Consider the following 136,837-nt stretch of genomic DNA (forward strand, 5'->3'; position numbering starts at 1 on the left):
GGCAGGAATTAACCCCTCGTGTCCTGCCTTCAGCACTGGTCTAACCCCAAATCCACCCTTCCCTCCTGTGCTTTACAGCCAAGCGTATTTGCTTTCTGCCTGGGTCCGAACCAGCGGCCGCAGCACATTTCTCCCCTGGAAGCCCCTGTCTCACATTCAGGCCCACTCCGCATGCACTCGCTCACCCACAAACCTTTAATTTGGTCTCTAATAAGATTTCCCAGCCTCATTATAGCAGCCAGGCTCACCATTTACATTTAAATGAATGGGCTATTAACAAAGTTAATTCCCTGAGACACCGTATTGCCTGCTATTCCCTGTCTGCAAGAGTCTTGTCACTTTTTTGGGTAGAGCCAATATCCAAATTTGACCTTTTCCTTGGAGAAGCAGGATCAGCTCCTCCAGCTGCCCGCGTGCCCCTTGGGCGCCCTGCCCGTGGGCATGGATGGGGCTGGCAGCACCGTTCTCTGCAGCAGAGGGGAGATTCGCTTCTCCTGTCTCTTGCTGATGGAGCATGAGATTCATTTACCCCGCGTGTCCCGGCTGGTGCAGCTACGTACGGCACTTCTGGCCACAAGCACCAGAACAAGCCATTTTAAAAATAACTTCCTCTTTTTAGGAGGCAAAAACATCAAACAATAATCCAAGAATAAAAATAAGCAGTTTTATGGCTCCTCCAATAATTAACTTAGTTCTCAGCTGTTAATTTATGTACCCAAAGTCCTCTGTTTAATATTCTAATTTGTGGTTAATCATCTATCAAGAGAGAACAAACGGTGATTAGCTCATTTTTACCTCCTCGAGGGTGAGGGAGGCAATTTGGTCTAATCAATGTATTAGCTTGCTCAAGGAAACTTTTCTCTCATTGCCCTGAATTATTCATGCGGCAGCGCTGCCCCTCACCACGGGCACGTACGGCGGCCCCCGTGCCACAGAAACGTCACCGGGGTGGGATGTGAGGATGATGCTGATGGGTGACCGTGGACAACCACGCAGGAGGCAGTGCTCCGCTAGGGATGTCCCAGGGAGGAAAGGGGTGGTGTCCCTTGGCACAAGGGTGGTCCATGGGATGGGGGACCCCACCCTCTCTGCTGGAGGTCCCCTCTCCCGGCCACTGTTGGGACTCTCCAGCTGCCCTGCGTTGTGCGGGTGGGTTTCTCTTCTCCCGGCGGTGTGCACGGGAAGAGCCTCTGCGGTGCAGGGCTCCGCTGGCGTGGAAGGGAGCCGCTCCGCTGCCTCCTGGGCTGGGTGGGAGCGCTGACGGCACCTTCAGCTGCAACCATGGTGGACGTGGCCCCAGAGCATGACATGGTGCTTGTCCAAGTGCAAGCTGCAGCCAGCACCTCCGGCCTCATCAGCCCTGAACGTGCCGTTCATTATAAATTTGTGCTTTTCATATTTTATTCATAGATCCTTTGCTGAGCTCAGGCTGGGCTAATAGACCCGTTTCCAATGTGTTTCCCCCTTTGCCTTTCATGGGGCCAATTTCAGAGGCTCCCTCATTACTCCAGGCTCTGGAAATCGAACTTCCATTTTATTTTTTTCCCCCCAAGGCTTTCAAAGGAGAAGAGAAGAGAGTGAAAGCTGTGACTCTTGCAGAAGGTCTCGGCAGGCCTGGCAGGGCAACTGGTGTTACCCCAAAGGGATCTGCCTTGATTTCCTTTCATTTCTTCCCTTTTGTCTTTCTCATCACATGAAAGCCACGTGGTGATGCTTGACTCCACACCTTCACGTTTCTGGAGCCTTTGTAGCTGCACAGACAAGCTTGGGAGCAGGCTCTCGAGCCCTTTGAAATAATTTTAAAAGATTCCACACATTTTTGCTTTAAAAATAAGTCATGACTGGCCATGGCCTGGCCCCTGATGTTTGAACGACTGGGGACAGTGAATAGATTGGGCTGCTCTCGGCCGCTGTGTCTCACGGGAGCTGCTTAGCCCAAAAGCCCCATGGCCTTTTGCCTGTGACCAGTGGGACAGGCGAGGTGACAAGGACCTGGGCTGGCTCCCCATGGCCCCGTCCACAGGAGAATCCATGATGTCAAATTCAGGCAAGAGCAGGTGGGAAAGAAAAGAGCAAGAGCTCCAGACAGCTGCTTCCTTGGCACTTTTAATTAAAGCCTAATCTTCTTAATCATCCCAGACGCTGGCCTTGCCAGCCTCCGACTCGTGAGGCTGCACAGAACCCGGCTCTAGCTGTGCAAGCCCTGCAGCATCTCCCGGGATGCGGCTGGGGAGCACGGTTGCCCGCTGAAGGTCAAAGCCACCTCTCGCTAAGGGAGAGCTCAGCCGCCGCGGCAATTAGCACCTTCTGGGAGGCCGCGTGTGGCTCCCAACAGCAGCAAGGTCAGCAAGCCCAGTGTCCCTGACTGGTGGAGCACTTGCCCCTTCCTTGCCCCTTCCTTGCCCCTTCCTTGCCCCTTCCTTGCCCCTTCCTTGCCCCTTCCTTGCCCCTTCCTTGCCCCTTCCTTGCCCCTTCCTTGCCCCTTCCTTGCCCCTTCCTTGCCCCTTCCTTGCCCCTTCCTTGCCCCTTCCTTGCCCCTTCCTTGCCCCTTCCTTGCCCCTTCCTTGCCCCTTCCTTGCCCCTTCCTTGCCCCTTCCTTGCCCCCACTTGGGTGTGAGGAGCCCTGGGTTTCTTGGAAGGGTCCCTGCCTCCTCCCGGGCAGCCCAGGACCCTCTGCAGACGCAGCGGCAGCTTTCCTGCCTCTGGCAGCCCTTTGTCCTTCTTGGAAGCGGTCTCTCCCTGCTCCAGGACCACAGCTCTGCTCTCACCCCTCCTTGTACCCTGCAGTAAACCTCGGCACCCCTGCTTCCCTTCTCCCAGCGTGTTCCAGCTGTGCCGCGTTCACCCCGGCGGTGGGAAGGGGCTGAGCGAGGGGGGGGTCCCCCTTTCCCACCCCCCCCAAAAGCAAAGGGGAGAGCGCAGCCCTTGCAGGGTGCAGCCCTGTGCCGGGGGAAGCCCTGCAGCGAGCCCCTGCCCCGGATCGAAACTGGTTTTAGTGGCCATAACCCAGGTGTGGGCTCCCGGGGAAGAGGGGGATTCAGCGGGCAGGCAGCTCCCTCTCGTGGGGGAAACAAAAAAAGCGATGATTTGGGGTGTGCAGCCCCAGATGTGCTGCACAGCTGGAGCCCGGGGCAAGCCCGGCCTCGGGCTGTCCCCGAAGGCGTTTGGTGACCTGCCTTCCTCCCCGAAAAGAATTGGGATGAATCTCCCCATTTGTCCAGAAATGGAGACAAGTGCTCAACAAGGCTATTTCTTCACCTCCTCTAGTAATGATTTGTTATTATTTGGGGCAGAGATTGGATGCTTTCCAGCTGTTTCATTTCCACAGATACTTGGGTTTCAATCCCTCTTGTCTCTGTAATGGCATCCAATCTGCTATTTATTGGATGAATGTTTATGAGGGCTCTGATGAAAAGAGGCAGATTCGGAGTGGGTTTGCCACTCATTGGAAACAACCAGAGTCTGGCCCCTAATTAATATGCAGCCTTCTTAATTCCTTGATTAAATTCAAACTTGCAAATAAAACATTTGCATTTCACTTCCAATTTTTTATATTTTTTTTTTTTTTTAAATAAAAGACAGTCCCCTTAAAGTTAGCTGATTGCACATTAAGTGACAAGGCAGGGGTTTGCAAAGGGCATGGAGAAGGCAATTTAAATGGACGATGAGCATAGGACACTTCTGAAGAGTCTGGGATAGATAAGGATCCATATGGGAAAGTGCTGTGCTATACAGCGAGGCGCCTATGGGGAGGGAAGAGCACAGGGTGCTGGGCCTGCCTGGGCTTGGATCTGGTCCTTGCCAGGTTTAGCCCCCTCCAGCTGAAGCACACCCAGGGGGCTCAGCCCCAGCCCCGCTTTGGCTGCGATTTGCTGGTGGTCCCTTGGCCGGTGGAGGGATGCTCTGTGCCGCAGGAGGGACCCCGCCAGCCTTTCCCACCGCCTCTCCCTGGGATTTGTTACCCTGCCAAGCCGAACACGCTTTGCTAATAAACAAAAATTGATTTTTATTTATCTTACAAAGCGAAGCCCCATTGCTCCCGCCGCACAGCTTTAATCCTTTCTGCTGTCGATGACAATAATGAGAGAGACACCTGCGGATCCTGTTAGAGCTGCAGGCCTCCTTTTTAACTATTAAGGGATCAATACCCTTTGCGATGCTGCTAATAGTTTTCTGGCCCACTTGATTGCGAGGGGACTTGGGTGGACTCGGTCTTATTTGAAGGTGCCTGATGCATCTCGGGCAAATTTGCTCAGTCTCCGATGAGGGGAGCTCGGGGGTGGCAAATTCCTCTGCATGTTTGCAGTGGTGCAAGAGGGGAAATAAAGGAGCTTGTGCTTAAGAAACTTATTGAGAGGCTGAAATTGTCCCCAAGGATGGGAGTGAGCAATTGAGACACCCAACAAGGGGCTTGAAACAACAGAAAAACTAACTTCAGCCCTCAAATAACACCCCCCCACCAGTATAGTCTTGGTTTGATTCAAAGAAATCAACGCGTCATTTCAGTTCATTAAGAATCCATCTCTTTTTTATTGTCCATTTTTTAAAAAGTTGGTGTTTTTCTACTCATAGTTATAAAATAATCCTATTTTACAAAGATTTACAGCTGAGTGCCCAGCAGTGAACAAGGCTGGATCTGACAAGTCTCTTAAATAATCAAACCACAATTTTTGTTGGTTTTTTTTTTTAAAAAAAAAAAGGGAATCGGCAAGGAGCCGATTCAGCACCAAGCAGGACATAACAGAATAAGAGGGTTTGTATAAAAGACAATTTATTTCTTTGGGAAGGGGCATGGGGCGCAGAGGACGGGCAGAGGGGGCAGGTAAGGAACCCCAGTAACAAGGACGGGACTTGGGGTGACCTCTTTATTCTCCACCGTCCCCCGGGCTGTGGGAGGGGCCGATACCTACACCAAATTAAATTCCCGGGGCTGCGTTTCCCCTCCGGCGGCTGCCCCGAGCCCAGCGCCCTCCTGCAGCCGGGACGGGCAGAGGTCGCTCCCTACGGATTTGCAGTTTTCTGGTCTCTTTGCTGCCAGCCCCGGCGCGGGTTTGCCAGCCGGGTCTGCCGCGGTGCTGGTGCCTCCTCAGTAGACGGGTCCCTTGACGGCCCCCGGCTCCGTCAGGCGTGCGGCGGCGTACGCCGAGGCTCCGAGGCAGGCGGCCGGCTCGCAAAACCCTGGCAGGCCAGCGGGACCAGGCAAGCCCGGCCGGCCAGCCTCTCCCGGCGAGCCCGGCAGGCCCCGCTCGCCGGCCTTGCCATCGAGCGCGTGGCCGGGGATGCCGGGGAGACCTGCAACGGGAGCATGGCCATCAGCGGGTGCATGCGTGCTGTGTTCGTGGGTGCTGAGCCCAGCCTTTGCCGGAGCAGAGCAGGGGCTGGGGTATGGGAAATGCTGCTGGTGAGGACAGGGATGCGTTAGCAGAGCGGTGTGGCAAGTGAGCAAGACCGAGGGGCCAGGAAAGCGGCTGGCAGAGCTGCAGGCGGTGAGGATGCAGCAAAGGGTGCTACAAGTTGGATATTTGTGGGATGAACCCGTGCAGGTTTGCAGGGATGGGCCAGAAGGTCCCGAGCCACTGCTGGGCGCATCATCGCACTGGCACAGGGTCTGCAGGGACCCGCCGCTGCCTGCCCTGTCTGTGCCGGGGGCAGAGGGGCTTACCTGGGATCCCCGGGGGACCCGGCATGCCCGGGTGGCCACGGCCGGCTTCTCCCCGCTCACCCTTCTCGCCTCGCTTCCCTGCGGGGAAAGAAATGGGGAGGGAAGGACTCGCTGGAGCTGCAGTGGGAAACAGGGACCCTGCAGGGGAGGGGAGGGGGCTGCCCCTGCTCAGGGGCTGAGCTGGGGGACGAGTGTGGCAGGAGGGGGCAGGGTCAGCCCCGAGGAGGGTTTTTGCCTGGCACGGTGCGGGTATGGCCACCCCCCGCCTACCTTTAGGTCCTATGTTGCCGATCTGCCCGGCAGCACCCAGGATGCCGGGGACACCTCGAGGTCCCATGGGTCCATGAGGGCCCTGCTCACCGGGTGGCCCTGGGGGACCGGGGGGTCCTGGGGGTCCCATGGCACCGACTCCACCCAGGGCTGCTCTCTTGGCGCTGACCGCCACCTCCGCCAGCTGCTCTGTAGGGCAGAGAGGGGCCGGTGTGGGACAGGGTGCGGTGGCAGCCACCCGGCCGGCGGGGCCCCGCTCGCCCCCTCACCTTGCAGCATCTTCAGGACCACGTCGACGATGTGCTGGTCCCCAGCGTCCCGGCCCTGCAGCAGCGAGAAAAGGGACGTGGCGTAAAGGGAGAGTTGCTCCTTCTGTCCCCATCTGCATCTGCTGGTCCCATCCCGACCCCCTGGTCCGGAGCACCTCCCTGCACCCGATGTTGCCTTCCCAACCCTTCTTTGTTCTCCATTTGGTCCCAGTACCAGTGCTCCAGCCTCAGCTCATGCCATGCCCAGCCACGCTGCAACCTCCTCATGGTGTTAACTTTCCGCAGCCCCATTTTGCAAGTCTAAAATGAGGCTTATAAGGAAAAGTTCTGTCCTCCAGGCAGGCTGCAAAGATACATATTGGAGCTAAACCTGCTGCTGGTGCTATGTACAGTGAGAAATAAAGAAATCTTCTTTTCTAGAAAGGTGGGACCCCAGCTCAGCCCTCCTGGAGAGCTCATGGGGAGCACTGGCAGCTCCCGAGCCGAACGGCAGCCGTTTCCCAGAGGAACTGGTTGGTGAGAAAAGGTCGGAGGCAATTCACCTGCAGAGCTGAACAAGCTGATGGCGGCAGCCCCCAGGTCAGCACCTACGTGGTGCAGGAGGTGAGGAGGGGATGCGGGGCGCTGGGGGTACTCACCGCTACGCCCCGTGGGCCAGGCATCCCTGGCACACCGCGCTCCCCGACGAGTCCTCGCGGGCCGGGGGGTCCCGGGTAGCCTCGCACGCCGGGCGCGCCTGCGTCCCCCGAGGGGCCCGGGAAGCCGAGCTCACCCTGGATGCCTTGCTGCGGTGGGGATGGAGAGCAGCGTCAGGATCGGGGAGCTCAGCCCCATCCTGAGCACAGGGGCTGTGCCCCAAGACGTGAGGGTTTCCCGTACCAGCTGCTGCAGCTGGATTCTGAACCCCAAACCGGGGCTGAACCTGAATCCGGGGCTGAACCTGAATCCAGGGCTGAACCTGGTCACTGAAGCCCATCTCCAGTGAAAATACTTTCTCAGGTGACCAGCGTGCAGCACGCAGCAGCTCCGTGGAGTGCCGCTGCCTTTGTCAGCAGGATCGCCTCCGACTGAGGGTCCTGCAGAGCCACCCAGCTCAAAGGTGCGGGGAGCCCCTCGCGCCCAAACCCCCAGTCACTCACCTGTCCCTTTGGCCCTGGCTCGCCCGATTCACCCTGGGGACAGAGGACACAAGAATGCAATGGGGAGACAGCACAAATTTAGAGATGCAGCTGGGGGGAGGCACACGTATCCCCCCTGGAGCGCACCGTGGCTGCGCTGGGGTGCAATGCTGGGGTGCCCGGGGCCATACTGGGCAGGAGACCCCAGTGCGGCCACAGCGCGTGGGCAGGCACCCGCGTCCAGCCCCTGTGCCCCCCACCCCAGGACCCATCTGTGGGCACGCACCTTCTCTCCCTTCAGCCCTGCGAGGCCGTGAACGCCTGGGTCTCCCTAGAGGAAAGGCAAGCAGAAATGTGAACCTTCACCACCAGCACCCACCTCCTCCGCAGCCACTTTCCACCTGCTGCGCTCGACCGGGGTGCCCGGGGTATTAACGGAGAAAGCGCCTGGTGTCAGTGGGTGTCAGCCCCCCGCAGAGGTGGGTGCCAGCCCTGTTAAACACGGGTGTCAGCGATTCCCCACCGGATCCCCCAGCCTGGGCAGGATGGTGATGTACTCACAGTACCGCCTTTGGGGCCGGTTTTCCCTGGGGAGCCCTGGAGAAAGGAGAGGGGGGGTCAGCCCGGCTCAGTGCAGCTTCCCTGAGCTGGACCCCATCCCCTGCAGCCAGGAGCAGTCACCTTGTCTCCTTTGACACCTGGCAAGCCTTGGGGTCCTGGGATCCCCGGCGGACCCTGCTCACCCTTGGGCCCCTGGAGATGAAGGTAGCATGGGGAAAAGAGAGAAGTGAGTGAGAAGAGGCTGTGGGAAGACGCTTCTCTCCCGTCAGAGCATCCTCTCCAAGGCAACAAGTTGCACGGGCAGCTCCTGTCCCCTCCAGCAGCTCAGGGTGCCCCACAGCATCCCAACCTGCCCTGAATCCAGCCTTTGTGGGGGGACAGGGCAGAAAACCATGGAGGAGCCTCCCCCTCAGCCATGCCGAGAGCGGGGGGCTCCACCAGGGACGGGGCCCCAGCCCTCAGGAAGCCAGAGGGACAAAGGTCACTTTTTGGCTATTTTCCACCCCAGGAAAGCCTCCAAGAGGGGCTGGGCAGCCTCCCCGCTCTCTCCAGGCTGGGAGGAAATTCCTCTCCTGGCTGGGGCTGCAAACCCAGCGTGGCCCCGGGCCCGCTAATCCCCGCGCTATTTGCCCCATCGGCTAATCCCTCACCCCGGCAGCCAGGCACAGCGGGACGGGGCGCGTGATCAACCCCGGCCGTGATCAAAGCGAGAGATCCGTGCAGGCGGTGCCAGCCGTGCCCCGCTGCCCCCGTCCCTCCCGAACGCCCTGGGCTGAGCATCCCCAAGCCGTGCCGAGGCGAAGCCCGCTTCCCAGCCCGGCTGCGGGCGCGACTCACCGCTTTCCCCTGCTCGCCGGGGGGGCCCACGAGGCCACGCTCGCCCCGGTCGCCCTGCAGAGATCCGGGAAGAGAGCAGAGTCAGGGGCAGCTCCCGGCACCGCCACAAACCCCGCGGTGCCCCGGACTCACCTTCATCCCGGGGACACCCTGCGGTCCCTGCTCACCCCGAGGTCCAGGCTCACCCTAAGGGGGGGGGGGGGGGGGGGAGAAAAAACAACCCAGATCAGCTGCCTCTTTTTCATTCGCATGCCATCATCTGCCCTTCAGCCTTCCCCGAGGATTGTGTGGCCCTGTCCTTGTCCCCTGCCGCCACGCGAAGGGCTACCACTGCACCGGGTGGCCAAGGAGGGGCTGGAGAAGTGGCCCCAAGGGCTTCCCCATGAGGAAGCTGCTGCGGGGGCAGAGGGAAGAGGAGGGTTGGGGGGATGAAGTGCCCAACTCCGCTTTCTGTTTGACAGCAAATAGGGAAAAGAGAGAGAGAGAGAGAGAAACCCCCAGGCTGTGCCCGGGAGGAAGATGGTGATGTCTCCATACTTACGATCTGCCCCGGGGCACCAGTGACACCGGGCTGGCCCCGAGCACCCACTTCACCCTGTGAACAGGAGACAAGAGGCGGTTCAGGGACAGCGAGGACAGGGGAGGGGATGGCATGGGGACAAGGCTGCAGGCTCAGGGACGGAGCGTGGAGGCTGCCACAGCACTGTGTAGGGCGAGCGGGGCCGCAGGGTGGATGCTCAGAGCGGGTTACTCCGGCCCCGGCTGCCCCAGACCCACCTTGTCTCCTGGGCCACCTTTGCTTCCCGGCTGGCCCGGCAAGCCCTGTGGAAACAAAGCCAGGATCAAATCCTGTGCACAGCACCAGAGGCAGCAACCCTGCCCGGTGCCCCATGCCCGGAGGCAGCGTCCCTGCTGGGTGCTGGCCCTGCACCCTGGCACCACCCAGGGATGGGGGTGCCACCCCATGGGTAACGGGGTACCTGCCCGGGCCGGGGGCTCCCATGCCCCTGTACTCACAGCTTGTCCTCGGTGTCCCGGTGTCCCTGGGCGGCCGGCCTGTCCCACGCCGCCCTGCGAGGGACAGAGAGGATGTTAGCCTGTGGCAGGGAAAGGTGCAGAAATGAGGTGTCCACGGGTGGGACAAGGGACCCCTGGCCAAAGGGGGACACTGCCCTTGACCCCATGGGGACAGCCACACTCCACTGATCAGGAGATGCCATGTCCAGGGCCGGGACCTTATGCCACTTGCCGCCCCCGTTATTTCCAGCAAGCACTGGTACGAGGAACAGCGTGTGTCCGTTCCCCATGGCTGGCGCAGGCAGCACCCGGCAGCCCCTGCCCGCAGCAGCTCACCTTCACGCCTGGGATACCCGGGGTCCCGTCTTTGCCATCGATGCCTGGGAGACCCTGAGAAAGGGGGAAGAGTCGCTCGGTCTGACACCTCCAAGAGGGACTGAAAGCCTCATGGTGGGGGCAAAAAAAGGCTGGGAAGGGAAAGGAAAGGTCCAGCCCTGCACTGAGTCAGGGTGCAAGGATACAGGATGGCCCCAAACAGGACAGAGAGGGACAGAGAGATCTTCTCCTTGCAAGGGGCTCAGCCCTAGATGTGGGCACGCCTGCCGCTGGCTGTACTTACGTTCTCCCCCTTGGGGCCGATGTCTCCTTGGGGGCCCCTGATGCCACGGCCACCCTAGAGCAGGAGAGAGCAAGCGTTATTTCAGCTTCCCTCTTGGTGCAGGGGACAGAGCTGGGAGAGGGAGGAGATGCCCATCGAGGCACCCCGGGCAGAGCCCATGTCTGTGCCGGGGAGCGGGGCCAAGCTGGGGAAAAGGGGGCATTGGCATGGCACAGGGCACGGCGCTGCCCTCCCCGAAGGGGCAGGTTACCTACCAGATCTCCCTTCTCACCAGGGTCCCCAGGTGGTCCCTTGGGGCCTTCCCTGCCCTGCAGGGGAGAAAGATGGGGGCTGAGCAGTGAAGTGCGGGGTTCCCCGCCTGCCCTGCAGCCCCCGGGGACGAGGGAGGGCACTCACCGGCCGCCCAGCCGCTCCGATGGTCCCGACCATGCCCTTGTAACCAGCAGGACCCTGCAAAGAGAGCTTGGGGGGTCAACTCCTCCCATGCCAACCTCAGCCCCCAGCCAGGTCCAACCCCAGCAGCAAGAGGCAGCGTCCAGCTCCCCACCATGGCCCAACAGCCACGTTAGCGATGCTCCTGAGAAGCAGCCTCCAGCCTGGGAAGCATCGCCACTGCTCAGCCCCAGGGAGCTGCTCCCCCTGACCGCAGAGCCAGGCACAGCCGCCCCTGCATCCCACCGGCACTTACCGTCTCGCCCTTGGGTCCCGCCATCCCGGGGTAACCCCTCAGGCCCTGCGGTCCCTGCGGGGAAGGAAACAACAGCCGGCTTAGCTGGAAACAGCCCCAGGAGCAGCCCAGGTGGAAGCCGCAATTAGAGCAAAAGCCGGCACTGGAAATCAGACGGTTTTGCCAAATGCAAGGTATTTCAGTCCCGCTGCTCGCTCCTAATTCTGCAGCCCCCCCACCAGGCGCCTTTCCAGTTGTCGGTTCAATAACAGCAATGGGCCCAAACTGGTGCTGCTTCGCCCGCCAAAGCTCTTGGCTTCAAAGCTGTTTTGCCCTTTCCTGGACCAAAAGGCTCAGCCCATTAATTACTTTTCATCTTCAAAGTCCTCGGCAAGCTCAAACAGCTTTAATCCCCGCATCCCCGTGGTGAGCTGGACACTGCACCCCCCGATCAGGTGGGGTAAGGGGGGGCTCAGTGTTCGTGAGCAATTTGTCCCCGGCTGGTGAGTTATCCACGTTAACGTGCACCAACGGCCGAGGTGCCCGAGCCAGCGCTGACCGCGGAGGTCTCCGTCGGGATGCAGCTCTGCCACCTTCCTGGCGGCAGCTCCATGGCTGGGAGGATGGAGACGGATGGAACGAAGGCTTTGCTCTGGTCCCAGCAGTGGGTCCCCGGGAGCAGGGACACACTGGTGTCACATCACCAGTGTCCGGGGCCAAGCACAAACTGGCCGCCCCCAGCCCCCGGCGCACCCGGGAGGCAAAGCAAAGAGAAATAAATATGTTACCGGAGGGCCTGGGACGCCTTGTTCTCCAGAGACGCCAACGTCACCCTTGGGGCCCTGGGAAGGGATGGAGAGGAGAGACGTGAGTGTTGGGGTGGAGTGAGGGTACAAACCGCCCTGGGGACCCGAGACCCCCTCACCTGGGACCCGGCAGGGGATGGGGACAGGTCCCTCCCTCCAAGGAGCCACTGTGGGAAGGCCACCCTGTCCACCCTCCATCTCCCAGCCCTCGATCTCCCTCCTCCCTCTCCCACCGCTTTCCTTCCTTCCCCCTTTCTCTGCCCAGATCCCCCTGCCCTCCGGTCCAGCCCTGGCTCCCCCAGAGGCGGGCACGCCTGGCTCCTTCTGGGAAGCTGCCGGAGAGGTCACTCACCTGCCTGCCCTGCCTGCCGGGCTCCCCGAGGGCGCCGGGGCGGCCTCTGTGTCCCTAAGGGCAAAGAGGAAGACCGTGAGCATCCCTGGGCAGAGCAGCGGGCTAGAGGCAGCGTCCTGAAGGCCACGTCACCCAGAGCCACCCCACCTGCAGCATCCCACCCCGGGGTGCCCGCGGGTGACATGGTGGGGCTCAGCATCCTACTGGCGATGTGGTGGGGCTCGGCATCCCGCAGCCGCGAGGGCGTGCGGTGGGGATGCCCGCCGGGTTTAACCCGCTGGGCTTTGCAGTGGAGGAGCCAGGTAGCAGCACGGCTGGGGCTGGGGCTTCGACACGGGGTCTCACCCCCCAGGAAGGGGCTGGCAAGAGCTGGGGATCTGCAGGGGACCTCTCCCACAGTGCCTTTGCCCCCAGGGCTCTCTGAGTGTGCACGCCCCTGTGCTCCCAGGGGAGCAGAGCAGCTCCCGAGCTCCCTGTGCCTCCAGACGAGGGAAGGCTCCTCCGCTCAGGCCCAGCATGCTGGAAGTGGAGGTCCCTGTTCGCTCCCTGGCAGCTCCAGGCCTCCCTTACCTTCAGTCCCTGCAGTCCCTGGGGGCCCTTGGGACCTGGCGGGCAGCTGGTCGGGCACTGGTGGGGAAGAAGAAATGCAGGTTGAGTTGGGAAAGGACCCAGAGGCTGCAGAGAAGCTGTGCCGGGAAGGATGGGCTCCCATGCCGTGCAGCGAAGCCAGGCTGTGCAGTGACGCAGGGGACCCACCGCTCACAGCATCGTTTCGGCTGGGGACTCTGCTCCTCCCCACTCTATCGGCCCCCAGTTACCAAATTACACTGGTGGCTGTATTTCAGGCCAGGGCAGTGCACACTCTTCCAGCTGCCGTTACCCTGCAAAGGCCTGCTGAAGGGACAAGGTAATGGCAGCTCTCACCAAGAAATCAGCGCTGCCTTCCAGTCCTTGGATGTGTCCTGGCGGGCCCTGGAGGGAAGGAGACCATCAGCATCTGCGGTTTAGTATCAGGACTCTTTTACAGGAGGGATGAATGTCACACCTGGGAGGGTGGGGAGCAAGGCACGGGGCGGGAGGTGTGTGCCAGAGCCCGAGTCCCGGCCCCAAACCCTGGGCTGAAGGGCTGGGGGGGACTTTTTCCCTCCTGCAGAAAATGCTGATGACTGGGGAGATACTCACGGGTTTCCCTGGAGGGCCTGGGGGACCCCGCGGGCCGTCGGGTCCAGGGTCACCCTAGGAAAGAACAACCCCAGGAAAGGAGATTTAGGGGTGGGGAGGCAGCAGGTACTGCTGGAGCCAGGGTGGAGAGGGGTGCTGAAGCACCAGAGACCCAGGCTCTCACAGCGGGAATTCGGGCATCCCCCAGTGGTGAGCTGGGAGGGGATGGACAGTGCTGGGGGACACGGCTGCAGGCACAGGGTCCGTCACCCTCCATCCCTGCTGTAGGACCCTGCCCGCCCATATTACAGGGTCGTCCCTGTTTACCCCAAGAGCGCCGAAGTGCGGAGAAGCGGATGCTGGGGTGAGGAGGGGAGGTTTTCCCACGCCCCCTCCTGACCCCTCACCTTGGGTCCCAGCGCTCCAATCTCTCCGGGAAGCCCAACCTGGCCTGGAAGCCCCTTAAGGAGAAAAGAGACGTTCACTGAGTGAGAGAGGTCAAGCCCTGAGATCCCCCCTTTGGGAGTGCTGATTTCAGCTCTTCCAGCGCAACCCCGAGTGGGGTCCCCGGCCACCCACAGCCCCACAAGCCCGGCACTTACGGGTGGTCCTGGCAGTGCAGGGCCCTGCAACAAGAAGAAAGACACAATTGGTCCAAATTCTCCAACCTCCCCCCCCAAAACCACCCGCATCCCTGCCCCGAGCAGGGCAATGCCCACGCCACCACCAAGGATGTGGCTGGGGGGACGGGGCTGGGTCCCCGCTCTGCTCCCACCCCGCTCGTGGGTGCTCAGGGAGCGGGTGCCGGAGCCAGGAGTGGGTACATCACCAGCACCCGCGGGAGAGGCAGATACTCACGGGGAGCCCCGGTGGCCCTGGGAGTCCAGGCTGGCCCTGCCGGGACAAAAAGGGAGAGTCAGGAGCCAAAACAGGAGGATCTGACCCCACCAAGCCCTGCTCCACTGCCATGCGAACTGCTAAAATTCTCCCCTCCCTGGACCCAGTCTCAGTGTCCCCTCATTGCCAAATACTCCATCACCCAATTCCTGCATCCGTGCATCCCCTCCACGGCAATGGGACTGGTCCCAGCCTGGCCAGGCCCCGCTGGCTCCAGGGGGGAAGATGGGAGCCTGGAGCGGCTGCCCTGGAGCAGCTCCTCACTTACTTTAAGTCCTGGCCCGCCGATGGGCCCTGGCTCCCCTTTCGCTCCCGTCAGGCCCTGCAAGGGGAGAGATGGCGGGAGGTTATCGCCAGCGCTTCTGCTCTCCAGCCAGATGTTTTTGCTTTTTCCATCATGAGGGGTCAAGGGTTATTAGCGGGGAATTTGTGCTTGTCACTGGTGTGCACATCACGCAGCAGACTTGGAGATGAAGCTGCACCTGGACCCAAGCCCCGATGGCACAGACCCTCGCAGCGATGCTCCGCAGCCCCCGCGAGCTGCCCTGCTCCGAGACCCCACGCCGGGGCTCGGCAGGGACCCTTGCGCTGCAGGGCACATCCAGTACGGCTGCCCCGGCCCCAGCAGAGGCACACGGGGAGCTCAGCCCATCCGTGATCCCGGTTACATCAACTCCGAGTCACTCCCCGGCTCCCCTGGCTCCCACTCCGGTGCCTCGGAGGGCTGCGCCTGTGCCGGGGTTTGGCTCCCTGCAGCTGACGGCTGGAGCTTCACCCACGGGCTGATTCCTGCACGCTGCCGCGGACGGCGCGGGTGCAGAGCCCCTCGCTCAGCCTGGCTCTGCTCAGCCGTCCGTGTTCAAAGGAGCTGAACCCTTTTGCAGGCAGATTAGCCTGGATGAATAATACATGCTTATAATGACAGTTATTATTCTATTCATTTATTATTGAAGACTAACTAAAATGCAAAAGATTTATGAAGTGCCATCCAGAGGCACAAAAGAGGACCCTGTAGTTTGGGCTTCCTTCTGATAGGCGAGTAAATGTCCGACTCTTGCAGGCGCTTACCCGTGCAGTGCTGCACTGGGGACGGGGGACAGGCACCCAACCCAAACCTCCCCGGGCACCCAGCACGCCCCCCTGCCTACCCCGGCCGGGGGAACATGGGCCGACAAGCATCACAGCATCCAGGCAGGGCAAGGAGGAGGCTCTTTCTGCCTGCCCCCTCTGCCCCGAGCTGTGCTTCTCCCAGGTGGGGGAAGTCACCGATGCCACCTACGTGGGTGCTAAGGGGGTGGCTCCAGGGGGGCCACGGGGTCGCTCCGGATTTACGTTGGAGGAAACGAGACCTGAATCAGGGCTGAGGACAGCAGCTGCAGTAAAGGACAAGGAAAAGCCTTTTCGTGTTCAGGGATGTCGGTGCTGTGCCCTGGCTTTCCCAGCACAGCTCTGGCCCTGTGTAGAGTGGGGATGCACTTTCTGAGCCAGGGCAGTGGGAGGGGGTGGCAGCAGCCCTGGCCAACCTCTGCCTGCATTTTCTGCTGTGATTCAAAAGGTGCTTTCAGGTCCCACACGAAGGGATTTTGGCACTTTCTTATGTGCAACAGAAAAGGATCCCTGCACTGGGGTAAGAGGAGTTTGCTGAGAACCTGCTGGGACCCGGGGGCTGCGGCCAGGGACGCCGCGGGGGGGCAGGGGGCTGGTACTCACGTCGATGCCCGGCTTTCCTGGGGGCCCATCTGGACCAGGGGCTCCAGGCTCCCCCTTGGCACCCTTTAAAAGAGAAGAAACATGGGGGCAGATTGAAAGGAGCTCCTCCAGAAGGGGCGAGATCACTGGTGAGCTGCAGGGAGGCATGGGTACTCACCGGGGACCCGGGGGCTCCGGCTGAGCCTTTGTCACCCTGGGGAAAGGGAAGAAGGTTGTAAAAAGGGGTCCGTCACCCTGCGGAGCCAGGCCTGGCAGCGCAGGGCGCTCAGGATCTGTGTCTCCCATCCACCTCCCCAAGCCGGAGCCTGATGCTGGGTCCCCCAGCGCGGCAGCCAGGTCAGGATGGGGCCGGCGTTGAGAAGAGAGGGCTGTGCTGGGGTTGCGGGAGGGCTGCGGCTGTTCTGGGTATAAATAGCACTAAAATAACACCCTGGGGCAAGCCTCAGAGAATGGGTGCTTTCTGCTGGCTCACAGATCTCCCCTCTGTTCAGGCTCCCTGGACGGGGAGGGTCGGGAGCCACAGCTGCCTGCCACAGCCCTCGGCCACATCTCTGCCCTGCGGGCACCCGACCCGGGTGTCCTGCTCCCCACCACCCCCCCGGCTCCCCCTCCTCACTGAGCATCTCTGGGCTGATCCCTGCACCCGACCCCTCCGAGCATCTTCTGCTGCCCCGACAGCGGTGCCCTGAGCACCCTGCACCCAAATCTCCCTGCCACTGCGCTCCCCAAAAAGCATTTGAGGCCCCGTTTCCCAAGGTGGTCAGGAGGCCACGGGCTGCTGTCCCGGGGAGGTGGATGGAGCCACGGCGCAGGAGCTGTGCTCCCCCAGGCCATCATTGCTGCCCAGGGCCACCGGCACAGCCAGGGATGCTCTGTCTGCCCCAGCCCAGGAGCAGCGCAGTGCGGGAACCGCACGGCATCGGCATCCCCTGCCCTCCACCGAGCCTCTGCTCCGACACAATGTCCCTCTTTGTGCTGCAGGTCCCCTCCCTCCCTCCCTCCAGCCTGCACAGGTTCCCGGCCGCGCCATACTCACGTCAATGCCATCCGCTCCCGGCACTCCTGGGGGACCGGGGGGCCCTCGTGGGCCGGGCTCTCCCGGCGGCCCTCGCTAAGGGGAAAAAGGGACAGGACCCATGTCAGGAAGGAGCAGCCGGACCCCGAGAGATGCTGGGGGTCAGAGGGAGCCCAGGACGCAGCGCTCGCCAACAGCATGTGCTGGGGACCTGGCTCCGGAGCCTGGGATGGAGTGAGCACCCCAAGGTGTCAGAGCTCTGTCGCTCCCCATGGGTTCTCTGCTGCCTGGCCTGTGCCCCCCCAGCAAGGGCATGGATGGAGAAATCCAGGAAATCTCCCCCCACACTGTCACAACCAGCTCCCATCCCCTGCCCGGTTTCTACCCCATCTCTGCCCGCTCCTGCCCTCGTGCCCATGGGGCTCCTGCCCCGGCAGAGCCAGGTTTCGACGGGGCAATGGCAGCGCTTGCAAAGGCCCCTCTCGGCTCGGGGTACAAGCCCCACACTGGGACTTCTAAGAGCACCAGCAGGATTTGGGTGCCTGAAGCCCTGGTGTAAAACGGGGACCCCGAGCCCCTCCGTGGGCGCACGCCTCCCTGGGCCGGGCTGGCTCGCTGCCCGGCCGGCTGCCCGCTGCCCGCCGCACCGCTCCGCAGCATCGCACAAAAGCGCCATTCAGCCGGCGGCAGGGGAGCTCCCCGAGCAGCCTGGCCCCAGCTTTGAGGTTTGCACAGGACTCCGCAGGAGCAACTTTGCAAAGAAATCTCTGTTATCCTAACGGGGCGTTTGGGGGAAAGAGACTCCAGTCCCGGAGACCAAACCCCTGACGTTCCTGGAAATGAAAACCAGACAGGCTGGCTGGGGCTGCACGCCTGCGACTCCTCCGTCCTTCCAGGCTTATTTATTTTAAAGTGAAATATATAAGGATGAGGGGTGTTGCTAGTTTGTTCACAGAACTGGGAGAGCCCCAGCTTCACCTTGGAAGCAAACCCCGCAGTCGGGGTGGGAGCGAGTACCCGTCCCTGGGAGCACCCGTGAATGGCACCTTTGTCCTGCCAAATGGTGATTTCCAAACGGTTCCTTGTTCCAAGAGCTCCCACGTCCCCCTTGCTCCGGCCGGAGCCCGCTCCCCTGGCCAGCCCCTGCCACCACAAGCCCGTGGGCATCCCGGGGGGCTGTTTTAGGACGGCAGCTGTCCCCCCAGCTCTCCGCAGCGAGGCTGGCTGTGCCGGCACGCAGCTCAGCAGCCGCATGGGAAGATTTTCTCCAAAATCTTTTCCAAAAATTTGATTTTTACGGTTGCAAGGCAGGGAGAGTTTTTCTCTTTTCGGGTGGGATCCCAGGAGGAACACCGCCTGCCCCGCTCGCACCACTGGTCCCGAGGAGCAGAGGGACACCTTTCCTTCACTTCTTTCCGATGCATTTTCTCCTGCCGCTGGGTGAGTCCGGAGAGCCCGCCGGGACCCCCGGCCCCCAGCACCTCCGCTGCCGGTGTCCCTCCCCGCTGCCCCTCGCCAAGCCCCCGCGGAGCCCCGGGGCAGCCCAGGGAGGGTCAGAGCCCCCCTCAGCCCTGCTCCGCAGCATGTCCCAGCAACGCAGAAGCAAATAAGCATTTTCCCAGGTGATGGGAGGTGGAAGATCTGGCGGCTGCTGGGGAAGGAAACGGCGGAGAGTCCCCTATTGCTGCCCCAAGGGGAAAATAAAACTAAATTTGTTTAGCTAACAAGTCCCAAACTTCAAGCTGTGCAGCCCAGCCCTGTCCCTGTCTCATGGGGCTGGAGGCAGCTTTTGGCATGGAGAGGTCCCCGGTGGGTTGGGGCTGGGGGGTCCCGGCTGGGGGCTGTTCCCACCCCCCTCCATGAGGCATTCCTGGGAAAAGAGAGCTAAAGGTGCTGGGAAAATAAGCAGCAAGCCCCAGAGGTGCTCAGCACCGCGAGTGAGCATCTGCAAGGGGGGAAAATGGGGACCGTCCCCTCTTTGTCCCCCATCCCAGCCCAGCACGAAGGGAGACCAAGGAGAGGACTTACAATCTGGGCCAGGCAGAGGCAGGCGGCTTGGAGCAAGAGCCACAGCTGGAGAACAGGGGAGCAGGCGGCCATGGCGAGGGCGGCCGGCACCAAGCGGCGGTGGCCTCGTCTCGCTGCGCTCAGGTATGGCAGCAGCCCCGACTGCACAGCTGGACACCGGAGGAGGAGGGGGCTCATTAATATGGAGCAGCGGGATGAGGGCAGGCGGGCAGCCCTGGCCCCCCGCCTCCCCATTCAGGTGAGCCCGTGGTTATTTGGGGCTGTACAGACGGACGGTGACGGAGGATTTGGCACGACGGTGGTGGAGGATTTGGCACGACGGTGGTGGAGGATTTGGCACGACGGTGGCAGGGGATTCAGCACGAGTGGCACAAAGGGGCTTTAATGCAGACAAGGGGCTGGGAGAGGAGGGGGACGAGCTGGGGGGCTGCTGCTGGAGCTGCATGGTGAGACCCCGGCCAGGATGTCTGCGTGGGCACCCCCAGGAGGGCCAGGGTGTCCCCTGTGACGTCCCCATCGTGATGCCATGCTGCAGTTGCCCCCACACCCTGCGATGGGATCGGCACCGGGAGCCGGTTCCTGCCACCCTGGGGAGGGTCCTGAGGGATTTCTGACGTGTCTGACCCTATTTCTGCCCCGTGAGCCCCCGTGCAGCCCAGGCAGGGCAGCCGCCCCGCTGCGGGTCCTGCGGCACCCCTGCGAAATGCCCCCATGGCACTGGGAGGGGAAGGGGGGCTGTGGTGGGGGGTCACCGGCGGCTCCCCGCAGCCCTGGCAGGGCACAAGGCCCATGTCCGTGGGGGCACGGATGCCCCACTCATCACCCCCTGTGCCCGGCTCCCCCCACCCGGCTCCTGCCTTCGCTGGCAGCCGCCCCCCAAACTCGCCGCCCCCCAGCCCCGGCGCGGTGCAGCGCTCCCAGGGAACGCGGGGATGATTCATCTTGGCGATTTCTTCCTCCTCCTCACGGAGGGCTCGAAGGCTCCACAACGAGCCGCTGCAGACTGATTCATCGGTATTGGGGGGGCTCGGTGGCTGCTGCCTGCGCCCCGGCGCAGGTCGGGGTGGTGGAGCAGCAGTCCGCACCCTCGCTAGCAGGCATGGGGTCATCCCAGCACACAGACCAGTTGGGACTGGTGATGCACTGGTATCTCCTCTCCGTTTCTTTGCAGCGAGAGCCACGCCGAGCCTCGGTGGTGGCAGGGAAGCGCTTCCACCAAAACCTGGTGTTTTGAGACAAAAACACTTTGGGCTCTAGGCTGAGAGCACCTTGTTTTCTGAGCATCTCAATCTGGATCCTCACCATTCATGCAGCCGCTGGGATATTTCTGCTTGTGCCCAAGGCAGATGCGTCCCAGCTCCGCCACCGAGCCCAGCGCCTTTCTGGGACACGAGTGTCACTTTTGGAAGCCTTATGTAATTTCAAGTGTCTCTCAGATTACTACATAATGACATATTTTTTTCTCCTTTTGATGCCATTGCTCATTTGATTGCAGCTTTTCATGTGTTGCTCTTTCTCAAATTCTCCCCCCAGCACCTCGGCATGGGAATACCAGGGTTTGGTTTATGATCTCCATCTTGTCTGAACGACTCAGTCTTTGGATCCCCCCATTAATTTTACCATGGGATCCAACCGAACATTTGCCTTTGACCGGTGGTCCCCCCATGTACCTGAGGGTAAGTGTTGCAGGGTCTGCCCCGCTGCCCTTGGAGGAGCTGCGGGAGGATCGGGCCCGCAGTGACCTGGCACCGGGCACAGCCGTGTCCCAGGCTGCCGTAACGGCGTTAGGAGCAGCCGGGCCCTGCACGGCCACGGCCCCGTGGGCTGCCGCAGGCCAGGGCCCCAGGAGAGCCGTGGGGTGGCCCTGAGCCACGCGTGCCCCTGTGGGGCAGAGACCTGGGGCAGAGCCTGGCCCGGGCAGGGATGGAGGTGCTGAGCAGGGACCTCCTCCTCCCTCTCTGCCTCCTCCAGGGAGCCCCCCTCTGCTCAGCCCCCCAAACGCCTGCCAGACCCCCGCACCCCACAGCACCCCTTCCATCCCCCAGCCAACCCCCCCAAGCCCCCAGCCAGCACCCCTACTCAGCACCCCAACCCCCCCCAGCCAGCATCCCTACACCCCAGCCAGAACCTCCAGCCCCCCCAGTCCCCTCAAGCCCCTAGACAGCCCCCCCAACCCCCCCAGCCAGCGCCCCTGTACCCCCCCAGGGCCCCCAAACCCCCCCAGCACCCCTGCACTCCCAGCCCCCTGAACCCCCCCAGCGAGCATCCCTGCACCCCCAGCCAGAACCTCCAGACCCCCCCAGCCCCCCCAAGCTCCCAGCCAGTCCCCCAAAGCCCCCCACCCAGCACCCCTGTACCCCGACTCAGCACCCCGAACCCCCCAGCCAGCATCCCTACACCCCAGCCAGCACCCCCGAACCCCCCAGCCCCCCGAACCCCCCAGCCAGCATCCCTACGCCCCAGCCAGCGCTTCCAGCCCCCCGAATCCCCCCGGCCTCCCCTGCACCCCCCAGCCCCCCACCCGCCTCCTCGCACCCCTCAGCCCCCCCGCCCCGCCCCAGCCCCCGCCCCGCCCACAGCTCCGCCCACCACGTGACCCTGCCCATTCATGCCTCCCCCGCCACCGCCCCGCCTCCACCGATTGGCTCCCGCGGGCGCTGCCGCGCCGCAGCGAATCAACGGCGGAGGGGGAGCGTTAAAGCGCGCGCGCTGCCGCCGATTGGCTCCTCCCCCTCGTCGCCCCGCCCCTGCCGCCGGCCGGAAGCAGGAAGCGGCGGGTGCCCGGGACGGCGGCGCCGTGACCCGCGGGCGGGCTGCGCCGGCCGCGCCATGACGGGCAAGTCGGTCCGCGACGTGGACCGGTACCAGGCGGTGCTGGCCAGCCTGCTGGTGGAGGAGGAGAACAAGTACTGCGCCGACTGCCAGGCCAAAGGTACCGGCGGCCTCCCCCGCGGGCCGCGCCGGCTGAGGGGGCGGCGGGGCCTGGTGGGACCGGTGGGCCCGGGCCGGCGCGGGTGTCACCCCCTCGGTGCCGGCGTGTGGCGGGGCGCTGGCCCCTGCTCCCCGCCGCTTGCTGCCGGGGCCGTGGCCTGTCGGGACCCTCCGGTCTCCCCGTCCTTCCCGGGGGCAGCGGCGGGAGGAGGGACGCCTCCCCCGGGAGGACAGGCCCGGCTGGGCCTTGGGGAGTGACGGCTCCGTCCTCCAGCCTCCCCCGCCCCGGTTCGCGGGGGCTTGCGGTGTGCAGCCCCGCTGTCAGCGGGCAGGGAAGGCTCCGGCTGCGGGCAGGGGCAGCGGTGCTGCCTAAAGCCGCCGCAGCGGGGTCCGGGCGGTCTGGGGGTTCGTAGCACGGCGGGTGGCTTCCCCTTCGGTTGAGCAGGCGCTTGGTGTTTGAAAAAAAAAAACAAAACAAAAAACCACCCAGACTTGGCTTCAGCACGGTTTAATTCGCTGCTGGTCGCAGCAGGCTGTGCTGGCAGTGCTCCTGTCGGAGAACGCGCTCCTGGTGCTCCCAGCCCCACTTCTGCAGCTCGGCTGTGCCCATCGTTCTGCGAGGGAGTCGAGTAGAAAACTGCCCGAGATCCGCTTATGGAAACTCATTGGCTCCCTGACTGTGCTGGGGCTTGATCGCAGATGTCGGTGTGAAAACACTTCATGGCGTGTGGGGACTGCTCTTCTGGAGAAGTCTTGTATTAAGAGGAACCTGGAAAGCTGGCGTTGCGTAACTGTGGAGGGCATTCCGGCTGAGGAGTGATATCCTGTAAAGCAGCTGTAACGTGAGCAGCAGATCGTGTTTAGAGGCTCAGACAGGAGCGGTATTTGAAGGTGCAGCGTGTAAGGAAAAGGAAGGAATTGTAACCTAGCCGTGGAACCAACTACCACTGAAGGAATTTCCTATTTTGTCCTGTGCTTCCTTTTCCACTTAACGTTGATTTCAAGGCATGTTGTGACCCTTACTTTTCTTAGAAAGGAGTGGAGTGGGATAGAGAGGAAGTCAGATGTAAATGTCTGAATTCTAGAAGACAAAACAAATGAATAAACCAACTGTTACTTGTTCCATGGTGATGCAGATGCCTTTCTGTAGCTTGCTACTGTGAAATGCTTTGCTTTCCCGTAGCAAAAGGGTTAAGGTTATGCCTATGCCTACCTAAAATCCTAGTTTAATGAGCTATTAGAATGATTTGGGGACCTGAACTTGAGGCTTGTTTCCCAATAGCTGCAATAAATGAACTTGGAGCAGGGGCTGTGTTTCTGTGTCCGCCAGTAAGTGGGAGACTTGGTCACCTCAGTATGACCTCTAAAAACTGAAGAGACCACTGCTGAAAAACATTAAAAATGGTGCTATTAAGGTTTGTTTTCAGCCCTGCTCCAAAAAAAAAAACCCTAAAACATAGTAACCTCATCATAACAACCTGTTTTATCTTGGAGATGGCTTATTTTGAGATGTTTCACACCTGGCTTTGGCTGACCATGTAAGTTGAACATGGTGGTGTTGGCAGAGAGCAGAATGTTCCTCTCGCTTGCAAATTGCTTATCCCTTGGCTCCTGATGCCAGTGCCAAGGGCAAAAATAGCTGTGTTGTCTTGTCTTTTGAGGCATGAGACAGTAATGTACACAATATGGAAACAAATTCTCATCACAGTTCCAGGTTGCTCGTTTTGATGTGGTTACATAGCTTCTCCTGTTCATAGTGCATCCTGGAAATGCAGTATTCCAGTTAATTATGTATAAAAGTAAACGTGTACAGTTCAGCATTGCCACTAAAGCTAGAAGCCGCTTGTGTCTGGGAAGATAGGTTGCATCAGTCATGAAGAGTAGGCTTCTGTTGTACTGAGTTATCTGGCAAAATAATTATCCACTGTACTAATGAGATTCATGGAGATGTGAGGGCAACATACGGAGTTTGTGGCCACAGGAGGTGTATGTGCACTAAGCTCTCCAGCCAGGTATCTGACTGGTAGTTGGTGCCAGTCAAAGCATCATATTGGGCTGTGTTTTGGTTACTGTGGCTTGATGTGGTGTTCTCCCAGCAAGACAGAGGTGCTGGTTTGCAGTAATGGCAAGGAAGGCCTGATGTTAATTCTTACGGCTGCTGAAAATAACTGCTTTGCCTATGGAAATGAGCCCTAGGTGTACTTGTGCAGAGTAAAGAGCACATTTTATTTGATATGTGGCTTCTTAATAACTAAAACTCTGTGCAAGTCTGCACTGAAGAGAAGCCACGTGGCCTTTGCTAGCTCCAGATGGCTTCCCTCAACATTTCTCGTGCTACCTGGAAGAATAGCTGCTTTTCTGTACAGCTGATTGTTGCTGAGTTTTTAGCCGATTGCACGTCTGGCTATGCTAGTTGAGATACATGAAGAATGTATTTGTGTACAATTTTGTGAACAGTAGTTTGCCAAGGTCACAGCTGAAATCTCGTCACCGAGCACTGGTTGGTGGTGGCAGGGGTGTTTCTTATGCCAGCTCCCTTCTTTGTCAGCTCACGTTCAACTTAAGGATTTTTGCAGGAGTTTCAGCAAAGTTGAAGGCAGAGTAAGAACCTGGCAGCTCATACAGCACCTCTCAAGACACTTTTACAGTAAAACCCTGGCTTTTGGCAATCTGTTTTTATGCTGAAGTTCCTGAATTTTGTAGTGGTTTGCTGCTTGATCTGAGCGTTTCAAAGCTAGCATGACACATAGGCAGAGACTGTTCAGATGCCACCCACACTTCCATTATGCCTGTTCCCAATGACCTAACTACTTGCTGGGTTTCATTACTGTATTTTTTCCACTTCTATATACAGAACTAAATGAGATTGCAGTACCTCTAGTGTGAGCTGCAGTGCTAGTATGTGCCCACTTGATTTCATGCTCTACAGAAATTCTCAGTGTTAGGGTAAAAGTCTAGTTTTCAGGAACGTCAGCTCCCTGGTGCTGGCTACTGGTTGGGCCCCGCGCTCTGGGACCAGTGCAGCAAGCACGCTCTTGTTTGCCACGCCGTGTTGGTGAACAGTTGGGTATCTTGCTGCTCTTCTGCCCTTAGCAAAGTGATTGCTTAGCGAGGTTATCTTCTGTGTTCTTGTTATTACTTGCTTTCCATCAGGCGGTGCCTACAAGTGATTCCTAGTCCAACTTGCATCCTTAAGTGTGGTAAGGAGAGAAAACTAGTTTCTCCAATATACTCTCCTTCCCTTGTATGTTTGGGATGCAAGTAACTTCTGTGGGGCACATCACTCTTCCCAAGGCATTTCTTCTGACAAGCTGTTGGAGACAGCGATGGCTTCACGTGCTTTTTCCACGTAACTTTTCTGTAAGAGCTGCACGGATGAGCCTGAAAGGAGAACTGCAGAAGCGTGAGCCTGATGGCGTCCCTTTGGCGAAAGCTATTAATGTCCTGAGTCTAAGTTGTTGGAGGGGAAAAAAGGACAAGGAAACTGGGAAAGCAAGCTCGGGGTGGTTTTTGCTTCTGCGACAATAAACACTGCAGTGGTTGGAGGCTCTTGTTTTGGAGGAAGTTGGGCGAGATCTCTCGCCTGCTGCTTCCTCTTTGCATTGCAAACTTTCTGTCCAAAGTAACTGTGGGTAAACTGGGTGATCTGATGAAAAGCGGGTGGACAGGTAGTACATAGTACATCCTGCACCAAAGCAGAGCGTGGCTAGACTGCTTTCTGGCAGTGGAGCTTAGGAGTGAAAAACTCTGTGTATGTGAGAAGGGTCTTCATTACTTCATCAAAACAGGACTCGGGAGCTCAGTGGCAGCCTTTCAGGATATAATCTAGCCATGTTAGGCACAAACAGAACAACAGATTTCCCCTTGCAAGTGCTATCAAAGATTACTTGTCTCAGTGGTTTTTCACATGCAGCTCTGAATGCTATCACGATACTGATATTAATGATCAAAAGCAATGATCCAGCACGGAGTCGCAGCAGCGCTGCACCGCCTGCAGCGATGCAGCTCTCCCTCGGGACTGCCCAGCATGGCTAAGGTGGTAGAGTGGCTGCCTCCACTAAAAGCTGGAGTGATGAGTTATCATCATCCTCTTTTTGAAGGCCTTTGCCGTATGAATCGCTTGAACAAAACGCCTTAGAAGAGGAGGTGTTGATGAGTGAGAGTGGGATCTCTTCCACCAGCGCATGTCTCATGGCAAAGGGCCTTCTGAGGGCAGTTGTGTTGCTGTGGTGTTGTGTGTATAAGATAGCATGATTGTGAAGCAGTCTGACTGTATTGAGTATCTGTCAGAAGATACCCTGCTGAACCTCAGAATGAGTCTGGAGGCTGAAATTACAACATAGATGAAGGAGAGATGTGGTGTAATCTGTGCAAGCTGGACTTCACCTAACTGTTCAGATGTCTTCCAGTAATCGGAAAATGTCTTGTGTTGAGTAACACTTATATTAACTGGATTCTTCTCTGCATTTCTGACTCTAAAGCTCTGTGCTGAACTTGTGTAACATACAGCTAATTCTATTTGATTCTCTCCTTCTCCCAAACTCTTCCCCTCTGCTCTTCCAGTCCTATCTATCCAACAGGCTCCTTGGATCCAGTTTCGTTGACGTCGGAACGGCAGGTTCCTCCACAGGGAGCACCAGCGAGGACTGCTGTATCCGTCCATCAGTTAAGGTTGCCCTGTGCTCCTCCTGGTTTGTCTGACTCTTCCCTTCATCCCTCGTGTCTTGTGAGAACTGTGGGTTCCATGCCAAAATCAACCCTTTCTTCTAACTTTAGTGGTTAGATGGGAAACTATTTGTTGCTGGATGCAATTCTTCAAGCAGTCTTTTCCAAAAGAGAGGTAGAACTTTGAAAATACGTGTGAAGAGGTGGTTAAATATTGGATGGGAAGCAGGAGGAGCAGGATAAAAAGCTCGGGGCTAGAGTAGGTGTAGCTAAGGAAGGATGACTTCCAGTGGAATGAGGGAGTTAGCTTATTACAGTTGGTTTAGTCCAGCCAAACTAGTATTAATATAAACCATGTTGCTGATATTCAACAAAAATCTGTTGTGACTCAACTCCTCCATCAGCAGACTATTGAATCGCAGCTGAATTTCCTTTTTAGTAAAAGCAATATGAAGAGTAGCTTTTTAAATAGCTGCCTAGAACAACTGCATGTGATGAAGAAATGATCATTATGGGAAAACTGAGCAGTGGGTAGTGATGCATATTGTTTGCCTGCAGTGGGCTTCAAAAAACCAAAGCGGTAGGACTAAAGCTTCTCACTTGCCTTAGAAAATCTTGTATTAGGAGAAAGCTCAATCTTATGTAATGGAAGCTTGCCAGAGGGGATGCATATGTGCTTGTATACTCATTTTAATTCTTTGCTGCAGTCACAGTATTCTGCAGTTATCTTAATGAGCGCTACATTTTCTCTTCTGCTTTTGACCTGTTCTAATCTTTAAAGTCAGGTCTGAAAGGAATAGTCTTGTGCATAAAGCAGTCTTAATTTCAAGTGAGTGTAAATGTTCAGAAATTACCTTCGTCTGTGAGACTGGCTTTATCCCTTCGTGATCTTCACCCGCGAAGTCTGAGCCATGCTGCCACGGTGTACGACTGGCTGGGAGGGAATGCGGCTCTGTCTAGCTGTGAGCCTGACCTTACGTTCACCTACTTGGAGTAAGTTGTAACTTCCCCTTCAAGCCACAAAGCGAGGAAAAAAAACATCAGCCTTTCCAGTGGGGACTTATTTGGAATTGGTTTGTGCTCAGGAGAGCTGTAGGAAGATACCCTTTAAGAAAAGATATGCAGAGCTCTGAGTCACGTACATGGATGTATGTCTCTACATCTGCCAGAAATAGATAACAAAGATAATCCTCCAAGCAGAGGGCATCTCGGCAAACCGTGTCAGCTTTAATACCGTTCGTTGTTCTTCTGTACCAGCTATATTGCCCCACCTGTGAAATGGAGAGCCTGTGTGGTGAGTGGCCATATAGCAGAGGGTGTAAATTAAGGGTCCAAAAATGCCATGTGATTCTCAGAGCATAGCTGCCACTTTAGTAAAAGTTTGTTCCTATAGTAACTGCCAGATGACTTACATAAGGTATCAAACACTCAGGAGCTTGTGTGCCAGCCTCTTCAGAAAATGCCTCTGCAATTTAAAAGTAATTCATCTTTCAAAATGCAAGTAGGTTATCAAAACCAACTAGAGAATCAAGAATAGCTTTGGTCTCCTTCAGGTTGATCCAGAATAGTGATTATTTCATGTGTCCCAGGAAATCTAGGACAGAAAAAGTTTGAGCTTTTAAGAGAAACTGTCTTAGAGCAAAGCTTCCTCTGACTGCGAAGCTGGATTTACCTGTGCTATGGTTGGACCTTCAGTGCCTTGTTAAACTGCTTACCTCTATTTTTGGCAAAACATGCCATTCCTTACTGGCGAGGTTATGCCTTATCCTTATGAATGTCAAGTCCTTTTTGGTAACTTTGATAGTGAAAAATAGTTCATGTCTAGCTCTAGATATTGAAGGGATTGTCAATCAAGCAAAAAGTGGCCCGGGAGCTGAGACTCCATCCTCTGTTAGGAGCTATTTTAAGGATTTAGTGACTTCTACATATCCCCACAACTCCAATGAGATTGAAAGATAGGGTCTAAATATTTTTAAAATGCAGTGAAGAATTAAAGCTGTGTGAGCAGATGTCTTGTAAGGGATTTGATGGTGGAGAAATTCTGAGTTGAATTTTGATGGTGTAAAATAGTGACAGTGTGAGTTTCCGTCCTGCTGCTCTGTTTATATGTGCGTTTGGGCACAGGGTTGGTGTTTACCTAAGTTTTTTTTTTGCATTTCATGGAAATTCAGGCCTCAAAATCTGCTGCCTTTATCCTAGCAACTTCTAGGACTGACTTGTGTCTGGTTTTGACTGGATCCTAGTAATTGGACATCTGTCATCTAGTCTCTGGTATTGACCATGTATATGTTGGGGCTCTTACTATGCTGACCTCCGCGGGAAATACGTGGATCATGGAACTTGGCTGATTTTTATATAATTTTAGACATTGTGGTCATCAGTATTGGTAATGTTAACCAGTCCTCTTGCATGGATTCTTATTATAGCATCTGCTTGAAATTGTCACTTTCACAGTTTATTTACTGAAGTAATAAACATCACTTGCTTAAACAGCAGGAAGGACCCACCCTGCTGTTCACAGCATCTATTTTAATTTCCTCCACCTTGCTCCATCTGCGCTTGTATCATCGCAGCACTTCTTCAAAGAACAAGATGGTAGCAAAGATAAGATGTGCATTGAAGGCTGCTTCTGCGAGCTTACCACCACTCAAAGTTAGATCAAATGCTGCTGTGTAGCTGCCTTCAAGGCCACCAGGCACTCAAATGTTATGCATTTCTGGTAAACTGTAGAAGACTCAAAGCCAGCTCCTGAGGAAACAAAACCAGCACCAGTCAGCTTGGTCTGACTTGGCCAGTAAGGTACCTGTAGCAAACGTTATGGTTTGGGGAAGGAGAGAGTATACTGGTTGCTGCTAATACAGCCAAGATGATTTTTAAGGCAAAGCTCCAAGCTGTTGTCGGAAGCAATATTCTCAACCCCCATAGATGCCTCTGGCTCTTCCTTTTTCCTGCAAAGAGTGGTTAAAGCCTGTAATTACTGCAGCAATCTTCTACAGGGGAAAAAAAAAAAGACAAAAGCCCCCAAAACAGCCCTTTCCTCTTTCAAAGGATGGCACAAAGTCAACTTTTTGAACCACAAAAATACTTAACTAGGCATATGCTTATCAAACTCCCTTGCTACAGAGCTTTTTGGCTTTAGCATCCCTGTTTCACTGGGTTCCAGTGGCTCCCTGAAAACTCCACATAGCTTAGTCTGGTACTAAACCTGAGCCTACATGCAAGTGTTGTGCTTCACAAATCACAGATAGCCGTATCAGGATGCATGCTCAGGCCAGTAACTAGCCTGCGTTAGTAACTAAATAGCATAATTTAGAGATCTCGAGTTTAACTGTACTTTTTCCTCACTGGCAGAGTTCACCTTGTTTCCCCAAACTAATCTGAACACTTGACTGTAGAACAGCCATCTGCAGTAAAGAGCAGCGGAAGTTGTTTTGTAAGACAGCCTTTGTCATAGCTTTTCTATGAGCGGAATGAATTTCAGTAAGTCATTAAGCAATCTCTTTCCAGAATAAGGAAACCACAAGTCAAAGGAAGCTCTTGGATACTTGGCTATTTCTTCATTTGGCTCTGCGAAAAGTAAGGCTTTTCAACTTTGGCTCGATGAGAAATTTCCAAGTATTGGTGAAGGCTTGTATGAGAGGATGTGAATGTCGTCTCGCAGGGATTATCCCGCTCCAAGGAGGATTTCCCACATCCACCTCCCCTGTGAGTTGTACGATGCCGTAGCCCAACACATGTAGCAGTGTTAGCTGGGCTCAATGGGCTGAGCAGGCACATTTCCCTGTTACAGCTGGGCTTTTGCTGGAGTGCTTGCAGGCAGGGAGCCTGCGAGTCCAGTGATTGTTTGCACTAAGAATATTTCATTAGGCTTTGAATAGCGATGCTCTCTCCTTCCTGCCTATGAAAGCATCTATTTTTTTCCTGACCCCCCCCTTCTCAAAAGAGCAGTGGCTTTGCAGCCAACTTCTGTTTTATTTTTAAATGCCTTCTGGAGGGTTATTACCAAAGAAACTTGCATGAGTAGCTTGAGCCAAAAATCTAATGCCTGAATAAAGGGTGAGGAGTGAATCCCCTTGGGTTTCCTTGATTAAAAACCCTTAAGGGTGTGAACTTCCCGCAGGTGACTAAGACATGGTGTGAGGTGGACTAGCCAGGCTGTGCTGGGCTTTTAAAGGGAATTGGGAGCCTTTTCAGTAAGGGCAGATCATTCAGACAGTCCTTGGAGGCATTAATGATTGGTAACTGAAGCTGGTATGACCAGCTTGGTATGCGGTGTTTGTTTTGACAGGCTGGGATATAAAACAGGCTGTGAGACTGCCTGGTGGGAGCACGGACTGGGCAGCTGAGTTTCTTGCACGTGGCTTTCTAGTCTCTGCTGGATGGTGGTGCATCCTGGCTTAGCAATACGCTCGAGTATTCAATGCAGCTTTCTAAAATGAAAACTGAGTGAGCAATAGATGCTTTTAAGCTTGTGATCTTTCTGTGACCACTGCCAGACTAGGAATATATCCCAAGGTAGTCTGAGCTAGCCTTAATGTGCCAGAACTGAGTGTATAGCTGGGCTCTTAAATCTCTTTTGATTAGTATCCCATTCTTACTCAAAACTACTTTTTTCTTTACTCTTTGCCTGCACATGGTTGGCATTCGCCAGAAAGGATTTGTGCACACCTGAGGTGATAAACAGGGGCACGAGATGCTTAATCAAAGCTGAACAACTATGCCCAGTTCCAGCTGGTGCCAAGGAACTTGCTTACCATGGATGTTAAAATTTGCCGTAATACTGGAACAAAGGTGACTGCAGCATCAGGCTTGCATGTCTGATACCGGTTGTCATTGCAGCAAACTCCCCGTTTTGCGTATGGGAAGTGAGTTTTCATTTAGGCCTTAAGCTCTAAAGCCATCTGGTGGCTGTGAGGACGCCAGCCCCAAGGGAACTATTTTTATAACATTAGCGAGGGTATTCACATGAGGACCAATTTCTTTCATGTTTCTTTCTAGTGGTTTAACAAGCTAAATGTTTCTGTTAGCCTTGTCCTAAAACCTTTTGTGTATAAGTGGCGATGATTCACTGAACCCGAGGGTCAGGTGCTCCCGTGGCATCGCCGTGCAAGCAATTCGTGGCGAGTGCCAGGGTGTGCGCAGAGGCTGCAGGGGAAGATAGGGCTCCCCAGCAGCTCTAGCAATGCTGATAAACGCTGCTATGGTGTTCTCTAAAGTGACTCATCGATACAAAAAACACTTTTCTCTGAAAAATTGTGTGCCCTTAACTGCTACAAAGGCGTTTTGCCCCTTCTGTCAATGCTCAGTCACTGTAGCTTCTGTACAGACTTCAGCGTGGTTTAGTTTTTGGGAAGTTAAATGCTGCAACATGGGACTGAACTCGCATCTGTAAATATCACCTGGGGCTTTCTGCGAGTCAGTCACCTTCAAAATGGCATGTGAAACTGTGGGGAAATGACTGTGCAAAGTTTCCCCCAGCCCGATCTTTACTGGGCCCTTGTGTGATTTCCAGTGCGAGCTCCTTCGTCCTGGCCTCAAAAGAGGGAAGTGGGAGGCTTGTTTACATGTGCATCAAAACCTATCTCCCCTTGCCTGCAAGACTAAGTGCTTTATAAAAAATGAAATGGTAAAAATGTTGTTTTGGCTTAATGGTTGGGGGCATTAGATACTAGCAAAGCTGAAGGTCTAGTAAGAGTGTGTGTTTGGGTTGGTCCAGCCTAACCTGGACATCTGGGCTTTGGCCCACTGCCTCCTTGGTGGCAGCCTGGTTAGGACGGGCTCTCTTGCTTAGAACACCCTAGCTTTTAGCAAAAGAAACCCGGTAATGTTTCTCACTGCCCAAGGCACTAAATGATAATTTTAATGAGCACGAAGTTATTTGGAGTTTGATTCAGCTGGGCAAATTTCATTTATTTGCCTTGCCCTGCTGCTGACGGGCTACTGTTCTGCTCAGCACTGGTTATTCCAGCAGCAACTCTTTCCCTGTTGTATTGCACCTTGCTGTGTCAACCCTTCGCTGCTGTCGAGGCAAGTGGTTCTCTTGTGCAGCTGCTTAAAGTAGCTTTTTACTCTGGAGGGGTGTAGCCATATCTGCTTCCTCTTTTTTTAATCATAGTGTTGATAGAATACAGGGCTGTGTAACCAGGCTAAAGAAATTACTAGTTCTATCCAAAAGCATGGGGTGCTCAGATCCAGAGTTCAAATTCATGTGCTTTGCAGAACTGCAGAGCTGGCTGCAGAGTTCGGGCAGCGTTTTGGAGAACCATCCAAGTATCCTGCTTGTGTGGCTCTAGTCACCACCGTGTCAGAGCAGGCTGCTGAACTTCTGGGATCACCATCTTCCTCCTGGCTGTGGACAAAAATCACCCCACATCCCCAAACTTCTGGCATTTCTTCTCGTCTGTAGATCTGAAGCCTCATGGCATTTATTGGCACTGCAAGTACACCCAAACCCTGGCTGGAGTAAGCATCAGTGAAGAGAACTACCCTTGGCTGTATAATGTGTTTATTGCCAAACCAAATGCTAGCTGCTAGGAGGATTTTTGAAAGCCTATGTAGTATTTTTTTTAAATATTCACTGGCATAATGAAGCTGCTTCAGTACTGGGGTCTCCCAGAGCTGGGATCTCTGAGTTGCAGCAATGGCCAGCTGTTATTCCTGTACTCAGCCCTTGCTGTTTCAGATCCTGCATCACAAATGAAGTCATCCTAAAGCAGGATGGGTATAACAGGCTGTACCACTGAGTCATTCATGGGGCATCGCAGGGTAGGAGGTTGCAGTGGCTTGAGCGAGCACATGTGACAAACCAGTGAGCTGATTACTACAGCCCTGATGTAGTATCTTGCTGACTATTAATCCTTTTAGTCCTGTAAAGGCTAAATATATCTAGAGTTTAAATCTAACCTTGAATCTCATGCTTAATCCTGCTGGCCGTCTCACGTTATAGCCTTCAGGGTGTATCTGGGAGAGAACTCCACAAATAAATCAAATGAAGGATCAGAGTTCCTGGCTTCACCTTGGTGTGCAACAGGCATAAGACTGAACAAGCCTTTTCTTCCCATGCCTTACTTTGTGACTGGCATACTTAAGTGCTGCTAAAAGCATGGGCCCCTGCTTTGATGCATTCAGTCCTAGATTTTGGTGGGTAGAATAGAGGAACTGAGGCATAGGCAAGAGTATGCTTCTGTTAAGGTCTTCACCAAGAGCTGTTCCTAAGCTGGGAAGTGACCGATCAGCTTCATTAAATTAGTAGCATTCTCAAGGGCCACTCTTCTAGTGAAAAAGCAGAAAGCAATGGCAGGACAGGGCAGAAGACTTAATAAAGACTTTAAAAATCATAACATAAATTAGCTGGAATAAGGTACTGGAGGTAAGTTAGAGGTTGCATGCCTTTGCCCTGGAAGGGACCGTGAGCCACTGATTGCGTTAGCAGCACCAAATCCCTCAGGATACTCTAGACTTTCCCAGTAAATAGGAATTAAACTGTTAACAACCATCGAACATATTCAGGAGAGTCAAATACAGCGATGCTTTTTTAGGGCTTTGAAATTACACTTTCCCCCTCTTCCCCCTCCCACCTCAGTCTCATTAGCTTTGAGGCTTGCTATTTTAACTGTGGCAAAAAAAGACAGAATAACTCTTCATCTGCAATAATGCCTGTAAATCCCTATAAAAAGGGCTAGTACAGTTTATTGGAGGCTATTGATTCCCTTATTCGGGATGTGGCTTTGCCGTGGCTGTTTGGCCAGTTACCCATGGACAGTGATACACAACCCATGATGGAAGCTGGCCACGCTAGCTGCAGCTGGCTAGCAACTCTAGCCAGATGACTTAGTTTTAAAACCTGCTTGTCTTGCACTGCAGAGGACTACTTCCAAACCTGGTCTTCCTTCAGGACTGAGGGTTTTGATGGCCAGGGTCTGTCGGCCCTGGCTGGGAGAGGGGGGCTGCGAGTGGTGGGAGTGCCTGTGGACCTCTGCCGTCCCCTGGGTAATGCATTGCCAGGTTTTCTTCAGAGAACTGTTTGCAGTGAGTCAAACTAAGCTTGTTAATCTTTCCCTTGTGGTTTTTTCCCTGGCATGATCTCCCTTCTACACCTTGGAGCTCTCCTGCCTGTCTGAAAGCCGCATGCAAACCATCAATCTGATTAGAGCTGTAGAAACTGCGGAGTGAACTGTTAATGGGTCTTGTGCCAGGATCACAACCTGGGGCTCTGCCCCCGGCTCTGCGGTTTTGGTGGTTGGAGTACGGGGTTTTGTCTGTGCTGCTCCCCTTACGCAGCTCTATCTTCCTGCATAGGACCAACAGAAGATTTGAGGATGCACTCCGCATGTCAAATGCGGAGTATTTTATGCTGCTTTTCCTGGAGCAGTAGTGAATATTCTGGAGCTGATTCCACTGCAATAAGGTTATCCAAGAAAGATTCTCCATTGCTAAAGCAGGAACATGGATTTATATTGACATGACTGTTACATCAGCTTAAGCAAGAGGAAATTAGGGTTTTGTAGTGTCTTGGGTGGTTTGAATGCCTATTTTCTTCCCTCCTCCTTTTAGAGTTGTGTTTGTCTTGTGTAGAGCTCTCAAAATGGAAGAGGGAGGCAATAAAATACAAGCTCTAAGTACAATAATTGGGAGACGACCTTTAAACATCCTGCTAATGTCTAATGCCAATTTCTAATCTGGATGAAAATGTAAATGCCTCAGTCCCAGTTCACTTGGTGCAGTTTCTCAGTTGCTCAAGGCAACTACAGGTTGACTTGATGGTGTGAAACGCTTGTCTCTTTGCAGGGCCACGATGGGCATCCTGGAATATCGGTGTATTCATCTGTATTCGTTGTGCTGGGATCCACAGGAACCTAGGGGTTCATATATCCAGGGTAAAATCTGTCAATCTTGACCAGTGGACACAAGAACAGATACAGGTAATGCGAGTGAAACCTGCGCAGTGGTGTTTGGTTGGTGGGGCTTGGTAAGCTTGGCAATAAAGCCTGAATAGGCCAGAGATGTGGGAAGTGAAGCAGGAAGAAGATATCAACTAGGTTAGATTGGGAGAGAAAATGTCATGATTTCGGGCTTAGCAAACATCAGAGGGTAAAGACAAACACTGCAAGCTTCTGTAAAACTGCCCAGGGCTGCTGCTAGCTGGAGCTGCTGCCCACCTCCTCTCCTTGAGGTTTTCAGAAGACAAATCCTGCCCTTCCAGAGTGACACTAGGTTGCTAATGTGGTATTTATCTTGTCTTTGAATAAATATTGTGCTGTGGTGCTTAGGATTGGCTAATTGTAGGAGGGGGGAATCATAGCAACTGCATCGGGGGTTCCCAGCTAGCAGGCTTGCACCAAAAGCCTGAGGAGTGGCTTTCAGGTACAGACCAGACTTCAAAAGTCCACACGTGCCTTGTGGTTAATACGGGTAGGCTCTTGCTTGGTAGCCTGGTGTGCTAGTATGTGTAAGAGCTTTAATGTCTGTGAAACAAATGGTTCAAGAATTCTTTTGAATTGCAGTGCATGCAAGAGATGGGAAATGGAAAAGCAAATCGTCTTTACGAAGCCTACCTGCCAGAGAACTTCAGGCGACCTCAAACAGATCAGCATCCTTTCTTCCTTTGCTGCTGAGGAAACATGGAGTCTTTTCTTCTTGTTGCTTAGTAGCTGCACTCCTTGCACAGGAGGCTTAACTTCATGTGCCTGGGCATCAGCCGTGAGAATGAGTTCCTAGCTAGGCATCCTCCAAGCGTTGCTTCACCCACAGGCTGCTTGCTTACAGAACGAAGCAGAAGCGAGCTAAAAGGATCGCTTCCAAGCTATAAGGGTGGAGAACTGGGACACGAATGTTACAACCTGAAGCTATTGCATGAGATGCCCTCTAGGGTCTGTGGCAAATAGGAGGGTTGACTTTCAAAAGTGCTGAGTGTTTAAAAGTCTCAGTGGAGACAGCTGAAAGGGTTTAACGCTTCTGAAAAATTCAGCTGTAACTTTTACCTTACAGGAGGCTTTCTAGATGCCCAGTGCAACAGTGATGTGAACCTAAAGAAACACAGGAGCACCTCTCCACCATCATTTTTGTCTTAAGCTGGTGGCTGAGGTGCTTTTGTACGTGTAGGATCCATTCCTCTGACCGCTGTGTGATTTGTGCTAAAGGCATGTATGCTCTTAAGTGATGGTTGAAGTAAATATACATCGGTGAAGAAAATACACTAGGAATTCAAGCCCTGATTTAATGTACCTTTTATAGCACTGTCACGCTTGGAATAACCCAAGGGCAAAAATTGAGTAGCTAAAATAGTTGGATCCAACACTAAATTGTTTTAAGAAAGTTACTGCTGGAAATGCTCTTTAAACAGTCATTAGTTTAGTTACAGCCTGTACCTTTTATCCACATGTCAAATAATACTACGTAAGTCTTCTATTCTTGAATCATTTGTCTTTAACAAGCTGCTTGCAGAGCTGTGGAGAGCTTCATTCGGGATAAATACGAAAAGAAGAAATACATGGACCGAAGTATTGACATCAATGCATTCAGGGTTAGTTTCTAATCACTTCTACAGAAGCTTGGATACATGTTAAGATATAAGTGTCTGTCTAATGAGTAAGCAGTGACTCTATGAAAATAGACAGGTTAAATGTTTCCTCTATCAGTGACTAATCTCTTCTCCGAGGCCGATTGCTTCAGTCATTCTGTAGAAAGAATTTAAATTGGAGGGGACCTTTGAAGGCCATCGTGTCCAACTCCTTGCTCAAAGCAGGACTAGCTTCAAATATAGGTCTTCAGCTGTACCTTTGAGGCTTTTTAGATTAGTAACAGCATCACGTAAAGCTCCGTATGAACTTTCTCTTGGTATGGCAACATGAGTTTTGACCCTCATGTCAGTGTTTTTCTCCTTACAGAAAGAAAAGGATGACAAATGGAAAAGGAGTAATGAGCCAGTATCGGAAAGAAAACTGGAACCTATCATATTTGAGAAGGTGAAAATGGTAAGACCAAAAGGCATGGTCATAGATCAATTGTAACAAAACTTCTCTCAAGCAGAACGGAGGTAATCCAGCTTGATATGGAAGCATTTTTTCTGGCCTCAGTCATAGCAGTGGATGCATTGAGTCACACTAATGGTAGTACCTTGTTTTCTGCTGCTCAACCAGATACTAAGCAGATGTGCTCTGCCTTGCGATGCAGAGCAGATTGGAATCCTGCTACTCCCCACTTAGCTTCCCAGCTTGAGCGGTTACTTTTCTCCTAGTTCAGAGCATCCCTGGTGGTATTGAAAAGCCGGGGAGATGTGGTGCTTAGGGACATGGTTTAGTGGTGGCCTTGGCAGTGCTGGGTTAACGGTTGGACTTGATGATCTTAAAGGTCTTTTCCAACCTAAAAGATTCTGTGATTCTGTGCTTAAATTTGGCAGCGGGTTCCAACGTAATGGGACAATAAAACAACTATGTAATACTCTGAAATTCTGTTCACTTTGGAAGCACTTATGCTCACTGGGAAAAAAGGATTTTAAGGGTTAATCTCATTAAAGCCTCTAATGTATCAGAGTAAAACAAACTTGAACTTGAACTCTGGTGTTCTTTTTCCCTAGCCTCAAAAGAAAGAAGAAACGCAGCAGTCTAGAAAAAGTTCTCCTAAATCTACCGAACCAGTAATGGACTTGCTAGGACTTGGTAAGAGCCCTTCCAGCCTTCTTGCACTTGTTACAATGACCCTTTACACCACCTTCGATCCTGTGGATTTGGTGAGCTTTTAGTAGTTATTTTTCATGTCAGGTGAACAATAGCCGATAGGAATACTAGGGTTTTGCTTAAACTACTCCAGTGCAACTCAAGCACAGCGCTCAGCACCACAGCAGAAACAGTTTTCCTTACGTTTCCCTTTACGCTGGTGCAGTGGTTGTGCCTACAGTATAACAGGAGCAGCTACAGTCGTCTCCAGACGCAGCGTGGCTCCCGGCTGCTCCGAGGTTAATAGGACGGATATGGCGCAGTGCGCTCCCTTGGTCCTGAGCCAGTTCCTTCTCAGCACCGGCAGGACAAGCGCAGAGCTGGCAATATGTGTTGGCTAAAGTAGGTTACAGGTCAAGTCGCCGGGTTGAGTGGCATATGTGCAGACTGCTTAATTGGCCAGGAGGCTGCCCCTCAGCCTGAGGCTATCTGTGGTGGATGTTCTCACCGCTCTGTCTCTCCCAGATGCTCCTGTGACAGCCACCGTTACAAACGGCAGGCCTAGCAGCTTAGAGAAGGATCTTGATCTTTTCGCATCGGTGGGAGCAAACTCTGACTCCAGGAAGGTGAGTAGGGAACATCAGTGCTTGACAAAGCCTAGTTAGATGCTCGAATGAGATGATGTGTGTCTTCCCCTAGCGCTGAATGCAGCGGTTGCAGTTGTGCTGTCTCTGTCTCAGGTCGCTGGCTCTATGCCAACATCTGGAAGTGCCGGTTCTGTTCCCGAAAACCTGAATCTTTTCCCCGAGCCGGGAGGCAAAGGGGAGGAAGTGGGGAAGAAGCAGCTCTCTAAAGACTCTATCCTCTCCTTGTACGGCTCCCAAGCACCTCAGCTGCCTGCGCAAGGTAACAGATCTCAGAATAGAGCTGTTGAACTGCGGTACGCTAATTCGGAGTGGGCGGGGTGTCCTGACAGCTGACAAGCAAAGATGGGGGAATGTAGGTGGTCCTTCTTGAGAACTGGCGAGTAGCAGAATGAGCAGCTTAGTCTGGATGTCACGGCCAAGTGAGTGTTGCGATAGTCTCTGATTTGAAGGTCGGCATTTCAGCCCCTGACAACGAATGCAGCAGTTCTTCCCTTCATTGCTTCTCTGCCTTTTTCTAGGAGCAATGTTCATGGCCCCAGCTCAGATGGCATATCCCGCAGCAGCATATACTAGCTTTCCAGGAGTAGCCCCCTCCAGCAGCATGATGGGAGGCATGATGGCACCATCAGTGGGAATGATGGCCCAGCCCGGAGCTGCAGGGATGGTGACTCCCATGGCCATACCAGCTGGATATGTGGGTAACGTGCAGGCAGCTGTCATTGGTGTCCCCAACGGGATGATGGCTGCACAGCAGGCTGGCTACGTAGCTGGCATGGCAGCAGTTCCCCAGCCTGTCTATGGTGTGCAGCCAGCACAGCAGCTTCAGTGGAACATTGCTCAGGTGAGGTGTGATCTTCTGCTGACCCAAAGGTAGCTGGAGGGCAGGGGAGGCACATGCGATTAAGCCTAGCCTGTTACCTGAAGACTTCAGTGCTTTTAAAGCCTGGCTGCTGGGGTTGGGTGAGGTCTGCTGATACTGCAGGCGAGCTGAGGGATCACAAAGGAGTAACTTGTTCAGAGGTCTCGGTGCTTGGTGGAGAACAAAAATCGGTGCAACATCAGCTAAAATGAAAACTTCCTCACTTGCTAGATGGGCATACGCCTGAGAAGCCAGTGACTTCTGTTCACCGTAACTCTTTAGAAGAGCTTGCTTAAGCCTGTAATATGTTGGGGAGCAAGAGTTTTACCTTTGACTGCTGTGGGCTGGCAGTCTCCTTGACATGGCCCTGACTTCTCTCCTCTCCCCTTTGCAGATGACCCAGCAGATGGCTGGGATGAACTTCTATGGAGCTAATGGCATGATGGGATATGGACAGTCAATGGGTGGAGGAGGTGCCCAGGGAAGCAATCAGTCCCTCAGCACTCAGATGTGGAAATGATCCCTTGCGTTGTGACTATTTTTGCCTTCTGTTCTGTTCTTCAAAACTGCTCCATGAGACATTCAGGGTTTTTCTTTCTGGCTGGCTGCCCAGCCTGAACCTCTTTCCATAACTGAGACCCATCTCTGCCTTTTCACTGTCAGACACGGTGAAACCTCAGTGACCAGAACATGAGCTCCCCTGTATTTAGCACAGTCAATGCACACTTCTGGGGTGGACCCCCTCCTTGCACAAACCTCCACTAATGCTTCTGGGTAGCACTTAATGTCCTGCTGGGTATCTTAGCAGAGGTGTGACTGAGGAACTTGGGAAATCTGTACTTAATACTGCCTGTGGTGTCAGGCCTTTTTAAGAATCACTTAAACTCTAGTATTAGTAGGGGTTTTGGTTAGCAGAGGGGTGGAAACTTTGGTGCTGAGGAACTGGATTTTAACCCAAGCCCAGGGGCAAGCAAGCCTTGCTACCTCTTCCCTTGAGTGGAGTTCTCCGGAGCTGAGGCCTCGCTGTGCTTGGCTCGCCAACCCTCATTGGAACCAAAGTCATTTTGAAGACCCCTCTCCCTCCCCCCGTGAGCAAGCAGGATTCTCGCGCAGTGTGGGGGCAAAGCTGTTTGGAATGTGAAACTTGCACTTCAGAGTGGCTTTTCTGTCTAATATGTGGTATCGATGTATTTAACTTTTAACAATCTAACTGAGAGTTAACTTATCAAGGGCTACGAGCCCACTGCAAGTTTTCTTACACTTTTAAAATTACTATGACATCCTAATTTATACTTTTTTCATATTTTTTTTGTTCCTGTGTAATCCTGGTACCCTTTCCTGGCTAGCTTTTGACATTTTAACCTAGGCATAAGAAGTGGGTGGGTCAGATTTCTTTTCTCATCTTCAGTAGAACACAACTGCTTAAACTCATCAGCGTGAGCAAAAAGTCAGACTTCTGCGGTCTGCTTTATCCTGTGTATATGTAAATTCCCAAATAAAGTATTGCAGTGAAACCTCAACTGACTTACCTTGTTTTTAAACAGCGTAACAGATTGTGTTAAATACTACTGTCGCCGGTGTGAGTTGTTCGCTTCAGGTGTGTGGGGATTTGGAGCCTTTCATCCAAATCGGACAAACTCCATCTGCTTTGTAGCAGGGCTGTGTCCCAAATGGCAGGTGAGAACAGCGTTTGCTGAAAGCTAAGGACTATCAGCGTGCAAAGAACCAGGCTCAGCAGAGGCAGAATCGGGTCAGTTGACACTTTTATATACAAGAGACTCACAGCTTAGGGGTGTGGGTAAATGCAGCATTCCTGCAGCTGTGGCTGCAGGGAGACCTTAAATTATTAGGACTGCAGCTTTACACGAATGTTCAGCAAAACCTGACCAAGGCCTATTCAAAAAGTAAATTTTAAGCTTTTACAAAAAGTGGTAACAGTGAGAATAGGGAAGGCTGGGGGGATTTAGGAGTCACCTAAAGAACAGATAAAGGCCAGTTTTCCTTAGGCTTGTGGGTGGCCATGTGCAGCTGCAGGGGAGAGAGCTCAGCTAATTGTGTGAGCCTTGAGCTGATGGTACTCTGCTTGCATATTAATTATGGTATATCTTTCCTCAAGTCGAAACCTGCTCTTTTCAGAAAAAAGCGGGTTTCTTCCTCTTCCCCTCCTCCCCAGCATATCGTTTGGGGGGGGAGGGTTGGCTTTTTTAAGCTACACGTGGTTTTGGGTTAGATGCTTTGAGAAGCTCAACTCAAGCACAGAAAAAAGTTTTCAAGCTGGCTTTAATCATCTTCACTTGCTGCCCCAATACTGTACATGCAGGTACAAGCCAATGAAAATGTGAATACTTCAGGTTTTTTCCTCCTTGGGAAAACTGGCTAAGAATATTTTACAAAATAGCGTGCACCCTCACAGCCATCAGTCCTGCTGCATATAAACCACAAAAATACAAGAGTTTTACATTAAGAAAGACCACACACATAGAAAACATTACATAACACAGGTATAAAATTGCCGTTTGCTTTTTTTTTTAAATCTATTACCATTCTCAAGTATCCATCACAATCCCATCCCCTTGTCTTGAGCATGGAACTGGGGCTTAAGGGACCCCCTAGCTCACCCCTCTGCGGCATTTATTTTAAGGTGGAGTTGTTAAACTTAACGAATCTGTCATCAAAGCAAAGTTTATCACAAAATACGAGTGGGCTAGTGAAGGCAGCCAGATTTGTTCCCGAATGCGGTTACAGCCTGGCTTCCAAAAGTTACGAAGCTACCCAGGGTGAGTGTGGCGGTCCTGCGCGGGTTCTGCACCTAACTCTCCTTCTCCCCGTAGGTAATGGATGCACACGGAAGGGCGCAAGGTTGGCGTGTGCCGCTCGTGGTGAGATTGCTACCTTTTTTCGGTAGAGATGGAAGGCTAAGCGCCTAGTAGCAATTGTGGCTAATGGAGTTTTGACAATCTCCCAATCTAATGGGACTCTCTTGGTTTAGGTAATTCTTTTCAGTGCAACTTGTTGGGGACTTAAGGATGGAAAATGTAAAGTAGCATGGATTTCTGTGTCCTTGCGCGGCTCTACGCTTTCGTATGATGCACCCCTGTCAAGACACTGGTCTTAGCCTTCTGGAGCAGCTGCTGGGAGGAGAGAGGCTATGGTTAGAAGTGACTGCTTGGCGGAGTTGTTCTGGGTGCATCTCTCATTGCCTCGTACCTTTAACAATCTTGGACCTTTTTAACGTAAATTTTCTTTGCCAGTGTGTGTTAGTATTCTGCCCCCTCATACTTTTTAGGGGGCTGACGCAGTTTAAAAGGCATAGGCTGTATTTAAAGATTTGTAAGGTATTGGTAAAATCCCTCGCGTGTTTTGTTTGGGAGTATAAATTCTGAATTTTTTTGATAGGATGAATGTTTCGGTTTGAGTGCTTCTAAAAAATTCATTGGTGCTTTTCTCTGTGTGCTTATGTGGGTTTGGTTTTTTTCCTGGTGCCGTTAGTAATCAAATTCAAGGACAAAGTTCAATTCAAACTTGGAGCTGCTACTTTACGAAGTGGTGTTACTAAGACAGATGTATATGTTTTTATATTTGAGGTATAAACTTCTGAGATTAATGACAGATTCTTGAGTCCTGGACAATATCTTCAATTGCCCAAGTGCTTGTTCATCGCTTAATTTTGAGGTGGGGAGTAGGACAACATGATGGGGAAGATTATTTAGTTTTAACTGCATGAAAAGATCAAGCCCTTTTAAGAAAACAAGGCCACCAACTTCAAAGTGCTAACATTCACGAGGCATCCCTGGCCAGCTGGGTACGAGGAGGGGGGTGCTGCTCCATCCAGAGGCCCTCTGAGATCAAGCACTGCTTCACAGTTCGCACTGCAAGGGTTAGGGCAAAGCTCCCTTTTTTTTCCGCGAGCACTGGGATCTAGCAGCTATGTACAGACAGCGATCCTGTTAGGGAACGGGATCGGTGTTCGATACCTGTCCTCCCGCCGGAGGGACACCCTCTCTGCCTACTTCTGACGCTCCCCCTCTCCATCCACACCACAGGCAAAAGCTTCAGCGAGGGTTTGCTGCTCCTCCAAGAGCAGCAGCCCTGTCCTCAGCTCGTCACAGCCGAGATGCTCGCCTCCTCGCCGGCCCTTTGCGGGAGGGGAGGACCGGGAGGGGAGCAGGGCTGCAAACACCCGCCTGCGTCGGGCTAAGGGGCAGCCTTTGGAGCGCTGTGTATCTACGTGCTTTTTAGCAGGAGAGATGAGAGGGGGATAGCTGCTGTCCAGCCGGATCGTCCCTCCCTCCAGAGAAGCGCCCTGGCCTCTTGCTTGCCTTGCCCTCCAGCTCAGCAATCAATAGTGCAAGTGCTAAACGAAGCAGAGGTTGGGCTCGCAGGAGCCAGCATGGGAGCAGGTGGTAAACGCACACCCGATATAATTGCTCTTCATTGCACAGTTACAACGAAAAATAACCTGAATGTGATAGAGTGCACTAAGCGCTGGTTCTTAAAAAAAAGAGGGGAAAAAAAAGGGGGTTGAAAAACAAAACAGAATGAGGTATACCAATAACCGGAGCTGCAGACAGGCACAGTGGTCACCCCAGCTCTTGGGTCTCGGTGGCAGCTGCTGAACCAAGCCGCGCTCTCCTGGATTCCTCGATGCTGCTGCGCTCCGTTCTGGTGTCTGTGCCCGAGGCAGATGATCGGGGTTAAACAGTGTGGCGGTTATTCAGACAGCAAGACAAACACTTAGGCCCTTTACTGTACATTTTTTCCAAGTCTACTTTTAAAACCTTCATCTTCCCCAAATACGGACCAGCTCAGTTAAGGTGAGCGTTATTGTCACATCTGGTCAGCGAGTCGGTTTTGTCCAACTTCAGCTGCGTTGCACGTAGCACATCCTTACCCCACCAGTTCCAATGCTGATTGCAGACACTTCTTTTTCCATAGGGAGTCTTTTCTGCAGCCTTTCAACCTTCTGCGTAGCTCATAAACATAACTCGTGCACCTCTAACAACCAGCCAAGGGTTGGGGTGTTTTCTCTGCTTGTGAACACGAAGTAGAAGGAAGACTTCCAGTTGAAACAGCTTTGCTAGAGAAACATTGGAGCGGGCCCTCATGCCTTTGGCACATCACGGGATGCAAACCTTGTGTTTACTGAAGGGAATTTTACAGATCTGTTTGGAGGCATGAAAACCCAAAGGAAAGCAGAGAGAGCTCTTAATATCTTTTTCCATCTGTGATGCAAAACACATTTAGACTTTGAATTCAGCCATCGAGAAGAATGGTGCCTGAACACCGTTCCTTGACCTTTAAAATGCAGTTATTTTCCAAATCAGTAACCAAATGCACACCCTTAAGGAAGCTTACAGATGTGCGTTGTCCAAGCGTTTCACATCAATCTGGGAAGAAGCGTCTGAGTCAACTGGAAGAAAATAGAAGGTGGACTCTTCAGGCCTGAAAAAGCATCACCGGTGCTGTTTTTGTAAATGGTCTTCTACCAGTAAAGACCCTTAAATTGTCCTTACTGCTGCTGAGTATTTGCAAGCCCACTTAAACAAGCAAAGGTATTTAAATGTGTTAACTCCGCTCACGTGCACCGATGTGCGCAAGCACGTACAGATACAGGCTTGACTTTTCAAGTCTCATCGCTGCTAGAGCAGTCGTGTAAGACGGGGAACAGAAGTGATTCCCTATCGGCGAAGGGAATCCCGATCCCACTCCTGTAGGAAATTCTGGTCTCGTATTTGCAATCGAGAGCTACATCTGTAACTGCTTCTGAAGAAAAGGTTTTAAGAGCTGGAAAAGGCAGCTGTGGAGGGAATGCTTCCCACCGTCTCGGTTGCTCTGTGGCATTTTCCAAAGCCACTTAATAGGTTCGGTTTTCTGATCGCTGGCCAGGTAATTGGTTCTGTATCTCACTTGATTTCAGGAAAACTACGCCTAAGCGTCCTCCCCCCATGCTTTCAACAGTCCAGGACGCTGATGAAACAGGAGCTAATTCCTGATGGAGCCCAGAAGCCTGGCCCACTTTCTGGTACCCTAGAAAATTTTCAGTCACTCAGCTTTGGCAAATAAAGCCCATTCCAGGCTTGTAGAAAACCCAGGGATAACTTAGGCCTGGGCATGAAATCATGGAGTGTTTTCTGTGGTTTGCTGCGTGGCCGAGACGCTGTTTCTACTAGCGTTTAGGGGATGTTTAAGTATCATTTCAAGGCTATTTGGCAAAATCCACCCTCGTTACTCAAGTAGGGTGCCTTGATTCTGACACCGGCATCTACCGTCAGCTGTGCTGTGGTGAGGTCTTCTGTGTGTGGGTGCTGCTTGCTGCTCACTCACTGCTGGGAGTGCTGGGTATAAACCGGGCTGCAAAGCTGACTCAGTTTAATATTAATTATTCTTTCTAGGGGAAAATATCTGGAAAGTCGAACGGTTTGAATTTCCTTTCCTGATGGAAGGCAGAGGAAAGGGAGGAAATAATCTAATGCATAATACCTAGTCAGTGCAGCCACCTTTTGCAAATCATATAGTACATAAAAAAAAAAAATGCCCTTTGCAATAAAACATTCCTCCAGAAAAAAACCCTGGAGTCCAGAAGCTTGTGGTTTTTTTGGTGTGTCGCGTGTAGAAAGCAGCTGGGCGTCTTGGCTTTGTTGTTCTTGTTGTTGGAGGAGGGAAAACATCCGACATGTGGTCTCGTGCACGCAGACATGAGAGGGAGCTGATGTTGCCCTGTAAACGTGGCACGCTTCGGTCTCTTCTCCCGTTTTAGTTTTTCCACACGAGTGTAAGGTGGGTCCTGAGCCAGATGCTTCCCCAGGGAAGGGGGGAAGCCCCTGGGGGGACTGGACGCGTAGTGCTCAAAGTGAAGAAGTTAAGGTTTTGATGGGTTTCAGTTTGTCGAGTGAGTGACAAAGATTTGAAGTCACTGGCGTGGTGGCTCCGGCTTGCCGGGCTCCATGAGCAGGACGAATCGTTTCCATCGCGTTGCAGCAAAGGAGGATACACCGCTGAGGAGGAACTGGGGCGCAGTTTGTTCTGACATTAGCTCTGTTATCCACCAATGCGTCCTCAGGCTATCGACGATAAGATATAAACCGAAGTCTTTGGGTTTTCCATGTTCCCTGGAGTACCCAGGCGTGCCTTCCAGAAGATGGTTCTTTTCTCTGGATTTTCCACGTGCCAGCCAGGGCAGGTTTTTTAACTGGCGCGGAACCGGTGAGCCTTTTGCCAGACCTCGGGCATCAGCGGCTGTGGGTGCGTGCCCGGCTGTCCCGGTGTTCCCGCTGCTCTTCGTCCGCTTCTCTCCTCTATCTCAAGAAAAGCGTTACGTTGCTCTGCGACTCGCCGGAGAGCGTGACGGCCAGCTCTGTGCGGGAAGGGGCGATGCTGTCTGCACACCGGCGAGCAGAAAACACCCGCAGAGCTCCCTGCTCTGCCCGCGCTGCTGTTCCACTTCCCTGCGGACGTGGTTATTGTCCCACCACAGGCAGATTTGTCTTTTTTCCGTTGAAATAGAGCTGGTAAAGCAAAAGCAAATAACGTTAGCTTGAAGGAGCAGAAAGCTTTTCCTCTTAAGATGCCTTCCCTCACGTATATTCAAAAATCCAGCACGCCAGGGCAGAGACAGTTTAGGCTCATCCAGGCGTCGTTGACCTCATATAACTGCTTCGTGCTCTGGAAGGAACGTCGTGTTCAAAGCATTGTTTATTCCTGTTTCAGTCGTCAGGGCACCGAGTTTGCTTCCTCAAACCGCCTCGGACTGTCCCTGCGTCCCACGGTCCTGTACGTCGCCATTTAGCAGGAGCTCAGAAATCGGTGCGTATTGCTTGAAAAAGCACTTACCGCTCCAGCAGACGAGGATTTAATCTTTTACAAGGCAGGCGCTGGGGCCTGGAAGCAGAGTCCTCTCCATCCCCTGTCCGCAGCATCCAGCCTGCTCTCTTCTCAGAGGTCTACAGTGATTTTTGTTTGGTAAAGATCCAAAGTCTGCGATAGCAGCTGAAATTCCGTGACACGATGTCGCAAAAATCACGGCGGTGTCGGGTAAACCAGCCACCGAGCAGTGGAGTTTTGCTGACCCCCGGTTTTGGGTTTGTGGAGGGGACAGCTTCATCGCAACAGTCCTTTCCGTCAGGTTTGGTTTTGTTCCGTTGTGGCAACAGGTTGGAGCGGGTTCACCGTTCCTGGCGTCACCAGGAGAACCACGGGTTGGTTTTGTTGTGCTCTGTGCATTGTGAAATTCTCTGCTTTGCCAATAAATAATTGTAAAAAATCCCAACTGTGCTGTGGGTTGATTCGTGTTAAAGACTGAAGGTCAGAGCCATCTGGTCGGTGGAAATTCCCCATTAACCTTTTGTCCTCTTCCAGTCTCAAGACTGCTCATCTTTTGGTGTGTTGGTTTTTTTTTTTTTCTCTCTTTTGGAAACTGATCCTTCAGGACAGTCATTGTGTTAAGTATATTTTATGAAGAAACCAGAGTTTCTAGTGGTGTCTCCCCTGAGTATTTTCAGCAAATTTCATTAGGCACCTTCAAAAAAAGCTTCCGTAATTCTCGGTTTTGCTACAAGAACTGGTCCCTCAGGGGGAACCAAAATGCTGCTTTAAAAACAAACAAACAAAAACATACAAACAAAAAACCCAAAACACTCATCCTGATAATAAATTCAAAGCATCTAGTCCTTTGTTCGTAACCTCTCAGTCACCCGAATTCCAGATCAGCAGAAGATGCTGTTGAGATGTTCCCCTGTAGCGTACCAACAAGTCGAGAGTTAGAGAAAGGTGCGTCCTGCCGCGGGGTCTGGCAAACCCTCCGCTCCTACCTGAAATTCAAGTGTCGAGGAGAGCGTCCCAGACCCGAGGAGAGCGTCCCGGAGCCCAGGAGAGCGTCCCGGAGCCCAGGAGAGCGTCCCGGAGCCCAGACCTCGAGCTGGCCCTCGTGGGATGGAGGGGCTGGGAGCCAGACGATCAACCAGCACCACGGTACTCCTGCTCCGTCGCGTCACCTTCTCCTGACTCGAATTTTCACGCGAGGCATCACAGAGTTTCTATTTTGGGTCTTGCTTTGGCTGTACAAGACCACGGTCAGTGGTGAAACACGAGGATAAGACCAGCGTATGCTTAGGTGAGGTGAGTGCACCTTTTTCTGTTCTCTCTCGCTTTGGCAATGTCACTGGTCACAGGCTACGTGCTACCAAAACAAACAAACAGAAAAAAAAAAAAAAACCAAGAAAAATGGCCACCAGAAGTGCTTGCTCAGTGTCGCAGGATTTGTGTCAGAAAACGAACAAAGGGGAAGTGACGGGCAGATGTTTCCGGGCGATCCGGAGTCTCTTAGATATTGCAGAGAGTGAGTGTGTTGCTAGCACGTGGCAAGCTACATAATAGAAGATGCTACATTCCTTGAAAAAAAAAAAAAAAAAATAGTGCTGAGTTGGATTATTTCTGAGGTTTTTCTCTTTGAAAAGCTACCTTTTCCTCAGAGGCAAGGAAATGAAATCGAAGGAAAAGAAACCTCGTCTGCATGCTGCTTGCAGCGGCGCTGAACGACTCAGACCTGATGCTCTCACGGGGCGGTCAGGAGAGAAACGCGTCGCTTCGATTCCTTTCTGCCGGGGCGATGGGACGAGGCGCGGTAACAGTCTCGGGATCGGTCGGCAGTCGCGGCCCTCGGTCTGCCTCACGGTAGGGTTGGTTTGGTTTTTTTCTTTGCTTTTCCTTCCCCCTGCCTCAAAACGCACGGCCCTCGCTCCCTCTCCAACGTCCCCCTCTGCGCGCCGGGACGCGTGCTCGGGGAGGGGCGTCTCGAGAGCAGGTTTGTTTCGGGAAGGAGATTTTTTAAAAAAAAAAAAAAAAAAAGAAAAAAAAAGGACAGGATATTTACAGCTATCCACTAACAGTTTTGGTAGGTCAGGACGTCTCCTTTCCCCTCCCGGCCTCTCCCACCAACCTGCCGCCTACGGGCAGGAGGGGCTGGTGGAGCTCTCCAGGGAGGACTGGGAGAGGCGGCGCGTCAGAGGTCCGATGCTGGAGTCGGCCAGCGAGGAGGTGGGGAAGAGTTTGTACCAGCCCGTGACCGCGCTGGAGAGATCGAGCTCCTCCAAGACGATCTGGGCCATCCCCATGAAGCACTTGTGGTCCATGCGCCCGTAATCTCCCCAGACGATCACCTGCGGAGCGGAGACGGCGTTAGGGGAGCTGCCCCGCTCGCCGGCTGGGAGTTTTGGGGAAAACTCGGCAAACTTAGCGTGCCTGGCTGGGAAGGACCCGCCATGATCGGGATGGGGAGGCTACGGTCTGAAGGACAGCAGTGAGGATGCTCGGTGTCTGTGCCCTGTCCTTGCTCCCCTATTCCCTCCCCGTCCCCAAGTGTCCGTGCGGGGAGTAGTCACCTGCAGGACTTTGCCCTGGGGGCTCTCCTCGAAGAGCAGAGGCTGCTGGTACGACGGGTCGCAGGTTTTCTTCACCACCTTGGTCTTCTTCTTGGCCAGGCAGACGCCGTTCTCCAGCAGGTAAACTTTCACGTAGGTGGCTGTGTTGGCAAACGGGCAAGAAACACTGACCCGGAGCAGGCTCCCGTCATGGTCCCTGCACAGCGCCCGGCCCCATCGCTCCCCCTCCGTCCCCGAACCCTCCCTCTCCAGCCACCTACCAGGGACGGACTTGGAGCCCATCTTCGGGATAAGTCCCCTTGCCTGGATCACCTCCACCTCCAGCTGCCCGTTCCGGTCAGCCATACCAACGTGGACATCACCTAGGCGGAGGGACGAGACAGGCTCAGCACCCTCCCCGATGGCCACCTCCCACCAGGGACGGCCGCAGCCGGGCTGGTCCCCAGCAGCTCTCCCTTTTGGTGCTGCCAAAAAGCAGGTGGGAGATGTCAGCTCCGGGGCTGGCAGCCTCGGCACCCCCACACCGCCGCCTGCTCCCCATCCTCAGCACCCAGCGCTCAAGCCCACCGAGCATCCCACCACTGGGTGCGTGATTTATTGTCAATTTGGAGGAAGGACAAAGCCGAGCTGATGGAAGACGCTTGGATTTGAGCAGCGAGGAGAGAACCGGGTGGCAGCCACCTCCTCCCCACCCTCCCTGCCAGCTCCATCCCACAGCAGCCTTGCAGGGGGATTTTTTCCCTCGTGATGGGAAAAGGGGCTGGGATTAACCGGGGCTGTGCCTTGGCCAGGCAATACCCTCAGCCCAGGGGCAGGCGAGACCCCGGGAAGAGCTGGAGAGTCTGGGACAGGAGGGGTCGGTGGCTGAGCACCCCACCGGGGCCAGCACCCACCAGGGCACTTCACTGGGGTCCTTCCCCGCTCCCTGCGGAGGGGCACCTGCAGGAAAAAACGTGGCCGGGCGCCTCTTGAGCTCGGTGTGAAGTTGTTCTCCCACTTACGCTGTCCCGCTCGTACGTACGTACGTCCCTTGGCTGGCGGGTCCCCGTCGCTCGCTGCCTTGTGGCCCCGGGGAGGGGAGTGGGGACGGGGAAGGGGCGAGCTGACGTCCCAGCGGGGTTTAATAGGAGCGAGATGAACCTGGATGTTCTCAAAACACACTTGGCATTTTAACAGCAAGTCAGGGCCAGCACCAGGGGCTGCGCGAGGAACCGGCCGGCGGGAGAGGAACGAGCTGATGCCGCGGCGGGGGAACAGCAGGAGCCGTAGGGATTCGGCGTGCCGCGGGCACTGCGGGACCTCACCCCAAGGGAAGCCGGTGGTGTCCCCTCCCGGGGAAGGTCAGCAAACCCAAAGGGGTCCAACTGCCCCTGCCCTGCCCTGCCCTCCCACCGGGGGTTTATGTGGGGCCAGCAGGACCAGGTCCCTGTGCTGCGGGGACGGGGGACCCTGGTTACTGTGGCCCCCCCGGGGCAGCTCTCCCCATTCCCGGCAGCTCCGGCCCCTCAGCAGGACATGGGGCAGACACCTTGGTGTGCCCTCGGAGCAGCCAGGGACACGCTGCTGCTGGCTGGAAATTCAGCCTTAGGGTGTGACTTTCTATAGCCATTTTGGATGTAAAAGGGAAAAATGGAACAAAACGCAGTTTTGTTGGGTCCCCTCTGCGGCGGGATGCTCGGAGGAGCTGATGCGCAGCAGAGGGGCAGAAGAGACCCTGGGGAAAGGCAGAGCTGCTGCTTCCCCCACGGGTGTCCTGCCCTGAGCCCTGACGGGGGACGTTCCCTCTCCTCGCGGAGCCGGCAGCGGGAGCAGCGGGGCGAGGCCAGAGCACCTGCAAGCCATGCACCCGCCCAGCACGTGCTTAGCAGCGAGGGACGCTGCTGGGATGGAGCCTGTGCCCCGAGCCGGTGCCCTGCGCAGGAGCACACGGCCCCTCTCCGCCCCGCAGCCCCTTCCCCCTTGCTGGAGCGTCCTCTTGCACAGCCAGCACCCACCTCCCCGGGCAGGGACCCCCCGCGGCCGGCACTCACCCATCGGCGGGGTGGCCAGCGTTTGCCGCCCCACCAGCTGGCCCGGCCCCAGCCCGTCGAGGAAGTCGCTGAACTGGCTCTCGGCGCCCAGCCGGGTCGTGGGGAAGATGAACCTGCGCCGGGGAGAGCAAAGGGCTTTCGTGGAGCATCGGGCTGCCGGGTCTCAGGAGCGATCCCCCAGGAGCACAGGGAGGGTGCCCAGCCCCAGCGCCCGTCCCCCCGTGCCACCCCGCGGTGCCTTACGTGCCGTCGGAGCTGTTGCTGTTGGTGCTGCCGTCGGTGGACTCCCGGCTGCCTTGCCGGGTGAACCTGGTCCTCATCTCCACCGCGATGCCGGTCTCCGTGCTCCTCCGAATGTTGCTGCGCAGCTTTTTGGGGCCGCCCTCTGGAAGCCGAGACAGGGGGTGAGCCGGGGAAGCGCTCGCTGCCTCGGGACCCTCCTGCGGGACGGGCGTCAAACCCGACGGAAGAACCGGGGTGCCAGGCACAGCCGGAGCCTGCCCATGTGCTGCTCCCCACCTTCGGTACGTTATCCATCGCGATTTATGCAGCCTTTCCCTGGGGATGAAAGCTTGCAGGGCCCCGCACGGGCACGCGTCCCGGTGCCACTCGCACCGTGCTGGGAAAGCCATGGGGTGCCCGTGCTCGCCGTGTCCCAGCCCCGTGTCTCTGCAGCCTTCACTCAGCACCGATGCCATCGTGCCTTCGCGTGGCTGCGAGCCCACCTGCACCTCAGTCATCACCCCCACGTGCTGAGACCTGCCAGGCTCAGCTCACATGTGCTGACACCATCCCAGCCGCCTGGCCTGTGCTGCTGCAGAGCCACCTCCCGGCCTCCAAAATCCCCGGGGCCCCCTCGACATGTGCCCATGTCCCTGTGCCGCAGGGACCCAGTCCCAGTCTGGTCGGCGAAGTCTCCCTTTCTCCGCGTGGTTACACCGTCCCCGCCGCCACGCGTCCCAGGCGGTGGCAGATGGCAGAAGGAGGAGCGTGGCCCGAGCATCCCCCCCAGCATCGCCGGCAGCCCCGCGAGCATGCGTGTCCCAGCACCACGCCACCGCTGCTCCCGGGGGAGCCAGGTTTGTCTTGGCAATTCGGGGCTGCCGCCGTGGAGGTGTTGGCCTGATCCCGGCAGCACCCCCGGAGCGGGCGCTGCTCACCTGGGCACCGGCAGCCGGGAGGGCCCCGGTCCTGCCGTCCCCAGGCGCGGTTCTGCCCGGCTCCGGCAATTTTTGCTTGGCTTTTGGGGATAATTATACCCCTTCAGAAACACCTCGATGTGCAGGGCTGGAGGGCTCCAAATTAACTCCTCTCCTTATAGAACATCTCCCGAATCACGAAATGCCAACAAGAACCAGAATAAAAAAGCAATAACTAGAGAAAAAGGCTGCACTAAAATGAGCTTTTTGCTTCCCCCGCCTTTTAAAAAGCTATTTTAAGCATTTAAATATTTCCCAGAGCCAGACCATTTGACAAGTCCTTTCTCCAAGTTCCCTCCCTCCCAGCCCTGCAGCTGGGACTGGCCGTTACTGGGGGGGACGCTCAGCCCAGACCCCCTGCGCTGGCAGACCTCCGGCAACGTCCCCGCCTCGGGGTTGCAAAGGGTTTCGGCACCTGGAGAAGCGCCGGTGTGCCGGGGGGGGATGTACAACGGGCTTTTTTAGGTGTCTTTGTCAGACACGGGCAGCTAGAGCATTGCTTTGGGCAGACAGGAGCGTGCAGCTCTCCTAGAAGCAAAGGGGGGCCGGCAGTGGCGGGGGGCCGCGGCAGCTCACCGGTCTGGTTGAGCTGCAGCGTGCTCTTGCTCCACTGGGACAGCCCCACGATGGCCACCATCTTGGCGCCCAGGCTGGAGCGCCTCTTCTTGCTGGCGGTCATGGTGACGGAGTCGGCGCTGCCCCGCGCGCTCTTCTCGATGTTGTACATCTCGCCGCTGATGCTGGAGCTACGGATGACATTCCTGGCCGCCGAGGAGCTGGCATCCCCGTTGAACATGGTCAGCCGCTCGCGCGCTCGCCAGCCCCGGCTCTGCTGGGTGGGATCAGCTGCGGGGGGAAGCCAGGGGACGCGTCAAGGCCAGCAATGCTGGGCGATGGCACTGCCCATGTCACCGCGCTCCCACCCAGAGCAGCCCCACGGGGATGCACGGTCCCCTGAGGCACTTACAAAGCCATGAAATTCAGGTGGCACAACGCAGCAGGACCGTTTTTTCCCACCCGTGGGGCAGGGGCTGGCGCAGGGTGCGGCGAGGGAAGGGGTGCAGGACCCCCGTGTACCCACCAGCCCTGCCCCGGCACCCTAGGGCAGCCGGGCAGCCCCTGACGGCCAGGAGAGACCCACCGGTGGGCAGAGGGCTCGGTGCATCACCAACGCACCCAGCTTGGGAGCAGGAGGGGACCCTGGGGCTTGGGGACAGCCCCGTCCACCCCTGCTGAAGGCGTCCAGGTGAAATCACAACCGGCAAAGTTCCTCCCGTGCATCTCCTTCTCCGAATCCCGGCTGCAGCATCCCTAGGTGCTGCTCCGGGCGTGCCTCTGCTCCACCCCGAGATGGCTGCCTGCCACGGGGGCTGGATCCAGCCCCAGCCCAGCAAACCACACCGGGCTGCTGCTGGGGCCCACCGTGACGCCCCGGCAGCAGACGGTGCCTGGAGGGGCCCCGCAGATGTGCCGAGGGTGCCGGGGTGCCACGCTGCCGGGGACCGGGGCGTTCGCCGGCGGCAGAGGCTGCGACGCGGCTGCCAGACCTCCCACTCGGCGCAGCGGTTGCTGCCTTCCCTTCCCCATGAATATTTAAACTCCAGCGGGACGGGAGCATCCATCTTCCAAGGAAAGGTGAATTATTAACTCCAGGCCAAGTGAAGCCACTTTATGATAATGGATGGAGGCAGCGCCTGGAAAAATATTTCTCTTTCATGAGAGAGAGACGGCCACAAACGTGGAGGATAAGTTATGGCCAAGAACGGAGGAGCGGGGCAAGGCGGGGGGCTTCTGCTGCCCGCTGCCAGCGGGGGAAGGAGTTTTGCAGGGGCACGGTTGGGCCGAGACATGATGGGAGCCGTGGGCTCGGCTCCAGCACCGCTGAACTTGTGGATTTACCAATTACAGAAGGGACAGAAACAGGGCCAAGTGGGCGATTAGTCATTAATATCATGAAGGAGCTCCCAGAGAGCTGCAGGCGTCCCACGCTTCCCTTCTGGCTGGTGTTTTCCTCCCCTGCTCTGCCCAGGCTCCCTCGGCGAGCGCGTGGCAGTGACCCACCGATTTCACCCTCCACTCCTCGCGCCCAGCACCGCTTGCCGCTGAGCGGGACCCCGGCACGGCCGCTTGCGTTTGGCAAGATTTGGGGTGCGCCACAACCGTAGCACGCGCTTCCCCTCGTGTACGCGTGTGCACGTGGGATTTTTCTGCCTTTGCTGATGAACAGACGCTTGCACGAGCGCTCACGCCCCTTGGATAAAGCCATCGGCACCGGGCGAGCACCAGCTCCGCGGCCCGGAGCTGCCCCGGCATGGCCACGTGCCGATGGGAAGCGAGAGAGGGGAGAGCAGCCAGCAGCGCTCACCCTACGCTCAGCGTCTGCTCGAGGAGGGGTCGGGGCCGAGCCACAACCTTTGGGACCTTTGGGACCTTTGGGACCTTTAGGGTGAGCATTTTCCAACGTCACCCGCCGCTCTCTGGGCTCCAAACCCGCTGTGGCTGCTCGCAAGGGCTTGGGTTTCTCTTCGGAAGCGCCTGCCGCAAGGAATGGATCCCAACCGCTTCCCCAGCCGCAGCCCCAGCGCACCCTCGGTCGCACGCCGCTCCCCTTCCCCGTGCCTCAGTTTCCCCAGCTGCAAACCCGATGTTAGTCTGTGTCTAAACAACCGCACGTCCCTTCGCACGAGGGCTCAGCTGGGCGCAGCGCCCAGCCCAGGCCTCTCCACGCGGCGTTACGGGCAAGAAGGGCTGGGGCACAACCAAGCCCTGTTATTTCCATGGCCAGGGACACACAAAAGGCTCCTGCTGCTGTTTTCCCCGCTCGGCGCTTCAGCCGCCAGGAAAGCTCCGGGCTCTGGTGGAAGCAAATTAGATCAGGAGAGCACAGCGCTAATGGGATCATTTCCAATGCAACACACACAGGGATAATCCACCGCAAAGGAAGGGGAGCGCACGCTCCTCAGCCCAAAGGAAGGATTTTCTTTATCCCGCCTGTAATTTTACCCCTTATCTATTTTCACAATCTGCTCCTGGCCTCTGCGGGAGTGGGTGCAGGATGGGGAGATCGGGGAGGTGCCTGGCGCTTGTTGCTGAGCCGAGCTCGGCCGGAGACCATGCCCAAGCACCAAGAGCACCGGCGCCCACAGCTCCCACCGCCGAGCCGGCCTCGGCACCGCAACAGCATCCTTGGCCGGCACAGGCAGCCCTGGTGCTGCCTCTCCCCGGCTCCCTTTCCCCAGCAGCGGGTGGGGGCTGTGGGAACGGCACCAGGTTTCCCTTCACCCCCCGCTCTGTATTTTATTTATTCTCTATATTGCAAAACACCGGGATTTTCAGAACAAGCCAACGCACAGCTGCAGCAGCGGCTGGATCGCATGCAAGCCCCCTCCTTCCCTGCCATGGAAGCACAGCCCCGAGCCGCCGGGGTGGGGGGCAGCGCCCGCAGCCCCCGCCAGCGCTTACCGCCGCCACGCACCGTCCTTGCGGGAACCGACAACAACCACCACGAGTGCCGAGAAGTTCTCCAGCGAACCAGCCCCGGTTTCCCGGCCAGCTGGGATGGCTGCGGGATGCATGGAGCCACCGGGCACCGGCTGAGCAGCCAGGAGAGGTGTCATGGCTGTAGCATCCCCCCGGCTGCTCCGCTGCTCGGTGGACACGCAGCCAGCGCCCGGCACCGATGCACAACGCACAGACGAGCACGACCAGCGGGAAAATGGGTTCCCTGTTGCATTTCAATCGCTGCTGTGGCGCAGGAGCCCCAATGAGGCTACCGGGGCCGAGCCCTGCGCTCCCCACACTGGCACCCCGAAGAAAAAGAGGAGACGGAGGCATCTTACCGCCCTGCGCCGGTGGAGGAGGACTGGGCAGCGCCGGCCCCGCTCTCCCCGCCGAGGAGGCTCAGCCCCCCAGCCCCATCCCCGGCTGGAGACGGAGGGTGACGGGTCTGGTTAATCTTTAAAGGGTTCTGGAGAGCGGGGCTGTGCCGGCGCTGCTTCAGCATCTCCTTCAGCATCTCCATGGTTACATCGCTGACCCAGTTCTCCTCCCAGCCCCAAGCAGGGGCAGAGCGGTCCAGCGGGGTGGGATGCGCCTCGGCGGGGCTGGGGGCATCCCTGTGCCAGGTTTTGGGTGCCCGATGAGCCCGCTGCATCTCCCAAGCCAGGCGTCACGGACCTGCCAGGGGACGCCGGAGCTGGGAAAAGTGGGGAGCGAGGTGGCACAGAGGGTGGGGGGTCACGGGCGAGCCCGGGGAGCCGACAGGACCGTACGGTCCCGCTGCCGGTGCATCCCGCTCACCGGACGGTGTCGGGGGCCGCATGTGGCGAGGAACAACGCGGGGCTGCGAGGGAGCCCTGGCCCCCAATATCCCCCTGAGACAGAAATGGGGGGCAAAATATTGATGGGAAAAACTGGGTGCTTTGACAAAGGCTCTGGGGAAGGAGGGAGGAGCCCGGTGGGTGCCCCCACGCAGGTGGGGAACAGCCCCTGAGGGCGGGTGGGGAGAGGAGGAGGGAGGTGATAAATGAGCACCAGGCGGTGGGGCTGGCTGGGATGCTGCCTCACTGGGGAAGGGGGCAGAGGGATTTTGGGGGCTGTCGGCTCCCTGGAAGCCCCCAGGGTGGGTGTCCCTGGGAGAGACGGGGCTGAAAAGCCCCGGCAGCGGGGCAGCAGGTCCTCTTGCCCCCAGGCTGCCCCGGCCCCTCGTGCTGGGGCTGCCTCCAGCCTGGAGGGAGAGTACTGAAATGCTGCTGACGTCTGGAGCAGGTAGGCCCTAAAATCAGCACTTTTGGGGAAAGAAAAGCTTGTTAGAGCTCCTGCTACAAGGCCCTGCCAGTCCTGAGCAGGGCACAACACGCTGGGGCAAGCCACGGCGGCCCAGCTCACAAGCACGTGCTCCTCCTTGTACTGGGAAATAAGGCAAGGGCTTGTTTCCCCTAAAAGTACTTAATTCTAATTAATTGCTTCAGGTTTGATAGGCAGTTGCTCATATAAATTTAATTGCCCGGCAAGAAGTATAATTCAGTGCACATGAGCTGAGAACTTGCAACTCCAGCTACTGGAGTTACGCATCTCATTGCTCAGGCAGGTTATAAAAGTTATATTCTGGCTGAAACATGCTGGAGGCACAGCGTTAATCCTCCTGCACAATCTCCATGGGAAATAGAAACCTTGAAATTAAAGGATGGCTCCCTCCGTTTGTGGGAAAAGCGGAGCTTAGAGGGGAGAAGTTTGGATGGGGCCGAGCCAGGGCTGCGCTCAGGGATCCTGCGGGAGCAGCTCCCGTCCGAGGGGGCTCCAGCCCACGCCAGCCCCTGCCCGTGCACCTGGAAAAAGGCCTGATGCTGTGCGAGCGAGGTTTAGCAAGCCTGCGCCCGGGAGGAGGAGGAGGAGGAGGAGGGCACACAGGGCAATCCCGTGGCATGCTCCTGCCGGGCTGCTCCTGCCCAGGTGGGAGCAGGAGGACAAGACACCGGAGCTGCTCAGCCACTCCATCCAGCATCGGAGCTGCTCTCCGGGAGGGATGGCAGAGCAGCACCAGAACCGCTTGTGTCGGCAGTGCTCCGGCACACGGGGCTTTGCCGAGAAGGCGACCGCGCAGCCCGGTCTGTCTGTGGCAGCTGGAGGTTTTCCACCGGGGTGGGAAGTGCTGGTGGTCGCGGCGTGGGTGAAGAGCTCGGTCCCCTGCACAGACCTGCCGATGGGATGGCGGTGACAGCGGCCAATGCTGGGGCCTGGGGACATCCCGACGGGCTGAGAGATGGCTTCATGGAGACCAGCTCCTCCAGCGACCCGAGCGACGCACGGCACCTCTCCTGGGACGAGCAGTGGGATGGCGTGCCTCAAGCCCGGGAGCGGGTTGGGTCTCAACAGCCTCTCTGCTGCGGGCGCTCTCCTCCGCGCTGCCGTGCTGCTCCTTGCACATGGATGGACCGGGAGCGACAGATAACCGGAGCCGCGGCCCTGCCTGGGGTTCTCCAGCAGTGACAGCGTGACACGCAAGAACCGACTGTCCCGTGCCGCAGCGTGCGTCTTCCTCGACCCCGGCTGTGTCCACACGCACCTCGCCCACGGTGATTTCCTTGCCATCCCCATTCACAAAGCACATGGCCGCCTCCAGCCAGCCTGGGTGCCGCAGCTCCAGCAGAAGTGATGCTCCTGGCAGACGGGATCCATCCGGGAGCACCGTGACAGGGAACCGAGCATCTCCGGGAGGGACAGGCAGGAACACGGCATCTTCCTGCACCCACCTCGCGGCCCTCTTTCACTGGGTGGGGGGACGAGTGGGGGAGCTGGGGACACCCATGTCTGCCCCTGCCTGGTGGCCTGATCATGGCCTAAGTCCCCTCCAAGACACCAGGAGCCCAGGGCCAGTGCCCTGACCATGCAGTCCCTTTCCCCCATGTCCCTGCGTGACGTCTGCCGCTCGGTTAAATCAGATCTGTGCTGAATCCCGTCGTTTCCTAGGCAACATAAAAGAATCAGAGGAGCAAAAGCCACCCGGCGGGGCTGCGGCTGGGGGACGGCCAGCTCCCGCCGAGCCCAGCTTGCCAGGTTAGCTGCCCGGCAGGCGAGGGCTCATGGCACTGCGGCAAGTACCGGGGCATCCCTGATGGTCCGGTCTCATCCCGCAGATGTGCTGCCTGGACCAGGCTCCCTGGTGCTGTTTTTGGCCGTGATGGGCAGCTCGGGAGGGAGCAGGACCTCGCTGGGGACGTGCACGAGCAGGCGCCTTGGGTAGCGTGATGCTGCAGCCATGCGGCCCCAAAAACTGGGCCACTTCCATGGGGAGGCAGCGGGGATGGAAAAAACCAGCCCAGGGCCTTTGGTGGCCCCCGGGATGGGTCAGGGATGGCATCGCCTGTGCTCAGACCCCAACCCCTCACCTGGTGCTCGGGCAGTGAGGGCTTGCACCGCCACGACGGGGCCGGGGCTGGTACCGATCTCCGCCGGCACGGAGGGGCTGTGGAAAGGAGCTTTTCCCGTTACCCAGCAGCCGCTGCCTTCCCGGCTGCATGGCTCCGAGCTCTGCAATGCAGCTCACACCGCTCGTCTGCTGTGTGTGAATCCCATCAATATTTCATGGAGCTGCTTCCTCCAGGGGAAGGACTGCTATCAGCTCTGGCTTTCTGCTGCTCCTACCAGCGCTCCTCTTCTTGCAGGGAACATCTGATTTCCTTCCACCGGTGGCCAGCACCCAACAGCCCCCCCTTTCCCTCCCCTTTCTGCATTAGCAAATATTGCGTTGCCTTTCAGGGGCTCTGTATCCCACATGGGCAAAGAGCTCGGAAGTCCCCTCGGGTTCAAATCAAAGTACTGACCATATTCTGTCCCTGGCCGCTTAAGCCTGCCCGCAGCAGAGGTGCCCAACGCTACAGCTCCGTGTTGGACTCCCCGGGATCAAGCCGCCAGCCCCGTAGCTCCAGGATGGGTGACCAAACCCACCCACACCCCCCGTGGCCCCCTCCCAGCTCCATGTCCAGCTGCAGGATGGTGAACGTGGCCCCGTGACAGCTTGGTGCCAGCAGCCCAGACCCTGACCAGCTGGGTCTGATCCACCCTGCCTGGCCGCATCCAGCCCAGGTCCCAGCTCGCTCCAGAGCCCAGCAGGAGCCGGGGGTAAGGCAGGCTGTTTGCAGAAAAAGTTGCTTTTTAAATGCTAAGGCTGCACTATTACAGCAAAGCTTCTTAAGGGATCAGCAGAAAACTTGCTTGCCGTAGGAAGGCTTCTGTAAGCCGGAGTGATGCCAAGAAATGGCGGGAGCCTGGCACTGCCCGCGGCAAACACCCATCGCTCTGCCGCGGTCTGCGCCTGACCTGGCGAGAGAAGCCGGGGCAGCGGTCCTGGACCGGCACCGGCACCCGCGTCCCCAGCAGAGCGGGAGGACGGGCCGACGGGGCGCTGGAGCGGCTGCTCCCGGTAAGGTGCTGCTCACCGGAGCACACGTGCCTCGGCTGGGGAAAGGGGCGATGCACGAGCGTGCCAGGGCGAAGGCCAAATGCTCTGGCATCGCTCCACCGCCCAACAACTAAAGTAGGTGCAGTTCACTGTTTGCGGGCTGAGAGACCTCCAGCTCCGGGAGTCCCTTTGCCACCGTCTGCGGGAAGGGTGAGGAGCCAGGGGAGGCTCCCACCGTGATCCCTCCGCGGTCCAGCACAGCATCCCGGGGCAGGCGGGGAGCCCCTGAACCCGGCAGGCAGCGAGCACGGTGTGTCAGCAGGGCTGTCAATCCTGCACTAAATCACTTTAAAATAATTACTAAATGAGCCTGTTTCCCTGCTATTTGAGACGCTGTGACAAAACATTTTACGTGCATTGAAACAGATGTAAGGAGACGGTGCCGCACGGCTTGGGTTTTAATAAGCAGGAAAACTGGGCATTTTCATAACCTTAAACTGCATCTTGCATCAATGCGATGCTTCCCGTAGGGCCGTGGTGCAGCGAGAGCAGGCGTAAGCCCGCAAAGGGCCCGATCCGCACGGGCTGACTCGGCTGAGCTCGAGGGGCAGCAGGAGGACGGAGTCGGGGTCTGCAGGGAAAGCTGCTGGGGATTTGCCTCCCGATTTGGGGTGCGAGGGGCCAAGCAAGGGGCAGACCAAGATGCCGCAACCTCATCCTCTGTCCATGTCCCACAAAGGTTATTGTGACCGGTGCTGCGAGGACGGGGCTGAAATGGGGACGCAGCAAGAGCCCGGGAGTGCCGTGCCCGCCGAGAGCAGCGCTGGGACGCGGGAGGCGGCGGGCGTTTGCCCTCGCAAAGGGATGTCGGAGAAGGTACATCGCTCTTTGGGAGGGATGCGTAAGCACAGCAGAAGGGCTGGCTTTCAAGAGGTGTTGATGTAGAAAGAAATGGGCACACGTCTAAATCGGGGCTGGAGGCGAGAGGCGCGGGAGCAGCTGCTCCGCTGCTCGGGGAAGGGGCCGTGCGATGCAGCCGGCTGTGCCAGGGCTGGTTCGGGCAGGCGGCCCCTCGCCCTGCGGTGGAGGGGCGGCCCCAGGGTGCTGTGCCGGGGTGCTGTGCCTCGCTGCTGCAAGCGAAGCCCATCCCGGTGCTGCTGGCCCGAGGGGATCCGCAGGCTCCTGCTCTCAGCACGCTGATGAAATAAGCAGCGCAGCCCCACGGGATGCTCCCTGTGCACCAAGTGATGCAATTCAGCCCAGGGCTAATTGTTTTGCTCAGCCTTGAAAGACCCCTCGCCATGCTTCCCAGACCCCCGGGAGCAGGCACTGGCCATCACAGAGCCCGGCACAGCCACCACCTCCCACAGGGACAACTCCGCAGCCCGGTGTGAGCGCCCACACGGTGGCCCTGGCTCTGGGGACCATTTTGAGGCGCAGAGCAGCCATGGCTCTGCAGCAGCTCAGCAGACGCGGTGGCTGGCCAGGCCCGTGCCCGTTCGGGTGCTTCCCCGCTGCGGGGGGCAAGCGATGCCCACGCTGCCCTCGGGCTTCTCCCCCCTTACTGGAACCCCAGTTATAGTAAGCAGGGAGCAGCGCAGGGGCCTCTGCCCATCCCGGGGCATCGCTTCACTCCTCACCAGTTCTTTAACAGATTTCCCTATAGGACCAGCCACAGCACCTGCCCAAAACACCACGGAGGGCAGAGCGGGCTCTCCGGATCGAGCAGAGTCAAATCCATGTACGAACCACAGGCTGGAGACACCGGGAAGCCGGAGGAGAGGTGAGTGCCGGAGTTACGTGCGCTGCTCGGTGCGAGGATGAGGCCCCGAGGCAAGCCGTCCCCAGGCAGGACCCCCCGCTTTCGCTGGTCCCTACCCCAGTTTCCCCAGCGGTGGGGACCAGGGTGGCTGGGACGGGGGTTGACGTCAATGGGCTTTCAGCGGGGATGATGGATGGCACGGGAAAGCGCTCCCGTTCCCGAGCCGCTGGCTGGGAAACGCTGCCCGCCGCCCCGAGCCGGGGAGGACTCCGGTAAACCGGCCCCGGCAGCGCCCGGCCGGGGAGCCCTCGGGGACGGGGGAGCCCTCGGGGACGGGGGAGCCCGGCTGCAGCCCCCACGCTGTCGGTGCAGCGATGTTTTCGGGGTGTTCACGTCTCTGCTCGGAGCCCGGGGTATGTTTTAGGGGTGCCTGGCGCACCTCGTTGGCAGCCGTGGGGTGCCGGGGGAGCACCGGGGCTGTCCCAGCGGGGGTCGGGACCCCTCTTCCCCCCCCCCCGGGGGCTGCCGGAGCTCCCGTCCCGCTCCTCCCGGGCACCGCATCCGCGACGGGCATCCCCAAAACCACGGCCCCCCCGCCCCTGCCGCCGCCGGGGGATGCTCCGAGGCAGGTGCGGCCGGTGGCCGCGGGGACCGGGGCTGTCGCCGTCCCGGGCTCCCGGGCGCGCCCCACCCCACCCCGCGCCGCCGCCGCGGGCACTCACCGCTGCCGCCGCCGCCGCCGCCCGGGCCCGCTCCTCCCCTCGGCCCCGGCGGGCTGCTGGGAGCGGCGGGCGGGGGAGCCCCGGGCCCGGCCCCGACGGCCCGGGCTGCCGCGGAGAGGGGCCGGCGTCCCCCGAGGGTCCGGCCCGCGGCTGCCGGGAGCCCCCGAAAAGCAACTGGCCGCGTCCCGCTGCCAGCAGCTGCGGGCTAAGAGCTGCCAGCTGCACCCCAAAAACGACCGGCCGGACCCTACACCCATCAGCTGGCTCCTAAGGGCTGCTGGCTGCACCCTACACCTGCTAGCCAGACTCTGAGAGTCACCAGCCAGACCCCAAGAGTCACCAGCCAAACCCTGCACCCATCAGTTGGACTGCAAGAGCTGCCAACCTGACCCTTCTCCCACCAGCTGCACCCCAAGAACACCTGGCCAGACCCCACACCTATCACCCAGACCCCAAGAGTGGCCACCTGGACCCCAAGAGTGGCCAGCCAGACCCCACACCCATCAACCAGAGCCCCAGGGCTGCCCACGGGACGGCGGGAGCCTCCAGCCAGACCTGAAGCGCTGCCAGCCAGTCCCTGCTCAGCCTGGGTGGCCGCGGTGCCCGCTCCTTCGGGAACATATAAACTTCCCGGCTCCGATCCCTTTCGGTTGCCACCAGAGTGTGAGCGTGGCCCTGGCGGGGGGACGGGGACCGAGGGGCACTTCTTGTGCTCGGGTCCCTTCCGAAGGAGAAAGTTGGAGCGCAGAGGCAGCCCCGGTTCCCGCGCTGCCCTTGGACTCACCTTGGCTCCTTGAATACAAACACTAATTTCTCTCCAAGCAGCGTCTCTTTTTACTCATGGTAAATTCCTCCAGTGCTTTCCCTGCGTTGCCTCTGCAGGCTGTGCACGGCGGCTGACATGGAGCCACGTGCCAGGAGGAAACCCTCCTTCGCCGATTTTAACTCTGTCCCTCCCTAAAATAACGCTGGGCTTGGATTTTGCGGTGGGTGGGCTCCCCACCCTCGCCGTGCCGGGGGTCCCGGGGCTGCCACCGGCATCCCGGGCTGCGGGGAAACACTCGGCCCTCGTGGGCAAAGCCTCCGCCAGGTTCCCCGTATCGGGGTCAGGGCCTGGGGGGTGATTTGGGACCGCATCCCTGGGGTGGGTTGGCGAGTACGGTGCTCAACGGGCATCCATCGGTGCAGGGAGGATGGGGGAAAAATTCCCCCTGCGGTGGGTGCTGGAGGGGAAGGGGATGCCAGGGAGAGCCGGGATGCGGCAGGTCCCGGCGTCGTGCACGGGAAAGCTGGTTAAGGAGCAGGAATAGCTGAAAGAACTAAATATGGAAACTTGGATAAAACATCGCTGAAGTAGGGAGATGGTTTCCTAACAGAATTCAAAGCATATAAACAAACTCAGGGAGGGAGAGAGGTTGTCTGGAGGGGGCCTTTATGAGTAATATTTAGAAAAACTAGCTGAAAATATCTCAGTAGGGAAGGCTACTCCATCAAAGCAAACTTCCAGCTTTGTGGGGAGAGTGTCAGTCCTGGGAACATATTGTTTCAGGGGAAGAGATAGTGAAAACACGTGCCTCGACGGTGAAAAGCCTCTCCTAACGTTTTTGTTCCAAGTGCCGCATTTCGATGATAAAACATGAAGTTTCATGGCAATACTAATATAATCATGACAAAGTTTTCCGTTCGATTGGTAGGAAACTTTCTGCGCGACTCTGGTCTTCTGCTTCCCTTGGCAGGTTGCTCCGGGATCCCTCGCTGACCTCCCGCCGGGAGAGACTCAGTGGCTCGTCCCCACGCACGCGGGGCCGGGGGTGTGCGGCACCGACAGCCCCCGCAGCCCATCCCCTGGGAAGCGCTTCCCCGGAGCGGGATGGACAAAAGCCCCGGCCTTGGTCTTGCGTTGGGATCCCATCAAGGTTCTCCCATCTCTAATGACTCTTAATTCCTTAAGGAGCTCAGCTCTCCGGTTTGTCAGCTCCTCACCACTTTCTCCTTTCCGTTTTGGTTTTGTGCCGGTGAAAAGGGGGTGGTTTAACGCGATTACTCCATAAAGCCCACGTAAGAGGATTCGTGGGGCTCGGCTTTACGGCACTGCAGGGGCTATCGGCAGCGCGTGGCGCAGGGGGACGAGCGCGCTGGCCGTGGGTTAACGGAAAGGGCGGAAGAGGCTTTGCAAGCCCCGCCGTCGTTGGCACCCCAAACCGTGGTGACCCCCAGGGTTCTGCAGACCCCGTGGGTGCCATGTGCTGCCTTTACCCTGCCTCTGCAGGGCTGAGACCTGCCTGAGGCGTGGCTGCTGCTCGTCCCGGCCAGAGGTGGATGTAAAGGGCAACAGAAAGCACAAGGAAGGGGGCAGAAATGATGGGGGACTGGGGCTGCCCTGGGGGCTCTGGGGCTGGGCGTTCGGGGAGGGAGAGGGCTGCACCTCGTGAAGGGTTATGGGGAGAGGATGGTTTATGCTGGAACTGGGCAAACTTGGCGTCTTTTGCAGTGTTTTCCAGAATAATGCTGCCCCCGGGCAGTCGCTGGTTCAGAAAGCCAGGCTGTGGGGCGGGCAGAGGGCTTGTCCCCTCGGCACCGCCGCGGCCCCTGCCCACGGGGATGAGCACCCTGCTGCCGGTGCTCAGGGAGGCTGTCGGTGCTGCGGCAGCTCTGCAGCCTGCTCCCTCGCTCCTGCGCCATGTCCCACTTCTTGCAGAAGGAGCTATGCTGAGATGCTGTAAAATCTCCTTTCGCCATTCTGCAGGGAGCAATCGGGGCATGTGGGCTCACCAGTATCCTACTGGGAAAGCCAGAGTGGTTGATCTGTGCTGGGCACCAGCCAGGCAAGAGGCACTAGCACACCATCTGCTTCTGCTCGGGATGCTGCAGGCACCGGGAAACCCACTGTCCTGCAGCGGCACCAAGCAAGCCGAACCCAATCCCGAATCCCAGCTCTGAGCTGGGAGCCGCATCCTCTCCCCGCTGCGGGCGAGATGAAAGCGCTCACCTGGAAATGGGGCACCCCAGTTAGAGCTGGGCTGAGCGGCTCGGCTCGGAGTGGCTCATCTGCAGCTCTTGAGTTCAGGTTTCTAGATTTCAGGACTCTGGGGGGTTTTAATGACTTCTGTTGTCTCTGCCCTGGGGGTGGAGGGCTGGGGGAACGAGGGAGAGCGTGATGGTTGGCCGGGGGCTCCTGTCTGGGCCGGGAAAGGTAAAAACACCTTGCGTCGAGTTCAAACCTCAAACCGCCCGGGTACAAAAGCTGCCGGTGACCCGCAGCGCCGGGGCTGATGTTCGATTGTCCTTCAGGTCTGTTGGTCTCCCAAGGAATCCTTTGGCAACACCCAAACCACCAGCTCTCCTGTGCCAAATCATCCTTCTGGGTTTTCCTTTCAGCGCAGAAGACAAGGTTTGCGCAGGGCCACCAGAAACGTGTGGACACGTACGGGCATATTGATATATACTCTTAAATATACTTAAATATCATATAGCTGGTGCCCAACTGGGAGAGGTACCAGGGGGGACGTGGCACGTGCAAGCTGGGTTGGGAGCTGAGATGCGGCAGAGGGGGGCAGCCCCTGGACTGAGCCGCCCCAAGATCTGCCCCTAAATAGCCCCTTTTTTCCCCCAAACCTACACGGCAGCGTGTCCGTGTCCATACATAATTTATACCCAGGTTTTTCTTTTCTACCCTGTGCTTGGGGATCATCGCCGCAAAGCGATTATTTGGGAGGAGTCCAGAGGGCTGCGGGGACGGGAGCCGTGGGGACGGGAGGGGGCTGAGCCGAGGAGAAGGGCCAGGCGCGTCACCTCTGCTCTAAGAGCTGATTTTCCCGAGCGTCGAACCACCTCAGCCCTCCCAAAGCCTGGCCCCGGGGCGCTGCCAGCGCGGCGCAGCTCCTCGGGGTCCCATCGCCAGCACGGGAGGGAATCGGCTGAGCAGGTAGCAGATGTCGGCTAAGTGCGAGATCAACAAACCGCGAACAAATATATGCAAGCACCGATAAAGCAGAGAGTGGAAAAGCGTTTGGTTTTTTTTTTTTTTCTCCTCCCTTTCTTGTTTTTCTTGGCTCCTCCACGTTTCGGGCTGGCTGACACAGAGACCTCTGTGTTCGCAGATGGCTGCGATCCTTCTTGGGGAAGGCGAGCGGCTCCAGACAATGCATCCATTGCTGCCGCGAGAGCAGGTGGGGAGGAACCGGAGCATCACGGGCGCAGCGCAACGGCACACAAAAGGATTCAGCAGGAGGAGGAGCGGGGTTTTGTGCAGAAGCCCCTCGAGCGGGGTCCGCTCCCTGGCTGGAAAAACAGCTGGGTGCTTCGACAGCTGTGCCCGGCAGCAAAGTCAGCAGCAGGGCCGGCTAATTGATTTCTAAATGAGTCATTTTGAAGAGGGGCCGTACAGCATTGCATATCATCACCCTCGAATGTTACAACAAAAGGAGGCTAGCTTAGAAACTGTGAGAATTAAAAAAAAAAAAAAAACAAACAACTGTAGCATGAGTTTTATTTCTCTTGGCTGCCTTGCAAGTGCCCTGAGGTCACGAAGTTGCAAGACTTTCAATAAAACTGCAGGAATTCGCTACAAGATATCTCCCGCTTCAGTGCCAACGCTTAGTCTTCAGGGCAGCCGAGCCCTGAAACCGCAGCGTACGCAGAAATTTGTCCCGTTTCCTACATTTGGGCAAATGTCACGCAACAGAAACCACAGATCCGAACTCTCGCGTTTGCAGGACGCAGGAGGGATTTCCTCCTCTCTTGCGCGGGGTGCGGAGCCCACAAGCACCATACCAGACACTTCACCGCCAGACATCACCAATTTTGGAGACTCCGTGGAAGCGCAGCAGCCACGCAGGACCTGACGTTCCCATCTCAGATGCCATTTAAAGCACCAGATGGGCAAAGCCTCTTTCTAGTTGTAAATTGGACGCAAACAACTTGGGCACCAGAAAGACAAAGAAAGGAGGCAAAGAGGGAGTCACTTTTCAGGATGCGCTTTTTCATGGGAAAAATACTGAAGCAGCATGAGTCATGCTTCAGTGTAACATGTCCCCGAGCCAGAGCAGCAGTCCCTGGGAAATGAGTTAGCTGGCTGAACTGGAGCACAGACTTTTGCTTGAATTGGCTCCAGCTCGGGTAAGATAGTAGCAGAAAGTTACCCTGTGATGATAGATCAGAGGCCTCTGTGAAGAGTGTTGGACAGCTCAGTGAGGTTTAATTTGGACAGCTCTCAGGGCCGTGACAGGCAGGGCTGGAAACCTCCCTGGATGAGCCAAGAAGCTATGGAGGAGCAACTCCTCCACCGTGGCTGGGCTGGCTGAGGGATGCAGAGCCTGGGTCCTGGGAGGAGCCCCGCGCTGTGACCCCTGTGCGGCCAGGCAGCTGCCTGGGGAGAGCCAGGACCTCGGGGATGGTGGGCAGCTTCCTTCAACGCCCCAGCTGAGGGACGGGGAGCGAGGCGGCGGGCTCCCTGCCCCACGCCAGCCCACCTCGGCCTAAGGCCTCGGCCCTGCCGGAGCCCAGGCCCACACAGGCCTAGGCCGGGGGACGACCTGGGCCAGGCCCTTGCTGCACCCAGGGGCTTGGCTCCCCCTCGGGGCACGGCCCGCACCCGCGGCCCCTCACGCCGAGGCCTGGGCCCCGGCTCCGGCCTGCCCGGACCCCCCCGGCCCCGGTGGATCCTCCCCCCGTTCGGCTCCCGCCCCGGCCCTCCCGCCCCAGATCTCGCGAGATCAGCCCCGGGTCAGGCGCCTGCGCGGTGCCGCGGCCCAGGGGAAAGGGGCGGAGCCTCCGCACCGCCGCCTCACGGATCCGCCGCCATCTTGTTTCCTCGGCCGCTGGGCGCTCGCTCTGCTCTGGCCGCCCCCCTCCCCCTCCTTCCCGCCTCCCGCCGGTCGGGCCGGAGGCAGCGCGGGCGCCGGGCGGAGGAGGCGGAGGAGGTCGCGGCGCCGGCCGCCCCGGTGAGTGCGCGGGGAGCGGGCGGGAGGCGGCGGGGGGAGTCGGCGGCCCTTGAGGGGGCGCGGGGCGGGGGCGGCCCGGAGGGGTTCCCCCCCCCCCCGCCCACCGGCAGCTCCGCTCCGATTGGCAGAGCCGCACCGCGCCCGCTGATTGGCCCGCGCCGGGGGGAGGCGGGCGAAGGAAGCTGCGCGCTGATTGGCCGTCGGGGAGCGGACCGGGGAGAGGACAGGAAACCGAACCGTTTCTCCGCGCGGCCCGGGGTGGGGGAGGGGCGCGCTCGAAGCTCGCCCCGGGCCGGGGGGGGTGGGGGGGCGGCCGGGCCCGGCCGGGAGGGAGCGGGGCCCGTGCGGTCCCGGGGCTGCCGGAGCCTCTGGCACCCGCGGGCAGCGCCCGGGGCAGGTGCTGCCTGACGGCCGGCGGGCAGGGCATGGCGCGGAGGCCTTCCCGGGGCGCCCGGTGCCATCCCTGGAAGCGGTGGCGGCAGGCCCGATCTCCCAGGCCCCGACAGGGGATTTGCTGCGGGAGAGTTGAGTTTCACGTACCGGTGTTGCTATATTTTACCGATCTTTGGGGTTTTTTCCCGCCCAAACCTTCTCCAGAGCCTGCCCCAGCACTTGGTGGGAAGAGGGGCAGGACCCGAGCCAGGCCGCGAAGCAGTCGGAGATAATTTGTGAGTCTCTGGTGAATATCTGAGGGATTGTTTAATCTCTGCTCAAAACCCAAGGGCACTGACAGCCGTGAAAATTATCTGCGTGTGAATATGGTCTCCCTAGATTATGCTTTTTCCTGAGCTGAGAAAATGAAAGAAACGTCCCCCAGTAACTGGTAAAGCACTACATGTTAAAAGCAGCATGGAGCTGGCATGGATGAAAGCTAATTCTTTTTGGCTGGGCTGGATTTCATTCTCCGGCTATGTTGTTAGCTGTGCAGGGGGTCAGGGCTGAGGGGTGGGCACACGACGAGCGGGGTGGCAGGACACCTCTTCGGTGGCAGGGCCGGCTTACGCTTCGTGTTGGCTGAGCTGTGCCCCAGGGCTGGCTCCAGAACCCGGAGCTCTGGCAGACTTCAGGTTGCTCACAGAAGAACGAAACAATAGCGCTGGCCACTTCTTCTGGCATGTGACTCTTCATATCGCCTTTTGAGACACTTGTCTTGCTAAATATTCTCCACATACTTAGGAATAAATACCTCTTGTCTGTCTCAGTAGCTGTCTGAGCGCGGGCGATTAGAAGGGAAGTCTCAACTGGCTTCACTTGCAATGCAGAGCAAACAGCCCGCAAGCACGCGGTTAACTTTTCCTCTAGTCCTACATCCAGAAAATAAACCTCCTGGGTCATGAAACATCGTTTGCTGCTGTTGCCCTTGGCAACATCGTGTGTCTTTTCTTAGGCTTACCCATGCCCTTCTTAAATTAGGTTATGTTTTTGGACTAGGCTACTCCTGCCGGATCTGTGTTTGTCTTCAGTTGAGCCGTGCTCCAGTACCAGCCTAAACTCATTTGGGCTCAGCTTACTGTCCCTTAGGCATTGGCCATCGTGGTGACAACCTGATGTAGTCTCACGTCTGGCAGCGCCCGCTCCGTCATAACCACATTGGTTTTGGCATCACTGTTAGAAGGGCTCGTTTGAGGCGCTGGCTCGTGCGGGGGCTCGTGGCCTGCGGGCCGCTGTGACCACACCAAGTGGAGGATTCAGACACATTTTGGGATGAACGCAGAGTTTTTGGTCAAAGCAAAAAGCGGTGCCTGGAGCCGGACCTTTGAAACCCCGGCACGGCACGGCCAGCTGTTCGCTCTGAGCGAGGACTGAGAATCGGGTGTAATCCCGCCGGGGCTGGCTGGGCGACCTCGAGCCAGTCGTTTATCCTGCACAGCCAACCTGTTCCCTCTCGTTATTTTGTACTTTATAAAGATAAGTCATATTTGTCAGTGTATGTTCTCATGCCATATGTGAATAATGTGCAGTGACGCTGTCTTAGAAGTGCCGCAACCCGCAAAATGCGGTGACGGATGACGGTTAGTGGGTGAAGAGCTTTTTCTTATGTCTTCCCAGCAGCTTTCTAGTTAAATCTTTCAAGTGGGATTTCGGCAATTCCTGAGTGTTAGCTCAACTGCCCCGCGTGATTTCAGAGCAAGAACGGCTGCAATGACTGAAATAAACCCTTTATCGCAGGGATTCCCAAAATTAATTTGTTTTTTTTTCACTGTCCTGAGGAATTATGAAATACCGTGAGAGCAGCAGCCGTTCCTGTGGCCGTGCTGGGCCGTGCCCGCGCGCAGCAGAGGGGCTCTCGGTGACGGGGGGGTCGCGTCGCGGTGCGAGAAGGCGCGCGGGGATGCGTTTGGGCGGTCGTTACCACTCCAAATACCAGGCAGGCATTCCTCTGCGCGGCAGGAAAGGCGGTGGGCTGCTTTGGGTTTGTTTTGCATACCGCCTGAAAGCACCTTGCATACCTCTAATAGTAAGCATACCGCAGCTCCCAGGCCCTTGCTTTTATCTCAGGAATGACACAGGAAGAGAACAAAGCGTTGCAAAGTAGTATTTTTTTTTTTAAGACCCGTTTGAACCACTTTTATTTAATAAATCACTGGGAAGATCTATTTTGAAATTAATCTTTCCTTGCTATCTGATTCAAACTAATTTAATCTGCGGGACTAGTAAATCATCGGCTGTGCTTTGTAATATTTTTTCCTCTGCTGCTCTGCGTGTAATCCCGTGAGCACGTTATTTTCAAGCGGTAAATTCTATCTTGGAACGCAGCTTGAAATCCGTTCGGGCGTCGTTGGTAACTTGCTGGAAGTTGTGTTGCCTGCGAACGGTAAAATACCATCCGCGCTTCCTAAACACGCCGTTCCCAACTCCCAGCCCGATCCCAGAGCTCCCGGAGGGCTCCCGGGCGCTCCGAGGGCCGCGAAGCGGGGCTGGCGGGGCGTCGTGCGGTTAAAGGTGCCGAGGGGGATCTGCGGGGCGCCGAGGGCAGAGCTCGGCCAGCGCTCGCTCCGCTCGCCCGGGCGTCCTGCAGGGAGGGACGCCGGCGGCGCTCGGTCCCTTGGGGCGGCCAACCGGGCCGTTTGTCCGTCCGCACGGCAAACCATCGTTTTTAAAACACCGGGATGATTTTTTTTTAGTCCCTCCGTGCACGTCACGGGTGTTCTGACGCAGGCCGCGTCGCGGGTGGCTGGAGGCGGGCGGCGCCAGCAGCCCCGGACTGCGGGTCTCTGCCCCGGGAGGCGCCGCTCCGCACCGGCCCCTCGTTGGGAGCGAACCCGCCGGAGCCCAGCCCGTCCCGGCGGTGCCCTGCGGCCGGTACCGGCGGGGCCCGGCCCTTCGCAGGGAAGCGAAGCCTTCGCCCTGCCCGCGCGCGCCCCCGCCGCTGCGCACGTGCAGCCCGCGCGCTGCCCCGTGACCCGCCGGTGCGTTCTGTGCGTGTCTGGGGGGGTGTGGGGGTGGTGCTGGTGGAGTGACAGGCGCGCGGGCCAATCGGCGGCCGGCTGACGACGTGCCCCCCCCGTCGGTTTGAATAGGAAGGGAGCGGCCAATGGGAGCCGCCGGGGCGGGCGATGAGGGCCCGGCCGCCGCGTTGCGGGCGGGGAGCGGGGCGGGCGGGCGCCGCTCTGACCCCTGCGCCGCCTCTCAAGGTAACTTTAAAACAGGAAGTGGACGGGGAGGTTGCGCCGGCGGCGGCAGCCAATGGGCGCGCCGGGCCGCGCCCCCCTTCGGAGGCGCTCAGCCAATAGGCGCGGGCGGGGCGGGCCGGGCGGGCGCAGCAGGGTAGGCTGAGCGGCGGCTGTTAAAGGGGCCGGCGGCCCGGTCCGGCGGGGACGCGGAGTCCCGGCAGGCAGCGGTCAGCTCAAAGACAAAGGGATGGTGGGGAGGCCTGGGGGCCGCCGCGCCCCCGCCGCAGCCGCTCCCCGACCGGCGGGTAGGGCCTGCGGCGGCCGCGGCCCGGTAAGTTGATCGCGGCGGCCGGAGCCGCGCTGGCTGGGGCGGGGGGCGGCGGGGCGGCGGCGGCCCGGCCCGGTGACGGGGTAGCAGGCCTCGGCGGAGGGGGCTGCCCGCCCGGCCGGCCTCGGGGTATCCCGGCCTTGTGCGGCGGGAGCAGGGGGAGGCGGCGGGGCGGGGGGGGGGGAAGCAGCCCGGGGGCTCCGGGGGGCGGCGGGAGGCGCCCGGGTCGCGGCGGCGGTTGGGGCCCGCGGCTGAGCCCCGGGGGCGGCTGGGGGCACGGCGGGGCCGCGCCTTGCGGGGATCGCCGCGCCGGGGCCGGTAACCGGGGGCGAAGGGGGGGGGGGGGGCAGAAAATGGTATCGCCCCCCGCCCCGGGGCTGCCGCCGAGCCGGGGCCGGGGGGTCTCCCCCGGCTGCCCTTGGCGGGGGCTGCCCGGAGGGCTGGGAGCCGGCCCGCGGGCACCCATCAGAAACGGGGCTCCTGGGGGGCAAGGGAGCCCCCATCGCCCCCCAGCCGCCAGCCAAACTCCCAGCAAGTATAAGCCGCCCTTTGTTTTCCTTTTTATTCACAAATAAGCACTGAAGGTCATCGGAGCCCCGCAGCCCAGCGGTGACAGGCGGAGGAACGGGGTGCGAGTGCGTCTTAGCTTAGAAGTTTCCCAGCATAAAGGGCTTTCTCGGCTCTGCCGGTGGCACCCCCAACTCCGGCTGGGCTGGGCTCTCGCACGGCTCTCGCCGTCAGAGCGGTGCCGCAGCTGAAGTTGCTGGAGCTAGGCCTTCCTCCGCTAGCACGAGTGACCTTGAAATACCACGGCTCCGAGTTTGGAGAATGAAGGACAAAGTTTGTTTACGGCACTTTGCACCGAAAAAAAGAATCAAAGTTGAAAAATGAAGCTGCTCCCGAGGGCCGAGGGCATCGAGGACACGGAGAATAGTTTGTAGATTAGAATTAAAGTTAGTTTTCAGCAAGGAGTCAAATCACATTGCAGACATTCCTTCTCCTCCGCTCCTACCGAGAGATGCTAAATGTTGCTGTTATCGTCCTTGCTTTCTCAGGGGTGAACTGGGTGACACTGCTCGAGTGTTCTCAGTCCTGCTTTTATCCCCTTTTGGTGTGTGTCCCCCCCCCCCCGATTGCTAATTGTTGACGTTAAAAGTCCTGTTTTGAAAATTAGAGGTAATTACATTCTGCAACTTGTTTTTGTAGGGATGTTAGAAAAGTGGGCCCTGGCACATGAACCTGATCTGTACGTCGGTGTCAGCTGCTAACGAAGGACTGTGTCTTGGGGTTGAACTTCAACCTGAACGGTCTTTGAATTGTTACAGCCTTCAAGTATTATTTGGGGTATTTTAATTTAAATTAAGACTGGTGAATAGCATCACCTTGTCTCAGGCAAAGCTTATTCAACTTTCTGTGGCGTCTGGCGTCTCATACTAGTTTCAATCCGAGAAAGGGGCAGGATGAGAAACGTCACCGTAAGTCCTCTGTTACTAATGGTGGCTGCTCCGGTATGTTAGCGGAATAGCAGTAACTTCTGTAGCGGGCTGTCGGCCAGAACCGGGGGATTTACTGTGAGTGTGAAGGTCATTGCTAGCATCTTTAAGCAAAAATGAGACATTTTAAATTTTTTTTGCCTTGAAATTGGGATGCATTCAGCAGCTACATGCTTTTGGGGGTGGCAGAAGGCGAGGGAATCTGCAGCTACCGTAAGATGAAATAAGAAATCCGACAGAGGTCTTCGTTACACCCAGTGTTTATCATATTTCATTGCTTAAGCTTGCAAGAGGCTATAGCTGTGTAAGAATAGGTGCTGCTTGATCTTTCTAGGTCAAGAGCAGCAGGAAAAACCTAAAGCTTTTGGTAGCACTGTAAAGGGATTTATTAACAAATAAGACCAGTTCCTGACTTTTTCTTGCAGCACCGGAAAGGAAAGGAAGGTCCTTGGGGCCCATTTTACGCTGCTCAGTGAAGTTTGTTGTGTGTCCTCTGTGCCTCAAAGGTCTGGGGCTTTCCTAGTAGTTTTACCTGCTGGAAATGCAGGCTCAGAAAACAGGCTCAACTTTTTGTTTAAGAGACTTTTCCATGCTTGTTTCTTGTACTAACTTAGCTGGCAGTGCAAGTAGTGAAGGTTTAAAGCACCAGTTTATTGTGGGAAATTGCTGTCCCTGGGTTGAGCACCTCGGTGGCGAGGAGGAGGATGCATGTGGGCCTCGCTGTGCGGGTGGCGGCTGCCCACAGGAGGTCACCTTTCAAGCCAGTGTATTTGGGGTTGGTTGGTTGGTTTTTCGGTTTCTTTTTTTTTTTTTTTTTTTTTTTTAATCGGACTAATATCTTGCATTTATATAACGTAGCGTGACATCTGTATCTGTAATAGTGTCGCACATGAAGCGATTTCTTAATTTCAGGGCTTAGCAATCTGCCCATGTTGTAAGTGAATTACATTTCTATGGTTGCTAACTTAAACTCTTTAATTATTATGTTTTGATAAAGAAGACAGTTTACCTTATGTTTGAGAGGGTCAAAAAAGGTAGCAACTGTTACAAGGGGCACTGACAGCAAGATCAAACTTCAGAATAGCTGCCAAAGCTTCCCAGGAGTTACAGGAAGGTGTTTTTTTTTTTTTTGGTTTGTGCTCAGAAACTTAGGATTTTTTTTTTTACATGCGGAGATCTTATTGGGGGGATTTTCTTCCATTGTCTGTTTATAACTTGCTCTGCTATTTGGTCACTTTCTGATAAATCAAAATGGGTCACTTCCAGTTGTCTTTTTTCATTCAATGAAGGTGACCCAGAAGGCTATAGATCTGCATGTTTATAATACAGGGTCATTTTTTTAAAATTTTAAAAAAAAAAAAAAAAAAAAAAAAGAGAAAGGCCTGATTAGACCATCCTGTCTGCCTATTGAGCAGTACAGGTTCTGCTTCATTTAAGTAAGATCTGCTGATCTCAGGAAGCAAAAGGCTTATGGTTGTTTCTATGAAAAGAATTATTTTTAACTTTTTCAAGGTGCCATTTGATAGTATAACTTAGAAAAGTGAGTAAAGAAAGTAATAGGAATGTCAAATATTAGAATAATCCCTATAGGAAAATAACCCTGCAGCCCCTAAAAGCAATACATTTATTTGACTTTTCTACCCAGAATAACAAAGTTCACAGAAGATGTGCCCAGTTATAGGCTGGCACGGCCTTCCACTCTGCTATAAAACCGTCACAAGTTCTTGCGAATAACTCAACGTTTGTCATTCATGGTTTTCTGGGTTGTATCCGCTGCTGTCCTGCTGCGGTTTGAATCATTCTTTCTGCCTTTCCTTCTTCCCTCTCTAGCAGCACGGTGGTGGTTGAGCCGAAAAACGCAGCAGAAGAGCAAAGAAACACGCACCACGTAAGGCTGCATTAAAATTAAAGCATAACTTTGCCCTAAATGCGCTGCAGCATCTGTGTGTTAGCGCAGGATCATATGATGGCTGGCTGCTCCAGCTGCTGCCTGGGTCCCCGGGTAGCCAGGAGGTTAATAGCAAGCACCCAATTTAGCTTTTTCAGCCAGTTAAATTGTGTGGCTATCAGAAGGATGAGAAAATGTGAGGACACTCATAGGACTTTCTATATAGAAACTCTTAATTTGATGGAGAATTATTTAGAAATAATTCAAAATATTAAGGACTAACATTGAAAAAGAAATAATAATTCCCCAGGCTGAATGTCTGTTCAATCCATACTGTCTTAACAGGTGTTTCGCTTGTGCTCCAGAGCAATAAACGTGTGTGTGGCATGATCAGAACTTCTGCTGCCTAAAATATAAAATAAGAGAAATGGGCAAACCAACGCAAACGCTGGTCAGACCCCTCTTGCTTTTGCGAGCTGTTGGGGACAGCAGTCCGAGGTGGCCTCTGCGATGGGTGAACTATCATTGGATTTTGAAATATTTATTTTCTGAATAAACTGAGCTTATCACTTAGTTAACACTGCTGATGCCAAAATAGTGCCTATGGGCCTGAAAATATTTTTGTCGGCTATCAACTTTGACTTATTAATGTACCATATGCTGTGTGTGTTGTATACATTCTGGGTCTGTGACGAGTACTTTTGTGAGTACCTGATGTCACTACAGTTGTGAAATTTCATTCCCATATGGTCCAAGTCTGGGCGCGATGCCTCTGAGAGCAAGGCACCGTCTTCGTGTTTCTTACTAGATGTTTTTTCCTATAAAAGTGCAAGCACACAACTATTCAAGACTGAGACCACGTAATTTTGTTAAGGTGAGTTTGGTATCACTTTTTTTTTCTTGTTATCCTCATTAAGGTTACTGTTAAAGGGAAGCGAGTAAAATGCATGTATGGCAGGACTGGGAAATACGTTGCGAGGTGTGTAGCTTGTAATTTCTTTTAAATTTATACAGCTGCGATATGTAACATCAGTTTTAGGCTAGGTTGGTTGAGATCAAAGCCTGTAAGGTGAAGTACACGATATGCAGTATTGTTTTGGTATGTGCCAACTGTTTTATCATGTGAAGTAGACTTGACTAACTTGAACGCGCTTTACTTAAAAGAGTTTTTCCATTTCTGCTGGGTGTTTAATTTAGGAGCTGGAGAGGCAACACGATTCATCTTAGACACTTGTTGTTATTTGTCTGGGAATTTTCTTCCTCTGCTTCATACTCTGTTTGCTTGCCTGCCAAAATTGCACTGCAAAGAGCCACTATTTAATAATGTTTAGCTGTTGAAACACCAAATATTGTGTGACCCTTGTGCTCTTTCATTCAAAGAAGAAAGGAAAGTTAAAATAACCAGTACAAACAACAATTCAGATTATTTTGTTTGCTTTACCTTTTTAAAAAAACCAGCCCTGTGCTATTTTTTTGTGGTGTTCTAATATTTGCAGCCTCATTTTTGACGTGGTGCTGCGCTGTGGGGAGGTCAGTTCTCTATTCCGTAGCATAGTTTCTGGTGCCATGCCGTGCTTCTGGTGGGTTTCTGATACCAGCCTCTAGTGTATTTATGTGCGCTCCCAAAACCCTGCCCGGCGTTAAATCCAGTCTGTGTGTATCATCTCCAGCCTTTCTGTGTACAAACTAATGTGGACTGCTACCGGACAGAGAACTTTTAACAGTGCTGTTGGGTACAGAAACTCAATGCTTCTGTAAAAGTAGGCATTATTCCTGATTTTTTTTTTTCTCCTGAAGGAGCAAAGCCAACTGACAGATCGCCTGCCCGAGACTGCAGCGTACCATTGTCTGCGCTAGCAATTGCCTTTAACTGCTAGGTCACGCTGTCTTCTGTATTCAGGTATGAAACCCAACACGGTTTCTCTGGGTGCTCATGTGTGTGTTCAGTAAAACGCCTTTGCTGTGCACTCTCTGTGCTGTTGGATGTTCTCTCGTCCTGTGCAACTGAAGCAGCTTTGGAGAGTCAGTTCTCGTTCCCGCCGAGCATGTAGCACGTGCCTTCCTGCGAGGCCGTTCCCAGTTCAGTGCCCAGTGAAAGGTATTGTCTTGCTTGCAGTTTTATGCAGCTCTCTGCAAGATCAGGGCTGTAATTTCATAACAAACTCAGTATCAGGAAGGTTATCTGGCCAATTTCTACTTGGCATGAATGAAGTCGGGGTGGTTACTCTGGCCCTGCCACCTCCCCTCCCGAGGAGCCGGCATCAGCTCTGCCGCTTGGGCGCTCTCCCTGCTGAGTGGGTAGCGGAGAGGCAGCTCTTACCCCAGCGTGCCGAAACCCAGCTGCCGAGCGTCCGGGGATGGGAGAAGGGAGGAGTGGAATTCCTGCTGTAGGTCCTGGGGTGGAGAGGGGGAGAGCAGGAGGCATGCCCGTGTGTGTGATCCAGCAAAACATCGATTGCAATGCTCTTAGCAGCAGATCAGCAATGGGAGTGGTGCAAAGCAGATTTGGCCCTGCCAGCTGCTGAAACCAAACTTTGCTGGTTTAACGAGTTGTCTGTTGTTGGAAGCGGTAATCCAGATCCCGCTCTCTGCCTTTGCAGCTGATTTGGGCCTAAATCGAACGCTGTACCTCGCGTGAATGAAAACAGAAGTAATGCATTAGAGGTATTGGGGAGCTAATGTTCAAACAGTGCTTTGAAGATAGAATAATCTACTGCTAAATATTCATAGGAAAAAAGGGCTAGAAGGCACCTGAAGAGGTCGTCTTGTTTATTTTTTCTGCCCTAAGGCAGGATCAACTCAACTTAAACACAGTTTTGCAACGTTCCTTTAAAAAACCTTTAGCAATAGGCAATTTCGTGCAGCATTTAACTAGCCTATTATGTTCAATTTTAATTTTATTGAACAAGAGAAATCTGCAAATACGCACCTTATCCAACAGCCTAGGATGATTCTCCCATCAGCTGAAATCAACCACTGCTGGTGCCAGCTATATGCTTAGAGGGTTGTGTGTATGCAATACCACAAGAGGGAACGGATAAAAATAAAACTGAGGAATTGCAAAAGATTCTTTTAATAGCACACTGGAAGGAAGCGCTTGTGTTTTGAATTATGTTGGTTTTACTGAAAGCCTCTTGAAATTGTTTTTAAAAAAGTTGAAAGGTTATGTTTTTATCAAGAGCAGAACCTCAGACTTTCCTGAGTTTGTGATCATCACCTTTTTCCACTCCCTGAAAGGCTGCCTTAGATTTTATAGCACTGTTTTATAGAAATTGAAGAGAGTTCCCATATCTTTTGGCTAAATCACTTTAATACTAAACCTAAAGTCTAAGGCTTCTGATTTTGGCCTGTGGTTTAGCTATAACTTTATCCATAATTTGTTGCCTGTACGTAACGATAGAAGTTTTTATGATTTAATAATAACAGCATCATTACTGCTGTGATGTGCTGAAATAATTGTGCTGTATATGTAATGCTATGGATTATATAGTCAATTATGTTTCATTTTTAAAGTGTTCCTGCTTCCTTTTTATTATGAGTGTTGGGTTTTGTTCAAAGCTGATCTTGTGTCCAAAAAAACTTTGTATAAATCTCTATAAATGCAGTGTTCCCCCTCCTCCCCCCGGCGCTTGTTCGGGTAATGTTTTATAGGCAAAGCCTTTTCTGTGCTGTCTTGTTGACATATCAGAACTGGAAATGAGTCTCAACGGGATACGTACATTGAAGTGACTCCTTTCAGAAGGCGTTTGGCACACGTAGCGATGGCAGCACGTGCCAGCCTGGCTCCTTCCAAGCCCCATTCCCATTCGCTGGTTTTTCTCATGGAATATCACAGAAAACATCAAGAGCCAAAGGCTCGTATGTCGTAACCCCGGATCCTTGCATGCTACGGCTTGTGTCTTTCCTTTTGCTTTGGCAGGGCAAGGCGCAAATCTTCTAAGTGGTTTTTTCATCTGCCACGGTGCTTTGTGCCACGCTGTGGCAACATCTTATTTTTTTTTAGACCTCTACAGCATTCTTTCAAACTTGGTTTATTCAGCTCTTGGTGGCAGCTACCAATTCTTCATCAGAAATGTGCCGCGGAGATGGGGTTTGCGTCTGATTTTGATGGGACTTGTAACTGGGATGCCTCGTTTCATAGCTAGGAAACCTTCTGTAGAGGATGATGGAGTAGTTGTGTGCCTATCTCTGTTGCCGGTGGCCATGTGGAGACCTTCTTCACGTGCTCTCTGCTTGCTGTGTCAGAAGTCAGGTGAGTTCCCTTCGCAAGTCTGGATAGCTCTTACCGCTTTCCTGATCAAAGCCAGAGCTGTGAGGAACGGCAGGCGCAGAAAGCGGGTACAACGCAAAGTCCATGGCACTGGTTTGGAAGAAATATCTGTCTGTTTGCAGTGCCGGCTCTACTGCCAACACGGCTCAAGTTTCTGAATTGCATTATCGGTTTAAAAATTTTACATAATTGAGCGTGCAAGGCCTGAATATTAAGGTAGAAGAAAGCATGGATCTCAAACGCAATTAAGAACTATTTTTACACCACCACTGCCAGCCATCAAAGCAAGTAACCGTAATTCTTGGCTGTGGTTCTGGCACCTTTGTATTTCCAGCCATGCTGTGCACTTGTGCTGCTTGGCCTTTGCCTAGCGAACATGTAGTTTGGAACTGTAATTGATCTAAATTTGATCTTATTTCATAAAAGGAGACTCGGCTGAAAATATCTATGTTGACTTGAGTAGACCTTGAAGTAGAGAAAATGTACAGTGGATCGAGGCATGACATCTCTGAGGAAGCAATTTTAGACCGTTAACATGACTTCTCAAAGGTTTGTTGTAAAATAAGATATCATTGGGCAAAATGTCATGGAAAACAGGCGCTGTTGATGTGCAGTACAGAGGCAACCTTTCAGCACGGCTTCAACCATTGCGATTGCTGTCGTAGGCCATTTCAAACTCGGTGTATATTCTGCATTTGATATTCTCCCGCTCAAGACAGTACGGCAAATTGCTCAAATTGAGAGCAGCGTCTCGCAAAGGGTGCTGGTATGTGGCTTTCTCTCATACATCGAAGGCTCCTCCTTTGCTCGCTTTTAAAGAAATGCGTTACTAAATTCATATAAAACCGTATTTATTCTTCTTGTGAAACTAGTTCTTGGTTGCTAGATTGTTCCTTCTGATTCTGGCAGGATCAGGTGTCTGGCGCTTATTGCTACACAGAGCTCATTCTTTAGATATGCAAGTGTGGCTCCGCACATTTTACTTTTAAATCAAAGGACAGGCTCCCAAAACAGAACGCTACAGTTCTGAGAGTTAGTGCATCAGACTGGAAGTATCACAGAATGCTGGGATTAGTATTTATTCTAAATATTCACTTTTCAACTCTGTGGATCCATTTTTAATTCTTCAGACTTCCAGAGTTTTTGCTAGGTGCTGTGGCATTGGTTTTTATTCTTTGCTAGTAAAGATGGCCTATTTTTAAAAAAAAAAAAAAAAAAAAAAAAAAAAAAAAAAGAGGAGCCGCATTGCTTGTTTTCTCTTTTTCTGTAGTACTGCTTCCTAATAATTAACTTGCGAGTTTTGTGGGATAATGGATGTTTTAAAACCAACAGGATCTTAAGAAGAGTAGGGGGTGAGGATTGGGGGTGTGGGGGTCTTCTAAACACAGTCGATGTGGAGGTGTTAAGTCTGTATTTGTGTGGTGGTAGAATCGGGCAGGGTTTATTTTTTTTGCAGTGGCAGTTTTCAGAAATATTTGTGCGTTATCCTTATTTGTAGCTATAATCTAAGCATGTTGAGGCAAAACGTTTGCCTGAGCTTCTGTCTGATTTCTGTTTAGCCTCCATCTTACTTCAGATTGAGCTGTCTTTTTAAGGCGCTTGCATGGAATATGCTTCTGCTGCCATGTAATACAGCGCCGTGTAAAACAGGCTCTTTCCCATAACGTAAGTCATGGGAATATGACTGTACAATATGCAAAGAACCTGACATTTCTGATGCCACCAGGGTCTGTGGCACTTGGTGGTGTTGCTGAGTTAGTGCCTCCTTCATCGAGAGCCTCCAGGCTTTTCAGCACTTCCCTCCGGCATTCGCCGTTTGCATATCCCTTCAGATATTTGGATAAACTTCATTTAGATCTGTTCTCCAGCCAACTGACTTTGTTTGGTTGACTTCTTAGTCAAGGCCAGCTTGGCAGTAACTTAAAAGTAGGCACATCAGAAGCCGTGACGTGACCCTCGCTGGCCGGGGAGGTTGTCCTCCAGTTCCCGTTCCCAAGCTCGCTTGGCGAGCGGCACCGGCGATGCCCGGGAATGTCCCGTGGCTGCGGCTGGCAGCTGCTGCTCTGCTGGGCCCTTCCCGGCCATCGGTTTTCCAGCTGAAGAGCTCTGGGTACCTGCTCCAGGTGGAATTGCAAGGTCAGAGATCTTGGTTTTATTTGTGATTATACTGTAGCTTGTGTTTTCAATAGCAGGTTCTTGCTCAAGCGTGCAGATTGTAGGCATCCAGGCTGAGACAGCTTCATTTGACTGCTTTCCCCTTCCCACGGCGTTAAAGAAAGAGCACAAGCTAGCATCTGTTTAAGAAAAAAAAAAAAAGAAAAACAAAAACAAACAAAAAAGCCCCAACCACACAAATAAACCAAGCAACAAAAAAAACCCCAACCACAGACACTAGAGGTGTCTTCACGCTTGCTTTGTGCTCCTCTGAAGTGAAGCTCTTAAGCGTTTGTCAGCTGCCACAGGATTTTGTAAGTTTAATGTTTGTAAAAGGTGTTCTGCTCCGGTGAGCAGAAAAGCTCTTAATTGCAAAGTGGTGATGTCGTGGTTCTTGAGATGTGCTTGCTAATCTGCTCTGTAATCACCTCCAGGCGTTTTATGCGTAGGCCTCAGCTTTTTGGCCTCCAGTTTCTTTTTCCCTTAGTCTGGAAACAAAATGTTTGCCTCCATGGAGCGTATTCCAGGCGATGTGGTCTGGATTGGCCGTTTTGAAGCAGGTGTATCCCAGTCTCTCCTGGTCTTGCACTCTTATTTCTTGCTGTGTGGGGGTTTTTTGGGGGGGTGTTTGCTTGCTTGTATCTAATTCAGTAAGTGTCCATGTTATGAGTTAGTGCGTTTTGTGTGTGTGAAGCTCCTCATCCAGATTCTGCTGCAAGAGCATCTCTGAATAGCATCTCTGCATAACCTGGTTTTTAGGTTGCAGGCTCCCGGGACTCACGCGGGTAGCTTAGCAAATCCGAGGTCAGCGTAGCACCCCTCTTTGCTTCGATGCAGCATCGGGCGCGCCGGTGAGATGACGGCTTTTGTTAACTAAGTGTTGTGCAGAGCAGAAGCGTCTCACGCTTGCAAAGCGCTTGCCCAGCTTCTGTACGGAGACGCAGCGTTGCTGGAATCGGCAAGTTCCCTCTGGTTGCGGTTACGCTTTGTGGCAACCAGGTGACAGAGGAGATGGACTTTAACTTCTATTATTCAGCGACAAGATGGTGTCGGAGTGGTCAGTTGACTCTTAAAACTTCTGAGAGGCTCTACCTTGTGTTACGTGAGCGCAACGCGGCGAGCATGGGGATCCTCGAGCACCTCTCCCCTTCTGCATGGGGTTGGGGAGGAAATCTTTAGAGGAGGAAAGATGAAGTATAATGAAGCTCTAAGATTTCCCTGCAAACTGCATATCAAAAAAGACACTGGTTTAGCCACTGGTACTGTGAAATCAGAGGAACTGCCTCCCGGTTAGCTTCGGTGGGCTTGCCTTCCGTCGTGCGCTTTGGTATTTCTTTTTGTTGGCGGTAATCGTGATATGAGGCATTTTTAAAAGAAGGGAACGCAGCTTCCCCTTGGGTGAAGGAACTTACCTAACTGCGCAGGAATGGTTTCATTAGTAAAGTTTGTCTCTCGGAGCCAAGACTGTAGGTTTGCGTAGCAGTTTGGGTTTTTCTCTTTTCCTTACAGTCCTCCCCTCATGCTTGCAAGCACCTTCAGTGCCACTTAGGATCTGTATTTTAATGGGAAGAAATTACTGTATAAATGTTCTGAGCAGTTTTAACCTGCTTAGGCTTTTATTTTGGAGTTTATAGTGATTTCATTCCATGAGTTTTTCAGAAAATCAGCCTATTGGTGACTCTTGTTTCTACTCTTACTCCGTTTCCTAACAATTATCCTAAACAGTCACTTAAAGCAGTGATTATCCCTGGGCCAAGCGTCGGGCTCTTCATTTTGCTTTCTGAAATCAGCCCTGTGTTTACCTTGAAGGTAGGAAATGTTGTTTTTTTTTTTTTTGTATCCTTCAACAGGACTTTTTAAGTTATAGATGACTGGAGTAAACCATTTCTAGCTCTTTCTGAAATGTGGATGAATACCACAGAGTCCTATATGTAATGCAAGAAATTCACTTTTGCGTGCAGCAGGGGGTAAAGCGGTGGTGGCGGAATTTTCTTCCTCTTTGTTCCTTTAGCTTTTTTCTTTTTTTTTTAACCTGTTGTTTCTTAGGGTTATATAGAGCATTATATTCCAGTAGAGCATTATATTCCCGTACAGCATTTAAGTGGGTTGAATGCAAGTAATTTGTATTTTTAAATAAAGCCTTGAAAAGTTATTTGGCTTGTCTTCAAGATGAATTGCATCTCCCATTGCAGAAAAGACCCTGTTTAGTGTTAGTGTTGAAATATTGCCAGTACAGAGCAGGTTTCAAGGACTAGCTTTTATTTATGTGCCTAAACTATTTTTTGTCTGCGTTTGACAATGCAGATCAAGGGGGGGGGAGAATCAAATGCCAATTTAAGACTCTCATTAGAATATTTATCTCTCTGTATTTTCTTATAAATACTTGAACTATCTTAGTTTGTAGGCGGATAGTATTATAATGCAAATAGTTGTTGAAGAATCATCAAGTAACTTGTCAGTCACTTATTTCCTTAGGTTCCTTACCTGGAGTTCTTCCTGTCTTGCACTCTTGCTTTGAGACTGAAAATACGATCTTCTGACCTCCTCTTTGTCATCCCCTGTCAAAATCCCCTTCGGCTCTTCCCACGCCTCTGTGTCCCCTTCTCAGGTTGATGAAAGAAAAATACGGCTGTTCACAGAGTCTGCCTTGGAAAGTGCGGGCTGCAGGAGGTAACGAACTAATTGTCTGACATTCATCTCTTTGATCCGTTTAGTAAGATTTTTATGGATCGTCGTTGCTTTGGAATAGTCGATTTTGAAAGTACTGGCAATCGACCGCTGCCTGCCATCGGTGGTTTTGGTTGTATGGTGGTACCGTGCTTCCCTGCAGCTTGAGGAGGGACTGAAATAAACCTCTGCAGGGCGGATCAACAGCAAGCGGGGATCGTGCCTGTCTGTGTCAGAGCTAAATCTACTCTCGTGTCTCTTTCCATTCCGTGACAACGCACAAATATCTGTGTATCTTGAGATCTTTCCCTATAGAAAATATAACACACTTTCTCTCTCGCTGTAAGTTGAGAGACAGAGACTTATTGTTTGTACATGGTGTGTGCGTGTCATTCATGGAAACTTCAAAGCTGCTCCGGGTGACCCCGAGAGCGCTTAACCTCGGTGGCTCGCTGGCTGCCTCCGCTTCGCTCGCTTGAGAAGTGAGCGCTGACTCTTCTGGCGTTCACCGAGATGCTTTCAGTGCATGGGAAGCACCGAGTCCCATCTTGCCGGGTTGTGTCTCGGCAGGTCCTATGTGTGCCTGTGCTTTTGGCACGTCTCCCTCGTCCTTCCAGGCTGCGATCCCTGTTGGGAATCCTGCCGGAGCCGTGCGCTCCTGTCGCACGGAGAAAGCCAGCAAGGCTGGTCTTGGTGTTCCAAGGGATTCCCAAGTTGTGCGTCTGACTTCGTTTTAATATTAACTAGAGCTGTCTTCAGGGTTCCTCGCCAAAAAGGCACAACTTGATGTGGGAGTTGGGGGGGGGGGGGGGGGGGGAGAATTGTGTCAGCTGGAACTCGAAACGTGCCTGGACAGTGCCACGCGGGCTGGCGCCGCCTCGGTCACCCGAGGACGAGGTTGATCGACGTCGCCCATCCTGACCTCTTTGCCGTCTTCACTGCAGCGCAGCATGGCATACGGGAAAGTCTGAACCCGGTTATTATCCCTTTATTTTCTCCTTACAAGTTCCTGATGACTACCAATACGTACTGTTAATAAAGCCATTTGCAAAGATGCAAGTCCTGATAAATGCCAGACTTGCTTAACATCCTGCAGTTGCAGAATACTAAATGACAGGCATGGGGCTTTTTAAAAATTGTTTCAATTACAACATTTGAATTTTAAATCTTGCATTGTGCTTTTGACATTCTGCATTATACAGACTGTTAATTTCTCCTGTTGATTATACCCAAGGAGAAGAGGTGTATTAAAAATAGTGTAAAGCCACAAAAACTGACACCTTTCCAATCGGCACAGAAGCAACTGTTTCATTACACTTTTTAGAAATAATCCCGGGCTGATATTGACATTCTGGTTTCAACTTGAGTGGGGTTTACTGCCATATCCTGCGCTGTTGTTGGCTGTAACAAGCAAGAGAAAAAATGATTTTATAATGGGCGCAGACTGGAGTGCGAGCTGTGACCGGTCATCAGTTACGTTTTGTAACTCCTTGTGAAAAGGCAGAGCTCTGATAGGGGAATAAGGAGACTATTTTTGCTTTCAGTTCTTTTTTTCTTTAATGTTCTTTTTCAATCTTTGGAAAAATAAATAAGAAAAACACTTCCAGAGGCCGTGAGTATCCCCACATTGTTGCTGTGAGACCTGGACTGGCATATCTTATTTTGACAGTTTTCCAGAGCGATTAGCCAGGCTGGCCCCTTCCCGTATTCCTGGGACTTGGAAGGAATCTCTGGGAGCCTTTGACTCCTGCCTCCCTCATTGCTAACGCTTGTTTTTGTTTCTCCCAGCTACCAGAATGTCCACGGATGGTGGCTTCGGCACAGCCGGCAATAGCGATGCCCAGCAAAGCCTCCAGTCCTTCTGGCCACGAGTCATGGAGGAGATACGCAATCTCACAGTGGTGAGTGTCCTCATCGCTCGTGTTGTTTCTGAAGAACTGACAGCGAGAAGTGCCCGGCAAGATAAAACTCAGCTTGAACGTATTCCTGCTGCTTATGGGATCCAGTAGAGTTGGCTGTTTACACACTGCAAGGTGGCCTGAAGAGCTGATAAATAATCATTCGGCCAGGCTTTTGACTATTGGCGACAACTGCCAGAACTTGAGATATAAATTGAATGCAGCTGATTCATAGCATAATGAGATATAATAGTCATACTTTCAGCTCTTTCTGGACTAAACGAGAAGACAAAGTTGATTCAAAGGTTCTTTTAACAGGCTAAATGATGACTGTGGCTGCTTTCTAGAGAATTGCAGAGGAATTCTCTTCTGTTTGGGGGGAAAAAGAGAAGTGATTTTAAAATAGCTACAGGTGTAAGTATAGCTGCCATAAGCTGTTGTAGCTAACAGAAGATTGGGATTTGAGAATATACCTCACATTGTACTTCTTGGACTGTTTAACTACTGTGCAAATTCTGTAACGTAAAAAAATGCGTGACCAGCACGTGAGGGACCCCTTATCCACGCAGAAGGACAGGCCGCATCAGTACCCCCTGGGAGACGTTACTGTTCAAAATGCGACTCTTAGTCTTCCCCCCCTTAGTCAAACACTTGGCTATCGGCAGACAGTTACAATTTTGTGAATGAATTTTTGGGTTTAGACTTTTATATAGAACTATTGTGCTCTCTTTCAGAACTGTCCCCTTTGACAGCCCTGAAGTTTTGAAATTCACTTGAATGCCAAGTGTGTCGTTCTCACATGTTTTATTAATTGAAAGACATTTGATTAAAAAAATCGTGCATATGCTGAGAATCAGAATTGGACTAAGTAGCTTCTATTTTTTTTCCATCCCCAAAAGAGATGTGCCTGAGAACAAGGGCATATAATAGAAATGACTTTTCAAGAGAGATTGATAGATTACTGTGATACAGTGGTCCTGAAAGCACACTTCCTGTGCTTTTGATGGAACTGAAAACAAAAGAACTCCAGTCTAAGTCGGGCTGTTCAAAGTGAAAACCCCAATCCAGTAGTCTGAAGATAAGCTGCTTTTTTCAGCCTGTGTGCAGATAGTTGATTAAAGAAACAGATGTAGAAATTTGTATGCATAACCAGAATTAATTACTTTCCTCTTTCAGCGCAGTGAATTCTTGCGTTCCAGAGCTGTAGTTTGTCTTCATCTCCACATGAAAGGGGTTTATTCTACAGCTTATCAAGTATGGGCAGCTTAATTTTTAACTGTCGTATGAATCTATTTATTGCACTGCAAGCTAGTAAGTCATTGAAAATTTAACTGAGGACAGTGAAGGGGAGTTAGAAAGGAAAAGGCATAATTGCAAAACATTCCTGTGCAGTTGTCCCCTGCACAATCAAATCCTGAGATTTATTGCGCGTCTTACTGAAAGTGCTCCCGCGGACATGGAGGTAGGTGAACTTAAAGCTCATCTCCCTGTACTGCATAGCGGAGCTCAGAGCAGCTGTTGGATGGAAAGCCTGCTTTGGTTGCCTGCTTTTCGGGGCTATCTCTGCCTGGTTTTGTGTGTTTGCCATGTGCCACCAGTAGCTAAAATTCAAGGGGGAAGAAACAAGGGAGCTGCTTCAGAAAAACAAACCAGAGCTCCCTGTTCTCTGCCCTGTATAACAGAACGGACTGTAGCCTAGTCTTGGAGAAAAAGGAGACAGGACTAGGCTGAGACTTGTGTTTCAGCTCCACAATGGGTTAGAAGAGGCCTGTGAAAACATTGAGACCTAATTTGGAAAAAAGAAAAGATGAAGAATTGGTGTCTAAAGTTTGTTCTGCTGGGTAGTAGCCAGTAGTGGTCATGCTTCCCTTCACCATGGTTCTTGCGTATTAATTTTGATTTATGTGATGTTTGCCTGTCTGCCTTAAAGGAATAAAGGAGCTTTATTTTTTTTTTCTCTAATTTCTCCCACTGTCTCTCTTCTCTAAAGATTTTAATAGCGTTGTACCTATGCCTGTCTACTTGCAGTTCTGCTTGTAGAAGTTAATATACTTAAGACTGTTAAGACTTTCACAACTTAGAAATTTTGCCCTTATCTTTCTTTGAGGCTTGCTCAAAGCTCAGGAGGCTCTTAAAAAAGGAATGAGCTTTAAAAATAAAAAAGCCCCAAACCCCCTCAAAAAAAACCTTTGGGATATTTTTTCCATGCCCTAGCAACCCTGTAACTTGTTTATGTGGCGGTTACTGGTTGAAAACACCACCCTGAGCACATTGTGTGTTCGAGTGAAGGTCCCAGCCCCGGCTGCCCTCTTCTCCCATTGCCCAAAATCCTTCCAAACTGCCGCGTTCGGCAGCAGGACGCGCAGCCCTCGGCACGCCTTGCCACCCCCCAAATGAGTTCCGATTTGCAGCATATCACTAAGAGCACCAGGAGCACCTCATTCGCGTTTCTCAGCGGAATGAGGGCACAGAATGCTTTTTTGAGATACATACGTGTATGAAATAACATATATAAATATACATAAAATTTTTATATAGCGATTAAATAAAATGCCCCCTGCTGGTGTGCTGGCTGGACCACGCACAACCTCCATATTTTGCTTCAATACAAAACAGCATTTTCAGCATTTTTTCCCTCTTTTGTTTCACTAACATGTCTTGCAGTGCCTTCTTCCCTAGAGAAATTAGTTTCCTTTTATTTTCTATGACATTTTTGTTAAAAAGGGAAGACGTTTTTTTAGAAGCCCTTTGTGGGTAGAGATTCTGCATTCCTGATGCAACGGTACGTAGCCTCAGCCTTTCTCCCCTTTTAAGATGCTCCTGGTAGCAACACACTGGGTTGTTTTTTTTTTTTTAATTCCCCTTTCTATCTGCAGAGAAGGGAGAGTGGAGCTCAGCAGTGTCCCACACCCCAGGGAAGTACAAATAAAGCAAAGAAGATTTCATCTTGTGGCCTCACATAGCTCTTGTTTGCCTTCATTTTCTCTTGTGACTTTTTGTAAATTCCAACGGTTTCTGGGTCCCGAGACGCCTAATTGAATTAGTTGCTTCAAATATAAATAGATGCAGAAATGTGTGACATTAGAAACGTTCTGTTCTGCGGAATGACTTCAACTTTGAGGTGAAATAGTAGATACAAGTGTCTGACAGAAGATTTAAGTAGAATTACATCAGTATAAAATACAGAAAAGCAGACGAGAATTCTTGGGCCTGAGGAGAAGCTGCCATACCTCAAAGAAAATAAGTTATTTTTATAAATCTAATTTTAGCTGGTTTAGCTCTGGGCAATATAGACTTGTTTTAACGTTTCTTACCTTACCTGTGTTTTCAGTTAAGTATCAGTAAAGAGTTTCTCAAATGTGAATCTCTCTGCAGAAAGACTTCAGAGTTCAAGAACTCCCTCTGGCTCGTATTAAGAAGATAATGAAGCTAGATGAAGATGTGAAGGTACACTTATGGGGTTTTTTCTTAAGTATTTATGATTCTTTTGGTGGATATTGTAGCTATAATTCCTTGCAATTCATTACTTCTTATTATCACTATTTATTAGTATTTTTAAAGCACATTTTAACAGTTGCCTTGAATGCAATTTTAGCTGGCCTTGTATAATTAAACTGAGCTGGGAAAGCAAAATCATTTGGGATCTTTGCTGAAGACTTTTGCAGTTTTGCTTTCTTCTGGTAAATACCAGTCTGCCGTATAATTCTGGATATTTCCTGTTTTTTCTAGTGCTTAACTCTCTTTTCTCATGTTTCCTCCGTGTTTCTCTCGACTCTTCCTTTCACAAAGCTATAGTGTTTAGTAGGAAGAGTAATGTCGCTTAAATGTGTGCTACATTCCAGTTTTATGGAAAAAATAAGTAAGAATTTTGGTGGATAACGTGGGTTTGATACCAGTATTTGAGCTGAACGCTTGGCGTGTGACTGATGACGGTAACACGTGAATTGACTGACAAAAACTTGCTGACATAAAAGGAAGGAGAAAGGAATCACCTGCAGGGTTTGCCTCTGCGCTGCTCCAGTCCTCCCTGGTTTTTAAGTTGGAAAACTGTCAGACACCTAACTGCTAAGAGAAAAGAAAAGGGTTTGCACTTTCTTCTTGCTTTTCTCAATGTGACACCAGCCTTCTCTTAGGACAACCTTTAACATTTAAATGAGATCCTGAGAAAGGTGTGTGTTGTCTTCCTAGACAAGGGAGCTATTCATTCAGCCTGGAAGGGGAATGAACCCAGGCTCTGAGGTCCCAGTGCAGCGTCTGAACCAGATGAGTGCCAAATTTTTGATGATGAAGGGGAAGATGAGATTTTCGGGCAGGGGGGGAGTCTCTGGCCTGCCTGCAACATTATTTAGCAAGAAGACTGTACTAGGGAGTAAGCATTAATGCCAAGCCAGCTAATAATGAAACTGCTTAATTTGAGTAAAACTTGAGCTAGATACTTTTTAAGGAAAAGGAATTTGGTGAGGCAGCGTCTTTACTCAGGCCTCCAAACCTCCTTTGCAATTTCAGCCTTCATTTCAAATTATGTAAATGTTACAACTCTAATGTAAGGGCCAGGTTTTAAAATGAGCCCTCAACCTGTCCTCTTCAGTTCCCAAATCATTCATCCCCGTGCCAGGGCACTGCCAGGAGAAGCTGCTGGGTGGGTGACACCCTCTGGGTGAACGTGCCCGGGTGCCGTTTGCTGGCCTGCCATAATCCAGCACAATATGGAGCTGGCACCTGACTAGTCCTGGAGGAAACAGGCTTTTGAGACACATCTTAGATGCCCAATACTCTCTACGCTACGTTTAACTTGAGGCTGGTAACTCTCCGGACTGTCAGACCCGTAGATACTCTGATGTGGAAATTCCCCCAACTTCACTGTTCAACAATGCAACCGTTCAGATTCGACTGCCATGCTAAAGTTACTCTGACTACCGCTTTGCAGTGTTAGAATACTAATGGTAAACTTTAAAATAAAAAAATGTAAAAAATTGTAAATTCAATTGCAGATGATTAGTGCAGAAGCTCCCGTGTTGTTCGCCAAGGCAGCTCAGATATTCATAACAGAATTGACTTTGCGAGCATGGATACACACAGAAGATAACAAGCGCAGGACTCTGCAGGTAACCGAGCTGCTCCTACCCAGCCTTCAGCCGCTTCATAAACTGTTTCCAACTCTGTTTCCATAATACGAGGCATGTTTTGTAGACAGCAACTTTAGTACCTGTGTTTATCGCTACAAACCTGTGTACAAAGCACAGCGCGCAGTGTAACTGTGCAACTGAAATGCTTTTTTTCCTTCGTTTGTTTTAAAAAACAAACAACAACCACCAAAAGCCAAAGCTGCAGCTGTCAGCTAATTGTGACCTGCTGTAACGACTCGGGATAGCTGTGGCTGTCGGACTTCTGGCTGATTTGTTTTTCAGCAGTAGTTGTAGTGTAAGCTTGTAGATGTTAGTTTGTGTCAATAACTGTGTAGAGATGAAAACAAAAATACCCTCCTCCACAACAGACCACTGTTTCTTCTGGATTGAGAGGCCCTCAATCACAGTCACTTTTTTTAGTGGTTCAAGAGTGAACTGTAACTCTCCAGGGTCTTTTTATTGGGGGGAAAAAAAATTGGCATTTACTTTTAGTCTTACATGATGACCAGAACTACTTGAAACTATAATACCCATCAGTTCAAGCCCTCAGAGCGGAGGTGAGAGATTGTGATATTTAGGATCACGTCAGCTCTCCCGTCCCCTGGCACAGAGCTTGCTGTAGTGGCGAGGAGACGTGTCTGATTTCAGCCCAAAGCTGTCCTGTTGAATGGGCATCCAGCCACTCAGTCGCCACTACGTTGGGCTAACGCTGCTTGCTTAACCCGGGTTTTAATGCGGTTACTGTGGGAGGACGTATTTGATATACGTTCCATGAACACGATGCTTCGTAAGTACAAGTGCTGACTCAGGCCTGGCCTGTTAACAATTTTTAAGCTTGGGTGGATCTGTTTATTTCGGAATCATACTTAAATCCTGATCCTAATGTACAAGACCTGGAACTGACTGAGGTTTTATTTCTGACTGCCTCGCCTTCCCCAGCAGCTGCCATCCCAAAACAGCTGCTCTCCGCACGGACAGCGCAGCTGGAGAAACGCAGTCTCTGCTTATCAAGTATTTGGGAAGAAAATTTCGAGTGGCGAGGTCTGAGTTATGGAAGTCTGTTCCTGAGGAAATTGGATTGAACCCAATCCTCAGCATGGAGAATGAAATACGGGATACATCTGTTCAGTAAAAGTTTTCTTCTTGGTGAAGATACTTTTATAATATATGCTGCCTGCAGAACAAAATAAATGTCTGTCTTGTGCTTTCTACATGATCATTGTTTGGCAATTAAATGCCAAGACAGCCTAAGGTTTAGAAATGTCAACTAGCCTGAAACGAGAGGATTGATAGTCTTTTAAATTGTACCTACTCATTTGGCAGTGTAGGCATCTTTGTCTCAAATCTTGTTCATATATATGCTTTACAAATTTATCTTCAGCTAATGAGAATGAGACTTTTAATAGCTTCTTGAATTAACCCTGCTTTTTAAGATGGCTCGCAAGAAGTTTAAAATGACAGAGTACCTTTTTTTTTTTTTTTTTTTTTTTTTTAAAAAATCAGCTTTTTTTGTCTTGGGGGTTGTTTCAAATCTTAAGCAAATACATTTCAGTGGTGACTTATTGCTGGGTAACTCTTTATTCAGGTCTTTAATGCTTTGACCTAGTGCTATTCTTCGGATTTCTTTTCAGGCAAGGTATAAAAGTAAAGTTATAAGCCATTTTGAGAAGACACTTACCTTGCCAGTTTTTCGTAGAAGCTCGTTGGCTCTTGCACATCCTTTTTCTGATACATGTTTGGCCAGTTTGCTGAGTATATGTTTTAATCTTCATGCTTTCTTTTAACCATTTTGCCCTTCCACATGCTGAAGCTTGTTCTCCCAGCATCTCTTGGGATTCCCCTGCCCTAAATAAGATCCTGTGATACTTTATTTTTTCTTTTTTTTTAATCCCATCCCCAACTCATACATGGAAGAGTCATCCTGGTCTTTCTGCAAAGCTTCTTTTTAGATATCTTGGGGATTTTTACATTATTTTTTAGAAGAATTCCCCTTTTTTTTTTTTTCTCTCGTGTTAAAAGGCTTATGGTGGTTGTCATGAGCCCTCTGTAGCGAATTACAGCGATGCCATTGTGGAAAGCCTGATGAGGCCTGGTGGGTGAGTAGATGACTGGAAAAGCCTGAGTTTGATAAGCACCTTCTTATTGCACCTCTTGGAGGCCTCGCTCGGCACGGGACGGTGTTGTTGGTACTGAAACAGAAGTTCTCGCCACCTGGCTCGACCACTTGGCATCTGGAGAAGACACTCTCGCTTGACTCAATTAAAAAGCTCTAACTTTATTTATCCAGTGACAAAACAGACTTCTAAAGCTGAAGAATGGTTTTCTTTTTTTCTTGTTATAGAGGAATGACATTGCCATGGCAATTACAAAGTTTGATCAATTTGACTTTCTTATCGATATTGTTCCAAGAGATGAACTGAAGCCTCCAAAGCGGCAGGTGAGACATAAAAATGATTGCCTTGTTGTCTGTCCTTTCCTTGGTGTGATTTCAGCCTCTAATTGACAGAGAGGTGACAAAGCAATGCAGAGTCAGATTTAAACATGAGGTTTGTGCCTCTCTTGCATGTTTATTTACAGTAGTTTTCAGGTTCTTAAATTTTTTTTTTTTTTTTTTTTAATGGAAATAGAGCTTGAGCGGAGACTTAACAGAAGTCTGACTTGGGGATTTACTTAAGTTTCACAAACACTACTAAATAGCTCTGATACCAAGTGTTGCCAATGTTAAAAATTTAACTTTAAAAAGTGTACCGAGTCTGTATCCTTTGACTTGCAAAGGGAGAAACAGACTTCTTTGCTTAGAAGTACCACCTCCTGCATCCTTTGGGGCAGTCATTGCTACTGTAAACATCCTTGACTGGAAGCTGTAAGGTGTTAGAAGGAGCTTTCAGTCGGATGTTTACAGCAGCAGGCTGCTGCGGTCATCTGAGCACAAGATCTTTGAAACTTAACAGGCTTGCGTTTCCCAAAACTCTTGTTTCCCTCCACGTTCGAGACGGTGCTGAAAATGCAATGAGGTGGGGTTGAAGCTCAGTCTCGCTGCTTCAAATGCGCAAAGAAACAGATCCAGCTCCTGGTAGACTAATTTATCTCCTGCACCTAAAAGGTTGGTGTTTTGCTGCTAAAAGTTCGCCAGTTCAGTAATTGCTAATCTCTCTTCGTTATAAGTTGCCTGGTAGATAAAATGGCTGGGCTACCATCAGGACACCTCTTCTAGGGAGCAGCTCCGTTCGGATAGTGCTGCACCTTGTTCAGCAACTCCTGGAATCATTGCCCAGGACTCGGCTGGACCAATTTCTTCTCTGAACAGTACATTTCAGTAGTTTATAACAATTTATAAAAATCCCTTCAACAGGTTTTCTGATACTTTTGAAGGTTTGCAGTGTGTTAGCCTTTGAAAAAATCCAAGGTGGTCCTGAAAATAGCTTCTCTAGTGAGTGCTGCTGGAGAGGCTGGCATACTTTAAAACATCTTTCTGGCAAGTGTTTTACTTGGAAGTTTTTCTTTGACATGGTTTTTTTTTTTTTTTTTTTTTGTATTCCAATATAAATCAGAATAACATGCAAAAAGATACCCGCTTTGAGCATAGAGACCAGCGGTTCCATTGTGGACCTGGATTTTGGAGGTTGCTAGTTTACTTTTTATTTTGAAGTCCTCGTGGTGCTACTGAGGTGATGGCCAAAGGGAGGAAATACACGCTTCGTCCTTTCTGATGATGTCCCGAGTTGAGTTTAACCTCGCATTCTGATTTCCAGAAGCAGCGTGACTTTCTATTAAATGAGGAAAATAACCTTTACGTGTCACAGTATGTGCAGGAGAGTCCATCCTCCTGCTGCAGTCAGTTATGGTTAAAATTAGCAGCATCCCAAGGCTTCGTTACAGGTGTGCTGGGAGCTGCATTCTGTAGACGTGGTGAGCATCACATGTGGGAGCATGGCACAGCTCCTTCCATTCCTTCATGGAGTTCCCTGCTTTATCCCTGCAGCAGTGCAGCAGGTGATTTATCCAAAGATCGTTAGTTCAGCATTAAATGAAAAGGCAAAGCAGCAGCCTGCACAGCCGCTCTCGATGCTTTGCTTAACTGGGGGAAGGAAAACCCATGTTTCAGTTTGTTCAGCTTGATAAGCTGAAATGAGTTGGCTGCAGCCTGAAGTAACGCAGGTTAATTCTGGCATTGCAAATTCAGTTCTTTTTCTTTCAGGTGCCTCATTCAGTTATTCTGCTTTGTAGTGCTATTTTTAGACGTACCCCGTGTTTGGGAAGGAGAACATCGCCCATATCTCTTCCTTGCTGGAGCCTTTTGATTCCCATCAGAATGTTCTGGTTACAGAAGTTCTATAATCAAATGAATGCCTGCAGTATTTCAGTAGTGCGTTAGATGCATATAGGTTGCTAGATTAATGTGTCTTGATGATACATCGCACCAGAGCTGTGTCTTTTGGATTGCACAGCATCAGCAGTGAAACCCTGTCGGTTTGGGGTTTGAATTAGGCTTTAGAGATCTGTCTCTCGCCAATACATCTACTGCCTGTGAACACTGCTGAATCACCGGAATACTTCTTACGGCGAGAGTAGTTTAATGGAGAAGTAGCTGCCCGGTAAGAACGTGGGTTAGAACTTTGCAGTGGAAAATACTCCTTTGATTCAACAGTGTTGAAAAGTGGCTGCCTGTAGGCTGTCAGCCTGCACTTTTTGGCTGGGGGTACCATCTGTATTTCATCTCTGCCACAGGAAAGACTGTTTGACAAGTTGGTGTCGGTTACGTGGAAGAGCTGGGAATGAAACCATGACTGTTATGTTGCTCTGGTAACTAAAGCTATGGCTTGAAAATAAAAGATGGCAAATGATGTGATATAACCTTGTTCAAGCACATTTGGATTTAAAGCCATTTTTGCCTGTAGCAAATGCAACTTAAGCTGGAATAGCTACTTACAGAGGTACTCAGTTGCCGTAATTGTTTCAGGATTCAGCTAGGAATTGAGGATTGGAGCGCTCTAGAAATAACATACCTAAGGACTGGGCTTTACAGTAACAGCCGCAGCTCTTCTATACGTACTGTTTTATGGTTAACTGAAGAGATGTCCTGTTGAATATATATTTTAAATTTGTTATTAATCCCTCCCCCAAAGGATTTGATGAAGCTAGTAGGAATAATTGGTGAACTACCATGTGTAGGAAGTATTGTAAGTATTTGATTGCAGTGGTTTGCAGTACCATGGGATAGTACTAATGTTTGCTCTGAGAGCCAGGCTTAGAAGTCACTTCTTGATTACGGCCAGCTGTGAACAGCTTAATCTTTGGGGGGTAATTTTATGGTAGGCTATTGAGAAACCTCCCAGTAGTCAGTCTTTTCTTTAGTTGCTGTCCCTCTGAGAGACTAGCATCTGAGCAGAAGTGCTCTTTTATTCAAGCCTGATGCCCTCTAGACAACATACATGGATCTTGTTTAATATGAATTTTTCTTCCGCTGTTCAGTTGGATGCACTGAAGGTAATCCATGAGCAAGCCTTGTTTAACGCAGGGGAGTCAAGCAGACTTGTGTAAGTGGGAATCTACCATGTTGTAGCACGTGTAAACATCCTACACTCTCAGCTGTGAACTCGAGGTGGCTGGGAGAGGATTGTTTACGCCTTCTGCCATGGAGTGAACATCTGCATCTTCCCTAAGGTGCAAGACCTGAGTGCTCCTCTGGGGAGCTTAAGGATTTTGATTCGAGTGTTAACGGCTTGCCACTTAACATAATCTCAGAAAATCTACTTCTTTGCCTAAAATATCGTTAATCATAAAGGGCTTTTCTCTCCTAAAGACATGCTTAGATAAAACAAAACAACAGTATTACAGCCTGTGCTTCTGACAGTGAGCTAGAGCAGGGCCTTTTGTTTCTTCACACTGTTGGGATGTTCCTGCTACCAGCAGAATCAGGCTGTTAAGCTGCAGTACCAGAGGAAATTGTTATAATTCTGGAAAAGCTGGATTTAAATAAATAAATGAAGGCACGGCAGTATGCATCAAGTCCATGACTTTTATTCCCAGGGATTTAACATTAGAGCTAGGTTTAGATTTGTGTTGGGTATGTAGGCTAAGAAGAAGGGTTTGTTGACAGATGAGGCTTTGTAAGTCTTCCTGGTGCATTTGCAATTCATTCCGTGTTAAGATAACAGGCAATGATGGAATTTACTGATGAAGAGTTGCGTGGTTTTCAACTACGGTAATTTCATTCATTTGCTTCTCATAACGAAATTGGTGACTATTTTATTATACATAGAGTATTGGAAATGTTTTTGATTTCCATATAGCTGAATAAATGAGGAAACCCGTTTTGATTTATCATTTCAGATTTACTTAGGTAAACTGTTAGGAACGAGGTATTCAAGATACTTTCCCATGGAGCATGCTTATGGGGGGGCTGTTTCAGCTGTGGTTGGGGTGTTTGCGTGCTGATCTGTTCCCTCCCCATTTACCTCTCTTTTACCTGTGCCGCAGGAAGAGGTGCGTCAGGCTGTGACCCCAGCTGAGCCCGTACAGTATTATTTCACGCTTGCTCAGCAGCCTGCTGCAGTGCAGGTTCAGGGGCAACAGCAAGGACAACAGACCACCACGTCCACAACTACTATCCAGCCAGGACAGATCATCATCGCCCAGCCTCAGCAAGGGCAGGTGAGCGACGAGCAGCGCGCAGGGGCTTTGCAGTTCAGTGGAGCCAGTGAAACGCTCAGCTCACCCATCTGTAATGTATTGCAGTATCCTGTTCTCGCTGCTCAGAACAATCGATAACAATATAGAAATGTGTTTTCTGGTCATGACCAGGTGTTCAGATACCTTAGTAACAAGGGTCGTCTAGGTCCTGGGTTCCCTTCGTGGTGATTTAAGCATCAACAAGTAACAGCGGGTCTAGGAAGCAGTCTGTCTGTTACAATCTTTGTATCTTGTGGCTGTTTCCCCCTGTGTTCAGTCCTTGCTTGGTCCTTATCCCTGTTTTGAACGCAGAGCACCCCTGTGACGATGCAGGTTGGAGAAGGACAGCAGGTACAGATAGTGCAGGCCCAGCCGCAAGGACAGACCCAGCAGGCTCAGAGTGGAACTGGGCAGACCATGCAAGTCATGCAGCAGATCATCACCAATACAGGAGAAATCCAGCAAATACCGGTAAGACTTTACCAGTAAAAATGTGTAACAGTCTTGCGAGCAAACTATCTGCTGGTGTTCTGGCATGAGACTGTCTGTATACGTATGCTTTTTTAACTGTAAGAGGAATTTTGGATTGAGTGGTGTGTTTTCTGCACTTAGAGAGGAAAACTAACCAGGTGTGACGTGAAGGAGGAAATAAATCTAACTCATTTAGTGTAGACTCATTGCCCACCCCCAACACTTTCCCCTGAGTGAAATAGGTATGATTAGGAAGCAACAAATAAAATATTTCCTGGATAACCCTTAGTTCTTTACTACAGCGTGGTTTCAATAAAGCATAATTAACTTCTTTTGCCTTTACTTGGTTCTGCCTCTGCAATCTGAAGTCATGACCTGGCAGACTGAGTGGGAAAGGTGCCATCTGTGAGTTTATTAATAAACTTTTATGTTATAAGAAATATTTCTATGAAATACTTCGAGCTGGTTGGAGGAGTGGCTTTGCAGAACCAGAAAATATCTCCTCACTTTCACATCAATATAGACCTGTTGTGGCCTTAAGAATGGGATTTTGAGTACCCAGCATCAGCAGTAACATTCTGGCATGTGTCCCAGGTAAACACGTGGGTCAAAAAAATGTCACCTTTTTTCCCCCCATCTCTGTAACTTATAAAGCCGGGTCTTTTGATTCCCATCTGGAAAATTTCACACCTCTTAAAGGAAAAAAAAAAAAAATCTGTCCAGTTCTGTGTACTTAACCAGCAACCCAAAGGTCAGACCAAGTGACCAAGACAAGCGTTTCACTTTGTCTTTGATTTCTGTTATTAAGAAGTGTACCCACAGCTGTGGCAAAACTGATCTTTCACACAAGTTCTGCTTTTCAAGATTTGCTGAGCTTCCCTCTGTACGTCTGGCAAATGTTCGTGCCTTGACCTAGCATCTTGAAAAAGGTTTAGGTGTGGGTGTTGCCAGATTTTTCCAATTCACTTCCAAATTCTTTTCATCTCAAGTCTTCAGCTGATTCCTACTGCTTGGCTTAAGGCGTTGGTCAGAAGGGAAGTGAATTGCTTGCCAAATACGGTGTTGTACTACAAGCAGCCTTTTTTCTTCCCTGCATTCTCCACCACCTTCCTTTTACATTCTTTTTTTTTTTCTTTCCCATCCCCCCCCCCCCCCTTTCCTTATGAAAGTCTCTCCGAGACGCTTGTTCTTAAAAGCATTTTGGGAGGAGATCTCCACCTCCAGCCTCAGTGAATCCATTACAAGAGTACTGAAAGTTGCAGCATCCTCCTTTGGTTCAGCAATACAAGAACAATTTCAGACTTGTTTTCCAGTTGTCTCCGGTGAATGCTGTAATTCCCTACAAGAATGGGGCTTGGAGATCTGCTGGGAGAAAGAATTCTTTACAAAGTAGGTTGGGGGGGGGGGGCATAGCCTTCTGCAGAGAGTACTGCTCTCCAGATAGGTGGATCCTGTTGCAAGTGGTCCCGTGTTTTAGGAGTCTGAGACTGGAGCCTTTTTAGTTAGTGTCTGGTTTTGGCCAAGCGTATGCTTCTACCTGCCTCTTGCCTGGGAGCATCTAGGAACAGGTCCTCAGAAGCTTCTTACGCTGCAGATGTAAGACAGGAACTGCCAAGTGCCGGCGTGGCGTCTTTTGTCTTCGGGAGCACTTGGGTCTCTAACAATTGTAAGACTGCAAAACAGCAACTTAGGAGCAGTGTTTTAATGAAATAGTCAAAATTCACATTTCTGTATCTAGCAGAGATACTGCTTTGACTGTAATTAAGAGGATTCTTCTCAATCACAGCGTTTTGAAGAATTACAGTTCGTGCTGAAGGAAGCATCTTTCCCCTTGCTGGCTTCCAGCAAGTGAAGTGAGACGGAACATGGAGCCGTGCACTCGCTGCCAGAGCTTTTTAGTGCCCTAACCTGGAAAGCAGTTTCTGTTTGGTTTCCCAGAGTTACGCTTCTTGGTGTCTTCAGTGCTGCTGTCCGTTCTGCTCTCTTTCTGCTGTGCTTTTATTATTTTTTTTTTTCCCTTGAGTTCCCTTTCTCTCTTGATATCCTTAGTGCTGTCTGCTGATAGTTCCTTTTCACTCTGGTATCTGTTAAGAGTTCAGCAAAGAATCTTTCATAACACAAATAGGACAGTTTAAAACACTCTTGTAAAACTGGTAGTGCCTCTGGCCATTGCAGGAGTGTTGAGAGAATCTTACTAATGTTCTCTGCTGGTTTTCCATGTGCTCCTGATACCGTGTATGCTTCTCTACTGCAATTTACCGTTTACTCTAGGACCACGGGTTGACTGTGGAAAGGTGCCTTATTTTTTATAAACTGCGGAAAAACTGGAAGTGTATACATCAATTAAACAGTAATCACTTGTCTGTCCGCATTAATTTGGTGTTACATTTAATCCGTGTCTTAGCTAGACCTCATCGGGCAGGTTCTTTGGAGCTCGCTCTGACTTCTGGAAGAACGCTGTTTCTAAATCGCTTTCACCCATTTGGTTAGTACTGTAATTAAAATCTAAGCAGATAGGCCCCAGTGCAGAAAACATGATCTGCCGGCAGATCTCAGTGCAGAAACAAATTCTTTATTGAAATGTTTATGCTCATGTGGAGTTTATTTGCTCTTGAAATAATATTGGAGCTTTTAGACACAGCTGGTGAAGTCAGCGGCATTTGTGTAAATGCCAAGACCACGTTCTAGGCACTTGAACCTTTGTCAGTGAGCAGTTTTTAAAGTATTCTGTATGTCCTTCTTTCCCCTTTGTAAAAAGAAGAAAACTCAAAACATTTTTTTTGTATGTAATTGACCTTAAGACTGTGAATCTAAATGTTCTAAAGTTAAATAACACAAAATGAAAAATTCAACAGTAGTATCAATCATACTGTGACCTTTTTATTGCTTCTCAGATGTGTATTAGCAGTAGTTCCATCACAGGTTACGATGATGACATGGTCTCCATATCCCACGCCCCCAAGCACCTAACCGTGCAAGATCAGGGTTGCAGGAAATAAATTTGCATTTGATTGTTATACACGAAGTATTGACGCAGAAAGTATTGGCCTTTGCCAGGTGGGGATTGACATATATTGGCAGAGAGTTGCATTAAAAGCTTCCAAATGTTACCTTGCGATATTCCTGGGTTTTGTCATCTCTGCTGTCTTTATGTGAAAATTTCCCATGTAGTCTCTTATATTTTTTGGCAGGATATAATAGGAGTGTCAATATGTGCGGCTAGCTCATAAGAATTTTCTTAATGTGAAATGATACATCAAAGTAGTAACTCGATTCTCGTAACCAAAAAGAAAAATAAGTGTTCTCAAAGCTCTCTGAAATTTAGCAATTAATGTGCTTGAGCTACTAACTGTCCGCTCCCGTTCTGGAGAAAGAAGTAACGTTGTGCTTCCTCGGGGTTTTACTTCAAGAACCTGCAGGAGTTCTGCGGACTTCGTTCTTGCTTTGGCAGGGTCTGTGATAGTTACTCATCTCAACCGGTAACCAGCTGAAGCTTCCCAGTGTCATCTAGTACTCTGGCTTCTGTTGTGGAAACAAGAAGGCAAGTTTGTGTGTTTCAGGTTACACAGTTATCTGTTTAATTTTCTTTCCCTGCCCCCTCCGCTTGTCTCCAGGTTCAGTTGAATGCTGGCCAGCTGCAGTATATCCGCTTAGCCCAACCCGTGTCAGGCACCCAGGTAGTCCAGGGGCAGATCCAGACGCTTGCAACCAATGCACAGCAGGTATGCACTATAACAGCAGGGCTGACAATAACCGGTAAAGTGTTGTTCCCTAGCTCCTGAAACTGCGAATTCCAGTCGAATTTACCAACTCTTGGGCTAGGATTCCTGCATTTCTTTTCTTCCTGTTACTTTCATCAGAATAATAAAGCAAGGAGCGTAGCGGAAGCCTCCTTTACCTGTACGTGAAAGGTGCATGCATATATATGTGTGTGTGTGTGTGTGTCTCGCTGTGTAAAGCTCATGCTGCTTCTGAGCTGACTGCAGGTAAAACTTCAGTTCATCAATCTTCTCTTTACTTCTGCTCCTTCTGGCTGGGTGAGGGAGGAGCAGCCGTGCGACCTCTCAGGAAAGCTATTGCAGAGGTGAAACATCAAGACCAGCGTTGCTGCCAGCAGGTTGTGTCGTGTTCTTGTTGAGACTGGTCGCGAAGGGATTCTTCTCTGCCTTCAGAGGATAGGAAGGCTGCTGCTTTTCTGTCATCCTGGAGGCTGTGTTCTCCTCGTGAAAGTCAGGGAGGACATGCTTGTGTGTGGTTTGGAACAGCCGAGTCCCATGTCCTTTGTTCTTGACGTGCGGTTAGCACCAGCATGACTGCGGGCCGGCGGCATAAGCCGTATCTTACCACATGGTGGGGTAATGGAAGTTTGAAAGAGTCTAAAAGCTCTTGAAAGGCAGCAGCAGAATATTGTTAGTGGGGTTCTGACCCTCTCCGAAGTGCTGTCAGTGATCATCCTTCTCTTATCCCCGTAGATAACGCAGACAGAAGTCCAGCAAGGACAGCAGCAGTTCAGCCAGTTCACGGACGGACAGGTAAGAACTTGGAGCTCGTTGGTGCTACGTCCCTTTGAGGTCAAGGGCTAGAAAGACCTTCTTAAAGTCTGCGTGTTCTAGCAAATCTGCTCCTCCCGATCAAACACTGCTACCAAACCTTAACCAGGAGCAGGATAAGTGGATGTTGTGCTGCTTTTAATTCGGGTGGGTTCTTTGTGTTCTGCCGCTCTCACTCCAAATTAATCCAGTCCCTTGCACTCTGGGCAGGATCCATTTTCGTCCTAACCAGTTTAGGAATAAAGGCCTTAACTACTGACGGTTGCATAGGTAGCCTGAGCTCAAGGTGGGCATCAGAAATTCACAGAATTACTTAGTTAGGATTTAGCAACAAATGTCTAGCAGCAGTTTGTGGTCTGGTTTGGGGACAGATTTTCTTTGGACGTGAGAGTTGCTGTTAACAGCACCGCTAGACTTGTGGGGTTAAGGTGCAGCATTGTGCTGGGAGGACCCGCTGCTGAGCCTGATGAGCGCTGACAGTCGTTTCTTCCCCCTGCTTCTGTCTCTGCCAGCAACTTTATCAGATCCAGCAAGTGACCATGCCTGCAGGCCAGGACATCACCCAGCCCATGTTCATTCAGTCCACCAACCAAACCTCAGACGGCCAAGCCACACAAGTGACAGGGGACTGACCGGGGACGTCGTAGCAAGTCGTCTCTGCGTGGAAACCAACGCGTACCAGCTTGACGTTCGCCGTACCAACCTGGTCTGATGAATACATCTGCTTCTGTGTATCTGTACTTGATATTAAGCCTATAGTAGGCTGCAATCTCCGGTGCACTATACACCTTCCTCTGGTGGGTATGAGAGTATATCCAACAGACACTGACAAGAATGCAATATTTTTATTTTTATTTTTAGAAATCAATATTTCAGTGTATTCAGCTGCTTGTTCAAACCGATAGAACTGAAAGAGAACTAATCAGAAGGAACTTGTAGCATCTCATTGAGCAATGTGTAAAACGTTTTTATCTAGTAAAATTATTAAAGGGTACTGCATCTGGTTTGTTGCAAGAGCTTTATTCCTGGTATTCTGTTTGTAATTTTTTTTTTCCTCTGAATAGAGCTAGATTCAGTCCTCCCATCTCAATGGTTTATTAGGGGTGTATGGGGGGAGCGCGTGTGCGTGTGTTAGATTTTCCTCTCCTGCCTCCTTTTTTGGTAAGCCGGAGCATTGGCTATATGCAACTCAAGGGCAGGGAGTAGGGGAGGAGTAATTAAAGAGAAAACAACAAAAAAAAAAAACATTCCTTGTATGATGACTGTATTTTCTAAGGGCAAGAGATTCTTTAATTTGGCCTGGTTTATTCCAGAAACACTAATGGAAGTCTGGACAAACCCCAGCCCTGCTGTTAACTGTTGTACTAGCTTCAGTCGATGCATGTAAGATAAGCTTCATAAAATGAAATAAATTTCCTTTGTAAGATAATGTGCGTGCTTTCTTTGAGATCCAGTGCCCAGTCTCAACCTGCCAAGCAAAGAGCATCCCGAATCCCTCAAAAATTACTACACCTGAAGCAGTGAAACTAGCAACGGGGCTTAAGGGTGGCCTGGAGAAGGGGGGGACGAGTGACAGGAGTGGTGGGACTGGGGGCTGCGGGTGCCCTGGGCCAAGGGCGTCTCCGTGCGGGTCTCGTGCTAGGGTTCCCTCCACAGGGCGCAGCCCTTGGGCTGCGGGTACCGAGGCCGCGCCGCCTCTCCCTGCAGCTCCTGTGTCCGGGATCCAGCTGAACCAGCCGGGAGGAGCTTGAGCAAACTCCAGAGGTCAGGTTTAATTGAACCCGCTGCAAGGATCCTGGCAGCGTTAGGCCAAGCTTAGGTCTTAGCTAAAAGTGGGGTGTGAGTTTGTAACCGAGCACCTTTTGTGCGTCGAACATCAAGCAGTTTGACATAGTTGGCACTTTGTCCGGCCGCTCCGTGGCTTTGTGCAGTGCTCGGCAGAGCCGGGTGACAGCGCCAGGGACGGTGCCAGCGCTGCCACTTGGTTTTCGCTGGCAGAAGCACCGACTTTGCCACGGTTTCGCAACGAGGAGAGGCTGGCTGCTCCCGCGCCTGGCGTGTAACCCATTGCCCAGCTGCAGGCCGCTTGGTTTGCGGGTGCTTTCCCTGGCAGCGCCCGGCCCGGCTGCGCGGGATGCAGGGTGAGGAGCACCCTGGCGTGGGTGCCCGCGTGAGAACCGCGGGGGGCGGCTGCTGCTGGGGAAGGAAAACTCCGCTTCAGCATTTGGCTGGTGCAAACCACTAAATCTGGGCCAGGTTGTTCCAGCCGGGCAAGGGCGCTTGCTGCATTACCTGCACCTCCTGGGCTTTCTAAATGTCAATTTTCTTTTTTTTTTTTTAATTTTTCCGATCCTGCAGTGCTTGGGAGCCAGCGGCGCAGTGCAGCAGCGGAGCGATGCAGCCCGGCGCCTTCCTGAGCATCATCGCTCCGGTACCGCAGCCTTGTGCGGGCAGCGAGGGGTGGTTGGCAGAGCTGGGGCATCCCCTGTGCACGGAAAAAATGAAGCCGGGGGGGGGGGGGGGCGGGGAGGAAAAGTACTTTGCGTGAAAGCTCCGTGCGTGGGACCAGCCAGGAGAGGGCACCCGTGGGTGGCCGCTGCCCGGGAAGGAGCCAGGGACCAGTGCCCGGCCAGTGGCTTTGGCCCCGGCAGCCTGATCCTCTCTGTCCTCTGGTCCAAGCTGCTGTCGGTCCCCGGCAGCCGGATCCCACCACGGCAAAGGTCTGTGGCGCTTCCCGCCGGCCCTCCGCACCGCAGCGAGGAGAGGTGGGCTGTCTCCCAAGCAGCAATCATGGCAAAGCATCCTTTTTCCGTAGGGCAGGGAGCAGAGCCGGGGAATCGGCTTGTGAGGCTGGAGAGAGACGTAAGGATGGCGAGAGACGCGCGGCCGGAGCAGGCAGCTGCCTTGCCTTATCAGCCGCTGGCAGAGGTAGCAAGCGAGGCTCTTCCGAAGAAAAGCTCTTTACCCAAAGCAGTTGTGTTTGCTTGAAATAGTTTAGATTTGAATAGGAATAAATTGCTTAAAGGACAGAAAATGGGAGTGAGATGCTGCTCCTGAACGGAGAGGAGTTTCCAGCGAGAGCCCCTGCCTCTAACGGAAGGGGATGCTGGTTTCGGCACGCTCAGTGTCGTCTTGATGGTCGCCCAAAGTCTCATCTCATCCAGGAGCGTGGGAACTTAACGGACAGGGAATACTGAAGCTGATCACGTTAATATTTACCTAATAATGGAGATAAGGCTTCGTCTGCGCTCCCAGAGGAGTGCCCTCGCTGACTTGAACAGGAAAGGTATTTTGAAGAGAGCTGACATCGTTTGTCTGTCACAGGTCTAAACCTCAGGCATTTATAAGAGCCGAATCTTCCGTATAAGGACACGTGCCTTCGTTTGATCTTCCGAGGAAGTGCGATGACAGAATGAGCGCCGTGGGCGATGCAGAAGGAAACGCGCGCTGCCCGAGAGGCTCGGCGGGCGGCGGCACCCCTGGGGAGGGACGCCGGACCCTCTGCGGGCAGCTCGGCAAGCGCCACCGGGCTGCGTGGCATCTGCTGCAGGCGACAGCGTATGAAGGTGGCAGAGGTAATGACACCTCCAGGGACCCGGAGGCTGAAAGCCGATGAGGAAGCGGCGCTTTCCTCCCAAGGAAGGGTTTGAATTTCTGTTTCTCCTCGGGGGTGATGAGCTAAGCACAACCCCCGTGCGGGCGAGCACCGGCCGCTGATGCTCGGGAACTGGTGCGCTCGGTTTACTGCGGGGTTTGCTGCTGACAGCTGCCCTTCCCCGGGGCTGCCGCGTCCAGCCACCCTCTCCCAAGGAAAAACTCGCTGCGCTGAAGGTCACGCTGCTGCGGCGGGGACCGGGAGCCCCGAGGGCCACCGGCTGTGAGAGCCACCGGGCACGGAGGGAAAAGTGCTCGGGCGAAGCCGCCCCACACGCAGCCTCTCGCAGCACGGGCTCTGGGTGTTTCCCAGCGCCGGCAGAGCGTGTTTCCTTGGGGAGCGGCGCTGGCTCTTCTCCACTGCCACCGCCGTGGGACCCTCCTCCATCTTCACAGGGACCCGACGCTGCTGGAGGGACTCGGTTATGAACCATCCTGAGGCTGCCGAGCCAGCGCCAGAGAGCCCGAGGGTGCAAAGCTCTCTTGAAGTCCTCGTCTATTCTTCATTCCTCACCTTCAGAGCTGGGAAAAGGAGCCGGGTCCCTGACCCGTCCCGCTCCCCGCGCTGGCGGCGTTGCGGCAGACCAGGGCAGAAGCGTCCCTGTTCCTCCCGCAGGGCTGCTCTGGGACGTGCCCCAGCTCCCGGCAATGCTGACGTCGCTCCGAGCTCGGGGTCAGGGCAGGCTGACGCGGCCCCGAAGCAGCGCCGGGACCCGGGCCGGGGCTTTGCCCTGGCTTTGGGGCAGTGCAGCCCCACGGTCCCCAGCCCGGAGGGGTCCCCATCCTTCACCCAGCATCAGGAGAGAGGGAGCCCTTGGAAGCGAGTCCAGGACGTCCCAGCCACTTGTTTGTCAGAGCGTGTGCGAGCAGCGAAGCCAGGAGCTAATTGCCCTGGGCCCAGGCCAAGCCTTCAGCAGAAGCAGGTGCTCTGCAGCTCTCCCCGCGCTGCTGCCGCCGCTGCCGGCCGTCCCCAGTGCTCGCCCAGCTCCCGGGGCAATGCCAGCCCTGGGTCCCCTGAGGCCACCTGCCCCCAGCTCTCCCTGTCCCGGCCACCGAGCACCAAATCGGGGTCCCTCACACAGAGGGGGCTGGTTGCATCCTCCCCCCCGTGATGCTCCCCAGCATCCCCCCACCCAGGGAGCCAGGCTGGGACTTTGCTCCAGTCCCCGTGCCCGGGTGAGAAGTCCTGGCTCGCCCCGGTCCCGCCTGCACCTCTGCGCAGCCCTGCAGCTGCATACCAGGGCTGCAAAACTTATTGGAAATCCTGGAGATGCAAATCCCGGCCTCCCGTCCGTGCCAGGAACTTGAGCTGCAATCCCAAGAGGGCAGCAGGCTCCAAGCATGCAGGCCTCCCCGCTCGCCATCACCCGGCCTCGGAAATCATCTTTAAAGTTTCACCAGGGCCGGAGGACGCGAGCGGCTCCGTGGGATTCCTACAGCCGAGGGGCGAAGGCGACAGAGCCCGGGACGGCTTCCCGAAACCCCTGCTGGTTCTGAGGGATGGGTCACGACCGTGTTAATTCACACTCCCTGGTTCCATCCCAAAACCTCCCAGCTCCAGGATGGATGGAGGTTCCCGGGGTCCGGGCAGGTGACAAGGTGCGGATGGGACCTGCCCCTTCCCCGCCCGCGGTGACCCACAGCACCAGCTCAGCGCCAGCCCCGCGTCCCCGTTAACCCGCGCCCGGGCGCTCGGCCCAGCCGGGAGCGACCGGCACCGCGGGCCCCGGACGGCTGCGCCCGCAGCCCTGCAACGTTTCATTCGCTGCCGGGGGCTGGTGGGGGTCTGACCTGCAAAAGCAAAACTGCAGGAGGCCAGAAAGCACCAGTAAGGGAGAGGGCGGCTGGCGGGTGGGGGGAGCACGCCTGCTCCCCTAATTTATTAGCAGCTCGCTGATTCCAGCAAACAATTTAGAGAAGCGATGTCTTTGTTTAAAAAAAAAAATCAGCACTTCTTCATCACTTACAAACACAGCTCTGCCGAGGCTTCCCTGGCAAGCCCGGGACATCAGCCTGGATACTCCCCACCCGGCTGCGGAGCAGCAGCGGGAATAAAACAACTCCCCCCTCCCCTGACGCCTCTCAAGCGAGCGCCCACCTTGGCCCGAGTCCTTTCCAGGTCACCTTAGCTCTGCCCCCTCTGCAGCCCGGAGGCTTTAATCAATCGCCAGGTGAAACCTAAACCTTGCGACCGAGGGGAATGCGCTGACCCAAACGGCAGCCAGATGAAGGTCAGGGTGCTCCCGCCGCAGCGGCTCGGCTGCGGGGAGCGTCTGCCGGGGGGGACACGGGCAGGGGGACCCTGCGTGCAGCCGGGGCCACGCTCCGGGGGCTGCGTCCCCTTGGGGAGCACGTTCAGAGGGGGCTGCAGGGGCGAGGGCTGGAGGGGAGCGCGGAGGAGACGCCACGGGTTCTCTGGGGAGAATTTGGTTCGGATTTACAGGATTTCAGCCTCCACGGACACGGCTGTTGTCCCCATCTTGCTGCCGCGGGGTTTGTGCGGCGGCGGGAGGGAGAGGCACCCTCGGAGGGGGGCTTCGCGGGCTGGCTCCCGGGGTGGGTTTTACCAGCACCATTTCCCCCGTGCCCGAGTAAATAAAATTGTCTATTTATTGTGTGTGTTTCCCGAGACCTACCAAATACCGCAGTGCTCACGAGGGCCCGCACCGGTGCCAGGATCTTCAACCACCACGTTAAATAATTCACCGACCAAAGCCTTTAACTTGTTCTCCTCTCCAGGAGCACAGGCCCTGGGCGCTCGTGCGGGGTGGGGGGACCTGGCTCCTGCAAAGGTGCGGAGAGCGTGTGGTTACAGCTGGGACAGGGCACGTCTGACCCCGGCTTGCTTGGGAAGGGGGATTCCCAGCAGCGTGCCTCAGTTTCCCAGTCTGTTAGTGGGAGGTTGTGTGGAGCTGAGGGGAATAAGGTGGAAGAGAAAAAGTTGTGGGTGTTGGCTGGGAAACACACTTGGAGCCCAGCTCAAAGCTGAGTCTGCGGAGGATGGGGAGGTCCGGGCGTGGGTGAACTGTGCCCACTGCAGGACCCGGCGGGGAACGGGCCCCGGCAGGGCTCCTGGCCTGGCAGGGGGAGGACGAGGACCCTGCCCTTCCCAAGCAACGTGAAGTCTCTCTGTAGGTATTTGGTGTCCCTCTAAACCTCAGTGCCTCCCGCAATTCCTGGACCTAGGGAGGGAGAGGAAGGGGGGGTGCCCTGGCCTGGGGTGCTCACTGCCAGACAGCCTGGGAGCTTGGGAAGCTCGCGCCTGGGGTGCTCCATGCCTGGGGGCCAGGGGTGCTCCCTCCAGAGATGCCCCATGCTTGGTAGCCCAGGGTGCTTGATACCATGTGGTTTGGGATGTTCACTCCTGGGATGCTCCATGCTTGGCAGCCTGGGATGCTCCGCACCCCGTGGTTTGGGATGTTCACTCCTGGGATGCTCCGCACCCCGTGGTTTGGGATGCTCGCTCTTGGGATGCTCCACATCCTGTGGTTTGGGATGCTCATTCCTGGGATGATGCCTGGCAGGCTGGGATGCTCCGCACCCTGTGGTTTGGGATGCTTGCTCATCGGATGCTCCACACTCCACGGTTTGGGATGCTCACTCCCGGGGCGCTCCATGCTTGGCAGCCTGGGATGCTCCACACCCTGTGTTTGGGGGTGCTCGCTCGTGGGATGCTCTGTGCTTGGCAGCCTGGGATGCACCACGCTCCACGGTTTGGGATGCTCACTCCCGGGACACTCCGCACCCCGTGGTTGGGGATGCTCGCTCCCGGGAGGCTCCGCACCCCGTGGTTGGGGATGCTCGCCCTTGGGATGCTCCACGCCCCACGGCCAGGGCTCTCTCTGCCCGGCCGCGGGCAGCAGGAGGTCCCCAGGCCCCAGGCACCTCGCGGGGAAGGGTCCCCCCAGCCGGGCCGGGGGCTGCTGCTGCCGCGGGCGGCCCCGCGTCCCCCCCGGCCCGGCCCGGCGGAGCCCCGGGGGCGGGGGCCAGGTACGGCGGGGCGGGCCGGCCCCGGCGGGGGGGCGGCGGCGGGGGAGGGCCCGGCGGCGGCGGCGGGCAGCTAAAGGCAGGTGGCAGCGAGGAGCGGTACCGGGCTGCTCGGGGGCGGTGCGAGCAGAAGCCGGAGCCGGAGCAGGGGGGTCCCGCGGCGGCGGGGCCATGCGGCGGGCGGCGGGGCCCTGAGCGGGGCGGCCATGGCCGGGGCGGCGGCGGGCGGCGGGGAGCGGCGGGCGGCGGCGGCGCTGACGGCGGTGCGCACCGAGGGCACCGGGCCGCCCGGCGGGACCCCCCCGCCCCGCCGCCGGGGGCTGCTGGCGGGGCCGCGCCCCGGGACCGCCGCCCGCCCCGCCGGGCCCCGGCGCTGCTGCCGCCGCCGCCTGCAGAACTGCCTGTACAACGTGCTGGAGCGGCCCCGCGGGTGGGCCTTCGTCTACCACGTCTTCATGTGAGTCCCGGGGGTCCCGGGGCGGCCGGCCCCGGTGTGGGCGGCCGGCGGGGAGCGGGCGCTACCGGTGCCCGCCGGGGAGGGAGCGCGGTCGGAGTAAGGAGGAGCGGCGGGGCAGCCGTCGCTCCGAGCGGGCACCGGCCCCCCGGGTCCGCCGGAGAAGTTTCTCCGCTCCCGGTCCCGGCCCGGTAGCGGGGCCGGCGCGACGGGAGCAGCTTCGCCACCGGTTGGGCTGGGAAAGGGCGAGCGGAGGGACCGGGGGGGCGAGCGGGGAGCCCGGGGAGGCGAGCGGGGCTGAGTCCAGCGGCGGGTTCGTGCCAGCGGCTCCGGTGCGAGGAGCTGAGCGCGTCCCCGGGGATGGGACGTGGTCCCCGGGTGGCCCCGGCTGCGGTGAGCCCCTTCTCGGTGGCACCGGGACGGGGCCTGGGTCACTGTCCCGCGCTGCCGCTGTCCCCTCGCCTGGCACACGGGGCCCCGGCTGGGGTCTCGGAGCCCGGGGGAGCCTCGAAGGTGGGAGGCCCCTGAGGGGGGACAGGAGAGGTCCCTGGGGTACCTGGAGCAGCGTCGGGACGCAGCAGCACTCCCAGCCCCGCATCCCCGGAGCTGTGCCCGGATGGGATGGGGGAAGGTGGGGAATGGGTGTTCTTGTCCTTGCAATCCAGCAGCAGCTGCTGTATCCCGAGAGCTGTGCCCATTCCTGGGTCCCGGCTGCTGTTGGTTCCCAGCGCTAAAACATCCCTCGCCAGAGACGGAGCCCGGGATGCTCCCATCTGCTCCCTGCCCTGGCTCAGCACGGCTTCCCGGGCAGCGTGGTGCTGCTCCGGCTTTCCTCGCTGGACCTGGGCATCCGATGGCTTTTGCAAAGCAGAAGCTTCTCTGAGATGCATGGGCTCAGCTCGGGGCCAAGTAACAAATTTGGCCCCTTGGGGTTGTTTGCTCAGCGGGCTGTAACGGGGCTGCCGAGCTGCGGTGCCCGTAACGCGCCTGGAGGCTGCGGCGGGAGAGGGAGGCTCCGTGCTGGGGGGTTGTTCTGGGTGCCCCGACCCAGGACCCCCGCTCTGCTCCGGCTGCGCTGCCGGGGCGCTGCCGGGATGCTGCTGCTCCCGGCCCAGCCGTAGCCATGGGGAAGGACGTGGTTTCCCCTCTGCCTCGTGTGTGCCAGGCGTGTGCCCCGCGGCCCGGCTGGGCACAGACCCTCTCTGAGAGCATGAGCCGAAAAACCGCCTCTCCCTCTGCTCTCAGGAGCAGTAAGGCGGTGCTGAGTCGTTAGCGGGGTGTGCGAGCTGGAGCTCGTTAAGAGGCAGGAAAGTGGGTCTTGCCTCAGTTAGCAGATTGAGATGGCAGGATGAATTTGTCACTGGATAAGAGGGCACCTGAGCTCCCCGGGGAGCCGGGAGAGGAGCCCGGGGCCCATTTGTAATGCCTGCCGACACCTCCGCAGTGTGCTCCGGCGAGAATACCTACGTTGCAAATACTGCCCTCGAAAGAGCTTTTCCTGCAGGGAATTAATGATGGCAGCCAAAACCTCCTGCTCGGGTAGGGGGATCCGAGTTTTTTGTGTAGGTACCCGCTGGGCTCTGGGAGAGAGATGCCCCTGCTCATCTCACGGCTGGGACGTGTGTGCCCGAGCGTCCTCCACCAGTTCTTCCTCCTGACCTGCGTGTGTTTTGCCCCAGAAACAACCGCGTCGGACCAAGCAGCTCCCCTTGCAGAGCCCACCGAGCCCCGGGTCCCTCCTCTGCCAGCCCAGCCATGCCCGGCCCCCGGCTCCTGGGAGATGGGCTTTCCCTGGCACGGGCAAGCCGTGCAGCAGTTGATATAGCAGGAGCGCAACGTCTTAAGCATTTAGCGGGATGGGGAGGGTTTGTGTCCGTTTGCTTGCTTGGTTTTACGGCTGAGGTACGCTGCAGGGGAGTCTGTCCTGCCGGGGACCCCCCGAAGCCTGCGGGAAGATGCTTCATGGAACAGACGTCCACGCCTTGCACCCGCTGCAGCCTTTCCTGTAAATGTTGCTCCTTTCTGACTTCTTCAAAGTTGTTTTTTCTTCTCTCCCGCAGCAAATGGGAGCTGCTAAGCGGTTGCAGTGCTTGGTATTGAAATTCTCGGGAATGATTTGTGTGCCTCGATAGCTGAGGACTGGTTTTTAAATAAGAGAAGGAAGGTGTGAGCCCCACTTTGGGGGAGACCGAGGCATGGGGGAGATGGAGCCCATGGCCCAAGGTCGCCCAAGGTCAGCGCTGGTCACAGGACCCATCCTCTGAGTCACGGCTCTGCGCTGCCTCCCCCCGAGCAGCCTGGCTCCGAGACAGGGCTGAAAACTGCTAAAATGGAAATACCCGCTGAGAAGCGAAGCGCTTCCCTCCCCTGAGCAGTTTAGTGCCTGGGCGCACGCAGCAGGGCTGAGCTGATACCTTATTGAACAAGTTCCGTCTCTTTCTGTCGGCAAATTGATCCCAAATAGCTTCCCCTCCCCAGCGCCGGGCTGGGCTGGTGCTGCTCCGCCTTGCAGGGTGGTTCGGTGGCTGCACCGTCTCTGCAGCCCCTGGCCCTGAAGGGCTGCGGGGGCTCGGAGCCGCCGTTGGGCTCTGCCGGGGCTTCGCAGCCCCTCGGAACCCCCTGTGCCGGGTGCCTCCGCGGGTTCCCGTGCTCCAGTGTTTGCGGGAAGGGGATGGTGTGAAAGTGGTGCCCGTGCAGGTGTAAAGCCAGGGCTGAGGTGTGCGGTGTTGGCCGGCTGACCCCATCCCCTCTAACCCCGCGCTGACCGTGGCGGGACCATGGAGGCATGCGCTCGGGCTCGGCCGGCTCACTGGGCTTGCAAAGCTCTGCCTTGCCCTCTTGAAATGAGAGTTTCCAGCCCTGGAGCTTACAGAGCAAATCTGGGAGTGTGACCAGAGCGTTAACCTAAAGGCTTTACAGCCAGAAGGCAAATAAAAACTTCCTTTTCCAATCTCCACCTCTTAAGCAAAGGGAAGGCTGCTCTCATACCCGGCTCGTGCCGTTAGTCGTGTATGGCTGCCAGCCACTGCCCTGCTCCCGGGCAGAGCTGCTGCGGGCTTCTGCCCTTGCACGGGCACCGCTGCCAGCCCAGCCCAGCCCGGGGGCTGCGCCCACGGGGTCTCCTGGGGCTGCACCGGGGAGGTTCAAGCTGTTCCTCCCCATCTGCCAGCCCCTGCACATGGCCAGTGGCTCTCGGTGCTGCTGCCCCGCTGGAAACTGGGGTCTGGGAGCCCCTATTAACTCTTATGAAACTGCTGGGTGCACCAGAAGCTCAGCTCAGCACTTTCCCGTTTCCTAGAGGAACGCTTTAATAAAGAACAGTTTGACCTGGAGCGAATTAGGGAAGACTGAGCTGGCAGCACCAGTAGCAACCTGCAGCCCCCTGCCTGAAACACCATCCCCCGTGCCGGGCCAGCCAGGCACGGCCCCTGCCCGCTGCTCGTGGCAGCATCTCGCCGGGGTACCGTTGAGTTGATGGGATTTTATTTACCTTGTGAAAGTGTCACCCTGTGCCTGGGGCAAGGAGGAGATGGGAGTGCAGAGCTCGGAGGGTGCCCATCCCTCGGGCATGTAGGGTGGCTGTCCCGTGGCACCCCCACCCTTGCCACGCATTCGGTGCCATTGGGTCTCCATGGGTGTTGGGGGGGCAGAGGGGTAGCAGCTCCCGGCAGAGCCCCGCGGCGATCCTGGCACTGGGTGAGCGATGCCAGGCGTGGGCTCTCCTTGGCTCGGGGCCGTGGGAAATCCCCGCTGGCTGGGGGTGGTGGAGATGTGATGGGCGCAGGGCAGCAGCTGGCGGGTCCCCACCATGCACCGGCCAGCTCCTGGCCAGGGCCCAGGCTGCTGACAGCCGGTCTCTCCCGGAGCTTCCCTGCGCTCGGATCCCGTTACGGACGAGGGCTGTGGTGGGCAGGATGGGTCCGCGGGCCCCGCTGCAGGGCGGGCGGCTCTGCCGTGCTCCCCTATCTCGCTGCATCCCTCCATCAGCACTTGGCAAGCAGGAAAGCGCTTTCCCCACCATGATTGCCGCCGTGGTCAGTGCCTGCAGCAGCTCCAGCCCCAGCCCTCGCCAACCCACCCCGGGCCATTCGTGGGCTGGAGCTCCGGAGGGTTTGCAGGGAAATTGCTTCATCCCCTGCTCGGTGCTGGCTCTCCACTGCCTGCTTGGTAAAAACCTCTTGTATTAAGCTCCAGGATTTTAACTTGCTGTCACTGGCGTCTCCCACGGTGGGCTCCCATCCGGCTGCTGCACTTGCATGGCCAAAATAAAAGGGGCCGGGGAGGCCGTGCCCTCCGAGCAGCGGGCTCTGCTCCCGGGGCCGCCCCGCTCTCCTTGCCCGGGCTGGAAACGGGAGCTGCGTTTGCGGGAAATGCCAGCGGGAAGAGAAGCCGGCACAGCAGTTTCCCCAGCCTGATACGGTGTCACCGGGGCATAAAATTAAGCGACTTTGGTGCAACATGAAACTGTGCATTGATTTTTCTTCTTTCTTTTTTATCCTTTCCCCTCTTGCCGCTCCCGTCGGACCCCCGAGCCCAGAGCAGGAGGTGCCAGTTTGGGTGCCCGAGGCTGGCCGACCCCGATGGCAAGGACGGAGGGAAGCCCCGCTGCCGGGGGGGTGCGGAGGTGGTGCCCGGCTGCCCTGGCGAGGCTTTGGTTATTTATCCCGCAGAGCAGCCACCCCTGGGGTGAGGGTCGGAGTGGGGCTGAGCGAGCGCCAGGACCTGCCCCCCTCTGCCTGTGGGCGCTGCTGCCCCCCTGCAGCGCGTTTGGGGTCTCAGCCTGCCTCGCCTTCTCAGGGCCACTCGTGTCCCTGTGCCCCAAAGGTCCCCGTCCCCTGGGAAGCCTCCAGGTGCTGGAGGGTGCGGGCGGCCCCGATCCCTCTCCTGGGGTGCAAGGCCCATTGGGCACAGGAGGTGCATCTGAAAACACGCTGGTTTTCTTTTCCCCCCCTTAAGCCGGCTCCTTGCCAGATGATTCAAGAGCAAAAGTATCTCGGCCGCTCCGTGTGAGCGTCTTGGCACCGTCCGCAGGAGCCTTGTGACCGTGCTCCCCGTGGGGACTGCGGGGCCGGGGTGCTGGGGGGCGGTGGGCGAAGCAGGGGTGCAGACGTGTGCAGCGCAAGGGTGACGGATGATGCCGTCTGCCGGCTTTGGCTCCTGCTTGCCAAAGCATAAAGGTGTTGGGGCCATCGGCTCCCGTGTGGTGTGGGACGTCATCTGGAGCTGCTGCCGTGGGTGCTGCCGGGTCCCCGCCGTGGGTGCCACCAGGCTGCAGGAGGAGGCAGGCAGCCTGCAGATGGGCTCCTCGTCCCAGCCCTGCTTGCAGCCTGTGTCAGGGTGCTGGAAACACCCCATCCTGCCTTACCCCCCTGGCACCCCCGGCTCTGGGGGCGAGGAGGGCTCTCGGAGCAGCACCCTTCCTATCCCGGCTCCGATAACCGGGTCGGGGCTCTGAGCGTGTGCTGGGGTTTGCGGTGCCGCGGTCGGGAGCTCTGTGCGGTGCTGCTGCCGCGGCGGGGCTCGCCGGGTGCCCGGCTGGCTCCAGCCCGACCGGGTGACCGTGGGGAAACGCTCTGTGCTTTTCTGCTTCTCTTCTCTGCGGCGCGGCCGGGAGCGTGGCATGGGACGGACCCTGCCATGGTTACGGGCACAAACAGGCCCGCTACAGCCCTGGTTATTTATATCCCCCAGAGCAGCCAGGCTGCCTGCTCCTCCTCTCCTAAAGGGCTGCTGGGGCGAGGGACAGGGGATTTATAAGACACGCTGTTTATACCGCTGCAGACGGTGCTCAGGGAGCTGAACCTCGCGGGCTGGGGAGCCTGGAGAGCGAAGCACCGTCCCCGTCCCTGTCCCCATTTCCACTGGAGCTGGGCTGGGGCAGTTTTGGCCCAAACAGCCTTTCCTGCGGTGGCAGAGCCCAGCCGGGCACCCAGCGCTGCTGCGCAGCACCGTGGGACCGGGCAGTGCCGCGACAGGGCCAGGTTTGGCCGGGGAAGGGAGCCGTGCCATTCGGCAGAGGCTGTTTGCTCGCTCGTCCCCTGGCTGAGCTGTTTATCCTACGGCGCGTGGTATTTTCCTTCCGCTGAGTTATTGCCGGGCTGTCAGCACAAGCCTCCCGGACACTGCCTGCGCCCCCGGCTCAGGGCTTCCTCGCAGGGGAGAGCGAAGCTGGGTCCACGCCAGCCCTGTCGGGGCACGGGGGTACCCCAACATCACCCCTCTTCCAAGCCTGGACACCGGCTGCTTGCTGGGGCTGGGGGACGCAGCCTGGCCGTGCCGTGCCGTCCCGCTGCACAGGCTCCCAGCGTTATGGTCCCATTGGCACCGGCTGCACCGGGGTGCTGCGGCACAGCTTTGCCCAGGCTATACCGGGGTGCAGCCCGCTTGCCTGGGGGTGTTCGGGCAGGCACAGGGTGCTGGCTGGTGCCCCCTTGCCCGGCGCTGCTCCTCGCTGGTCAGGGCCGACCTGGCCCCGCTTCCCCTGCGCTCAGCAGCTTCCCCCGCTCACCTGTTCCTCCGCCGGCACCGCGCTGCCGGTGTGGGCAGGAGCATATGGCAAAGCCCGCTCTAATGAAGATTAATGTGAGGAGATTCGCCTTCTCCAACCCGGACCCCTGCCAGGTTTTAATTATTATTTTGAGGAGGAGTGTTCCTGCGGACAGGCTTTGCTCCTGCAGGGGTGAGAGCAGCCAGAGGGGTCCCGTCCCTGTGCCCAGGCTGCTGGCAGCGTGTCCCCTCCCGCGCGGGGACGCGTGCCGGCAGGGAGGTGTGCCGGCAGCAGTAGGAGCCCCTTGGGGAGGGGGCTGCCGGCTGCTGGGGGCTGGCAATGGAAAGTTTATTGGGGAGAGCTGATGCACTGGCTCAGCAACAACAGCATCTGCTCCCTCTGTCCCCCAGGACCCCGGCGAAGGGGAGCGGGGAGGCAGTGAGGCTCCTGCCAGGTTCTGCCCCGCCGTCTCTGCCCCGTTCCTGCTTTCCTGGCAGTGCTCCTTGGGTTTTTTTGGCCCTGCTTGGTGGGTGGGAAGAGCAGTGAATTTGGGAGGAGGAGCGCACTGGCGGGGAGCCTGGCAGCACCGGCACCGTGCGGTGTTTGATGGAGGGATTTGATGGAGAGATCGGGCGAGCGCTTGGTGCAGGGCAGGGCTGCTGAGAGCAGCACTTCGGCCCCAGAGGGCTGCCCGTCCCGGGGGGCTGGGGGGCCGGCCGGTTCCTGGCTCGCCAAGCTGCCTTCAGGCATCTGACCCTTTCCCTAAGCCGCTTAGGCGCAGCTGGGACGGGGCGTTTGCCCAGGCTTTACAAGTTAATTCCTAGCAGGTGATGTGTTCCCAGAAAGTTTCTTTCCCAGCTGGCTCCGTGGGGCCTCGCATGCCCGTATCCTTCACCAAATCCTGTGGGATACCAGCGGGGGGGCCGGACGGGAGGCATCCTCGCCCTGGGGCTGCAGGTTTCCATCACCGCTCCTGCGGCATGGCTTTACCGACCGGCCCCGTTGCTTGCGGTGCTGCTGTGGGGACGGGTGATGAGCGGGGCTCTGGCTTGGTGCAAAGGCACGGTGACTCGCCGCTGCCCAAGGCAGGGCCACCCGCAGCGTGTCCCCGTGGGAGCACCGTGTGCCCAGGCACCAGAGACCTCCCTCCCCGCTCCCTGGCCGGGGCAAGAGGCACAAATCTTTGCAGGCTGGGAGATTTCTGCCTTCTCTTCTGCTTTGTGCTTCGCTGCCCATGTAATTGCCTGCTAAATCCTGATTGTATAATCTTTATTGCTGATGATGCACAAAGCAGAAAGGCTCTGCCCTGGGCTGTTCAGCCAGGTCTTGTTTTGCTCCTCAGACCAAGAGCTGTGGCCGGGAGGGAAGGGGCTCGATTAATAATTCAGAGGGAGAAGGAACTGGCTCCAGCCTTCTGCCTTGCAGATGGGGAGTGCCCGGGCAAGGAGCATCGTCCTCCGCAGCGAGGGCAGGGCGGTGTCGAGGCTACGACACCCCCAGACCCTTCATTCCTGTAGCTGGCATGTGGTGCGTTGCTCCAGCTCTCCCTTCTCCGTACTCTGGATCTAGCCCTTCTCCCGTTCCATGGGGTTTCTCTGCCGTCGGTCCCATCTCCAGTTTCCCTTTGCGGCGGTTTCGGGGAAGGGGACCTGCCTGTCACCTTTAGGCTGGGTTTTGAGCTGGGTGCTACCCCCGTTTCCCTGCTGTGGGCATGGGGCACTCGGCAGCCCCCTCGTGCCATGGCCCCCTCGTGCCATGATCAGGTTTGCAGAGCCCCCAGCCCTACACGGCACAAACTGTGGGTTCGGTGGGTGGGTGCGTGAGTGTGTCCCCGGGCCATGCTCAGCCTTGGGGGGGCCCTCGGCTCCCCTACCCCAGTGCTCAGTGTCTGCGCGGGGTCCCCTTGGCCCGGGTGGTCCCGCAGAGGGCACAGAGCATTGTCCCCTCTCCCCTGCATCTCCCAGTGCCTCCCCGCCGGTGCTGGGGCAGGCATGCCGGTCGGGTCTGGTTTCACCCCTCAGCCACCCCTGGCAGCCGGTTGGGCTCTAAAGCTCTGCATCAGCAACAAGAGGAGATGGAAAGTGCCCCCGAGCGGGTGTCAGGCACCATCTCCCCGAGCCGGGCCCCCCACGCTCTCTGGAGCACCATTGATGGGTCCCTTGGGCACTGCTCACCATGGGGAGATGGCGCTGGGGGGGCAAGGTGGGTGCCCACCAGCTTGGGGACAGGGTGCCGGGGCCACCTCGCTCGCACTGCTGGCCTCAGCCTGGCCATCCGGGTGCTGCTGGCGGTGCCTCCCCGCGGGGCCGTGGGGCTGCGTGCCCAGCGGGTGCCCAGGGCCCGCCGTGCCGTTACGGAGCCGGCTCCGGCAGAGCGGTGGCCCTTTGCACGCCGTCACGTGGGCCGGTGGCACAAGCCCTCTGCTTTCCATTTTTAGAATCGCTGGATCAGGGGAAAAAATGTATTTTTGGAGTTTCATTTGCTCCAGCTTCAGAGTCTATTTTTTTTTTTCCCCCCTCCTTATTTTAAATGGGCCAAAGCCCCTTGTGCCTTAACCCAGCTCTCGGGGACAAACAGCCCCAGAGCAGCTCCCTGTTAACTCTTCCCCCGGGTCGGCTGTTCCCAGGTGGCCCCCATGTCCCCAGCAGGTCCCCACAGTGGCAGTGATGCTGGGGACAGTCAGGAGAAGCTCTGGTCCCCTTTCTGGAGCAGCAGCAGCACCCTGCTGCGGTGCGGGACACCCTGTCTCCCTCCCTGCCTTTAGTTAACAGTTGTTTTGCCCAGGCAGAGGCTGCAGGGCTGCGATGGAGCCTGGCACTGAGCCCCTTGGCTGCTGGAGCCTGGTCCTCCTCCTCCGTGCCTGTGGGGCAGCCCGGGGACGTGCTGTGCCACCAGCCCGGGGTTGGCACATGGGTGCCATGCAGGGCTGGTCCCCATCACAGCGATGTTCCCTCTGGGCCTGGGGCTTGGGGGGGCACCACGGCACCCTGAGCCCTGCCCGAGGCTGGGCAGAGAGCCCGTCCCGGGTGTGCCGGAGGGAGGCACAGGGAGCGGAGGGGTCCCGCCGTGGGCCCGGGGAGGTGCTGCCTGCACTGGGCATCCCAGGGCCATGGGCAGCCTCAGGGTGGGCAGGCTTTAGGCACAGCCCTGCCGCTGCACCCACGGGCAGCTGCTCGTGGGCTCTTGAATTGCTCCATGCCACCATCTAGGGGCAAACCGTGTCCCGGGTGGCTCAGCCACGGCCGTGGAGGTCTCGGCTGGGGGTCAGGCTGCGAGCGGGGGCCAGCACTGCAGGCTGGGCTCCCCCCGCCACCCGCGCCAACACGCTCTCGTTCCAGATTCCTCCTCGTCTTCAGCTGCCTGGTGCTGTCGGTCTTCTCCACCATCCAGGAGCACCAGAAATTGGCCAACCAGTGCCTCTTCATCCTGGTAAGTGGGGAGCGGGGCTGTCGCTCCGACTCCCCCTCCCTGCATTACACCCCAAGAGACTTGGACAAGATCATGGACAAAACCCCTCCAACCCCTTCCCCAGTCCAGATTTCACTATTGATCGTTGGTATTAACGATGGCGGCCTCTCTGGCACGCCGGGGAGAAGCTGCAGGGTGGCCTCGCTGCTGCAGGCGTCCCCGCAGCTCGGGGTGGCCCATCACTGCCGCCGGACCCCCGCGGTGCGGAGAGGCATAAACCGCTGGAAAAGGCAGGGCAGGAGGGGCTAAAAAAAGGCAACTTTCCCCCAAACTGTCAGAAACGGCTGACTCTGGAGTTCTTCCGAGTGATGGAGACTAAATTGGGAAGGTCCTTGTGACTTTCCCACGAGTAAGCAGAATGGGGCCTTGTTTGTGCGAGAGGTAGGAGGACAATGCTGACGGCGGAGGAAAAGGACCCAGCTCGGTGTGAGCTTGGCACAGGTAGGAGAGCCAGGCTGCTCAGACAGGCTCAACAGCCACGGCTCCTGTCTCGCTGCCCTGATTCCCCTGGGATGGCTCCAGCCAGGGCTGTGTCGGGGGGGTGGCCTTGGGGGGACACCGTGCTCCGCCCTGCACCGTCGTCAGCACCGGCATTTCATTTTACCCCCGCCAAAGCCGCCCACCGAGCTGAGCCCCCCGCACTGTCCTGCTCCTGCCCTCCCCACCTCACCCTCCTGCCCTCCCTCTCCCGCCGCAGGAGTTCGTCATGATCGTGGTGTTCGGCATGGAGTACATCGTCCGTGTCTGGGCAGCCGGCTGCTGCTGCCGCTACCGGGGCTGGAGAGGACGCTTCCGCTTTGCCAGGAAACCCTTCTGCGTTATAGGTACTGGGGGGCTTTGGGGGGAGCACAGGGATTTGGGGACTTGTGGTGTCACCCATGCCACGGGTGTTGGAGAAAAGCCTGTGCCCCTGACCCTCGCTGTCCCCTAGATTTCATCGTCTTCATCGCCTCGGTGGCCGTCATTGCCGCCGGCACCCAGGGCAACATCTTCGCCACCTCGGCGCTGCGCAGCATGCGCTTCCTGCAGATCCTGCGCATGGTGCGCATGGACCGTCGCGGCGGCACCTGGAAGCTGCTGGGCTCCGTCGTCTACGCCCACAGCAAGGTGAGGATGCGGGGTCCCGGCACGGTCCCCCCCACACCCCCCGAGCCCCTCTCACCCCCCCCGCCCCAGCAGGAGCTCATCACCGCCTGGTACATCGGCTTCCTGGTGCTCATCTTCTCCTCCTTCCTCGTCTACCTGGCTGAGAAGGACGCCAATGCCCAGTTTGCCACCTACGCCGACTCCCTGTGGTGGGGCACGGTAAGCTCGGCCGCCGCGGCCCCCCAGCCCCGGGAGGGGATGAGGAGGGTGGGACGGGGCCGTGGGGGGGGAGCTCCCTCCAGGCCTCCCCCTGCTCTGCCCCCGGGCAGGTCACCCTCACCACCATCGGCTACGGGGATAAGACGCCGCAGACGTGGCTGGGACGGATGCTGGCGGCCGGCTTTGCCCTGCTTGGCATCTCCTTCTTCGCGCTGCCTGCTGTGAGTAGGGCTGGGGAGAGGGTCCCTGCACCTCCTGCCCTGCAGAAATTGGGGAGAAAGGGGCCAAATCCACCCCTGTGGAGGGTCCCCGTCTCTGCTGGCTGGCGGTGACGGTGTGGCCGGCACCCACAGACCCCATCCCCTCCCGTCCCCAGGGCATCCTGGGCTCCGGCTTCGCCCTCAAAGTGCAGGAGCAGCATCGGCAGAAGCACTTTGAGAAGAGGCGGACTCCGGCGGCAAACCTGATCCAGGTAGCGCAGGGCTGGCGCATCCTGCCCCGTCCCTTCCTGGGGATGCTCCTCTGTCCCCCCCGTCTGCCCTGCCTGTCCCTGCCTGCTGCAGGCAGGACCCAAACACCTGACCCCAAATCTGGCAGCCAGCTCCTTTGGGCTGGACTCTGCCTGTGGTGGCCAAGGGGGATGGAGGGGGCCGGCGCGGGGGGTCTCGCCTCCTGACCCTGCCGGGGCTGAGCCTGACGCCCACGGGCTCTCGCTCCCATGCAGGCTGCCTGGCGCCTGTACTCGACGGACATCAGCCGGGTGTACCTGACGGCCACGTGGTGTTACTACGACAGCCTCCTGCCCTCCTTCAGGTAGGCAGGGTGTAGGTGAGGACTACGGGGCTCCCGGGGGGTCCCTGTGGGGCCCCGGGCTGATGAGCGTCCTGGGCAGCCCCTGCCACGAGGGGCCATGTGGAGCCGTTGAGGGCTCGGTGGGGCCGAGCAGCACGGATGCCTTGCTCAGCCCCAGAGCCCCGGCACAGCATCCGCCGAAATGCCCAACGCCCTCCTCCATCCTCACTATCCCCCCAGCCCGCAGCGCTCAGCACCCATCCCACCCTGTCCCCGCTCACCCCATCCATAGCCCTCCTCCAGCACCGCCGCGGGCAAGGCGATGGTGCCACCGGCCGTGGGGACCTTGTGGCCGGGGCGATGGAGCTGCAGCCGGCCAGGAGCTGGCTCCGAGCATGGCGGCAGCGCAGATGGACTCCGGGAGTCCAGCAGGGAGCCCCGTGCCCTGTCCCTGCAGCGCTCTCCGCTCCCGTGGCCCATCGAGGACTCTCCGAAGCTTTTCCAGATGCCCTGTGTGTTCCCATCGCACCGAGCGCACCGGGGTCTGCCGTGATGTCCCCGGGCCAGCCGCGCAGCCTGCCGCAGCCCTGCCCTCCTGCTGTGCGTCCTGCCCCTGCTCCGGCCATGTTTCTTTGCAATGACAAATTCACTGTTCCATTTCACTCTTTATTTTTTTCAAAGACAGGGCTCTTAACAGCCGCGGCAGCGAGTCCCTCTGGTCCCCAAGGAGATCCGGCTTCCCGTGCGTTGCCGCCGAGCACGGTGCCGGGCTCTCCCAGCGTGGGCATCATGGGGGACGCTGCCAGCCCCTCCTGCTATGCCGGGCGCTGTTTCTCCTGCAGCGGGGAGTTGAGATAGGGCCAGGCTCGATCCCTGCCAGGTCTGAGCTTTCCCCCTGCTCCGGCAGTGCCCAGACCCCCAGATCAGATGGTGGCAGGTCCCCATGTCCCCACCCCGCAGCAAGGGTGGTCGTGCTGCCTGAACCATCCCTCTCAGCACGGGTCCAACCCCTCTGCCGGTGGCCAGCCTCTGTGGGACCCAGCACCCCCCTCCCCAGCACTGTCACCCCCAGCACCCGCTGCTGGCTGAACCCGCTGCCGGCAGCACCAGTCAGAGCTGTTAAGAAACTGGTTTTTGAAAGAAAGTGCTGGGTTTTGCCTCTTGTTTTGCTCTGGTTTTGCTTTGGTTTGCACAGAGGAGGACCTGGCTCCGCTCAGCCTTGGTTTGCTCATCTCATTTGCTTTGGAAAGTTTAATTTCTCCATGTTTTTATTTAACCCCAACCCCAGAGAGCTGGTCCTAATGTTTGAGCATTTGCACCGAGTCCGCAATGGAGGATTTAGGAATTCAGAGGTGAAAAAATTGCCCGACGGAGCCCCACCGCCTTATCACTCCTTCACCCCTGGCCAGAAAAGCATCGGCCCTGCCGCTTGTTCAGGGGAAAGGTAGGAGGGTGCAGCCCCACGTACCCGTGTTCTCACTCCTCTCTGCTCTCTCTCCTCTGCTGGTCTGTGTCTGCCTATGGTGCCACCGCGGTGCCTGTCACTGCCAGCCCAGACCCCAGGGGAGCAGCACCCGGCCCCGCTCCCCACCCAGCACCGTGCCGGGGCACCCGTCCCGCTCTGCCGCTGGCTGCCAGCACCGCTCCGGGCTTGCAGCTCCGGAGGGGGCACGTTTGGTCCCCATGGATGGACTCTGGGCTGTTGTACCAGCGTGAAGCCTCTTGCAACGTTCGGCTGCACCTTGCTGCCCTTTTTGATGTGGGTACGGCACCGGGACCTTGCACGGGGGAACCGAGCGCGGCTGAAAATGAGCCTGTGAAGGCAGCGCTGGAAGCCTGGCGGAGCTGGAGCTGCTCAGCCCTGCTGCAGAGCTGGGCAAGGAGCAAAACCCAGTTCCTGCGGTCCGAGATGGGCTTCCCGCACCCGTGGCAGTGGGGAGCAGCCATGCCGAGCCTCCCCGGTGCTGCCGAGAAGAGACAAGAGGGTTCGGCTGCTCCGTGCAGGGCTGCCAGCTGCATGCTGGTGGTGGCTGCTTGTGCACCGTGTCCCCAGTCCCCTCCGGCTGAAGAGCATCCCGGAGACCCCAGTGTGGCCACCATGGCTGCTGGCCTGCCACCCAGGTCATCGGCACGGTGCGGGGCCCTGGGCCAGCATCAGGGTTAGGTGGGGAGAGGGAGCACTGCTCCTTTGCATCGTGCCTCAGTTTCCCCTGTGATGCTGGAGACGGGGCTGTGGGAGGTCTGGCGTGGCGTGGGGATGGATGTGCCGAGCCGTGGGGCTGCGGCTGTCCGGCTGCCCCGCTGCGGGCATGGGGCCGAGGGGGACCTGCTCCCCCCACCGGCCCCAAGGTGAGTATGGGCTTGGGGGGCTTCTCCCTGCGGCAGCACCAGTCTGGGCTCACCCAGTTTCCCAGTGAACAGCCAGGAGCTGGCAGGGGAGGGACTGCAACCCCCGGCCATCCCACCCGGGGGGGCCCGAGCCTCCCCCCATCTCCTCCGCGAGCATCACCTCTCATAACATCTCATCTTCTCTCTCTCCTCCCCTCTCCTGTTCACCCTCCTCCTCTCCATCCCCCCAACCTCCCCCCAAACCTTCTGTGCCCCCATTCACCCCCAAGCTGGAAGGAGGAGGACGTGCAGCCCCACAAGTGCTTACGCCTCAGGTAACGTTTGCCCCCGGCCGCCGCTCGCCGCCCGTCCCGTCCCATCCTCCCGCAGCGAGCGGGCAGGGGCCGGGGGTCCGCAGAGCCCCAGCGGTGTTTGCAGGGTCGCCACTGCCGTCACCAAATCGCTTTTTTGCAGAGCTCCACTGCTGAGAAACCGGACTTTCCTCTGCGGGGCAGGCGTTAGTGTTTATGCAGGACCTACGCAAACAACTTTGCTCGTGCTTCTTGCCCCCGCAGCGGGGGGGGGTACCGTGGTCGGGTCCGGTGCAGAGGGAGATGCTCACCGGCGGCGGGCAGGGACCCTGTGCCCACACGCTGGGGTGCGGGCATGCCCGGGGGGTCGGGGACATGGTGGCCCCGGGTGCTCTGCTCCCTCCCGGCCATGGGCTAACTCTCGTTTTCTCCTGTGTCTCTGCCCTGACCCTCCAGCCCGATCTTTAGTGGTAAGAGGAGGCTCTTGCGGACATGGGGCACGTGGAGACGGAGGTACTGCGTCCCGGCTGCCTGCCCGTCCCGGCTGCCTGCGCTGGGCAGCCGCACAGGGCCGGGGAGCACCGGGGGGTGCATGGTGCTCCGTGGGGCTGCCTGCTGGCTGCGGGGCCGAGGGGGTCGGGGGGGGCAAGGCAGAGGGGTAGAGGCCCAAGGGTGGTCCTTCCGCAGGGCAGGGGGTCTGTGCATGGCCTGGGCTGAGCCCGCTGGCCCCACTGCCCCTCACCGGCTCCCACGGTGGGCCCTGCCTCAGTTTCCCCCTCCATGCAGCACAGATGAGCCCGGTGCCTTGGCCATGCTGGGTTTGCCAAGTCCAACAACGGCAAACTGAGGCACTTGGATAAGCCCCATCCCACATCTGTCCTGCAGCCTGGCCCCCCGGGGCACAGCCCTTCCCCGTCCTCCGGCACAGCCCGACAGCACCGCATGCCGCCGGCTGCAGGGGCTTGTGGCAGCCCTGCCTGCCTGGGACCAGCTCACCGGCAACCTGCATGGGGAGGGGCTGGGGGCCCGGTGCCCTGCCTGTACCCCTGCCTTGCCCTGTGGCTCCTGGCCCAGGATGCTCCCCACACGCCGGGGTTTTGCGGAGCCTGTTGTGCAGCAAGCGTGGGGTTTGCTCCGTGGCTTTGGCTTCCTCCGCTCGTGGGGCCGTGCGTCTGCTTGGCCTCCTTGCATGTCCCAACGTGTACTTGTGGTCCCGCATCACACAAAAGGCAGCACCAGATGATGTTTTTGTGTAGGTCCTACATAAACAATACCTGTTGTTTCCCCCCCCCAGCCCAGCGGAGCAGCTGATTTCAGGAGCGGGGCTCATGTTAGGGCAGGACGGGGGCTGCCTCGCTCGCTCACTGGAGCAGAGCCTGAATTAGGTGGTGCAGCCGGGAGGAGGAGGATGAAGGGGCCTGGCTGGGTCCCCCGGGACGCCCCATGCCAGCGGGGATGGGGCAGGAGCAGGGCTGCTCCCTGCGAGGCCGGGGCCGGTTGCTCTGCCGGCGGCTCTGCTGCGTGTCCTCCCTGCCACCGTCCCTGCCTCTCCCTGCTCTCCCTGTCTGTCTCCTCCTTTCTCTGCTCTCAGGGAAAAAAAGGTGTTTAAAGGAGTAACCGCAGAGCTGCTCCTGCACGGGCACGCAGTGCTGGTTGCTCCTGGCCTGGCTCGCGCGCGAGCTCGTGCCCATCGCGTGCCGGGGGCTCCCTGTGAGCTCGGCACGGCCACCCCCGTCCTCACCCCCACTGCGGTGGGCACTGTCTGTGCCCGCAGCAGGGATTCGCTCCCCTCCCTGTCCCCATCCCCGTCCCCCCGGCGCCCGTTCGCCTCTGACGCTGCCCACCCCGCTCTCCCGCGCAGCAACAAGATGGGCATCAAGGACCGCATCCGGCTGAGCAGCTCGCAGCGGCAGGGCAGCCGGGGCAGGCAGCACCTGGGGCCCCCCCTGCACCGCTCCCCCAGCACCGAGGACATCCCCGAGGCCTCCAGCCCCACCAAGGTGCAGAAGAGCTGGAGCTTCAACGACCGGACCCGCTTCCGCGCATCCCTCAGGCTCAAGCCGCGGATCCCGGTTGAGGGTAAGCCCCGGGGACCAGGGGGGTCTGGGTCTGGCTGTGGGGTCATGCTGGGGGGCTCCAGGTGTTTTGGGGGGCAGCCCTTGGTCTCTGCCACCCACCCAGTCTTTCACCCACAGCCGACTGCCCGCCGGAGGACAGCGCTGAGGAGAAGAGCTCCCACTGTGACCTGGCCTTCGAGGACATCATGCCGGCGGTGAAGACCCTCATCCGGGCTGTCAGGTGAGGCCGTCCCCTCCTGCGTCCCCCAGTGCTCCTGTCCCCAGCTCCTCTGCAGCTCTCAGCCCTTGGGGATGAGTGGACGTGTCCGGAGAGCCCTGGTCCCCGTTCCAGCCTGTGGCGGTGGCCGAGCTGGGCAGGGAGCAGGGACGGCTCCTGGCTCAGCCCGCCATGGGGACAGTTATCAGGACCTCGGTGCTTTGCATGCACCCCGCTCCTCGCCTCCCCGGTGCGGAGCCCCTGGGCACCCCCAGTCCTCCCCAGTGCCCTGCAGCCAGCCTGGGTGTCCCTGCAGGATCCTGAAGTTCCTGGTGGCCAAGAGGAAGTTCAAGGAGACCTTGCGTCCCTACGACGTCAAGGACGTCATCGAGCAGTACTCGGCCGGCCACCTGGACATGCTGGGCAGGATCAAGAGCCTGCAGATGCGGTGAGCTGCCCCGAAGGTGGGGGGGGGCTCTGGGCTCCCCTGGGTCTCCCACCACTAGCTGTGCCCACTGGGAGGGGTGCTGGCCCATCGTGATGGGTGGGAGGGACATGTTCGCAGAGCCCTGTCCCCGTCCCTTGTGGTCTCACGTGCCTTCTGGTCCGCTGGGAGTGATGGGCTGTGTCCCTTCCCTCCCTGCCAGCGTGGACCAGATCGTGGGCAGGGGGGCCCTCGCTGCAGACAAGAAGATGCGGGAGAAGGGGGAGAAGCCAGCGCTGGAGACGGAGCTGGTGGACGAGCTCAGCATGATGGGCCGTGTGGTCAAAGTGGAGAGGCAGGTCAGGAGGGGACGGCCACCGGGGAGCGTGTCACCGTCCCTTCGGTGCCTGCGGGATGGGGGAGCCAGGACCCCCGCGTCCCGTCCCTGCGGGGAGGGACCCGCTCAGCCCTGCCCGCCCTCGCAGGTGCAGTCCATCGAGCACAAGCTGGACCTGCTGCTCGGCCTCTACTCCCAGTGCCTCCGCAAGGGCTCCACGAACTCCTTCAGCCTGGCCGCCGTGCAGGTGCCCCCCTGCGAGCCCGACATCACCTCCGACTACCACAGCCCCGTGGACCACGAGGACATCTCGGTCTCTGCCCAGACCCTGAACATCTCCAGGTCGGCCAGCGCCAACATGGACTGAGCGGGGAGGCAGCGGGACGGATCCTGCTAGCGTGCAGCTGGTGGGACGGGATGCCAGGACGTGGGAGCAGCGTGGCATCGCCTGGCCCCGTCTAGCTGTGTCCCTCACCCCGTCACTTGAACCAAGCCTTCCTTTGTGCGGGCACGGCTGCAGTGGGGTGCCCGCCCTGGGGATGGGAGCCCGTGGCACTGCGGCATGGCCAGACCACGCTCCTGGAATGCTCCTGCCCTTCCCAGGGGGTGAAACGCCCCGGTTCCTAGGGCCTTGAGTGCTCCCCAGCCATGGTGGGGATGCTCCAGGCTGGCCCCATCCCCTGGGGTTTGGCTCGTACCCCCAGCCCTCAGGACATGTCCAGCTCCCCAGCGGGGTCCTGCCCGGTCCCCCAGAGCCGAGCTGGGTCCACTGCCAGCTATGCAAGGCTCCATCTCCCTCCCGCTGCTGAGCAGGGGTGTTGGGGCACAACCCAGTGTGGTTTTTACCTGCGTTGCTCCAGGTCAGGGCAGCAGCGGGGGCCCCCCCGAGCAGGGGAGCAGGGGTCTGGCCCCCCCTCACCCTCCTCTGCCCGGGTTGTTTCCCTGCTCGCAGGGCTGCAGCGCTGCAGCCGCAGCTCTAGAAGCACAGCAGAGCCTTCTGCCTGCCCGTGCATGCTCCCAGGGCAATATATATATAGGAGATATATATATATATTTATGCAATAATGTCTTAATATGCAACACCCCTGGGCAGAGCAACCCGTGGGGACATAGGCAATAAGCAAACCCCCCTGCCAGCACACAGGGCTGGATCCTGCTGCCCGTGGGGGCTCGCCTGGGTGCCGCGGGGGCTTGGGGCTGGGTGACAAACCTCCACCTGAGGGTGGCCCTGGGGCCGTGGGGCTGGGCAGGGGCTGCAGAGGAGGGAGGGATGCAGGCGCAGGCGATGGGGACAGTGGTCCCCAAGGAGCAGCCCTCCCTCTCGTGTCCCAGCCCCTGCTCTTGCTTAGAGGACTCCCTCCCTGCCGGGTCCTGCGGTGCTCAGTTTGTCCCTCCCCATGTCCCTGTCCCCTCCATGGGCTGGGGGGTGACTGCCCGGTGGGGACAGAGAAGGGCCGTGCCTCCTTGTGTGCCACTTGCGGCAGAGCCATGGCAGCTCCCGTGCTGCCCCACTCCCCTTTGCTGCCCTGACCCCAGCCCTGGGGCCGGCTTCCAGTCCCGCAGTGCTGGGCTGAGCCGGGCTGGAAGCGATCGTGGTAGTGCCAAAGTTTGCCAAGCTGGGGGTCCCGGGGGGTCTTGGTGCCCTTGGCAGCAACACTTGCGTGGCCGTGGTGCCGGGATCTGACCTGGGCTGGCGAGGACCCACGGAGCCCCTCGCTGCCGCCACGGCCCCTCTCTGGGCTTCGGACTGTGGGATTTGCACCCCCCCTTCCCAAGCCCCCCTGTGCCTCTGCTCCCGGCAGCGGGGACCCCCGCCCCTGCTCGTTTTTCTTGCCTTGTTAGTGCATGTGGCCAGCGTGGGCCGTGCCAGAGCCGCTCGCAGCCTCCCCGCTGCTCCTGCACCACCCCGGCCCCCTCCCCTCGCCCCGGGGGTGCCCGTTCCCCCGGCCGGGCCGTGGGGCGGCGGTGCCGCAGGGACACGAGGGGATGGCGGGGTGCCATGGGTGGGCAGGCGGTGGTTTGGTGCATGGCTGCCATGGGTGCCTGGCCATGGGACGAGGGTGCATGTGAGAGCTTTGCCCGCAGCCGCACGCAGGAACTAACTCGTAGGACCCTCCCTGAGGCTGGCTGGTCCCCGCAGACCTCCCCAGCCAGCGGTAGTTACCTCACTTGATTAACTTATTAAGTTATTTGTTTCATTAAAATTTGGAGTAGAGGCTGCCTGCCTGCCTGCTGTCTCTCTCCTGGCTCTCCCGAGAGGTGGCACTCCAGCCCTGCCGCCGAGCACCGCGGCCAAGGGACCCAGGCGTCCGGCCAGGGGATCCAGGCGTCCAGCCAGGGGACCCAGGCGTCCGGCCACCTCCTTGCCCCACCCTGGGCTCCCCTCAAGCCATAATCGCCCCCCGACATGGGAGCAGGGTCCCAGCACTGGCTCGGTCGCCCTCCCCGGCTCCGTGATGCCGTGTGCCTGGGGGCCGCAGGCCTGATGCCGCTGCAGAGGGGCCCGTGCCCTGCGTTTGGAGCCTGGGGCTGGCAGGGAGGGTCGCTGCCCCGGGAAGGGCCATGCCCCATCTGCCTCTTTAGAAGTGTCACGGTGTGTCCCCAAGCAGGGGTGACGCTGCGATGGCCCCAGGCCCATCCCAGGGAAGGCGGGGGGGTGTGAGCCCCCTTCCCCAGGAGACCACAACCCCTCAAGGGATGGCAAAGCCTTCGCCCCAGCCCCGTGTGCCGGCACCCGACGGGGATGATGTGTCCCCCAGCCTGTGAGTGTCAGGGGGCCTGGGGTGGCCCCTTTCCGCGTCGCCCTGCCCCAGCACTGACGGGGGAGGAAGCCGGGGCTCGCCGCAGGTCAGTCCCTGCCTTTCCTGGCTGCCTCTCGCCAACAAACCCATTCCTGGCTCGTCCCGGAGCACTGGGCTGTGCCGAGCAGCGCCGGGGCCAGCACCTCCCTGCCCCGGCTGCACTGGCCCCGCTGCCCCCAGAGCTGCCCCAGGCTGCTGGGACGGGGCCTGGGGGTGACTCCGGTCCCCCAGCCCCACCGAGCGCCTGGCATGCGGGGCACGATCCCTGGGGAGCTGTGGCCACCCCCGGCGCTGCGCACGTCCGGCTCACGTACGGCCCCGGGGCTGCTTTGAAGCAGAGGCTTTGAAGGGGGAGCCAGGACACGGCAGCACCCGGAAAGCCCCGTGTGAGCGAGCTGTGCCGGGGCGGCTGGGTGGCTTTCCAGGGTGGGTTTGGAAGGATGCATTTCCACAACAGCAGGGTCTTCACCCTGCCATGGGGTTGTGCATGGCCGGGGGTGCTCACCCTGCGCCTCACGGGGATGGCAGCGCTGTGCAATGGGTGCAGCTCGGCAGAGCCCGTGCGTGTCCCTGCTGCGCCGGGGGGCATCCAGGGACACCCCACCTGGGTCTGGGCTCTTTGCAGGACTCGGTGCAGTGGGGCCCAGGGGCACTGGGATCTTCTCCCTGCCCAGGGCAGGCGGTGGTGGCAAGGGCAGGGCAGGCATGCATGCCAGCCCGCAGCACTCGGCTCTGCTTTGCGTGGCCGCGTGGGCCCAAGGTGCCCCGGCTGGACTTTGCCCCGCTCCACCTTGGCTCCCATGTGTGCAAGAGGCCGCCACTCCCCAGAGCAGGGACAGGCAGCGACACGCAGGGGAAAATGCCAGCGTCAGAGGGACGCAGCAAACCGTGCCCCCGCAGTGCCAGCTCGCTGCATCCCATCGAGAGCAACGCTTGGCACGCCGAGCTCGGCTGCAGGAAGGGGGTGAGAGGGGGAATCGCAAGCGCTTGGGCAGTTGCCGCTCCCGCCTCCGCACACGAGCCCTTATCAGCCCGGGGGGGCCAGGGGCTGCAACGGGAACGGGAAGGGGCCAGCTCTGCCAGCAGCAACCCACGGCATCCTCAGCCGCTGCCAGGGAGCTGCCTGGCAGAAGCACAAGGACCGGGAGCAGAAGCTGGGGATGTCCTTTTCACCCGTGGCTTTGCTTTGTCCCCTGAGGGTCTTGGGGAATTTGTGACTCACTCTGGATTCCTGTCAGTCTCGTCATGGAGCAAGTACGTGAGGTTGGAGACAGTCGGACTCCGGGCCGGACCCAGTTCCTTCCTGAGGCGCTCAGCAGCCCTCCAGCTCGGTGCGCTCTGCCCAAGGCCGCGCTTGCAGGAAAGGGCCCTTCCGAGAGCACTGGCCGAGCAGCCGGGGGGGGCCCAGCGGGTGGGGCTCTTGCAGGACCCTCGTTTGGGCACCCAGAGCACCCTGGGGTCCCGGGGAGCAGGCAGCCCTCGTGCCCAGCGGGATGTGACGCTCCCCGCACACAGGCACCGGGGTGCAAGCACACCCTGACCGGCCGCAGCATCCTCCCCGCCAGCGGCAGCTGGGAGCCAGGAGCCCTCCAGCCCGTGGCCCTGGGCTCAGCACCTGCCCCGGCTCCCGCGGCTGCCCGGGGAACCCTGCTCCCTCCCTCCCGCTGCCCGCGGTGCCTCTCGTCCTGGCTGCCATGAGGCATCTTCGAGGAATCCTTTGGCAGCGGCCGGGAGATGCTCCTCACAGGCCGGAGGCAGGCAGCAGCCCCCGGGGCAGGCGGCCGAAGCCCTCCAGCGAGTACTGGTGCTGCAGAGGGAACCGGAGCCTGCGGGGTGGCCAAGACCCCCCTCCCCGGGGCCTGGGCACCTGGCTGGATGCTGGTGCTGGCAGCGGGGACACTGGGCTGACTCCAAGTGACAGTGGCTCCATGTCCCGGGCTGTGATGGGATGTCCCTGGCTCGCTCACATCCACACTGCAGCTGGGGTGCTGGGGGGGGGGGTCATGCAGCCCCCCTCTCCCTACACCCTGCCCCGAGCAGCAGTGGGGACGGGGCGGGGGGTGCTGGCAGGGCTGGGACACCCCCGTTTGCCAGGGCACAGGGTGGGGGACACGGGGAGCAGGACCCGGAGTCGGGGGAAGACCCCCGACCCCGCGGGGGAGCAGGTGCCGCCGGGGGACCCCGGCCGGGGGGGGTCGGGGCCGCCGTTCCCCTGCCCGCCCCGACGGGAGCCCCGGCCCCGACCCCCGCCCCGCTCCGCTCCGCCCGGGGAGGGGCAGCGCGGCCCGGCCGGATCGCGGCTGCCCCCGGCGCCTCCCCGCGCCCCCCCGGCCGGGGCGCGGCTATAAGGAGCGGCGGGGCCGGAGGAGGCGCTCGGCGGCGGCGCGGCGCGGAGCGGCGGGCGCGGCAGGTACGGGGCCGGGGGGGGGTCGTGCCCCGTGGGTTCCCCGTGGGTTCCCCGGACCAGCCCCCCCCTCCCCTTCTCCTTCTCCCACGGTCCCCAGCGTCCCCCCGGCCCCCAGCGTCCCCCCGGCCCCGCGGGCTGAGACCTGGGAGCTCATCGCACTGCCCGCGGCGGGGACCGGGGACCGGGGGCCGGGCAGCCCCTCCCCGGGTGCCCTGGGGGGTCCCGTCCCGCTGGGGTTTTGCTTCTGGAGCCGGGGGCTAAGGCGTGGGTGGGGATGGGGCCCCTCGGCCGCCCGGGGAGCGAGCACCCGGGGGGAAGCCGGTGTTTTGGGGCATCGCGCTGCGGGTCCCCGGAGCCAGGGTGGTCACAAGGGGAGTTAAGAAACCTGAAGATTTTGAGCGTCCCGGGGGAGGGCGTGGAGGTGGCGAGGTGCCCTGGGATAGGGCTCAGGGCTCGGCAGGCGGCAAGCTGGGTGCTGGCTGGGGTGGGCGACCCAGCGGGATGGGGCTGGCGTAGGGAGCAGGGCTGCCCTGGGCCTGCAGGACCCCCGGCCCCGGGCTGCCCCCCACCCGCTCACTGCCCTCCCTCTGCAGCGGCTGCAGGTCTGGGGACATTGCTGACAACATGCGCCTGCTGCGGGCCCTGCTCTGCCTCTGGCCGCTGGCCGGGGCGGCCCTGGCTTCCCGGGTGCGCACCCGCCGGGAGCTGGCCCCCGGCTTGTACGAGCACGGGGTCTACGATGCTGGCGGGTCCTACTGCCAGCGAGGGGACGTCTGCTGCCACGGCCGCGACGACGGCTGCACCGTGCCCTACCACGACACCCTCTGCTACTGCGACCTCTTCTGCAACCGCACCATCTCCGACTGCTGCCCTGACTTCTGGGAGTACTGCCTGGGCATCCCGGCCCCCTTCCCCAAAGCCCCAGGTGAGGCAGCCCCCAGCCCAGCCGGGCAGGGGTCCGTGGGTGCCAGGGGCCGGCCCTGAGGTGCCCGATGTGCTGT

General features: G+C 55.9%; 6 protein-coding genes across 18 annotated transcripts in view; 4 read left to right on the forward strand and 2 right to left on the reverse strand.

Moving 5' to 3' along the window:
- Positions 1-5,086: 5,086 nt before the first annotated feature.
- COL9A2 (collagen type IX alpha 2 chain) lies at positions 5,087-19,166 on the reverse strand (the record flags this gene model as incomplete). The annotated part of the gene is made up of 32 exons (XM_082329860.1): positions 5,087-5,292; positions 5,663-5,740; positions 5,933-6,121; positions 6,202-6,256; positions 6,840-6,986; positions 7,341-7,373; positions 7,606-7,650; positions 7,881-7,916; positions 8,001-8,072; positions 8,718-8,771; positions 8,850-8,903; positions 9,259-9,312; positions 9,495-9,539; positions 9,735-9,788; positions 10,071-10,124; positions 10,354-10,407; positions 10,608-10,661; positions 10,750-10,803; positions 11,042-11,095; positions 11,809-11,862; positions 12,179-12,232; positions 12,749-12,805; positions 13,103-13,150; positions 13,361-13,414; positions 13,747-13,800; positions 13,942-13,965; positions 14,198-14,233; positions 14,505-14,558; positions 15,947-16,009; positions 16,104-16,139; positions 16,983-17,057; positions 18,990-19,166. The coding sequence occupies 32 exons, from the start codon at positions 19,164-19,166 to the stop codon at positions 5,087-5,089; spliced, it is 2,178 nt and encodes a 725-aa protein (XP_082185986.1).
- Positions 19,167-21,735: 2,569 nt separating this feature from the next.
- SMAP2 (small ArfGAP2) lies at positions 21,736-41,276 on the forward strand. Its single transcript, XM_082329861.1, has 10 exons — positions 21,736-21,921; positions 35,373-35,506; positions 36,089-36,174; positions 37,029-37,107; positions 37,472-37,558; positions 38,161-38,242; positions 38,765-38,865; positions 38,980-39,145; positions 39,405-39,727; positions 40,140-41,276. The coding sequence occupies exons 1-10, from the start codon at positions 21,819-21,821 to the stop codon at positions 40,263-40,265; spliced, it is 1,287 nt and encodes a 428-aa protein (XP_082185987.1). The 5' UTR covers positions 21,736-21,818; the 3' UTR covers positions 40,266-41,276.
- Positions 41,277-49,686: 8,410 nt separating this feature from the next.
- On the reverse strand, positions 49,687-54,146 carry RIMS3 (regulating synaptic membrane exocytosis 3; the record flags this gene model as incomplete). The annotated part of the gene is made up of 6 exons (XM_082329390.1): positions 49,687-49,899; positions 50,122-50,261; positions 50,382-50,483; positions 52,152-52,264; positions 52,395-52,536; positions 53,927-54,146. 6 exons carry the CDS (start codon positions 54,144-54,146, stop codon positions 49,687-49,689), a joined length of 930 nt encoding a protein of 309 aa, XP_082185516.1.
- Positions 54,147-69,524: 15,378 nt separating this feature from the next.
- Positions 69,525-106,225, forward strand: NFYC (nuclear transcription factor Y subunit gamma). 13 transcript variants are annotated; one of them, XM_082329769.1, is made up of 15 exons: positions 73,464-73,621; positions 74,825-75,093; positions 76,942-76,999; positions 77,345-77,873; positions 78,797-78,899; positions 81,003-81,251; positions 87,879-87,991; positions 91,364-91,435; positions 92,980-93,093; positions 95,456-95,551; positions 99,595-99,768; positions 100,099-100,257; positions 103,872-103,979; positions 104,730-104,789; positions 105,320-106,225. In XM_082329769.1, exons 6-15 carry the CDS (start codon positions 81,107-81,109, stop codon positions 105,437-105,439), a joined length of 1,161 nt encoding a protein of 386 aa, XP_082185895.1. In that variant the 5' UTR covers positions 73,464-73,621; positions 74,825-75,093; positions 76,942-76,999; positions 77,345-77,873; positions 78,797-78,899; positions 81,003-81,106; the 3' UTR covers positions 105,440-106,225. The 13 variants fall into 13 exon arrangements, with proteins under 13 accessions (XP_082185903.1, XP_082185905.1, XP_082185897.1 ...); XM_082329774.1 differs by having other exon boundaries at positions 74,825-74,962; XM_082329775.1 differs by having other exon boundaries at positions 74,825-74,925.
- Positions 106,226-112,654: 6,429 nt separating this feature from the next.
- KCNQ4 (potassium voltage-gated channel subfamily Q member 4) lies at positions 112,655-130,995 on the forward strand (the record flags this gene model as incomplete). The annotated part of the gene is made up of 14 exons (XM_082329346.1): positions 112,655-112,905; positions 122,728-122,818; positions 123,555-123,681; positions 123,789-123,964; positions 124,037-124,162; positions 124,273-124,383; positions 124,539-124,634; positions 124,887-124,975; positions 126,243-126,398; positions 129,455-129,672; positions 129,789-129,891; positions 130,184-130,315; positions 130,515-130,650; positions 130,777-130,995. The coding sequence occupies 14 exons, from the start codon at positions 112,655-112,657 to the stop codon at positions 130,993-130,995; spliced, it is 2,031 nt and encodes a 676-aa protein (XP_082185472.1).
- A 4,815-nt stretch (positions 130,996-135,810) lies between these two features.
- The window catches only part of TINAGL1 (tubulointerstitial nephritis antigen like 1), an 8,617-nt gene continuing 7,590 nt past the window's right edge, over positions 135,811-136,837 (forward strand). The window contains exons 1-2 of the mRNA XM_082329706.1: positions 135,811-135,839; positions 136,430-136,761. Coding sequence (XP_082185832.1) covers positions 136,461-136,761 — 301 coding nt within the window. The 5' untranslated portion in view covers positions 135,811-135,839; positions 136,430-136,460. The remainder of the gene's footprint in view (positions 135,840-136,429; positions 136,762-136,837) is intronic.

The sequence above is a fragment of the Platalea leucorodia genome, assembly GCF_965183815.1.
Source record: "Platalea leucorodia genome assembly, chromosome: 18".
In the NCBI taxonomy this organism is placed as follows: Eukaryota; Metazoa; Chordata; class Aves; order Pelecaniformes; family Threskiornithidae; genus Platalea; species Platalea leucorodia.

Coding starts and splice junctions, on each gene's coding strand:
- SMAP2 (XM_082329861.1), top strand. CDS start 21,819: ATGACGGGCAAGTCGGTCCGCGACGTGGACCGGTACCAGGCGGTGCTG. Junction 37,559..38,160: donor TATTTGAGAAGGTGAAAATG/GTAAGACCAAAA, acceptor CTTTTTCCCTAG/CCTCAAAAGAAAGAAGAAAC. Junction 38,866..38,979: donor CAAACTCTGACTCCAGGAAG/GTGAGTAGGGAA, acceptor TCTCTGTCTCAG/GTCGCTGGCTCTATGCCAAC.
- NFYC (XM_082329777.1), top strand. CDS start 81,107: ATGGGACTTGTAACTGGGATGCCTCGTTTCATAGCTAGGAAACCTTCT. Junction 87,992..91,363: donor AGATACGCAATCTCACAGTG/GTGAGTGTCCTC, acceptor ATCTCTCTGCAG/AAAGACTTCAGAGTTCAAGA. Junction 95,552..99,594: donor TGAAGCCTCCAAAGCGGCAG/GTGAGACATAAA, acceptor CCTGTGCCGCAG/GAAGAGGTGCGTCAGGCTGT.